At 43.4% G+C, this 117,804-nt stretch overlaps 2 protein-coding genes and 1 pseudogene across 2 annotated transcripts; 1 reads left to right on the forward strand and 2 right to left on the reverse strand.

Annotated features, from left to right (window-relative positions):
* Nucleotides 1–11,315: 11,315 nt before the first annotated feature.
* On the reverse strand, nucleotides 11,316–43,931 carry LOC125888953 (deleted in malignant brain tumors 1 protein-like). Its single transcript, XM_049576607.1, is given in 34 exon segments — nucleotides 11,316–11,440; nucleotides 11,506–11,576; nucleotides 14,438–14,497; nucleotides 15,558–15,679; nucleotides 15,759–15,826; nucleotides 15,908–15,952; nucleotides 27,209–27,541; nucleotides 27,822–28,132; nucleotides 28,412–28,741; nucleotides 29,017–29,368; nucleotides 29,634–29,966; nucleotides 30,239–30,571; nucleotides 30,847–31,179; nucleotides 31,460–31,770; nucleotides 32,061–32,375; nucleotides 32,649–33,000; nucleotides 33,282–33,614; nucleotides 33,879–34,195; nucleotides 34,490–34,826; nucleotides 35,104–35,436; nucleotides 35,713–36,045; nucleotides 36,396–36,641; nucleotides 36,910–37,070; nucleotides 37,072–37,212; nucleotides 37,507–37,789; nucleotides 38,112–38,422; nucleotides 38,691–39,020; nucleotides 39,295–39,646; nucleotides 39,919–40,235; nucleotides 40,509–40,860; nucleotides 41,130–41,462; nucleotides 41,735–42,067; nucleotides 42,344–42,676; nucleotides 43,562–43,931. Coding segments are annotated over 34 exon segments (9,309 nt in total).
* Nucleotides 43,932–44,445: 514 nt separating this feature from the next.
* On the reverse strand, nucleotides 44,446–60,589 carry LOC125888961 (deleted in malignant brain tumors 1 protein-like). Its single transcript, XM_049576619.1, is given in 15 exon segments — nucleotides 44,446–44,495; nucleotides 44,765–45,075; nucleotides 45,355–45,706; nucleotides 45,983–46,027; nucleotides 46,030–46,292; nucleotides 46,581–46,932; nucleotides 47,203–47,513; nucleotides 47,794–47,851; nucleotides 47,854–48,122; nucleotides 48,424–48,738; nucleotides 49,018–49,075; nucleotides 49,078–49,346; nucleotides 49,645–49,981; nucleotides 50,404–50,586; nucleotides 60,529–60,589. Coding segments are annotated over 15 exon segments (3,234 nt in total).
* A 10,140-nt stretch (nucleotides 60,590–70,729) lies between these two features.
* On the forward strand, nucleotides 70,730–114,870 carry LOC125886870 (acyl-coenzyme A thioesterase 8-like; annotated as a pseudogene).
* Nucleotides 114,871–117,804: the final 2,934 nt, after the last annotated feature.

Raw genomic sequence — 117,804 nt, forward strand, 5'->3', positions numbered from 1 at the left:
CCCGTGTCTTTGTGAGACGCAGAAAAGGTGAACGGATGGATTCCACATGCCTGGTTCCCACTGTGAAGCATGGAGGAGGAGGTGTGATGGTGGGGGTGTTTTGCTGGTGACACTGTTGGGGATTTATTCAAAATTGAAGGCACACTGAACCAGCATGGCTACCACAGCATCCTGCAGCGACATGCCATCCCATCCGGTTTGCGTTTAGTTGGACGATCATTTATTTTTCAAAAGGACAATGACCCCAAACACACCTCTAGGCTGTGTAAGGGCTATTTGACCAAGAAGGAGAGTGATGGAGTGCTGCGGCAGATGACCTAGCCTCCACAGTCACCGGACCTGAGATGGTTTGGGGTGAGCTAGACCGCAGAGTGAAGGGAAAGGGGCCAACAAGTGCTATACACCTCTGGGAACTCCTTCAAGACTGTTGGAAAACCATTTCAGGTGACTACCTCTTGAAGCTCATGGAGAGAATGCCAAGAGTGTGCAAAGCAGTAATCAGAGCAAAGGGTGGCTATTTTGAAGAAACTAGAATATAAAACATGTTTTCAGTTATTTCACCTTTTTTTGTTAAGTACATAACTCCACATGTGTTCATTCATAGTTTTGATGCCTTCAGTGAGAATCTACAATGTAAATAGTCATGAAAATAAAGAAAACGCATTGAATGAGAAGGTGTGTCCAAACTTTTGGCCTGTACTGTACATACAGCCTATTAGTCTACTTACCATTATTACAGATGTCCGTGGACTCTAACTGTGCCAAATAGCTTCCACAAAAGCCTAAAATGAAAGAACACAAAACAGGAACTATGAATGTTGTAACTTGGACAAAGCACATTTACATAGGAAACAAGCTTTAATGCCCATCCCAACGTAGTAGTGTGATGTGGTTCACTTACTATTATTAGCCTGGAGAAATGACAGATCCTCTGCGTAGCTTCCTGCAGAGGCTAAAAGAAGGGAATACAAGGCATGAATGGTGGATGCTGTAACTTTTGAACATGTATCACATGACTGGAATGCTTGTATGCAGTGTTGGGAGTAACACGTTACAGTAACTGCGTTACTTTTTGCGGTAACGAGTGCTGTAACTAATTACTTTGTCAAAAACCATAACGTGTTACTCATTACTGCGAAACAGGCTTGTTACTCGTTACTTCACGGTCGTGCCGCGGTGGTATCCATCTGTCAACATGTAACTACATCATGTATGACCTAACAACCTAAGAACCTGTTTTCAGTGACGGATAGTAAATTCACTCCAGCGGTGATCTTGTTTTTGGGTCGATCAGTTGCGTCTACCATTTGTGTCAGTTATGATTAAACCGATGAATTGGTCCTCTAACACATCGTAAAGTTTCACATGTAAGAGTTTTTCAGGAGAGGAGAAAGTCGGGTTTACCTGTAAGTGTAGCGAGTCACTGCTCTCTGCACATAAACAATGAGGCTGTCTGTCAAGCAGCCGGTGCAGCGGGTTCAAGCACACAACGTAAACAATGTGAGGGAAGAGACCGGTGGATCACAGTGATCCAGTCACGGTGAGTAAAAGGACAACAGGTTGCAGCAACAGCGATCTGTTCTGACCAGAGCTGGTCAACCCCGCCGCTGGAGTGAATTTACTATTGGTCACTGTAAACAGGTTCTTGCATGTAACTCGGTCAAAGTAAGACATATCCTCATGATTTTTGCAGCTCTGTTAGGTCAGACATCATGTGGTTACATGTTGACAGATTTAGACATGTCAGACTTACATGGAGTCCATCGCATTGCATTTCTACCCCGCTCCTCCCTACTGATTTAACTGTTAAATGTTTTTAATTCAACCAATCTATGTTGTGATACTGGGTACAATGATCAAATTTTACAGTTGTTTTGTTGAACACGATGCCACATCAACCCCAAAATAATGTGTTTGCATTTGTAGAGGGTTGGAAACAGTTGGAAACAATAAAAATATTTAATTCATTTGCACTTACACTACTACACTGCTATGGCAGGTTCAGGTCACTAGGTGGTGCATCGTGCTTGTAGAATACATGTAAGAAAGCCAGATTACTGGCAGCCTCCTTGGCCATCCAGTCAAGTTACTTTCCCAACTAACTAGTTACTTTGAAAGTTACGAGTAACTTAATGTAACTGAGTTACTTTTGAAAGAAGTAACTAGTAACTGTAACTAAGTTACTAATTTAAAGTAACTTGCCCAACACTGCTTGTATGTACTGACACAGGAACTAAATGCTTTTAAATTAAAGCTTACATGCAAAATTCTGTCTCTACCATTTTAATAAGTAATGACATACCACTGCTTGCATCTGAGGGGCACTTGCTGGATTCTGGCACTGTATTAACAAATAAGTGGAATTAAACACGAGAAATGTGTACAGTAGGCGTAGCAGTTAGTGCCATAACTGACAGTGTCATCTCTGTACCTGGAAAACGAACAGCTGGTGGCTTTGCAAATTTTCTCTTCACGTTTATTGTTTCTGGCTCTCCATCCGACTCCAAATACACAGGATTTGGCCTTGAAAATAAAAATTAAACATGTAACATTCCCAGCAATTGAAACAATTTTAAGCATAATTAAATTAAGTTGAGCAAGCCTTGAGAGACAAAGTTCACAGGCCATGAGCCTATTGCTTGTTTTTGCAGAATGAGTTAGCTTAATGTACAAGTACACATAGACATGACTAGTCTATCACAGGAGAAACATCTAACTCGCTGTGTAACTGTGTGTGTGTTTATCTCCCTCTCACTCTGTGTAACTGTGTGTGTGTACCCCCCTCTCACTCTGTGTAACTGTGTGTGTATCTCCCTCTCACTCTGTGTAACTGTGTGTGTATCTCCCTCTCACTCTGTGTAACTGTCTCTGTGTGCGTGTGTGCATCTCCCTCTCACTCTGTGTAACTGTGTGTGTACCCCCCTCTCACTCTGTGTAACTGTGTGTGTATCTCCCTCTCACACTGTGTAACTGTCTCTGTGTAACTGTGTGTGTACCCCCCTCTCACTCTGTGTAACTGTGTGTGTATCTCCCTCTCACTCTGTGGAACTGTCTCTGTGTAACTGTGTGTGTACCCCCCTCTCACTCTGTGTAACTGTGTGTGTATCTCCCTCTCACTCTGTGTAACTGTCTCTGTGTAACTGTGTGTGTATCTCCCTCTCACTCTGTGGAACTGTCTCTGTGTAACTGTGTGTGTATCCCCCTCTCACTCTGTGTAACCGTGTGTGTATCTCCCTCTCACTCTGCGTAACTGTCTCTGTGTAACTGTGTGTGTATCTCCCTCTCACTCTGTGTAACTGTCTCTCTGTGTGTAACTCTGTTGCGCTCTTCCTCTGTCGCTCTCACTCTCACTCTGTTGCGCTGTCTGTCGCTCTCTTTCTCTCTGTCAGGGTGGGCATTCACCACAAAGCCCCAGCATCTAGGTGTGAGCTATTAAGTAAACCAGTGCACCAAACACATTTGGTTGAGGAATTCCACTGTACCTTGTTCTTCTTTTTCGACGTTCCTCTGCTTCCTCCTCCGATTCCAAATCAGTGGTTGGACATCCAGTATTCACATACTTTTCTTCATACTGTTTGGCCTTTTCTAATGAGTCTGCAAAAGAATAAGTAGAACATACAGTATGAATTTTTTAAGAAGTATGATTACTAATTAAGAAAAGGTTTTGAAAATGGTAATCAGATTTTAATTCAGATAAATTTCAATTCACATCAGATAATGGTGATGCAGTGACTACCACAATTAATTAAGAGCCGGACATCCTCATATGTGGTCCATCCTTCATGGGGTGGCATGTTTTCTTTGAGGGCCTTCATATAATTTATGTTTTTGGGGCCATAACAATGTTCCTTCCTTAGGATTGAACCAGCTGGCAAGAACTGTTGCAGTTCCGCCGTTTGGAAATAGTACAACGGCCCACAGCACCACCTCACTTTCCATCCTGTGTACAATAAATGTATTCTAATATTCTGATTGTAATTACATTTACATATAAATAATAAAAATCATAAAATGCCATTAACGTGCCCAGCAATATGAGTGGTATGCTACTGCATATGAGCAATTGGAATAGCGATGAGGCCATTTCCTCTGATTCTGGATACAGAACACATTTACGTTTAATACAACTCAGTTTCCCAACCCCAATATCATCACATAACTCCTTAACCTTGTATGTACCTATGCATGAGGACTCACAGGGATAAGTGTAATATGATTCTTGGTGTCTGAACCTTTTGTATATCACATAGACCTCATTTTCTTCCTGGACTACATTCTGGACTACTGCAATTCCATCTCCCAACTCAATACAATTATCCCCCTGCTTTGTGGACAAGGTAAAATGACTACAGGAGACCTTTGTGTACTGTAGAGAAACACTGAAATGTTGAGGAAGTGGACCATCAGTATGGATTTTCTGTAAGACTGGTTCATCTGATGGTAATGGAACCTCGACATGTGGCATTTCTGACAATCTTTTGACCACCTGTTGTAGAGGTTGGTGTGGCTTGCGTAAAAGATGCTTTATTTGTCCAAGATAATTCTCACAGGGGAATCCCGAAACGTTTTCCAAAGGTCCAAATTGTTTGTATTCATCGGCTAAGTGAATAAGCTGGTGTACATTGTACACAATCTCATCCCTGCCATACAACTGTCCAAAGTGTTCCACAAAGGAAATCATCAATCTATGTGCAAATTCAACCATATCACCAGAAATTCCAGGAGACAACAACAAATACATGGTCACTGAAAACAACATGAAGTTGTCATAAAAGTCACTGGGAAGGCAATCCTTCAGCACTACAGGACCCCAGTACAACATGAAGGACCAGAGCTCAGTGGCCTTCCAACGATCTAGCTCATTCAAACCTCTTGGCTTGCGATTGAATTCACAAGGGGTGTGGGAATGTAACCCTAGCAGTTTATTTGATATACTGTTAACAGTTTGTGAAGGAAGCCGAGTGGCTAGTTTGCCCTTTGACCAAATATTCAACAGTTTTCTCATCACACCAAGACAACATAGGTGCATGTAATCAATTGGGAATGAAGAGACCATATTTACTATCCCTGTTAAAGGACTGAGTGTTTGCTTCAAGTGATGTTCCTCATCAATCATCTCACAATAACTCGCATCTGTCCTGAGCCTGACATTTGTGTCAGGATATGTCATTTTGTTCCTCCATACACCCTCTTGACACTTGTCACATCCTGAGTATCCATTATGTGACTTTATATTTTTGATGAAGGCTTTGGCTGGAGCATCACACACAAATGAGGAAACCAGTACATTAAATCGTTTACCATTATGAACAATGCCATTAGCCAGTACATTTTTAAGGTCACTAACAAATTGCTGTAGATACTCAACAATACACTTTGGCTTGCTTAAACCACAAAAGATACCAACAATAAATGGGGACTTAGTGTAATCACATCTTAGACTTGCAAGTATAGGCCAGAACTGAAGTCTTGAACTCTTAAAGAGGGGGAGACCATCTATGTTGAACTGTAAAGTAAGAGTTCTGAGGTTCACTGGTAAATTTAAACATTTCAATCGTGAAAGTATTCCTTGCATCAATCCAAAATGATAGTACTCGCCACCTTGCATTTTAGTGGTTTCAACATGAGATTGTGTTCCAAGCAGGGTTCTTCCATCTTTTGGAAGCCTAGGGTGAAATAGTCTTAAGATGGACAGCAGAGCGGACAGAGCAACCACACTGATTGAGTAGGATGTTGCCCAATATCTTAAACTCCTTATGAGCAGATCCTGACTAGGCTGATGCTCATCATCACTGTCAGAATCAGAATCTGAGTTAACTTCATCATTGTCAGGTTCACTACCATCTGTATGATCATTTTCCATTTGTACGTGATCTGATTCAACTTCACTATTCCCAGCTACACTACTATCCACATGATCCCTTTCCATGTGTACATTGGAAGCTGGTGGTGCATCTAGTTGGGAAATGTGTGAGATTCTGAAGGGTGGTTCCCTATTCCCACATGGGTGTACATTCTCCCTTTGATTATCAAGAGTTTCCTCATATTCCTCAAGAATATCTTTCTCTATGCTCCTTACAATTTTGCTGACTCTCGTCTTTTAGCCCAATAAGAGGTCATCTTGAGAAAAGAGAGGTGGTGCTACTGTGATTGCAATTATTACTTGGCCTTCTGTATTGCAGTGAATCCTCTCGACTTGTAGTGTTATCACAACCCTGAAAATAGAGGAAATCAAAGCATAAGATATTTCCAGATGAGCGTAGCAGAGCCGCTAGCTGCTCAGCCACTTCTATGGTGGCTGGTGTTTTTTTGGTTTCCCTCATCAAACTCAGCAAATACACACTCCAACAACTCCCAAACGCTGTGGTGGAGGAGTTGTGACCGGCACATTCACCACGCTATGAGATAACACTAACCCGCAGGGTTTCCCCCAGAAAACTTGTTAGGCCCGGTGGTAGGGTGACCCCAGTGTCCCAGCGGCCCAGTGGCGGCCCACCAGTGCCAAAGTGTGTTTTTTATATACATATATCATTATATATCCCCCCAAAATATATAAATCCCCATGGCAAGGCCCTACGTATCAGTCACAGATTCATTAATGGAGCAGTAGAATGGTTCCATAAAGCCTTGCCTAATGTTTAAAGTTAACTGAAAATTGTAAAATATTACCATAATCATGTATTATTATAAGACATTTTATGTAACATATTTTAACACCAGCTACTCTCCTGAAATGCTGTCAACCAACCACAAAAATAAATAAATAAATTAATAATAATAATAATAATAATAATATTAACAGTTTGCACTAAAAACTAAAAGACAACTGTCTGAAGTAGGCGTTATTTAGGTTTTTTTCTCTCAGAGATTTGTCTGTGTCTGCTTCCGGTTAGTTGCCATGGGAACACATGACACCCACTGATCTACTGTTTGGACTGGAGTGAACATAAATACGTGTATATATCTATGCCGAGTAAAAAACAAACGTGTGTAAACGGGAACCTTAGGAGCTGAAAAATCAAACGCTGGATCATTTTCATATGTGGTGAAAGCATGTGGGCTCACAGAAGCTCTGAGCTCTGTGCTAACAGCTAACAGCCCTGCTACAGCGGCTGGCTGAGCCTCTCGGAGTCGCGGGTCGGTTCTCGTTAACGGCAACGTGGTCGACTCGGCGCGGAGCTCTCGGTCAGCTGGTGAAGCAGCGGTCTGATGAGCATGACGTCCGGGACATGTCCCGTTATGCGCGATTATGCTCAACCAGAGATGGTTAGTTGTGACGTTGTCAGGTGATGGAAAAAAAGACACCTGATCATGTTTTGATGCAGTGCGAAGTAAATTAAAAAAATACTAAACAATGCTTAGCCTGGCAGGGGGCAAGTAAAGCCTGGTGGCCCGCCAGGCTTATAATACACTGGGGGAAACCCTGAACCCTCAGCGTAGCGTCTGCACACGGACACACTAGTGTTAGCTAGCGTTATCTAGAATGCTAGCGCTAGCTAATGCTAACGACGCTAATAAGCTACAACCTCACGGTAATAATTCACAAAGTTGACATGCTGGAATTTCCAGGTGAAAATACATTATGTTCTCATTAGGACTTACCAGTTTGTCTTCTTTTGTCACTCGAAGGTAATAAAAGCCGCTAAAAGCTGCCAACTGCTGCCAACTGTTAACTGGTTTGAACTGGTTTGGTCTCAGGAGAGAGCAAGTCTCGTGGGCGGGGGCACAGATGCACAGCATGCCATACATTGAAACCATGTCTATTTAATGTTGACATTTCAACATTGAAAACCCAGCATCTATACAATGCTGATTCGACAAAATTTTTTCAAATGTTAAAATGGTAGCTGTAATTAAATATTGAATAAACATAGATTTATCAACTTCAACCAAAAATAACCAATTTCACCAAAATTCAATGTTGAATCACTGTGTTTTGCTATCTGGGTACCCACCGATAGGGGTGTCACGATTCTCCAAATCCTCGATTCGATTTGATTTTCAATTTTAGGGTCACGATTCGATTCAATTCTCGATTTTTTTTTTCTTTTTCTTACAGCACAGAGGCCTATGCCATTTTTAGACTAATCTAGTTTACGATCATTGGTTTTATTCATTAAATTTTGTACAGTAAATCTTATTTCAAAAGATGGGCTACATATAAGTGATATAATTTCCATTATTCTTGTGTAATGTATCACATTAGGCACTAATGGTCAAATTTAAATAATTTATTTACAATATAAAGGTAACAATCTTGTTCTCAGTCGAGTGGAAAACAACAAAAACAAACATAATAACAATAATAATAACAAAAATGAGAAGTCACAGAGGGTGCCTGCCATCTAGTGACTCTTTTTGGTTACAGCAGTGTGCACTGCTCTTAAAATAACAATGTTTATCCCCTGAGAATGACAACTGTCATTTTTACTTTCTTCTTTCAAGTTTTTCTATAATTAAGATATGTTGTTATCTGCTCTTTGAGTAATCAAAATTAACTATGCCATCTTGTGACTCCTTGGTTTCAGCAGTGTGCACTACTCTTAAAATAACAATGTACAACAAAACAAAATAAATAAATAAAAAATATAACAGCCATGTCCAAAGTCATGGAACAATTAGAGCCTTAACAAACTATATCCTAAAAGTTGAACATAAAAAAATAAGTAGTTTGGACTTTTTTCTATCTATCATTTTTACATTCTTCTTTCAAGTTTTTTTCTTTAAAAAAGATATATTGTTATCTTTATCTGGAGAGAGAGATGCTCTTTGAGTTATCAAAATATGAACTATTTACATATTTATGGCCAGACAAGACAACTGTTATTTTTATATTTTCAAGTTTTTCTTTAAGATGATGAGAATGTCCACATTCTCTGGAGAAAGGGCTGCTCTTTGAGCGGTCACAATGTCCCCTGCTGTGGAGAACACTTTCTCACTTGCCACACTTGTTGCTTGCACAGCAAGATAATGTTTGGAGAGCTTAGACAAATTTGGGTACTGATGCTCATTGTCTTTCCACCATTTCAGTGGATTTGCATCCACAGAAATGACTTTAGCCATCTTGTATAGCTCAATCTCCTCTTAGACAACATCAGACCATGGTTTTGGTGTTGATGATGCAGTGTGGGCTGTGCTGAAAAAATCACCAAACAGTTCACTGAGTGCTGTTCTCTTTGCTGGGGGGCTGCCTTCATTGGTTGCTGCAGTTTCTGGGTCCTCTGCAGGATTTTGGCTGGTCCCTTGTCCTGAGGCCTGAGTCTATAAAAGACAAGGTCACACAAAACAGCTGTTTAAGGTAATGAAAAGGTACATGTGACACTTAAGTGTGACGACAACAACAACAACAAACAAAATGTTGTTATAATTAATGAAATATTAAAATGCAAAATGTGAATATATTTAATAAAAGATAACTACTTGTCAGAATATGAATTTATCATTGTGTTTTAACTATAAGATGAATTTGCATCATTATTAATTGTTGACATTTCATCACATTGATTTCTATTGGCCACATACCTGTGTGGGATGCTTTTGCAGGATTTTCTCTGCCAGACTGTTGAAGATCTCATTCCGAGAGGGGTCATCCAGATGGGGTAAAGACTTGAACCGAGGATCCAAGACAGTGCTCTCATTCAGGAACTGTTGAAGTCTGGGATCTGAATACCTCCCTCCAATGTTGGTTGCTATAGCAGATTTAACAGCCTTCGCAATCTGTGAATCCGTGTCACTGTGTTTCATTGATGTGAAAATTGTGTGTTTGAGTGGCAGGACCATAGACACAGTTGGCTGCTGTTCTGAGCTCAGTAGAGTTGTGACTGTTTTCAGGGACTTCAGTACCTGAACCACATCTTCCAGAACAGTCACATCTTGATCAGAGAGTGTGATGAGATCTTTGGCACTCTTTTTAACGTCTTTCTCTGAGAGTGCAGAATAAACAGCAGCTTGTTGCTCTAAGTAGCGTGTGAGCATGTCATAGCTGGAGTTCCACCTTATAGTGACATCTTGAACCAGCTTGTGAGGAGGAAGCTGGAGAATCTCTTGTTTGGCCTTTAAGGCAGCTGCTGCAGTCGTGCTCTTGTGAAAAAAGGTGACCACCCTCCTGACTTTGCCCAAAAGACGAGAAATCTGATTTACTCCCAACCCCTTCTGGGATGTGGTGAGAATCCAGCTGCATTTGAGGCATTGACAATGTTTTTGGCATTATCTGTGGTCACAGGGATGGTTGTATTTTGTCTGTCCAGTTTCCATTCTAGTACCGCTTCCTTTAGCACTTCGGCCAAATTATCACTTGTGTGTGATTCATAGATGGGGCGAGTTTGAAGGACTGGACTTTCAATCTCCCAATCATTATTGACGTAGTGTGCTGTGACGGTGATGTAACTCTCAGTTGGTCTTGAGGTCCAGCCATCTGTTGTTAAGGCAACTAACTCTGCATTGTTCAGACCCCCCAAAACTTTTTCTTTAATGTCTTCATACATGGAGGGCAACGCTTTTGTTGTAAGATGCAACCTGCTGGGTATACTGTAGCGTGGCTCAAGTACGCTAATTAAATGTTTAAATCCAGCGTTTTCCACCACCGAATAAGGCTGCAGGTCTGCTGCTATAAATGGCCCTATAGCATTAGTTATAGCTTTTGCGCGAGCTGAGGTCTGTGGAAGTTTTATTGCAAATGAGGATAGAATAGTTGGCTGGACCAGTGATGGTGTTTTCCCAGTTGTCAAATCTACATCTTTGTGATGCCGGTGAATGTGTCCTGCCATATTCGTAGTGTTTCCCGTGGCCAGGTATGGTACACGCACATAGCATATCTTACACACTGTGGTCTTCTTGTCGACAACGCGAATGTTGTCATCATAACTCACCGGGAATGCAAAATATTTCCACACGGGTGATTTAAGAGAAGCAGGAGTGGCTTCAAGCTCCGGTGCTGCGTCTCCTTTATCTGCACTTGCCATGGTGTAATAAACTGCAGGTTAGCTAACTAGTGGCGTTGGCTACAATGTGCTGCATCGTCGTGTGCTTTTAACTCTTTGCACACCTCCCTGATGTATGTAAACCTGGGGATCGTTGATCCTCTCTTTGATTTCAGTGCTCGAGACCATGACGTAATTTTGATCGATTTCGATAACCACCGATAGAGCCACATCGACCAAACAAGCAGATGAAACAGCCTGGATTCAAGATGACTCACCTGAGGATGATCACCCAGACATCCAAGGAGAGCAACTTCCAGTTCCCTCAGATATGTCAGACAAAGAAGACCCTTAATGATGGATAAAAACAAGGACACGTGTACCTGGCCCGGAGGGTTACTGGGGCCCCGCCCTGGAGCCAGGCCTGGGGTTGGGGCCCGTGGGCGAGTGCCTGATGGCCGGGCCTTCGCCCATGGGGTCCGGCCGTGCCCAGCCTGAACCAGCTACATGGCCTCGTCCCCCTGCAGGCCCACCACCCACAGAGGGATCCAGAAGGGTTCGGTCCAATGTGGATTGGGCAGCAGACCAAGGCGGGGGCCTTGGCGGTCTGATCCTTGGTTACAGAAGTTGGGTCTTGGGACATGGAATGTCACTTCTCTGGCAGGGAAGGAGCCAGAGTTTGTGGAAGAGGTTGAGTGCTACCGGCTAGATATAGTTGGCCTCACCTCGACACATAGTTCTGGCTCTGGAACCCAAGTCCTTGAGAGGGGCTGGACTCTCTCCTTCGCTGGAGTTGCTCCGGGTGAGAGGCGGAGGGTCGGGGTGGGCTTTCTGATAGCCCCCAGACTCTCTGCCTGTACGTTGGGGTTTACCCCGGTAGACGAAAGGGTTGCTTCCCTGCGCCTTCGGGTTGAAGAACGGGTCCTGACTGTTGTCTGCGCTTATGCGCCGAACAACAGTTCAGAGTACCCACCCTTTTTGGAGTCCCTGGGACGGGTGTTGGACAGTGCCCCGACCAGGAACTCCATTGTTCTGCTGGGGGACTTCAACGCTCACGTGGGCAATGACAGCGGGACCTGGAGGGGCGTGACTGGGAGGAACGGCCTGCCCGATCTGAACCCGAGTGGTGTTCAGTTATTGGACTTCTGTGCGGGTCGCAGTTTGGCCATAACTAACACCATGTTCAAACATAAGGATGTCCATCGGTGCACGTGGCACCAGGACAGCCTAGGTCGCAGGTCAATGATTGACTTTGTAGTCGTATCATTTGACCTGCGGCCATATGTTCTGGACACTCGGGTGAAGAGAGGAGCAGAGCTGTCAACTGATCACCACCTGGTGGTGAGTTGGATCAGATGGTGGGGGAAGACGCCGCGCAGACCTGGCAGGCCCAAACGAACATTAAGGGTCTGCTGGGAATGCCAGGCGGAAGAACCTGTCCAGATGATCTTCAGCTCCCACCTCTGGGAGAGCTTCGACCGCGTCCCAAGTGTGGAGGGGGACATTGAGTCCGAATGGGCCTTGTTCTGCTCTGCCATTGTCGAGGCAGCGGTTGTGAGCTGTGGCCGCAAAGCTGCCGGGGCCAGTCGCGGCAGTAATCCCCGAACCCGCTGGTGGACACCAGAGGTGAGGCGGAGCCGTCAGGCTGAAGGAGGAGGCCTACAGGGCATGGTTGGTGTGTGGGTCTCCAGAAGCAGCTGACGGGTACCGGCGGGCCAAGCGGAGAGCAGCGGCGGCAGTCGTGGAGGCAAAAACTAGGGCGTGGGAGGAGTTCGGTGGGGCCATGGAGGAAGACTATCGATCGGCTCCAAAGAGGTTGTGGCAAACTGTCCCGCGCCTCAGGGGCGGAAGACGGCAACTTGCTCACACTGTTTACAGTGGGGACGGGGAGCTGCTGACGTCAACTGGGGACATTGTCGGGCAGTGGAAGGAATACTTTGAGGAGCTCCTCAGTCCCACCAACACGTATTCCAGTGAGGAAACAGAGACGGGGGTCTCGGGGGCGGGTCGTCCAATTTCTGGGGCAGAGGTTGCTGAGGTAGTGAAACAACTCCGAGGCGGCGTAGCCCCGGGGGTGGATGAGATTTATCCTGGATATCTTAAGGCTCTGGATGTTGTAGGGCTGTCCTGGCTGACACGCCTCTGCAACATTGCGTGGACATCGGGGGCAGTGCCTCTGGAGTGGCAGACCGGGGTGGTGGTCCCCATCTTCAAGAAAGGGGACCAGAGGGTGTGTTCCAACTACAGGGAGATCACACTCCTCTACCCGGTAAGGTCTACTCCAGGGTGCTGGAGAAGAGGGTCCAGTCGATAGTTGAACCTCAGATCGAGGAGGAGCAATGTGGTTTTCGTCCCAGACGCGGAACCATGGACCAGCTCTTTACCCTCGCCAGGGTGCTGGAGGGGGCATGGGAGTTCGCCCAACCAGTCCACATGTGTTTTGTGGATTTGGAGAAGGCTTACAATGATGTCCCCAGGGGCATCCTGTGGGGGGTGCTTCGGGAGTATGGGGTTGGTGGCCCTGTGCTAGGGGCCATCCAGTCCCTGTACCGAAGGAGCACGAGTCTGGTTCGCGTGGCTGGCAGTAAGTCGGACCTGTTCCCGATGAGGGTTGGACTCTGCCAGGGCTGCCCTTTGTCACCGGTTCTGTTCATAACTTTTATGGACAGAATTTCTAGACACAGTCGAATGGTGCAGGGTGTCAGGTTCGGTGACAGGAGGATCTCGTCCCTGCTTTTTCTGGATGACGTGGTCCTCCTAGCTCCATCGAACAGTGACCTCCAATTCTTGCTGGGACGGTTCGCAGCCGAGTGTGAAGCGGCTGGGATGAGAATCAGCACCTCCAAGTCTGAGGCCATGATCCTCAGCCGGAAAAGGGTGGATTGCCCACTCCAGGTCGGTGGGGGGGGTCCTTCCTCAGGTGGAGGAGTTTAAGTATCTCGGGATCTTGTTCACGAGTGAGGGTAGGATGGAGCGGGAGATTGACAGGCGGATTGGGGCGGTGTCAGCAGTGATGCAGGCGCTTAACTGGTCTGTTGTGGTGAAGAGGGAGCTCAGCCAAAAAGCGAATCTCTCGATTTACCGGTCGATCTACGTTCCAGCCCTCACCTATGGTCACAAGCTCTGGGTAGTGACTAAAAGAATGAGATTGCGAGTACAAGCGGCCGAAATGAGTTTCCTCCGCAGGGTGGCTGGGCTCAGCCTTAGGGATAGGGTGAGGAGCTCAGACATCCGGGAAGGACTTGGAGTAGAGCCACTGCTCCTTCACATCGAGAGGAGCCAGTTGAGGTGGTTCGGCCATCTGGTAAGGATGCCTTCCGGACGCCTCCCTTGGGAGGTGTTTCGGGCATGTCCAACCGGGAGGAGACCTCAGGGCCGCCCCAGGACACGCTGGTGAGACTACATCACCCGGCTGGCCTGGGAACGCCTCGGGGTACCCGCGGAAGAGCTGACGGAAGTGGCTGGGAAGAGGACTGTCTGGGCTTCTTTGCTGAGGCTGCTGCCCCTGTGACCTGGACCCGGATAAGCGGAGGACGACGATGACAAAGATGAGAAGGATGGCATTAGAGGTGTAGAACCTGAGGAAAGAAAAGAGGCAACGGGTGCAATGGAAGGAAAGGGTGAAACAGTCCAGATGAATACAGAGGAAAACACGGATACAGATTATTCTGTCCGGAGATCTGAGAGAAACCGTCAGCTGCCACGACGGCTTGATTATACTAAGTTAGGCAATCCTTTGATCACAGCAGTGAAATCACTCTTTCAAGGACTGTCCACAGCTTGGGCGGAAGACATAAGTGATGGTGAGGAGGCTGCTCAACCCCCTGCCTGGACCCCTCGAGTAATCATCATTTAACTGTCTACCATGCACAGGGACGTGCATTAGTTCAGGAGGGGAGGGTGTAGCCCAGGTAGAAAAAACACAATTAGATAGAGTATTTATTTTCTTTATTTTATTTGTTTACACTGGCAAAGTGTTATATATCCTATTGCATTTGAATGCACCGCTCAGTTCACATAACCCCATGTGGGGGTCAATAAATCAATCAATCAATCAATCAGTTTTATATATAAAGCCCAATATCACAAATCACAATTTGCCTCACAGGGCTTTACAGCATACAACATCCCTCTGTCCTTATGACCCTCGCAGTGGATAAGGAAAAACTCCCCAAAAAAAACCCCTTTAACAGGGAAAAAAAACGGTAGAAACCTCAGGAAGAGCAACTGAGGAGGGATCCCTCCAGGACGGACAGACGTGCAATAGATGTCGTACAGAACAGATCAACATAATAAATTAACAGTAATCCGTATGACACAATGAGACAGAGAGAGCGAGAGAGAGAGAGAGAGATGCAGGTAATGACAGTAGCTTACAACAACATTATTGAAAGTAATAATATTATAGTTCTGGCTACTGTGGTACAATATGTTGAAAGTATGTATTAATATCTGGCAGTATACATGTGTGACAATAGTCATGTGTATAATAACAGTAGAAGTATGACTAATGACTAATGATGGCAGCAGCAGCAGGAGGCATCTGGCAGGACCACGGCAGCAGCACAACCACACACGTCACGCTGTCCAGGCACTGCTGCGATGTGAGTTAGTCTGAGAGACAGTGGACAGTGGTACCTAGTCCTCAACAGCCAATCAGGGGCTATACGGGCCACGTTCAGCCTGTCAGCTCGGAGGTGAAGTGCAGGTGCGTTGTTTTTTTCCTTTCTCATCTCAGCCATGGGAGTGAAGGCAGCAACCTGCTAAGAGGACAGAGAAAAGAGGAGAAAAATCCCGAGATAAACAGTGACAAGAGAAAGAGAAAGCGAGCACACTTACCTGCTGGAAGTTCGGAGCCGAGTGACTACACGAAGGAGACGAGTAACGTTGGTAAGGCGAGTTGTTCACTGGATAAAAAGATGCTCGTTAACACTTACCGTCGTCGCCATGCTAATGCTAGCTCGGTGTCTCACAGGCCAGCCACGTACCTTCCATCTGGGAGCCGCTGCAAGCTCCGACATCCACGTGTCCGGCTTTGAAACAGAGCAATGGTGAGAAACGTGTCTCTTTAGCTGCTCTGATGCTATTTTTCTGCTCTTTCTCAAGTGTGCTAAAGAAAGCAGGGGTGGTATTACAGTGAACTGTGGTGAATAATGGTGCAATGTTTCCTATATGTGTATACTGAGTATATTTTGTTATTTTATGCCGATGTATATTTTAAAGGGGAAGTCTGTTCCCATTGCCAATTTAAAAATAAGTAATTTGATATATTATATGATGGGAGTAAAATAACATTTTATTTTGTATGCAAATTATTGAAGGAATTTAATTCATTTCAACTGTGAGTTTAAAGTAACCTGGAAGGTCATTTTTGTTGCAGTTTCTCTCTCACTAGTAGGCCTATAGTGTAGGAGTAATTAAGCACACTTCTTTAATACCTCTGAAATGAACTCGTGTACTGTGATTTTATTTGTACATGTTATCCTATTTTGATATGGTTATGATATATGATATTTTAAATGTTAATGGTTACTTACCATAAGTATTATTTAAATAGTGTTCACATCAACAGTTAAATATGTGAGTACTTGAATGTTTAGTTCTCCTATTTGATATACTGAACACTGAATGTTGTACAACAAAACTGAAGCTTTGAGATTTGATTATATTGAAGATTTATGTGTGAGGTTTAATGCAGTATTTAGCATTTTTGACATTTAAACCTTTAATGATGCATCTGAGAATAGAGTGTAATAGATATGACCTTGTTTATAGGTCAGGTTTATTGAGAGGACGGGGAAATCAGAGGACCAGGACAAGATTCCAGTCGTGACGGATGGCGAGCTAAGAACTTTGAGGAAGGATCACAGCGAAGGAGATACACACGTACACTCACACATACACAGATACACACATATTACACTTCCATGAACCTTTAAGAAACAGGTGCACCTGCAACAATTTTTTATTTTATAAGGGCCCCAACGGACATTCTTATTTCATTTGTGTGCATACTTTTTTGTTTCTGGTCATTTGGGTTTTTATTTTATATTTTTTGTACAAATTGAGCAATTTTCTTCATTCACTGTAAAAAATACAAGAGTGGCTACTCAACATTTATTCTTGTGCCTGATTCATTATTGCTGCTCAGCATATTGGCTCCTAACGAATTTGGTGTCTTCTGATTCTGGCCAGGGTTTATTACTAGTCCAACTTGTTATTATACTGTAATTCACTTTTATATCACTAAAATTGGTTACATACACAAATCAGCTTCACGATAACTCGCAGCATTCACAGACAAACACTTGTGTTAATCCGGACACATTTTCCCCAAAAATACAACATGCTAATGTTATTAGCACAAGCCTATGGCATTTTACATTGTATAATTTAGCCTAGCAACTAGCAGCTTTTGGGGCCCACCCGCTGTGCTGACAGGCCACGGTGCCGACGGTCCGCTGTGCCAACAGTCCGTTGTGCTGACGGTCCGCGTACACACTTACACACAGTCGCACACAATATCAGCGATGATCAGTTCTGAGGGAGGGGGCAGCTCATTCCATGCATGTAAATACTCTCTCCCTCGTGCACGTTTAATAGCGAGCCCATGTGACCAATCCCTGTCGGCTTTCACTCCATCTATAACTCGCTCTACCGAACTCTCTCTCTGATTTTCTCTCTCTCTTTCTCTCTCCGCCCTCTCTTTAACAAACGTTTTCTCTTTATATCCACTCATATCTACTACTCTCTCCCTGCGCTGTCCGCAGTCCTGAATCAGTGGATGGGGGTTGTCAATTCTGACACAAAATGAACAATTCAATTTTAAAATAATTCTGAGATTAATTAGTCTCAAAGTACACTGTTGTTTTCGACAGGAAAGAGCACACAGAGACGCCAAATTTTACACTATTTTTTTGCTTTATTTCACCATTTTCGTCCAAATTTTATGACAAAATATATGTAAAAAGTTTGACTTTTTTTCCTGGAAATTGTATGACTTTTTCCAGAAATGTTATCACTTTTTTACTAAAATTTTCTGTTAACATTTTTTTTAATTTATATAAAACTATTTTAAATGTAAATACAGAGACTTTTAGGAAAAGTTAGGTAGGTTACCAGCAGTATTGTATTTTTTTTTTTTTTTACTGAGCAAAGTTACGGTACTAATCAAACAGTCTGTAAGCTATACAGTCACTCACTTGTTGACAGCAGCCAGCGGGGCATTTGCCATGTAAGACAGGAAATGCAGAGTGGGCTGGTCGAATCTACTATAGCCAGTTCAGCTGTTAAGAGGTCAAGCACTTCAAAGAATTGACATCTGTATATCTCCTCAGGATTTCCCCACTCATGTTGCACAGCACCATCATCAAGGCGGCGCGGTGGTTGATGCACTGGAGGCAGGACAGGTGCTTGGATAAGTGCGTTGTTCTGTGCGTCAGCATACAGACAGTGGAAGGACATTTCTGACCGCAGTCCTCGATTGTGCGCGCTAAGCATGTTCACACTGGACTGGACAGTCTCTGTGGATATGTCCTTTGTTTGAAAGACACGCGCCACCTCTTCCGCAGCTGAGAACAGCTGGAGACAAATCTTAAAGCCCAGTTGAACTTCAAACTGTGTCATCAGTGCCTTCACCCCAGGGGCTTTCCTCACTGCTTCTGTATTCCCTCCTTCACTGATGATTTTGTGCACGAAATCACTGCTGAATTCGTGCTACCAGCCTGCGCAATTGCGCATCGATGTCAAAGAGCAGGGCCTCGCACCCCCCCTGCAACGGCCCTGCACAGAATTGTTTTGTGAAGTTGTAAAAACTGATCTTTATACATTTTTTTCGTTGAGTAAAAATATACTTTGAATTATGGAACTGATTAGAATCGTTTCTTGTCAATAAATGTTTGTTTGGACTTTTTGTACCTAGGCTGAGCATAATTGTGTTTCCCTCTCTCTCTCTCCACTTACCCGCGGCTGCTGAGCAAGGAAAACCCAGATGTCTTTATTAATTTATATAATTATTTATATAATTATTCATATATAATTATATTATCTTATATACTATTAGCATATATATTTCCTCTCTCTCTCTCTCTCTCTCTGCTGCTAATAACTCCTGAGGTGTAAGTTTTAAAGTGTTTTAATATCAATTTAATATGCCAGTTTTGGAGAGAAGATAACAGTTGCACTATCTATCTATCTATCTATCTATCTATCTATATGTATATATATATATATATATATATATATATGTATATATGTGTGTGTGTGTATATATATTTAATAATACATTTATGTATTTAATTCCAATTTTAATTAATTAATGACATTTTTAAGTAATTATTTAATGGTGTATTTATTTATTTAATTTTGGCACTTTTAGTCCTCCATAGCCTGCTGCACCACTTGGTTGTTATGTGGTTAGCACCCTTGGTCACCACTTTTTTCCCATCATGCATCACTGTGAGGAGAGCTGTAAGGTAACTCGGGCAAGGCTTTTAGGTAATGGCCTCCAGGACATGCTTAGCTATTAACTAACGTTACAGGGCAAACGTAAAGTAATGAATAACTAAGTAGCTATGTTAGCTATGTTTGGTAACGGTATGCTAGTGGACAACGATTGACTCCTAATGTTTACCCGTTACTTCTGTACGAGCTTGGTATTTACATGAATGTCACTTAAAGCTCACAGAATAACGTGATTGAAAAAATGTATAGAATTAATTAGAGACTTTGTAATTAATTATGTCAAGTAATTGCATTTTATCAAATAGCAATATTTGACACTATAAGTTAGGTTTTTCAGTTCCAATAAATTTTGGTTGATGAGTTCATCAATGAATAGACATATACGTGAACTTGAACAACAAAAATGTTTATTTTTCATCTGTATTTAGATGTGCATTTTTCATCTGAGATGAAGATTAGTGCAAACTCAAAGTGCAATTATAGCGAGACAATTATATTCAACATTTTAAGACCTTTTGCCTCTGAACCCCGATTTCTGGTCTATTGTGGGCTGGCTTCACTGTTTGCCTGAACCAGGACTGTTGTAGTTAACATGAGCTCTGGTGTCCGTGCTTGCAGCAACATACTGTATTTTGCATTGAGGTGATACCATAGGCCTGAAATGAAAATTACAAATGATCTTCTGATTGCTTCAGACAAAGGACTCGTCTCTGTACTTGTTTTATTAGATCTTAGTGCAGCGTTTGACACAGTTGACCATCAAATTCTGCTACAGAGACTGGAACACTTAATTGGCCTAAAAGGTTCTGCACTAAGCTGGTTTAAATCTTATTTATCTGATTGTTTTCAGTTTGTTGATGTTCACGATGAATCATCCTTACATATTAAAGTTTGTTTTGGAGTTCCGCAAGGTTCTGTGCTCGGACCAATCCTATTTAGTCTATATATGCTTCCTTTAGGTGACATCATTAGAAATCACTCTGTAAATTTCCATTGTTATGTGGACGATACACAGTTGTATTTATCAATGAAGCCTGAAGAAAGTAATCAATTAACTAAACTTAATAACTGCCTTAAAGACATAAAAACCTGGATGAGCACCAATTTCCTTATGTTAAATTCAGACAAAACTGAAGTTATTGTTCTTGGCCCCAAACAACTAAGAGACTCTTTATCTGATGACATAGTTTCTCTAGATGGCATCTAGCCTCTAGCACTACCGTAAGAAACCTCGGAGTAATATTTGATCAAGATTTGTCTTTTAATTCTTATTTAAAACAAACCTCACAGACTGCATTTTTTCATCTGCATTATATTGCAAAAATTAGACCTATCCTGACCCGAAAAGATGCAGAAAAATTGGTCCACACTTTTGTTACCTCTAGGCTGGATTACTGTAACTCCCTATTGTCAGGTAGCTCTAGTAAGTCTTTAAAAACTCTTCAGCTAATTCTGAATGCAGCGGCACTTGTACTGACAGGAACTAAGAAACGAGACCATATTTCTCCTGTTTTACCTTCTCTGCACTGGCTCCCACTCTAAATGGTCAGGCTCCGTCCATATGTTAGAGAGCTCATACTGCGTTATTATCCCACCAGAACACTGCGCTCTGAGAATGCAGGGTTACTTGTGGTCCCTAAAGTCTCCAAAAGTAGTTCAGGAGCCAGAGCCTTCAGCTATCAGGCTCCTTTCCTGTGGAATCATCTTCCTGTTGCGGTCCGGGAGGCAGACACCGTCTCCACATTTAAGACTAGACTCTAGACTTTCCTCTTTGGCAAAGCTTATAGTTAGGGCCAGCTCAGGCTTGCCTTGTACCAGCCCCTAGTTAGGCTGACTTAGGCCTAGTCTGCCGGGGAACCTCCTATAATACACCAGGCACCTTCTCTCCTTCTCTCTCTCTCTCTCTCTCTCTCATGTCCTGTTACTACATCTTGCTAACTCGGCCATACTGCATGTCACTAACTCGGCTTCTTCTCCGGAGCCTTTGTGCTCCACTGTCTCGCAGGTTAACTCATGTCACAGTGGTTGCTGGATAGTGTGACGTGTGTGGTTGTGCTGCTGCTGTGGTCCTGCCAGATGCCTCCTGCTGCTGCTGTTATCATTAGTCATACTTATACTGTCATTATACACAAATGATTCTTGTCACATATGTATACTATCAGACATTTATATATACTTTCAACATATTGTACCACAATAACCAGAATTATAATTATAGTATTATTATAATAACATTACTTTCATTCATGTTGTTGTAGGCCACTGTCATTACCGTCTGTCCTGCATCTCGCTCTGTCTCTGTCTCTCTTTCTGTCTCATTGTGTCATACGGATTACTGTTAATTTTTTTTAATATCTATATATATATATATATATATATGTATATAATTGATTGTAATTTTCAGAATGCAAAAGGAAACAGGAAAACAAAATAGGACAACAGAGAAAGAAAAACAAACAAACAAACAAGCATGACAGCACCTGAATCACAAATCATAGCAAAATGGCAGCATCGACAATATACATCACAAGACAAGCACAGCACAAAAGGAAAATTTTCTCCATTCCTGTATTAGGTTACAAGTTTTCAAGGAAGAGAAGATGAATTCTTAAAATATAATTACAAAAAAGAAGGGAATAACTATCAATTGGAATTCATTCTGAAAGTCAATCCACCCCTCTGTAGTAAGTCTGAAATTTCATATGGCAGATGCTCTAAAATTGGTTGCCATATTTTTTTAAAAAATTGTATTGTTCCCCCCTAAGGTAGCAGAGAGGCTTTCCATTGGTAAGACCTTTTAAATTTCTCTGTGCCACTGCATTACTGTTGGGGGTCTGTCTTTAATACAAAATACATCGTCTAGCTAGTAACAGGAGGTTTGTTATAAGAGTGTACTGAGAGGGGTTAAGATCAACACCTTCTAGAGAGAATCCCAACAGAAACAATGCAGGTTCCCTTTTAATGTCCATGCCCAAGATTGTACAGAGCTCTTTTTTAATATTTTTCCAAAAACGTGCAATAAAAGGGCATTTCCATATTAAGTGAAAATAAGTTCCCAATTCTTTCTTACATTTTTTACACATGGGAGATATACTGGAGTTGCATTTATTGAGAAACTGGGGTGTACATTGTAGCCTGTGAAATATTCGGTATTGGCTCTCATTTAACCGATTACATAAGTTATATATACTTGACAATGAGAATATCTTCGACCACTCTTCCTGGCTAAATTGGATTCCTAGGTCCTTCTCCCACGTACTAATAATTTTATCAATGTTATATTTGTCCAAGGACTGTAGCTTCTGATAAAAAATGGAAATAAACTTTTTTGTAATATTTGGAGTGAGAAGAAGGTCATCAAGAGTGTTCCTAACATACTTATCATCAGGAAACTTGCAGGCAGAGAATATAAAATGTCTGATCTATAAATATGCAAAAAACAATGTGGAGAATATTCCATATCTAATCTGAAGTAGCTGAAAAGACATAAATGTTTCTGCTTCAAACAGGTCTCCGATTGTTTTAATACCTTTTGTAAACCACTCTTCAAAAACCCCTTTCCCTTGTCCAGGTAAAAAGAAGTTATTGTTAATTATTGGTTGAAGGGATGATGAAGAGTTTTGATGACCAGTTACCTTAGAGATATCATACCATTTTTTTAATGTATTGCTTACAATTACGTTTTTTTTTAATATTTGATGGGAGCTGGGCATTACCTGACAGATAGCTTAATAAGGAATGGGGGTGGCAACACCAGGAGTCAACATGGGGTTTTTTGGTTTCTAAAAAGTTATGTATCCATTTATAAATTGTTTGAGCATGGCAAGCCCAGTTATAATGAAGAATACTTGGTAGGGCTATCCCCCCTCTGTTTATAGGAAGTTGCAGTGTTTTAATTTTCACTCTGGCTTTACTCCCATGCCATAAATATCTGGAAATTTACTTTTCTATGTCCTGAATTGTGTTTTTTGTAGTATGTAGAGGGAGCATTTACATTGGATAAAGAAACCTCGGTAGTATATTCATCTTTATCAGGCTCGCTCTACCCAACCAAGATAAGGGTAAATCCATCCAGCGATTTAGATCTGTTTTTATTCCTGCAAAAATATTTCTAAAATTTTGTTTGTAAAGATGGTCAAGATTTGCAGTTATTCTAATTCCAAGCTAGCTAAATCCAGATGGTGACCACTTAAAAGGGAAATCAGCAGGCTGGTTAAGATTCCATAAGGGGAGAGCTTTGGATTTCTCCTCCTAATCATTTCTGCTAATGGCTCAAGAGCTAGAGCAAAAAGGAGGGGTGACTGAGGGCACCCTTGGCGCGTCCCTCTCTGGAGATAGAATGGGTCTGAGCTATGTCCATTTACAAGTACCTTGGCCATCGGTGTTTTATATAGTATTTTCACCCAATTGATAAAAGTATCCCCCAACTTAAACCTTTTCATTACATCAAATAAATACTCCCATTCAACCCTGTCAAATGCCTTTCCTGCATCTAACGATACGGCAAGAACATTGGTTCTAGTGGTTTGTGAATACTGGGTAACATTCAATAATCGCTGCATATTTGAATGGGAGTGCCTATCCTGTTTGGTCAGGATTAATCAAATTTGGAAGGAATCTCTCCAGCCTGGTATATACCAAGTAAGGCACACCTGTGCAATAATCATGCTGTCTAATCAGCATCTTGATATGCCACACCTGTGAGGTGGGATGGATTATCTCGGCAAAGGAGAAGTGCTCACTAACACAGATTTAGATTTGTGAACAATATTTGAGGGAAATGGTCTTTTGTGTTTATAGAAAATGTTATATATGTGTGTATATATATATATATATATATATATATATATATATACCAGCGGTGCAATCCTCATCCAGCTGAAACTTCTCCCATGTGCCAATCGTGAACTCGTTATGATTCCTTCAGTGTTCAGGAGGTTTTTACAGGGAGCCAAATTATCCACAGAAGGCTCCTCCTCTTCAAAACTGTGGATTTTTGAGATTCTTAGGTCCTTTTATAATGTCTGTAATATCTTGCACGTGTAAATGTTATGTTGAGGCCTGTATATATATTGCTCTATATTGTTATAAATGTAATACTCATAAATTGAACCGTGAACTGAACTGAGCAGCTCATCTTCACATGTAGGTCCATTGTTTAAAATCCACTTTGATTCATCCTTGCATATGCAGGCACAACCATGTGCAGCTGAAAATCCCTTGGGGCGATAAAGGTTTTCATTCAATCTTATAATTTTTTAGAGGGGCATTGAGGCCAGACAGAGAGTGAAATTCCTGCCCTGGTTCCTGGTTTCAACAGTTGCTGGCTGAACTGACAACTGTTGCTGGCAGATTTTATCAACCCTAGTTAGCTAATGAAGCTAACATAAAGCTAGATCTGTGCATTGGTTAATGATGGCCTTGGCTGACTTTTGAATGTTTCCTGCTGACTCTTTAAAATGAGAATCATTTGTCTGATGTGTCCATATTATGCACTTGTTGGCTACATGCATAATATTGGGTTGAATCGCTGAGGCAAAAAATCACTGTCCTCACTTGTAAAAGTCATGACAAGAAGCATTGTTCTTATATTGCAGTGAAGCTAATTAGTCCTAGCATATTGTTTTATTAAGAAAAAGATCAGACTGTTATTTCATGCTAATGTTTTGTGCTAAGTGAAATTGTGTGATGTAAACACAATAGTAAAAACTTAGGTTGAGTACACCACTGAATTTATGTTTACACATATTTAGTGTTTACAGGGATGTTAAGATGTTCTGGTATCAGGTATCTCCACTAGTCTGTGCTGTTCAGACAGCTGGGAGTTCTTGTGGTTCAGAAAAAAATAGTGAAATGGCTGACTGACCTGTGTTCAGACTTCACTAAAGTTATGAGGAAAACTCAGAGCATGTTGGACTGTTATACTTCCCACACACCCATGTCGCTTACACTAACATTACCTGGGCTTCCAACTTTACAGTTTAGTTTGGAGTGAGATTCAGTATTGCTGAAGTCAGTGCATTTTATGAGCAGTGTTGGGGCTAACATGTTACAAATTAACTGAGTAACAAAGTAATGTCTTACTGTTATCATATTACATTTGTCTGCAATGAAGTAAAAAGTTACCTGGAATGATGACCACAACATTTCTGCCTTCTTTTTCCTATCCCAATGTAATGAACTTGTTTTCAGAATATATTTCTATATACAAAAAGAAAAGGGAGGGAGTCATTTAAAAATGTTTCTTTGTGTCTGCTATGTGTAAGTAAGTATGCAAATGTTGTGCTCTTTTAAAGTTCTCCTGCTTATAAGTGGCCAAACAAACAAATAATGAAGCTTTAAGTACAAGTTAACACCAAACACCTTTTTGTGTAGATCAGAAAAAAAACCTTTATTGTCCTTCACAAGGCAATGTTAATTGGACTTTTAGGCTTTGACATGGCTCATAAAACATGCACATAATGTCAACATGTTGGATAACAATCACCAAACACCTCTCTATTGTGAGGCTACATGAATGTTTAAATCAACAAGGTTACATATCTGTATTCTTCTCCAGTTAACCTGATCCATGTCTTATCAAAGCATGCAGTACATCTATTAATATACACCCAAAGACAATGTTCTGTTAGAAAGAGGGAATCTTGGATGGCATGAGGGCTAAAAAGGGCAACAAAAACTAAATCAGTGATGCTTTCACGGTCTCATAAATTGTTTAACACAAATGTCCTGATATATAATATATATATATATATATATATATATATATATATATATATATATATGTATATATATATATATATATATATATAATTACATTTTTATTACTTAGTGAGGCTTTATTTTTTCCATGTCACTGACTGAATATAAAACAGAAAAGATTTATTTAGAACAATCACAATTGTACAAACCCACTTATTTGCATTTCATCATTTGTATTAATACTCAAATATTCATTGCTATGATTATATTACACAAAAGTACAAAGGTAAAGTATGAGAAATTACACTAAAGAATGATTAAAGTGAATTAGTAAATCATTCAAGGAAAAACAAAAATCAAAATAATCACTTATCAGTGTTTATCAGCTCACTCCATTATGATGTCAGTCCATCCCTAAAGATCAAAATGAAAGGAGAAGAAAACATGTTTATAAAATCCATACTGTTCACACACAATGTTGAGACATCAGCTCAGATACCAGATTGTATTTTGTACTCACAGGTGATTGGTTAGGTGACCTTCAGTGTTATACTGACACGAACTGGATACCATACTGTTTTATTTTTTTTTTATTCTTTTTTTTTTTTTGATAACAAAAAGTCACAGTAAAAAGTGAGGTCAATACTAATATGACCAAGTACAGTTACCTTGAAGAAATTTGACTTCTGCTCCGTAAGTTCTGTATTATATAATTTGCGATCTGCAGCTGACACATGTTTGATAGAGATTTTGCTTTCACTTCAACCAGAAATTACCAGAACAACTCTACCTACCCCAACATCACCAAGTCCTCCAGTGAAATTGGTCACACTGGAGGACCTTGTGGAGGTAGAGTAGGTATGGTTGTCATAGCAATTTCTGGTTGAGGGAAAAGCAAAATCTCTGTTAAACCACATAAAAGCTGCAGGTTGTATTCACACCAGTGTCGAGGTAAACATCACTTTCTTCATTGGGCTTGTTCTGCTATGACTTTTTGTGACTTCTGTTATACAAAAAAAGGCAACTTTATGGTATCCAGTTGGTGCCAAGATACAAGGTGCCATTTCTAGTTATAAGAGAACAACACAAACTGAAGTCTGCTTACTGTGTGGAAACACACTTACCTTCACAGATGACACTAGCATCCTCAGAATGGCGACAGTTGTGGTTCCCTAATCCGCCATGTGGACAGTCTTGCAAAGAAGACTCACGTCCTGAACACTGAAGGTTATCTAACCAGATTTGTCCAGTGCCTTGTCCAAAACGTGCCCTTTGTGGTGCCTCCACAGCCCTGCCACAGCCCAGCTGTCGACAAACCACCTGAGCGTCATTCAAATTCCAGAAGTCGTCACACACCGTTCCCCACTGGCCATTGTGGAAAATCTCCACTCTGCCAGAGCAGCGGCTGTTAGAGTTGACTAGTCTCACTGGAACACTTGGTGTTGGAGGAGCAATTTCTGGTTGAAGGAGAAGCAAAATCTCTGTCAACCACATGACAACTGCAGGTTGTATTCACACCAGTATTGAGCAAAAGTCCAAGTTTCTTTAAGGTAACTTTACTTGATTACTTAATCATGAGGGTTGTTTGTTTCTGTGAATTTTTGTTTTTAAAAAAAAAAAAAAAAAGAAAAAGTCAACTTTATGGTATCCAGTTGGTGCCAGGATATTAGGTGCTATTTCTAGTTATAAGTGAACAGTATCAACTGAAGTCTGCTTACTGTGTGGAAACACACTTACCTTCACAGATGACACTAGCATCCTCAGAATGGCGACAGTTGTGGTTCCCTAATCCGCCATGTGGACAGTCTTGCAAAGAAGACTCACGTCCTGAACACTGAAGGTTATCTAACCAGATTTGTCCAGTGCCTTGTCCAAAACGTGCCCTTTGTGGTGCCTCCACAGCCCTGCCACAGCCCAGCTGTCGACAAACCACCTGAGCGTCATTCAGATTCCACAAGTCGTCACACACTGTTCCCCACTGGCCATTGTGGAAAATCTCCACTCTGCCAGAGCAGCGGCTGTTAGAGTTGACCAGTCTCACTGGAACACTTGGTGTTGGAGGAGCAATTTCTGGTTGAAGGAGAAGCAAAATCTCTGTCAACCACATGACAACTGCAGGTTGTATTCACACCAGTATTGAGCAAAAGTCCAAGTTTCTTTAAGGTAACTTTACTTGATTACTTAATCATTGGGCTTGTTTGTTTCTGTGACTTTTTGTTGTAAGAAGAAAAAAAAAAAAGTCAATTCTGTATGGTATCCAGTTGGTGCCAGGATATTAGGTGCTATTTCTAGTAATTCATGATCAATACAAACTGAAGTCTGCTTACTGTGTGGAAACACACTTACCTTCACAGATGACACTAGCATCCTCAGAATGGCGACAGTTGTGGTTCCCTAATCCGCCATGTGGACAGTCTTGCAAAGAAGACTCACGTCCTGAACACTGAAGGTTATCTAACCAGATTTGTCCAGTGCCTTGTCCAAAACGTGCCCTTTGTGGTGCCTCCACAGCCCTGCCACAGCCCAGCTGTCGACAAACCACCTGAGCGTCATTCAAATTCCACAAGTCGTCACACACTGTTCCCCACTGGCCATTGTGGAAGATCTCCACTCTGCCAGAGCAGCGGCTGTAAGAGTTGACCAGTCTCACTGGAACACTTGGTGTTGGAGGAGCAATTTCTGGTTGAAGGAGAAGCAAAATCTCTGTCAACCACATGACAACTGCAGGTTGTATTCACACCAGTATTGAGCAAAAGTCCAAGTTTCTTGAAGGTAACTGTACTTGATTACTTAATCATTAGGGTTGTTTGTTTCTGTGACTTTTTGTTGTAAGAAGAAAAAAAAAAGTCACCTTTATGGTATCCAGTTGGTGCCAGGATATTAGGTGCTATTTCTAGTTATAAGTGAACAGTATCAACTGAAGTCTGCTTACTGTGTGGAAACACACTTACCTTCACAGATGACACTAGCATCCTCAGAATGGCGACAGTTGTGGTTCCCTAATCCGCCATGTGGACAGTCTTGCAAAGAAGACTCACGTCCTGAACACTGAAGGTTATCTAACCAGATTTGTCCAGTGCCTTGTCCAAAACGTGCCCTTTGTGGTGCCTCCACAGCCCTGCCACAGCCCAGCTGTCGACAAACCACCTGAGCGTCATTCAGATTCCACAAGTCGTCACACACTGTTCCCCACTGGCCATTGTGGAAAATCTCCACTCTGCCAGAGCAGCGGCTGTTAGAGTTGACCAGTCTCACTGGAACACTTGGTGTTGGAGGAGCAATTTCTGGTTGAAGGAGAAGCAAAATCTCTGTCAACCACATGACAACTGCAGGTTGTATTCACACCAGTATTGAGCAAAAGTCCAAGTTTCTTTAAGGTAACTTTACTTGATTACTTAATCATGAGGGTTGTTTGTTTCTGTGACTTTTGTTGTTAAAAAAAAAGTCACCTTTATGGTATCCAGTTGGTGCCAGGATATTAGGTGCTATTTCTAGTTATAAGTGAACAGTATCAACTGAAGTCTGCTTACTGTGTGGAAACACACTTACCTTCACAGATGACACTAGCATCCTCAGAGTGACCACAGTTGTGGTTCCCTAATCCGCCATGTGGACAGTCTTGCAAAGAAGACTCACGTCCTGAACACTGAAGGTTATCTAACCAGATTTGTCCAGTGCCTTGTCCAAAACGTGCCCTTTGTGGTGCCTCCACAGCCCTGCCACAGCCCAGCTGTCGACAAACCACCTGAGCGTCATTCAGATTCCACAAGTCGTCACACACTGTTCCCCACTGGCCATTGTGGAAAATCTCCACTCTGCCAGAGCAGCGGCTGTAAGAGTTGACTAGTCTCACTGGAACACTTGGTGTTGGAGGAGCAATTTCTGGTTGAAGGAGAAGCAAAATCTCTGTCAACCACATGACAACTGCAGGTTGTATTCACACCAGTATTGAGCAAAAGTCCAAGTTTCTTTAAGGTAACTTTACTTGATTACTTAATCATGAGGGTTGTTTGTTTCTGTGACTTTTTGTTGTTAAAAAAAAAAAAATTCACCTTTATGGTATATCCAGTTGGTGCCAGGATATTAGGTGCTATTTCTAGTTATAAGTGAACAGTATCAACTGAAGTCTGCTTACTGTGTGGAAACACACTTACCTTCACAGATGACACTAGCATCCTCAGAATGGCGACAGTTGTGGTTCCCTAATCCGCCATGTGGACAGTCTTGCAAAGAAGACTCACGTCCTGAACACTGAAGGTTATCTAACCAGATTTGTCCAGTGCCTTGTCCAAAACGTGCCCTTTGTGGTGCCTCCACAGCCCTGCCACAGCCCAGCTGTCGACAAACCACCTGAGCGTCATTCAAATTCCACAAGTCGTCACACACTGTTCCCCACTGGCCATTGTGGAAAATCTCCACTCTGCCAGAGCAGCGGCTGTTAGAGTTGACCAGTCTCACTGGAACACTTGGTGTTGGAGGAGCAATTTCTGGTTGAAGGAGAAGCAAAATCTCTGTCAACCACATGACAACTGCAGGTTGTATTCACACCAGTATTGAGCAAAAGTCCAAGTTTCTTTAAGGTAACTTTACTTGATTACTTAATCATTGGGCTTGTTTGTTTCTGTGACTTTTTGTTGTAAGAAGAAAAAAAAAAAAGTCAATTCTGTATGGTATCCAGTTGGTGTGAGAATATAGGTGCCATTTCTAGTAATTCATGATCAATACAAACTGAAGTCTGCTTACTGTGTGGAAACACACTTACCTTCACAGATGACACTAGCATCCTCAGAGTGACCACAGTTGTGGTTCCCTAATCCGCCATGTGGACAGTCTTGCAAAGAAGACTCACGTCCTGAACACTGAAGGTTATCTAACCAGATTTGTCCAGTGCCTCGTCCAAAACGTGCCCTTTGTGGTGCCTCCACAGCCCTGCCACAGCCCAGCTGTCGACAAACCACCTGAGCGTCATTCAGATTCCACAAGTCGTCACACACTGTTCCCCACTGGCCATTGTGGAAGATCTCCACTCTGCCAGAGCAGCGGCTGTTAGAGTTGACCAGTCTCACTGGAACACTTGGTGTTGGAGGAGCAATTTCTGGTTGAAGGAGAAGCAAAATCTCTGTCAACCACATGACAACTGCAGGTTGTATTCACACCAGTATTGAGCAAAAGTCCAAGTTTCTTTAAGGTAACTTTACTTGATTACTTAATCATGAGGGTTGTTTGTTTCTGTGACTTTTTGTTGTTAAAAAAAAAAAAAAAAAAAAAAAGTCACCTTTATGGTATCCAGTTGGTGCCAGGATATTAGGTGCTATTTCTAGTTATAAGTGAACAGTATCAACTGAAGTCTGCTTACTGTGTGGAAACACACTTACCTTCACAGATGACACTAGCATCCTCAGAATGGCGACAGTTGTGGTTCCCTAATCCGCCATGTGGACAGTCTTGCAAAGAAGACTCACGTCCTGAACACTGAAGGTTATCTAACCAGATTTGTCCAGTGCCTTGTCCAAAACGTGCCCTTTGTGGTGCCTCCACAGCCCTGCCACAGCCCAGCTGTCGACAAACCACCTGAGCGTCATTCAGATTCCACAAGTCGTCACACACTGTTCCCCACTGGCCATTGTGGAAAATCTCCACTCTGCCAGAGCAGCGGCTGTTAGAGTTGACCAGTCTCACTGGAACACTTGGTGTTGGAAGAGCAATTTCTGGTTGAAGGAGAAGCAAAATCTCTGTCAACCACATGACAACTGCAGGTTGTATTCACACCAGTATTGAGCAAAAGTCCAAGTTTCTTTAAGGTAACTTTACTTGATTACTTAATCATGAGGGTTGTTTGTTTCTGTGACTTTTGTTGTAAGAAGAAAAAAAAAGTCAATTCTGTATGGTATCCAGTTGGTGTGAGAATATAAGGTGCCATTTCTAGTAATTCATGATCAATACAAACTGAAGTCTGCTTACTGTGTGGAAACACACTTACCTTCACAGATGACACTAGCATCCTCAGAATGGCGACAGTTGTGGTTCCCTAATCCGCCATGTGGACAGTCTTGCAAAGAAGACTCACGTCCTGAACACTGAAGGTTATCTAACCAGATTTGTCCAGTGCCTTGTCCAAAACGTGCCCTTTGTGGTGCCTCCACAGCCCTGCCACAGCCCAGCTGTCGACAAACCACCTGAGCGTCATTCAGATTCCACAAGTCGTCACACACTGTTCCCCACTGGCCATTGTGGAAAATCTCCACTCTGCCAGAGCAGCGGCTGTTAGAGTTGACCAGTCTCACTGGAACACTTGGTGTTGGAGGAGCAATTTCTGGTTGAAGGAGAAGCAAAATCTCTGTCAACCACATGACAACTGCAGGTTGTATTCACACCAGTATTGAGCAAAAGTCCAAGTTTCTTTAAGGTAACTTTACTTGATTACTTAATCATGAGGGTTGTTTGTTTCTGTGACTTTTTATTGTTAAAAAAAAAAAAAGTCAACTTTATGGTATCCAGTTGGTGCCAGGATATTAGGTGCTATTTCTAGTTATAAGTGAACAGTATCAACTGAAGTCTGCTTACTGTGTTGAAACACACTTACCTTCACAGATGACACTAGCATCCTCAGAATGGCGACAGTTGTGGTTCCCTAATCCGCCATGTGGACAGTCTTGCAAAGAAGACTCACGTCCTGAACACTGAAGGTTATCTAACCAGATTTGTCCAGTGCCTTGTCCAAAACGTGCCCTTTGTGGTGCCTCCACAGCCCTGCCACAGCCCAGCTGTCGACAAACCACCTGAGCGTCATTCAAATTCCACAAGTCGTCACACACTGTTCCCCACTGGCCATTGTGGAAAATCTCCACTCTGCCAGAGCAGCGGCTGTAAGAGTTGACCAGTCTCACTGGAACACTTGGTGTTGGAGGAGCAATTTCTGGTTGAAGGAGAAGCAAAATCTCTGTCAACCACATGACAACTGCAGGTTGTATTCACACCAGTATTGAGCAAAAGTCCAAGTTTCTTTAAGGTAACTTTACTTGATTACTTAATCATGAGGGTTGTTTGTTTCTGTGACTTTTTGTTGTTAAAAAAAAAAAAAAAAAAAAAAAAGTCACCTTTATGGTATCCAGTTGGTGCCAGGATATTAGGTGCTATTTCTAGTTATAAGTGAACAGTATCAACTGAAGTCTGCTTACTGTGTGGAAACACACTTACCTTCACAGATGACACTAGCATCCTCAGAATGGCGACAGTTGTGGTTCCCTAATCCGCCATGTGGACAGTCTTGCAAAGAAGACTCACGTCCTGAACACTGAAGGTTATCTAACCAGATTTGTCCAGTGCCTCGTCCAAAACGTGCCCTTTGTGGTGCCTCCACAGCCCTGCCACAGCCCAGCTGTCGACAAACCACCTGAGCGTCATTCAAATTCCACAAGTCGTCACACACTGTTCCCCACTGGCCATTGTGGAAAATCTCCACTCTGCCAGAGCAGCGGCTGTAAGAGTTGACCAGTCTCACTGGAACACTTGGTGTTGGAGGAGCAATTTCTGGTTGAAGGAGAAGCAAAATCTCTGTCAACCACATGACAACTGCAGGTTGTATTCACACCAGTATTGAGCAAAAGTCCAAGTTTCTTAAAGGTAACTGTACTTGATTACTTAATCATTAGGGTTGTTTGTTTCTGTGACTTTTTGTTGTTAAAAAAAAAAAAAGTCACCTTTATGGTATCCAGTTGGTGCCAGGATATTAGGTGCTATTTCTAGTTATAAGTGAACAGTATCAACTGAAGTCTGCTTACTGTGTGGAAACACACTTACCTTCACAGATGACACTAGCATCCTCAGAGTGACCACAGTTGTGGTTCCCTAATCCGCCATGTGGACAGTCTTGCAAAGAAGACTCACGTCCTGAACACTGAAGGTTATCTAACCAGATTTGTCCAGTGCCTCGTCCAAAACGTGCCCTTTGTGGTGCCTCCACAGCCCTGCCACAGCCCAGCTGTCGACAAACCACCTGAGCGTCATTCAGATTCCACAAGTCGTCACACACTGTTCCCCACTGGCCATTGTGGAAAATCTCCACTCTGCCAGAGCAGCGGCTGTTAGAGTTGACCAGTCTCACTGGAACACTTGGTGTTGGAGGAGCAATTTCTGGTTGAAGGAGAAGCAAAATCTCTGTCAACCACATGACAACTGCAGGTTGTATTCACACCAGTATTGAGCAAAAGTCCAAGTTTCTTTAAGGTAACTTTACTTGATTACTTAATCATTGGGCTTGTTTGTTTCTGTGACTTTTTGTTGTAAGAAGAAAAAAAAAAAAGTCAATTCTGTATGGTATCCAGTTGGTGTGAGAATATAAGGTGCCATTTCTAGTTATAAGTGAACAGTATCAACTGAAGTCTGCTTACTGTGTGGAAACACACTTACCTTCACAGATGACACTAGCATCCTCAGAATGGCGACAGTTGTGGTTCCCTAATCCGCCATGTGGACAGTCTTGCAAAGAAGACTCACGTCCTGAACACTGAAGGTTATCTAACCAGATTTGTCCAGTGCCTTGTCCAAAACGTGCCCTTTGTGGTGCCTCCACAGCCCTGCCACAGCCCAGCTGTCGACAAACCACCTGAGCGTCATTCAAATTCCACAAGTCGTCACACACTGTTCCCCACTGGCCATTGTGGAAAATCTCCACTCTGCCAGAGCAGCGGCTGTAAGAGTTGACCAGTCTCACTGGAACACTTGGTGTTGGAGGAGCAATTTCTGGTTGAAGGAGAAGCAAAATCTCTGTCAACCACATGACAACTGCAGGTTGTATTCACACCAGTATTGAGCAAAAGTCCAAGTTTCTTTAAGGTAACTTTACTTGATTACTTAATCATGAGGGTTGTTTGTTTCTGTGACTTTTTGTTGTAAGAAGAAAAAAAAAAAAAGTCAATTCTGTATGGTATCCAGTTGGTGCCAGGATATTAGGTGCTATTTCTAGTTATAAGTGAACAGTATCAACTGAAGTCTGCTTACTGTGTGGAAACACACTTACCTTCACAGATGACACTAGCATCCTCAGAATGGCGACAGTTGTGGTTCCCTAATCCGCCATGTGGACAGTCTTGCAAAGAAGACTCACGTCCTGAACACTGAAGGTTATCTAACCAGATTTGTCCAGTGCCTCGTCCAAAACGTGCCCTTTGTGGTGCCTCCACAGCCCTGCCACAGCCCAGCTGTCGACAAACCACCTGAGCGTCATTCAGATTCCACAAGTCGTCACACACTGTTCCCCACTGGCCATTGTGGAAAATCTCCACTCTGCCAGAGCAGCGGCTGTTAGAGTTGACCAGTCTCACTGGAACACTTGGTGTTGGAGGAGCAATTTCTGGTTGAAGGAGAAGCAAAATCTCTGTCAACCACATGACAACTGCAGGTTGTATTCACACCAGTATTGAGCAAAAGTCCAAGTTTCTTTAAGGTAACTTTACTTTATTACTTAATAATTGGGATTTTTTTTTTCTGTGACTTTTTGTTGTAAGAATAAAAAAAAAAAAGTCAATTCTGTATGGTATCCAGTTGGTGTGAGAATATAAGGTGCCATTTCTAGTAATTCATGATCAATACAAACTGAAGTCTGCTTACTGTGTGGAAACACACTTACCTTCACAGATGACACTAGCATCCTCAGAGTGACCACAGTTGTGGTTCCCTAATCCGCCATGTGGACAGTCTTGCAAAGAAGACTCACGTCCTGAACACTGAAGGTTATCTAACCAGATTTGTCCAGTGCCTTGTCCAAAACGTGCCCTTTGTGGTGCCTCCACAGCCCTGCCACAGCCCAGCTGTCGACAAACCACCTGAGCGTCATTCAAATTCCACAAGTCGTCACACACTGTTCCCCACTGGCCATTGTGGAAAATCTCCACTCTGCCAGAGCAGCGGCTGTAAGAGTTGACCAGTCTCACTGGAACACTTGGTGTTGGAGGAGCAATTTCTGGTTGAAGGAGAAGCAAAATCTCTGTCAACCACATGACAACTGCAGGTTGTATTCACACCAGTATTGAGCAAAAGTCCAAGTTTCTTAAGGTAACTGTACTTGATTACTTAATCATTAGGGTTGTTTGTTTCTGTGACTTTTTGTTGTTAAAAAAAAAGTCAATTTATGGTATCCAGTTGGTGCCAGGATATTAGGTGCTATTTCTAGTTATAAGTGAACAGTATCAACTGAAGTCTGCTTACTGTGTGGAAACACACTTACCTTCACAGATGACACTAGCATCCTCAGAGTGACCACAGTTGTGGTTCCTAATCCGCCATGTGGACAGTCTTGCAAAGAAGACTCACGTCCTGAACACTGAAGGTTATCTAACCAGATTTGTCCAGTGCCTTGTCCAAAACGTGCCCTTTGTGGTGCCTCCACAGCCCTGCCACAGCCCAGCTGTCGACAAACCACCTGAGCGTCATTCAAATTCCACAAGTCGTCACACACTGTTCCCCACTGGCCATTGTGGAAAATCTCCACTCTGCCAGAGCAGCGGCTGTAAGAGTTGACCAGTCTCACTGGAACACTTGGTGTTGGAGGAGCAATTTCTGGTTGAAGGAGAAGCAAAATCTCTGTCAACCACATGACAACTGCAGGTTGTATTCACACCAGTATTGAGCAAAAGTCCAAGTTTCTTAAAGGTAACTGTACTTGATTACTTAATCATGAGGGTTGTTTGTTTCTGTGACTTTTTGTTGTTAAAAAAAAAAAGTCACCTTTATGGTATCCAGTTGGTGCCAGGATATTAGGTGCTATTTCTAGTTATAAGTGAACAGTATCAACTGAAGTCTGCTTACTGTGTGGAAACACACTTACCTTCACAGATGACACTAGCATCCTCAGAGTGACCACAGTTGTGGTTCCCTAATCCGCCATGTGGACAGTCTTGCAAAGAAGACTCACGTCCTGAACACTGAAGGTTATCTAACCAGATTTGTCCAGTGCCTCGTCCAAAACGTGCCCTTTGTGGTGCCTCTGCCACAGCCCAGCTGTCGACAAACCACCTGAGCGTCATTCAGATTCCACAAGTCGTCACACACTGTTCCCCACTGGCCATTGTGGAAAATCTCCACTCTGCCAGAGCAGCGGCTGTTAGAGTTGACCAGTCTCACTGGAACACTTGGTGTTGGAGGAGCAATTTCTGGTTGAAGGAGAAGCAAAATCTCTGTCAACCACATGACAACTGCAGGTTGTATTCACACCAGTATTGAGCAAAAGTCCAAGTTTCTTTAAGGTAACTTTACTTGATTACTTAATCATTAGGGTTGTTTGTTTCTGTGACTTTTTGTTGTTAAAAAAAAAAAAAAAAAAAGTCAACTTTATGGTATCCAGTTGGTGCCAGGATATTAGGTGCTATTTCTAGTTATAAGTGAACAGTATCAACTGAAGTCTGCTTACTGTGTGGAAACACACTTACCTTCACAGATGACACTAGCATCCTCAGAATGGCGACAGTTGTGGTTCCCTAATCCGCCATGTGGACAGTCTTGCAAAGAAGACTCACGTCCTGAACACTGAAGGTTATCTAACCAGATTTGTCCAGTGCCTTGTCCAAAACGTGCCCTTTGTGGTGCCTCCACAGCCCTGCCACAGCCCAGCTGTCGACAAACCACCTGAGCGTCATTCAAATTCCACAAGTCGTCACACACTGTTCCCCACTGGCCATTGTGGAAAATCTCCACTCTGCCAGAGCAGGCTGTAAGAGTTGACCAGTCTCACTGGAACACTTGGTGTTGGAGGAGCAATTTCTGGTTGAAGGAGAAGCAAAATCTCTGTCAACCACATGACAACTGCAGGTTGTATTCACACCAGTATTGAGCAAAAGTCCAAGTTTCTTTAAGGTAACTTTACTTGATTACTTAATCATGAGGGTTGTTTGTTTCTGTGACTTTTTGTTGTTCAAAAAAAAAAAAGTCACCTTTATGGTATCCAGTTGGTGCCAGGATATTAGGTGCTATTTCTAGTTATAAGTGAACAGTATCAACTGAAGTCTGCTTACTGTGTGGAAACACACTTACCTTCACAGATGACACTAGCATCCTCAGAATGGCGACAGTTGTGGTTCCCTAATCCGCCATGTGGACAGTCTTGCAAAGAAGACTCACGTCCTGAACACTGAAGGTTATCTAACCAGATTTGTCCAGTGCCTTGTCCAAAACGTGCCCTTTGTGGTGCCTCCACAGCCCTGCCACAGCCCAGCTGTCGACAAACCACCTGAGCGTCATTCAAATTCCACAAGTCGTCACACACTGTTCCCCACTGGCCATTGTGGAAAATCTCCACTCTGCCAGAGCAGCGGCTGTTAGAGTTGACCAGTCTCACTGGAACACTTGGTGTTGGAGGAGCAATTTCTGGTTGAAGGAGAAGCAAAATCTCTGTCAACCACATGACAACTGCAGGTTGTATTCACACCAGTATTGAGCAAAAGTCCAAGTTTCTTAAAGGTAACTGTACTTGATTACTTAATCATTAGGGTTGTTTGTTTCTGTGACTTTTGTTGTTAAAAAAAAAGTCACCTTTATGGTATCCAGTTGGTGCCAGGATATTAGGTGCTATTTCTAGTTATAAGTGAACAGTATCAACTGAAGTCTGCTTACTGTGTGGAAACACACTTACCTTCACAGATGACACTAGCATCCTCAGAGTGACCACAGTTGTGGTTCCCTAATCCGCCATGTGGACAGTCTTGCAAAGAAGACTCACGTCCTGAACACTGAAGGTTATCTAACCAGATTTGTCCAGTGCCTCGTCCAAAACGTGCCCTTTGTGGTGCCTCCACAGCCCTGCCACAGCCCAGCTGTCGACAAACCACCTGAGCGTCATTCAGATTCCACAAGTCGTCACACACTGTTCCCCACTGGCCATTGTGGAAAATCTCCACTCTGCCAGAGCAGCGGCTGTTAGAGTTGACCAGTCTCACTGGAACACTTGGTGTTGGAGGAGCAATTTCTGGTTGAAGGAGAAGCAAAATCTCTGTCAACCACATGACAACTGCAGGTTGTATTCACACCAGTATTGAGCAAAAGTCCAAGTTTCTTTAAGGTAACTTTACTTGATTACTTAATCATTGGGTTGTTTGTTTCTGTGACTTTTTGTTGTAAGAAAAAAAAAAAAAGTCAATTTATGGTATCCAGTTGGTGCCAGAATATTAAGGTGCTATTTCTAGTTATAAGTGAACAGTATCAACTGAAGTCTGCTTACTGTGTGGAAACACACTTACCTTCACAGATGACACTAGCATCCTCAGAATGGCGACAGTTGTGGTTCCCTAATCCGCCATGTGGACAGTCTTGCAAAGAAGACTCACGTCCTGAACACTGAAGGTTATCTAACCAGATTTGTCCAGTGCCTTGTCCAAAACGTGCCCTTTGTGGTGCCTCCACAGCCCTGCCACAGCCCAGCTGTCGACAAACCACCTGAGCGTCATTCAAATTCCACAAGTCGTCACACACTGTTCCCCACTGGCCATTGTGGAAAATCTCCACTCTGCCAGAGCAGCGGCTGTAAGAGTTGACCAGTCTCACTGGAACACTTGGTGTTGGAGGAGCAATTTCTGGTTGAAGGAGAAGCAAAATCTCTGTCAACCACATGACAACTGCAGGTTGTATTCACACCAGTATTGAGCAAAAGTCCAAGTTTCTTTAAGGTAACTTTACTTGATTACTTAATCATGAGGGTTGTTTGTTTCTGTGACATTTTGTTGTTAAAAAAAAAAAAAAAAAAAAAGTCAACTTTATGGTATCCAGTTGGTGCCAGGATATTAGGTGCTATTTCTAGTTATAAGTGAACAGTATCAACTGAAGTCTGCTTACTGTGTGGAAACACACTTACCTTCACAGATGACACTAGCATCCTCAGAATGGCGACAGTTGTGGTTCCCTAATCCGCCATGTGGACAGTCTTGCAAAGAAGACTCACGTCCTGAACACTGAAGGTTATCTAACCAGATTTGTCCAGTGCCTCGTCCAAAACGTGCCCTTTGTGGTGCCTCCACAGCCCTGCCACAGCCCAGCTGTCGACAAACCACCTGAGCGTCATTCAGATTCCACAAGTCGTCACACACTGTTCCCCACTGGCCATTGTGGAAAATCTCCACTCTGCCAGAGCAGCGGCTGTTAGAGTTGACCAGTCTCACTGGAACACTTGGTGTTGGAGGAGCAATTTCTGGTTGAAGGAGAAGCAAAATCTCTGTCAACCACATGACAACTGCAGGTTGTATTCACACCAGTATTGAGCAAAAGTCCAAGTTTCTTTAAGGTAACTTTACTTGATTACTTAATCATTGGGCTTGTTTGTTTCTGTGACTTTTGTTGTAAGAAGAAAAAAAGTCAATTCTGTATGGTATCCAGTTGGTGTGAGAATATAAGGTGCCATTTCTAGTAATTCATGATCAATACAAACTGAAGTCTGCTTACTGTGTGGAAACACACTTACCTTCACAGATGACACTAGCATCCTCAGAGTGACCACAGTTGTGGTTCCCTAATCCGCCATGTGGACAGTCTTGCAAAGAAGACTCACGTCCTGAACACTGAAGGTTATCTAACCAGATTTGTCCAGTGCCTTGTCCAAAACGTGCCCTTTGTGGTGCCTCCACAGCCCTGCCACAGCCCAGCTGTCGACAAACCACCTGAGCGTCATTCAAATTCCACAAGTCGTCACACACTGTTCCCCACTGGCCATTGTGGAAAATCTCCACTCTGCCAGAGCAGCGGCTGTAAGAGTTGACCAGTCTCACTGGAACACTTGGTGTTGGAGGAGCAATTTCTGGTTGAAGGAGAAGCAAAATCTCTGTCAACCACATGACAACTGCAGGTTGTATTCACACCAGTATTGAGCAAAAGTCCAAGTTTCTTAAAGGTAACTGTACTTGATTACTTAATCATTAGGGTTGTTTGTTTCTGTGACTTTTTGTTGTTAAAAAAAAAAAAGTCACCTTTATGGTATCCAGTTGGTGCCAGGATATTAGGTGCTATTTCTAGTTATAAGTGAACAGTATCAACTGAAGTCTGCTTACTGTGTGGAAACACACTTACCTTCACAGATGACACTAGCATCCTCAGAGTGACCACAGTTGTGGTTCCCTAATCCGCCATGTGGACAGTCTTGCAAAGAAGACTCACGTCCTGAACACTGAAGGTTATCTAACCAGATTTGTCCAGTGCCTCGTCCAAAACGTGCCCTTTGTGGTGCCTCCACAGCCCTGCCACAGCCCAGCTGTCGACAAACCACCTGAGCGTCATTCAAATTCCACAAGTCGTCACACACTGTTCCCCACTGGCCATTGTGGAAAATCTCCACTCTGCCAGAGCAGCGGCTGTAAGAGTTGACCAGTCTCACTGGAACACTTGGTGTTGGAGGAGCAATTTCTGGTTGAAGGAGAAGCAAAATCTCTGTCAACCACATGACAACTGCAGGTTGTATTCACACCAGTATTGAGCAAAAGTCCAAGTTTCTTTAAGGTAACTGTACTTGATTACTTAATCATTAGGGTTGTTTGTTTCTGTGACTTTTTGTTGTTAAAAAAAAAAAAGTCACCTTCTGTATGGTATCCAGTTGGTGTGAGAATATAAGGTGCCATTTCTAGTTATAAGTGAACAGTATCAACTGAAGTCTGCTTACTGTGTGGAAACACACTTACCTTCACAGATGACACTAGCATCCTCAGAGTGACCACAGTTGTGGTTCCCTAATCCGCCATGTGGACAGTCTTGCAAAGAAGACTCACGTCCTGAACACTGAAGGTTATCTAACCAGATTTGTCCAGTGCCTCGTCCAAAACGTGCCCTTTGTGGTGCCTCCACAGCCCTGCCACAGCCCAGCTGTCGACAAACCACCTGAGCGTCATTCAGATTCCACAAGTCGTCACACACTGTTCCCCACTGGCCATTGTGGAAAATCTCCACTCTGCCAGAGCAGCGGCTGTTAGAGTTGACCAGTCTCACTGGAACACTTGGTGTTGGAGGAGCAATTTCTGGTTGAAGGAGAAGCAAAATCTCTGTCAACCACATGACAACTGCAGGTTGTATTCACACCAGTATTGAGCAAAAGTCCAAGTTTCTTTAAGGTAACTTTACTTGATTACTTAATCATTGGGCTTGTTTGTTTCTGTGACTTTTTGTTGTAAGAAGAAAAAAAAAAAAGTCAATTCTGTATGGTATCCAGTTGGTGTGAGAATATAAGGTGCCATTTCTAGTAATTCATGATCAATACAAACTGAAGTCTGCTTACTGTGTGGAAACACACTTACCTTCACAGATGACACTAGCATCCTCAGAGTGACCACAGTTGTGGTTCCCTAATCCGCCATGTGGACAGTCTTGCAAAGAAGACTCACGTCCTGAACACTGAAGGTTATCTAACCAGATTTGTCCAGTGCCTTGTCCAAAACGTGCCCTTTGTGGTGCCTCCACAGCCCTGCCACAGCCCAGCTGTCGACAAACCACCTGAGCGTCATTCAGATTCCACAAGTCGTCACACACTGTTCCCCACTGGCCATTGTGGAAAATCTCCACTCTGCCAGAGCAGTGGCTGTTAGAGTTGACCAGTCTCACTGGAACACTTGGTGTTGGAGGAGCAATTTCTGGTTGAAGGAGAAGCAAAATCTCTGTCAACCACATGACAACTGCAGGTTGTATTCACACCAGTATTGAGCAAAAGTCCAAGTTTCTTAAGGTAACTTTACTTGATTACTTAATCATGAGGGTTGTTTGTTTCTGTGACTTTTTGTTTAAAAAAAAAAAAAAAAAGTCAACTTTATGGTATCCAGTTGGTGCGAGGATATTAGGTGCTATTTCTAGTTATAAGTGAACAGTATCAACTGAAGTCTGCTTACTGTGTGGAAACACACTTACCTTCACAGATGACACTAGCATCCTCAGAGTGACCACAGTTGTGGTTCCCTAATCCGCCATGTGGACAGTCTTGCAAAGAAGACTCACGTCCTGAACACTGAAGGTTATCTAACCAGATTTGTCCAGTGCCTTGTCCAAAACGTGCCCTTTGTGGTGCCTCCACAGCCCTGCCACAGCCCAGCTGTCGACAAACCACCTGAGCGTCATTCAAATTCCACAAGTCGTCACACACTGTTCCCCACTGGCCATTGTGGAAAATCTCCACTCTGCCAGAGCAGCGGCTTTAGAGTTGACCAGTCTCACTGGAACACTTGGTGTTGGAGGAGCAATTTCTGGTTGAAGGAGAAGCAAAATCTCTGTCAACCACATGACAACTGCAGGTTGTATTCACACCAGTATTGAGCAAAAGTCCAAGTTTCTTTAAGGTAACTTTACTTGATTACTTAATCATGAGGGTTGTTTGTTTCTGTGACTTTTTGTTGTTAAAAAAAAAAAAAAAAAAAAAAAAAGTCAACTTTATGGTATCCAGTTGGTGCCAGGATATTAGGTGCTATTTCTAGTTATAAGTGAACAGTATCAACTGAAGTCTGCTTACTGTGTGGAAACACACTTACCTTCACAGATGACACTAGCATCCTCAGAATGGCGACAGTTGTGGTTCCCTAATCCGCCATGTGGACAGTCTTGCAAAGAAGACTCACGTCCTGAACACTGAAGGTTATCTAACCAGATTTGTCCAGTGCCTCGTCCAAAACGTGCCCTTTGTGGTGCCTCCACAGCCCTGCCACAGCCCAGCTGTCGACAAACCACCTGAGCGTCATTCAGATTCCACAAGTCGTCACACACTGTTCCCCACTGGCCATTGTGGAAAATCTCCACTCTGCCAGAGCAGCGGCTGTTAGAGTTGACCAGTCTCACTGGAACACTTGGTGTTGGAGGAGCAATTTCTGGTTGAAGGAGAAGCAAAATCTCTGTCAACCACATGACAACTGCAGGTTGTATTCACACCAGTATTGAGCAAAAGTCCAAGTTTCTTTAAGGTAACTTTACTTGATTACTTAATCATTGGGCTTGTTTGTTTCTGTGACTTTTTGTTGTAAGAAGAAAAAAAGTCAATTCTGGTATCCAGTTGGTGTGAGAATATAAGGTGCCATTTCTAGTAATTCATGATCAATACAAACTGAAGTCTGCTTACTGTGTGGAAACACACTTACCTTCACAGATGACACTAGCATCCTCAGAGTGACCACAGTTGTGGTTCCCTAATCCGCCATGTGGACAGTCTTGCAAAGAAGACTCACGTCCTGAACACTGAAGGTTATCTAACCAGATTTGTCCAGTGCCTTGTCCAAAACGTGCCCTTTGTGGTGCCTCCACAGCCCTGCCACAGCCCAGCTGTCGACAAACCACCTGAGCGTCATTCAGATTCCACAAGTCGTCACACACTGTTCCCCACTGGCCATTGTGGAAAATCTCCACTCTGCCAGAGCAGCGGCTGTTAAGAGTTGACCAGTCTCACTGGAACACTTGGTGTTGGAGGAGCAATTTCTGGTTGAAGGAGAAGCAAAATCTCTGTCAACCACATGACAACTGCAGGTTGTATTCACACCAGTATTGAGCAAAAGTCCAAGTTTCTTTAAAGGTAACTGTACTTGATTACTTAATCATTAGGGTTGTTTGTTTCTGTGACTTTTGTTGTTAAAAAAAAAAAGTCACCTTTATGGTATCCAGTTGGTGCCAGGATATTAGGTGCTATTTCTAGTTAATTCATGAACAGTATCAACTGAAGTCTGCTTACTGTGTGGAAACACACTTACCTTCACAGATGACACTAGCATCCTCAGAGTGACCACAGTTGTGGTTCCCTAATCCGCCATGTGGACAGTCTTGCAAAGAAGACTCACGTCCTGAACACTGAAGGTTATCTAACCAGATTTGTCCAGTGCCTTGTCCAAAACGTGCCCTTTGTGGTGCCTCCACAGCCCTGCCACAGCCCAGCTGTCGACAAACCACCTGAGCGTCATTCAAATTCCACAAGTCGTCACACACTGTTCCCCACTGGCCATTGTGGAAAATCTCCACTCTGCCAGAGCAGCGGCTGTAAGAGTTGACCAGTCTCACTGGAACACTTGGTGTTGGAGGAGCAATTTCTGGTTGAAGGAGAAGCAAAATCTCTGTCAACCACATGACAACTGCAGGTTGTATTCACACCAGTATTGAGCAAAGTCCAAGTTTCTTTAAAGGTAACTGTACTTGATTACTTAATCATTAGGGTTGTTTTTTTCTGTGACTTTTTGTTGTTAAAAAAAAAAAAAAAAAAAGTCAACTTTATGGTATCCAGTTGGTGCCAGGATATTAGGTGCTATTTCTAGTTATAAGTGAACAGTATCAACTGAAGTCTGCTTACTGTGTGGAAACACACTTACCTTCACAGATGACACTAGCATCCTCAGAATGACCACAGTTGTGGTTCCCTAATCCGCCATGTGGACAGTCTTGCAAAGAAGACTCACGTCCTGAACACTGAAGGTTATCTAACCAGATTTGTCCAGTGCCTTGTCCAAAACGTGCCCTTTGTGGTGCCTCCACAGCCCTGCCACAGCCCAGCTGTCGACAAACCACCTGAGCGTCATTCAGATTCCACAAGTCGTCACACACTGTTCCCCACTGGCCATTGTGGAAAATCTCCACTCTGCCAGAGCAGCGGCTGTTAGAGTTGACCAGTCTCACTGGAACACTTGGTGTTGGAGGAGCAATTTCTGGTTGAAGGAGAAGCAAAATCTCTGTCAACCACATGACAACTGCAGGTTGTATTCACACCAGTATTGAGCAAAAGTCCAAGTTTCTTTAAGGTAACTTTACTTGATTACTTAATCATTGGGCTTGTTTGTTTCTGTGACTTTTGTTGTAAGAAGAAAAAAAAAAAAAGTCAATTCTGTATGGTATCCAGTTGGTGTGAGAATATAAGGTGCCATTTCTAGTAATTCATGATCAATACAAACTGAAGTCTGCTTACTGTGTGGAAACACACTTACCTTCACAGATGACACTAGCATCCTCAGAGTGACCACAGTTGTGGTTCCTAATCCGCCATGTGGACAGTCTTGCAAAGAAGACTCACGTCCTGAACACTGAAGGTTATCTAACCAGATTTGTCCAGTGCCTTGTCCAAAACGTGCCCTTTGTGGTGCCTCCACAGCCCTGCCACAGCCCAGCTGTCGACAAACCACCTGAGCGTCATTCAGATTCCACAAGTCGTCACACACTGTTCCCCACTGGCCATTGTGGAAAATCTCCACTCTGCCAGAGCAGTGGCTGTTAGAGTTGACCAGTCTCACTGGAACACTTGGTGTTGGAGGAGCAATTTCTGGTTGAAGGAGAAGCAAAATCTCTGTCAACCACATGACAACTGCAGGTTGTATTCACACCAGTATTGAGCAAAAGTCCAAGTTTCTTTAAGGTAACTTTACTTGATTACTTAATCATGAGGGTTGTTTGTTTCTGTGACTTTTTTTTGTTAAAAAAAAAAAAAAAAAAAAAAAAAAAAGTCAACTTTATGGTATCCAGTTGGTGCCAGGATATTAGGTGCTATTTCTAGTTATAAGTGAACAGTATCAACTGAAGTCTGCTTACTGTGTGGAAACACACTTACCTTCACAGATGACACTAGCATCCTCAGAGTGACCACAGTTGTGGTTCCCTAATCCGCCATGTGGACAGTCTTGCAAAGAAGACTCACGTCCTGAACACTGAAGGTTATCTAACCAGATTTGTCCAGTGCCTTGTCCAAAACGTGCCCTTTGTGGTGCCTCCACAGCCCTGCCACAGCCCAGCTGTCGACAAACCACCTGAGCGTCATTCAGATTCCACAAGTCGTCACACACTGTTCCCCACTGGCCATTGTGGAAAATCTCCACTCTGCCAGAGCAGCGGCTGTAAGAGTTGACCAGTCTCACTGGAACACTTGGTGTTGGAGGAGCAATTTCTGGTTGAAGGAGAAGCAAAATCTCTGTCAACCACATGACAACTGCAGGTTGTATTCACACCAGTATTGAGCAAAAGTCCAAGTTACAGACACGTAACTTGACTTGATTACTTAATCATGAGGGTTGTTTGTTTCTGTGACTTTTTATTGTTAAAAAAAAAAAAAGTCAACTTTATGGTATCCAGTTGGTGCCAGGATATTAGGTGCTATTTCTAGTTATAAGTGAACAGTATCAACTGAAGTCTGCTTACTGTGTGGAAACACACTTACCTTCACAGATGACACTAGCATCCTCAGAATGGCGACAGTTGTGGTTCCCTAATCCGCCATGTGGACAGTCTTGCAAAGAAGACTCACGTCCTGAACACTGAAGGTTATCTAACCAGATTTGTCCAGTGCCTCGTCCAAAACGTGCCCTTTGTGGTGCCTCCACAGCCCTGCCACAGCCCAGCTGTCGACAAACCACCTGAGCGTCATTCAGATTCCACAAGTCGTCACACACTGTTCCCCACTGGCCATTGTGGAAAATCTCCACTCTGCCAGAGCAGCGGCTGTTAGAGTTGACCAGTCTCACTGGAACACTTGGTGTTGGAGGAGCAATTTCTGGTTGAAGGAGAAGCAAAATCTCTGTCAACCACATGACAACTGCAGGTTGTATTCACACCAGTATTGAGCAAAAGTCCAAGTTTCTTTAAGGTAACTTTACTTGATTACTTAATCATTGGGCTTGTTTGTTTCTGTGACTTTTTGTTGTAAGAAGAAAAAAAAAAAAAGTCAATTCTGTATGGTATCCAGTTGGTGTGAGAATATAAGGTGCCATTTCTAGTAATTCATGATCAATACAAACTGAAGTCTGCTTACTGTGTGGAAACACACTTACCTTCACAGATGACACTAGCATCCTCAGAGTGACCACAGTTGTGGTTCCTAATCCGCCATGTGGACAGTCTTGCAAAGAAGACTCACGTCCTGAACACTGAAGGTTATCTAACCAGATTTGTCCAGTGCCTTGTCCAAAACGTGCCCTTTGTGGTGCCTCCACAGCCCTGCCACAGCCCAGCTGTCGACAAACCACCTGAGCGTCATTCAGATTCCACAAGTCGTCACACACTGTTCCCCACTGGCCATTGTGGAAAATCTCCACTCTGCCAGAGCAGCGGCTGTAAGAGTTGACCAGTCTCACTGGAACACTTGGTGTTGGAGGAGCAATTTCTGGTTGAAGGAGAAGCAAAATCTCTGTCAACCACATGACAACTGCAGGTTGTATTCACACCAGTATTGAGCAAAAGTCCAAGTTTCTTAAAGGTAACTGTACTTGATTACTTAATCATTAGGGTTGTTTGTTTCTGTGACTTTTTGTTGTTAAAAAAAAAAAAAAAAAAAAAAAAAAGTCAACTTTATGGTATCCAGTTGGTGCCAGGATATTAGGTGCTATTTCTAGTTATAAGTGAACAGTATCAACTGAAGTCTGCTTACTGTGTGGAAACACACTTACCTTCACAGATGACACTAGCATCCTCAGAATGGCGACAGTTGTGGTTCCCTAATCCGCCATGTGGACAGTCTTGCAAAGAAGACTCACGTCCTGAACACTGAAGGTTATCTAACCAGATTTGTCCAGTGCCTTGTCCAAAACGTGCCCTTTGTGGTGCCTCCACAGCCCTGCCACAGCCCAGCTGTCGACAAACCACCTGAGCGTCATTCAGATTCCACAAGTCGTCACACACTGTTCCCCACTGGCCATTGTGGAAAATCTCCACTCTGCCAGAGCAGCGGCTGTTAGAGTTGACCAGTCTCACTGGAACACTTGGTGTTGGAGGAGCAATTTCTGGTTGAAGGAGAAGCAAAATCTCTGTCAACCACATGACAACTGCAGGTTGTATTCACACCAGTATTGAGCAAAAGTCCAAGTTTCTTTAAGGTAACTTTACTTGATTACTTAATCATTGGGCTTGTTTGTTTCTGTGAATTTTGTTTGTAAGAAGAAAAAAAAAAAAGTCAATTCTGTATGGTATCCAGTTGGTGTGAGAATATAAGGTGCCATTTCTAGTAATTCATGATCAATACAAACTGAAGTCTGCTTACTGTGTGGAAACACACTTACCTTCACAGATGACACTAGCATCCTCAGAGTGACCACAGTTGTGGTTCCTAATCCGCCATGTGGACAGTCTTGCAAAGAAGACTCACGTCCTGAACACTGAAGGTTATCTAACCAGATTTGTCCAGTGCCTTGTCCAAAACGTGCCCTTTGTGGTGCCTCCACAGCCCTGCCACAGCCCAGCTGTCGACAAACCACCTGAGCGTCATTCAGATTCCACAAGTCGTCACACACTGTTCCCCACTGGCCATTGTGGAAAATCTCCACTCTGCCAGAGCAGTGGCTGTTAGAGTTGACCAGTCTCACTGGAACACTTGGTGTTGGAGGAGCAATTTCTGGTTGAAGGAGAAGCAAAATCTCTGTCAACCACATGACAACTGCAGGTTGTATTCACACCAGTATTGAGCAAAAGTCCAAGTTTCTTTAAGGTAACTTTACTTGATTACTTAATCATGAGGGTTGTTTGTTTCTGTGACTTTTTGTTGTTAAAAAAAAAAAAAAAAAGAAAAAGTCAACTTTATGGTATCCAGTTGGTGCCAGGATATTAGGTGCTATTTCTAGTTATAAGTGAACAGTATCAACTGAAGTCTGCTTACTGTGTGGAAACACACTTACCTTCACAGATGACACTAGCATCCTCAGAATGGCGACAGTTGTGGTTCCCTAATCCGCCATGTGGACAGTCTTGCAAAGAAGACTCACGTCCTGAACACTGAAGGTTATCTAACCAGATTTGTCCAGTGCCTTGTCCAAAACGTGCCCTTTGTGGTGCCTCCACAGCCCTGCCACAGCCCAGCTGTCGACAAACCACCTGAGCGTCATTCAGATTCCACAAGTCGTCACACACTGTTCCCCACTGGCCATTGTGGAAAATCTCCACTCTGCCAGAGCAGCGGCTGTTAGAGTTGACCAGTCTCACTGGAACACTTGGTGTTGGAGGAGCAATTTCTGGTTGAAGGAGAAGCAAAATCTCTGTCAACCACATGACAACTGCAGGTTGTATTCACACCAGTATTGAGCAAAAGTCCAAGTTTCTTTAAGGTAACTTTACTTGATTACTTAATCATTGGGCTTGTTTGTTTCTGTGACTTTTTGTTGTAAGAAGAAAAAAAAAAAGTCAATTCTGTATGGTATCCAGTTGGTGTGAGAATATAAGGTGCCATTTCTAGTAATTCATGATCAATACAAACTGAAGTCTGCTTACTGTGTGGAAACACACTTACCTTCACAGATGACACTAGCATCCTCAGAGTGAGCACAGTTGTGGTTCCCTAATCCGCCATGTGGACAGTCTCTTAATGAAGACTCACTCCCTGAACACCCAAGGTCATCTAACCAAATTTGTCCAGTGCCTCGTCCAAAACGTGCACTTTGTGGTGCCTCCACAGCCCTGCCACAGCCCAGCTGTCGACAAACCACCTGAGCGTCATTCAAATTCCAGAAGTCGTCACACACCGTTCCCCACTGGCCATTGTGGAAGATCTCCACTCTGCCAGAGCAGCGGCTGTTAGAGTTGACCAGTCTCACTGAAGGTCCAGGTGTTGTTTGAGAAACTGTGAAAATAAAGACATCATATATCAATGGGATAAATCAGATGATGTCCTTAACAAATGATCAGTGTCTTTTTTGGCAGTGAATGAACGTTTCATTGTAAAAATATAACGTAAAGTACAACACAACATTGTGCAAACCCACACAGACTCTCTGCAGCTTCTTGTTTTGTCATTAGGTCAGGTGAGTCCTACTGCTCTTGCCCCTTTCCAATATAAAATCACAGGCTGCTCTTTCCAGTACACAAGCTGTGATAAGAACTGTTTAGCAGCATATAAAGCCAAAAAGATGGCTGATGAGGACACAGGTGGTTTGCTGGGCTCCACACAAGTCCTCCTTATTTTAAGATTTTTCTTGCCATTTGTCAGTGTTTTAACATATTTCTCATTGGAAGTAATTCATTGGAATAAGGTTTCTCCAAAGAACACTTTAAAGCAACAAAAACCCGTCAAATCTAAGCTGCATGATCAAGGGAAAGTTTGTCTGATGCTCTTCTGCTTCGTGATCCTGCTGGTTCCAATTAGACACTGCTGGCAATTTAAAGACAACCACAGTGAACCAAGCTCAGCATGGTTAGATAATCATATTGGCCAAATAGATCTTTATTTCTGTGGACATGGATATCATATCCTTTACACTGCCTGCTCACTAAAGGGATCAACACATCATGGAAAATCAAAGACCGGTCCACAACTTTCTGTGCAGCGTGGTGAAGGGCGCGTGCCAAAATTCATACTGGTTCTGCTACTCCTGGCTGGCGATATACATCTCAACCCCGGACCATTTATCGAAGAACCGGGCTGTTCCATTGCAGCACAATTACCCCACGCGCCATCAGCAGAGGCCCGGACCCCGCTTGGCAGGGAGTTTAATGCGGGAGAACAGCAACGGAGGCGCCAGGTGTGTTTGGAGAGGAGCTGCTACACCAGTCGGCAATGAGGCAGGATATGCGCTATGTTTATCAGGAGGCTTTGTGTGGTGGCGATTATGGGGAGATTTTTGCACCTTGTTGCCCTGGAGTAGCCGACAACAGCCTGACTGGTGAGTCCGCTCAATCTGACACCCATAAAATAAAGGCTACAATTGAACACGCCAGTACTGAAACATACGCATGTAAACTGGAGCCGAAAGCGGGGGCTGACACGAGCATGTTATGGTGTGTCCATTAGACTGTGATAAACTGTCGGAGACAACAGCCAAGGCTAGAACAGAAAACACATGCGGATTGCTGAAAGATAAACACAAATTTTTTGATCCGAAGATTGGGGCTGTGTTGGTGCGCACTTCTGCAGCGTGTCAAAAGACTGGCATGGGGAGGACTGTGTGCCGCGCAGCACAAAAGCAAAAACAATTGCTGTTTTTTCAGACAGTGAATCACGCCAGAGTATTATGGGACTCAAAATCTAAACCTAAAGGCATTCTTGGCGGTCATCTTAACATCCGAAGTATTGTACCAAAAGCAGATCGGATCAATTCTTTATTGACGGAGTCAAACTTGGACTATCTTTGTCTTACTGAAACTTGGCTACATAGCAGTGTGCCCACAAATATGATAGATGTACCAGGTTACGTGTGTTTCAGGAAGGATAGACAAGAAGGTCGGGGTTTTGATCTTTATTAAAGACAGGTTTAAATGCAGAGAAATACAATTGGACACTCATCTTGAATGTTTAGCTCTTAATATTATTCTTGCGCCGCAGATGAATTTTAATGTAATTGTTCTGTACAATCCACCTTCTTTTGCTGTTTCTTTTTATAATGAACTCCAAGCTATATTGAAGAAATTTGATAACCACACGGAAACAACTATATATGGAGATTTTAATATTAACTGGTTGAGTAAAGAAAACAAAAATAAATTGCAAGTAATCATGACAAAGTTTAATTTCAAGCAGATGATTAAAGGACCCACGCGCATTACGAGAAACACACAAACTCTAATTGACATGGTATTTACTAACAAATCAGATCGGATAATAAAAACTTATAATTTAATAACTGGATTGTCCGATCATAATATGACCCTGTCTGTCAGGAAACTAACAAAAAAAACGACTCCAGTACTTTGGAGACTGTATCTCTGACTCAGTAAAGACAGTCATCCTTAAATGCAAAACTGCACAATTTGAGCAGGAGTTTAGGAATGTTAGTTGGGATGAGATAACAGAGTTTCACGATTTAGACATGTGCTGTGACTCCATGACTCCACCATGGCTAAATAATGAAGTACGTACACTAATGAAAAAACGGGATCTGGCATTAAAAACATCATTATCATCTAAACTTAATACTGATAATCTTCTCTACAAAAGTTTGAGAAATAAAGTTGTACAGGAGTTACGTAAAGCAAAGTCATCATATTACACACAGCTGATAGGAAATGCTAATGGCCACAGTGCATCCTTGTGGAAACACTTAAATAATTTAACCAACAGATCACATGGCCAAAAAGACTCAAAGAGCTGGAAAAAAACGGAATAACCATTACTGATAAGGCCACAATGGCTCATGAATTTAATACGTATTTCATAAAATCAGTCCAGGAAGTAACACAGAATTTTGATTGTCAAACAACTGTAGTTGACTCGGAGGCTGTAGACATATGTAATTTATTTTGCATTAACGAGGTAAATGAAGCAAAAATATTGGAAGTAATTAAAAATCTGTCAAATTCCAAGGCAGAGGATATTTATAACTTAGACACTCTGTTCATTAAGAAGCACAGCACAGAGCTTGTTAAGCCCCTGACTCATCTTGTTAATTTATCAGTTAGAGAAAATAAATTCCCAAATAACTGGAAGAAAGCTATCGTCACACCAATTTTTAAAACGGGTGACTGTGATTTGGTCAGCAACTATTGCCCTATCTCCATTCTGCCTGTGTTGTCAAAGCTGCTTGAAAAGGTTGTGGCATCACAGGTTATTGAACACCTAGAAACCAATCAACTTCTTCATCCTCAACAATTTGGTTTTAGACCAAAACATTCAACCGAAACAGCAAATATTTTTTTCATTGAAAGTGGGGGCAGTGTTTCTAGACCTTAAAAAGGCCTTTGACACTGTCAGCCACAACATACTGCTGTCTAAGTTAAAATCTTTCAAATTTTCTAAAGAAGCAGTTGATTGGTTTGAGTCCTATCTTCAGAATAGAGAGCAGTGTGTAAAAACTAATCAAGAAAAATCTTATTTTTTAAACAACAGAATGGGGATTCCTCAAGGATCAATTCTTGGTCCATTGCTTTTCAGTCTGTTTATTAATGATTTACCTAAAACCTGTCCTGAGGCCGGCTTCCAGCTTTATGCAGATGACGCGGTCATTTATGCTCCTGCTAAGTCACCTAGCAAGGCAGCAGAGACCCTAACACAGCACTTGTATGAAGTCCAACAGTGGCTGGAACACAATCATCTCATTTTGAATTTAAATAAAACTGTGTCAATGTGTTTCTCAATAAGAAAACCAAGCTCTCATGAAAGTTTACATGTTAAAATAAAGAATGAAGAAATACAAGAGGTCAATGAATTTAAATTCTTAGGAATAGTTTTAGATCCACAGCTCAAGTTTGATAAACACATTAAGAAAATCACAAAAACTGTGAAGAGCAACCTTAACTGTTTCAGATTAATTAGGCATTATATTCCAACTCAAGCAGCTCAGATCTTCATGCACTCTATGATTTATTCTCATGTTGCATATTGTTTGACAGTATGGGCTCAAGCCTCACCTTCTACAGTAAGGAAAATTTCTTCATTATACAACCAGGCTCTAAAAATAATGGATAAAAAACCCATCCGGTGGCATCATTGCCATATACTAAAAAAATACAATCTTATGAGTTTTGACAGTTTTGTAGATTTGTGTTTTCTTAAGTTAGTATTCAAATGTATAAATAACCTTGTTCCTGAACCTCTTCACAGATATATTCAAAGACAGGACAGTAACAGAGTAACAAGAAGCACAGTGGAGGGAAACTGCAGAATTCAACACCATAGAACCACTTTTGGACAGTCAGCTCTCTCAGTTAATATAGTTAATATAAAGGTTGTAAACTCTGGAACACATTACCAACTGAAATAAAATCAGTAACTACTAATCTAATCTGAAAACCTTCACAAAAAAAAGTTAAGTGTTGGCTTAAAGCAAACCAGAGCTGTACCCATTTTTAGAGTGTGGTAGTTTAATTAGTTAATTTGGATTGGTTTGTAGGATTTTTTTTTTATTATTATTTTTTATTTTTTTCTCCTTACTATTGTCGTTTAGATTTGTGATGATTTTGAACTTAACCCTTGTAGTTTAAGTTATATTTGTACAGGATTATTTGTACAGCGTATATTGTATTGGTTTGTAAGTTTATTCTATTTTGTTTAGGGTTGTGATTATTTTGAACTTAATTCTGTAGGATAGGTTGTACTTGTTTTTGTATAGGGTATTTGTATATTGCATTTTTATAGGATTGTGATTTTGTATGTTGTATTTGTTTAAAAGTCCAACTAGGGACAGGAGTTGAAAATTAGCTGTAGCTATAACTCTATATGCAGCACATCAGATTCATGCTTTGTATTGAAACTATGTTAACTGCATTGTCCCTATAAAATAATAATAAAAAAATATTTGGATGAAACAAGTATACAGTCCCAACAGTGTACTTTATACAAGTAACCTTCGAGTATCATCTGAGTAAGATGTGTTAGTAACTGTACCCATGATGAAGCAAAGTCCTCATTTCAGTAGCTGTGTTCAAGGGGACTGCCCCTTTTTCTTATGGCCCCAGTAGTCCAAGAAAGACCCATTGGACTAAAAGCCCATTTGTACAACAGCACATTATCCTGAAATGAAATGTCCATGGCCCCAAATGGCTATTTCTCCAGTGGCACTCTCCACAAGGCTAATCGTTATGTAGAATGATGTCAGTGGACCTTTCCATTGGGGTGACTGTACCTCTTGTTGACTAGTACTTTGTTGGTTGGGTTGCTGAGATCGGTTAAGGTTAAGGTAAGAATAGCAGGCTAAAACAGCAGCAGAGTAGGACAGGTAATGCCTTTGCCATTGTAGAAAGGTCTAGTGACTAATTAGGGCATGAATTTTTCTTCTTCTTCTTCTTCTTCTTCCTCCAAATGAATTGCCTTTTTGGGGGCTTAACATACTAAAAAACTCATGAACCTTTACAGATATATCAGAACTGGTTAAAAAATTTGATATTTTAAAAGGAACCCTGACTAGTTAGACATGTAGGGCTCAATAAGCCACAATTTTTCTATTGTACTAAAATATGTTGTTAGAAAGACATGAAATGTTGTCATTGCTTTAAATTTCTTCAATGTTTACAACGCAATGCATGCCAGGGTGATGACGTAGAATGGTTGTTCTGTGAGTGGTTTACCTGACGGCTGCTGCTACCTGACGCTATCACCAGAGAAAATGTCACATTGTGCTGCATTCGGATGTAATTTCCAGTTGACAACAAGGGAACTGATTTAAGTTTACACATGTTTCCTAGTGATAAGAAGAGGAGAAAGCAGTGGGAAAGTGCTTGTGGGTGAACAGAACTTCCTAAAGACCTGCGGCTCTGTTCTCGCCACTTCTCCCCAGATGATTTTGAGGTCTTTAGTCGACTAGAGCTGCTAAAGGAGCTAACGGGTGCTGCTGGGTATAAATGTCGACTTAAACAAAATGCCGTGCCGACAATTTTCTCACATAAGGAGTCTAAACGCCCTCGGGAGGGGAGTGAAATGTGCGCAACAAAATGCCAAAAACAGGAGATGCTGGATGCTCTCTTGTGCCGCAAAGAACCCGCTCCTGCTGCTGTAGCTTCTGAAGGTGAACCATCAGACACACCACTGGTTATGGAGGAAGCTAACAGTCCACCCGTTCAACCCGTTCAATCCGTAAGTGTAAGTGTACAGTGTTCTCCAAGTAAGTCCGATGCAGAGACTCAGACGGAGAATGTTAAAGACACGTTGGATGCAGCGTGTCGCAGCGTGTCGTGTGCTGTGATGCACGGGATATCTTCAACAAAGATCAAACTCGTAAAGATTGTAAACTCGTCAGTGTGTTTTATTGTGTATCACAACATATAAAGCATACGACAGTGGTGGATGCTAATCTCTGAGATCATTGATATTGGATGACATTTTACGGTACCTTGAACAGCTGCTGACAAAAATTGAAGCTCCTGACAACACACGCTCTCTCGCTCGGTTGTCATAAAGATGCAGTTTCAGCACTGACACCAGCTGTTTTGTCCCACTCGCACCTCATGTCTCTGTTCGTCTACTACGTCTTCGTGTTCTTCCTGTATATCTTCTGTGTTGTCCTCCTCGCTAGCTTGTCGCTCGGGTTCAAATTGAAATAGCTGAATAGCTGACATTTTTTGCGCAGTTACCAGGTGTCAGAAACAGCGGTTGCAACCATTTGACGTCACTACCCACACTGCATTGCGGCGTAAACAACAATGGCAACCTACGAGTGAAATTATATTTTCTTTTTTTTTTTTTTTTAGAACAAAGACTTCTACAATGTTATTTATATCAAATTAATATAACGGACACTAATATTGATGATATAAGGCCTACATGTCTAACTAGTCGGGGTTCCTTTTAAGGGTCTCATGCTTGTTTTCCAAAAAATGGCTCAGTAGCCCCCCCTTGAAAATTTTGAGGAAACAGCCCTCAAAGCTTATTAAACATAGGTGTATGAAACTTGGCAGGCATATGTAACACTACAAGATGTACAAAAAAAGACCTTGAAGAAGAAGGTTATTACAGGCTTGCGTTTTCGTCACACCATGTGACCATGGCATGCAACAGGAAGTTGTTTGTTACTCCAGCATACATGGTCCAATCTTCCCCAAAATTCACAGGATTGATGACAGTCCCGCCCTGAACAGATCTGCCTGTCAATATTTACTGATGAGTACAGTGCCACCTAGCGGCTACAGGAAGTACGTCTTTTCAGACACGTATTTTTTGATTTACCTTACATTACATTGAGATGCTGTGGTATATAGGCTACTTCATGTATAGTAACATGACATATCATGACTGCCTTCTCCAACTCCCCCTAGTGGGAAGAGGAAGTGATACAAAATGTGAAATAGTCATTCCAGGACTGAATGAAGGATATGCCATCTCACTCTTGATTGTGCTGTCTGACGCATTGGCTGGCATCCTGCCAGCACCCCTGAGTTGCGCAGAGGTGCGAGGGCCTGTTCATTGCTGCTGGCAGCTTTAATTAGCTTTGTGCTCCTGTTTGTGAGACTGTGTAGCCTATTTTCAGAAAACAGCCCTTTGTAGCAATGCGCGTTTGTTTTCAGAATAACGGGCTGTCATCCAAATGGGCTTTCTATCCAAAGGGACATTTTATGGACTATTGAGCCTTTTAAATTATTGATCATCAGAACAATGGTATGACACTGTATTCCATCTCTTACTGTTGATATAAAAAATGATCAGATGCTCAATCTTGAGATTATTCTGCAAACAGTTTTCTCATGAATAATAAATAAATCAATTTCTGATCAACCCATACCAATTTCAGGTTACAAATAGCATCTTCCCGTTAGGTCCCACCCATTTCCATTTTTAAGTCGATCCAGTAATCATTGAAAAGCTGGATCGTAACTCAAAAATTAGTATTGAGAAGAAACAGAATATGTCACAACTACTATCATTAAACATTTATTGGTTAGAGCTGAAAAAACACTATAAACATTTACTCAAACATGGTACTTAAGTACAATTTTTGAGTACCTGTACTTGAGTATTTCCATTTTATGCTCGTTACTACTTGAATTTAACTACAGTGGCCCCCCAGACCGGGCCCCTGAAAATCTTGGGGTCGCACACCAAAACAAAAAGCTATCACTGAATTGCAGGATTCCAATTATTATTTCTTGTTATTGGGGTTTTCGTTTCTAAAAGATATTAGGTATAAATAAAATAGTCAGTCTTGGCAGCAAATAAGGTAAAGCATCATATGAAAAGGCAACTAGAAGAAAAAAAACTGACAAAAACAAGCAAGCAAAACAACAACATGAAAACAGAGGTGAGTAAACAAATGTTGCAGTTGTGAACAGTAATCATGAAGTACACATGGACCACTGTACTTTATAATCTTAATCCAGTTGCCCCGCCCCCACTCAAGTCTTTGTTTTTTATTAACCATTAGTCATGAAGCTCCCCCAGGTATTTTCAAACATTGCCAGTTTTCCGTTAGTAATATTATGTTGGTTTTTCCATAGCAACTCAAGTTAATAAATCCTTAATATACTGATTTATACTTGGTTTGTTCACATCTTGTAGCTATTGCTCTTTTAGCTTGTGAGAGACACTTGGTCTTCTTGGTAATTAAATATTTTGGATGAATACCTAAAATGCACAGCTTTGGCCAATAAGGGATTTTTAATTTTGTTATCTGATTACCCATGTCAAGAAGTCCCTTCCAAAACCTTCTGACTACATTGCAATACTTCAAGCAGTGAAAGAGTGCTTCTTTAGCATTATTACATTTGAGGCATGTGTCTGGCATATTGGAATTAAATTTGGCAGGATTTCAATTATGCTGTTGAAATATACGGGCAAGTTGAAAACTATATTAATACAAAGAGTTAAGGAATCACATACTGATATACTTTGATTTATTTTACAGTTAATATTACTAATTATCTGATGTGTATAAACTAATAACAGTACAGTGAACATTTTGAGCTCCATAACAATCCAGTTTTAATGTGTTACATATCTCTACATGTTGGTGATTCATTGTGCGATAAATATGCTGCTTGGTTGGTACCAATGGATGCCCTAGGCTGTCTGTTTTCACAAAATACCGCTACCTCTGTGGTAGAAAGACAGCAATATCCACTTCCAAGCAATAGTATTTGTAACAAACTTACAGGGTAATCGAGGAATGGACATGTAATTTGAGGTAGCCAACAACCGTTTTATACATCTGAAGAACTTCTATTAATAAAAAATGAACTGCTTAGTAACGAGACCAGGCGTCTAATTGAGACAGGAGTTTATTTGTCAGTAAAGGTAACTGGGTGTTTAATTGGGATTAGGGTTTTAACTGAACTTTTAAGGTAGAACTCAGAAAGAAATTTACACTCTGTTTAAAAAGGATTCAGATGAATACCTCATGATACAAGAGACAATGTGAAGCAGCAGAGCAACCTTATGTCTGTTTTTACATTTGACATTAACATAAATCAATCAAACTCATGCATCCTTTTGTTAAAACAATCCAGTTAATCAATTCAGTACCAGTTAATATAACCTATGCTTCCAAACCTGTATAAACAGCTGCATCATTACTTGGCAAAACTCAATACACACACAGTGAAGCTGGCATCAGCCAAATACTACAAAGACAGAGTCCGTGTGGCGGGTAAAAAAAACACCCAAGTGACACGTCACGTCTGTGCCCCTAAATTTCGGCTGCAATTAACTTGTGCACACAAGATATAAAAAAAAGTCACCTTTCAGGACTTTAGGGGATCTGTAGTATTGTATATTTTACAAAACAATGATCCAAAATAGTGAGAACTCATGCCACTACTCTGAAGATGTAGGGTGTTTTCATGAACCATGACTGGTATTTAATTAAAAAAAAAAAAAAAAAAAAAAAAAATAGAGAAAACAGCAAGAAAGTGTGTTCATGGACAGAGTTTTCAGCTACAGTAAAAAGAACGGATCCTTAACTGTTTTAGTTTGATTTGGAGCCACATAGTAATGTACAGTAATGATATGCAATGTGATGTTAGTAAAATGGGGTTGAGTTGTAGAGTGGGATGGTAATTATCTGTGGTATTGACCCAACCTGCGTCTCCCTTTACATTACAAGAAATCATTTGATCTGTTGTTAATGTAAAACTATTGATTGATGCAGCTATAAGCACAGAAAAATTGAGCTTAATGAGTAACCTGATAATAAGTAAAACATTTTACCTGACCATCCAGTTAACGTCTGCATCAGCAGGAGCAACAGCGTACCCCGAGCCATCGTCATTACGGGACACACACCTGCTGAAAAGGACGGAAGAGATATTATGACAGCCTGCATCAGAACAGACACCAAAATACTGGCTTGCTCAATGATGGATGTAAATGTAAATTCTAATTTACAAAATGACCAAATCATGCTACCATTCATGAATATGAAGGACAGAAAGTAGATTAGATTAAAAGACAGTGTACTGCCAGTGCCCTTACTTGCCTTAGAGTGGCTTTTTGGGAATCCAGCAGTGAGTAAAGGAGCTGGGAATGGGACCATGTTAAAATCAGTGCTGGTGTCCAGAAACATGGCTATTATATTATTAGGACCTTGTAACACTTAAAATATAAATTGGATTTTAAAGATGAACAACACAAGGGTGCAAATTGGCTAGGGAAGAGAAATTAAACATTGTTTGTGTTCAATGGCATTAACCAATCATATCTCATGAAAACTATAAAATGTACTGTGCAATATATATATTTACTGTTCACCATCACCATTTCCCCCATGTTGTCATCATCATTCACTTACCTTTTCCAGGTGTGACACTGGCAGTCGTCCTCAGAGGCTGAGTGGTAGCGCTCAGTCAGTGCTGGAGAGAAGAGTCCCAGCAGGACTCTGCTGCCTCCCTTGATGCACCGTTCATTTTATAGGAGTCTGAGTCAGATCAGATGGCACAGTGATGCTTGGTATGTTCTGAACTGGATGCCAAGATCATGCCTTGTTTAAGAAAGAATGTTGCATATCTAGATGGGTAACTCTGACAAGTTAGGCAAGCTTAAGTTGTTTGTGCTTTGTAATAATTTGTGATTATGTCTGTAAATGAGCAAACATATAATTATTTCTGTAGGGTAATACTTAGCCTATTTGGTACTGCCTTTATGTTATTGAAAATAAGAGTGGGAGCTTTTGTATTTTACAGTATTTTACAGTATTTTCCACTGGGTTGTGGTAAATGAAAAATCCTCCTCAGGACAGCTTGCATTATGGGAAAACTTTTTGAGAACAAAACCCATTTGGTTTCTGCCTGAAGTTTAATCAGACTGTAGTGATGTTTGAGCAACTGTGTAGCACAGAGTCATAATTCTGTCACAAAATCACATGCTCTGTCTTACGCTCACATGGCGTACACTGCTTACACTGTTTAGTCTTTACTAACGTATTGCACAGGGCAGTGTGGTCTCAAATCAAACAAGGCCACTGCACACTTTAATGACGATCCCAAGATCTGGCAGCTTTTCTTCCTCTGCTTGGTGAATTGCAACTGGTACAGCATTATCACCAACATCAGACCAATGGCTTTCACTCACCAAATGAGTGCTGTATCTGCTTGTTCTCTCACATGACTTCTTTGTATTTGTTTCTTTATTTATCTATTGTATTAAAAGTAAATATGCTTGCATGTCACACATCTCTGTCTATGGATGCCTGTGGCTGATACTGGCTAGTGCTATCACCAGCTGGTTAATGAGAGCTGCCGCAGTTTGCAAATATTCACAACATGTCAAGCATCTGGGAACAAATCTAAAATCTTCTGCAGTGAAGACAAATATTTACAGTGACATGCATAAACAACAAACATAACTTCCACCCAGAGATCGTACAACTCACACTACAGAACTATAAATATTAATTATAACTAGATACCGGACGCCAAGAGAGCGCATTTTTGTTGATCACCTAGTATGCAGCCCACTGAATATTTGCAGTAAGGTTTTGTGTTCAAAAACTGTGTTTCTCAATCCTGCAAAGAGAAGCTGTCAAAACTGGGGAAAATGTGACACTGGAAAGGGCAGACAAAGCCAAGGGCAGGGGTATGCAAAGTCTTTTGAACAGGGGCCAGATTAGATGATATGAAAATACCTGGGGGCCAGCTGCTTCTCACATTATATGGGTTATTAAAATAATCACATATAAATGAGACAAACGCAACCGTTTCATCTTTCAGTGAAAAAGAATTTATCTTTCCACTGCTCCTGCTGTTGACTTTATGTTTCTTCGTTGTGGCCATGTTTGCTACCTAGCAGGAAATGTCTCCTTGGTTACTGTTTGTATGCTTGTTTACCATCTGTTTATGAAAACACATTTGCTCCACCTGTGTAGTTCCTACTTGGTGCATGTCTACTAACTGTTTGATGGTCCTGCCATCGACAGGTGAATGGAAAAAATGCAAAGTGATCTCGCTTAAATAATCAATATTGTGTGGGGGCCACATATAGTAGACTGTGAACAACAAGCGCATGTGTGAGCCGTTTTTATATTATAGTTATTTACGTCTTGTGTGTTTTTTTCTGTGAACTACTCAGTGTGCTGCTCTTAAATTGCCCCTCTGGGATAAATAAAGTTATTTGAATTAAATTGAAATTGAATTGAAAAATCAGTCCCTGAGCAGCAATTGGCCCCTGGACCAGACTTTGGACGTGCCTGGCCTAGGGGCTCTTCTCCTTCTCCGGGAGAAACTTTTGAACAAATATTCTATGTGGTCTCCTCCTCTCCAGCCACATTCCCTGTTTCTCAGGCCCTTTCAGTACAATGTTCCAACCATTCACCAGATTTACTCAGACTTTCTCTCCTTTCCCCATCACCTGACCTACACACAACACTGACACTGTAAACACATTTACTATTGAGACTGGCTGAAACAACCACAGATGACCTGTAGGAACACTGTAGAAAACAACAATAGCAGTAATGTTACAGAAACATGCACAAACAGAGAGTGATGTTAATACACCTGTTGCCCCAGTGCATGCTGGGAGGGTTCCAGTACACCTGTCCTCCTGTAGTGAGAGGGTAATTTACTTGTGGTAAAATATTTATTCAGGGATGTTTGTGGTTCCTGGCAGAGACATGGCAGGACAAGGAAGCATTGTACTGTGCACATGTAGGCTGATGTGGCTCACCTATCAACTATGATGGATGAGGGTCAGGTTTATTGTTTCTTTGTTTTTTTTTTTTGTTTTTTTTTTTGAGGTGTGGTAAGGTAAAATGAGAGAACTTTCCGCATGCCCCAAATGCATTGGTTTTGGTCTCATCTGCATCACAAGCCTTCACTGGAAGTTTTCATCATGAACACTGGATAAGGAAGTTGGCGATGTACCTTGGAGATATGCCATTAATGAATGCAGTTGGGGTCAATGAGCTTGTGTAATGTATTCTACTTTTATTGTCTTTTTCAGATTTGCAGTTTTCCTCATCAGCTGCAGGGTTTTTTGGGTCACCTTTAGAAACAAGGTTTCTTTGGAAAAAGACACAGAACTGAACTCGGTAAACTGTATGCTCCTAAAAGAAGGGAGGGCAAGGCCAACTTGACCCTAGATTATACTGTCTGTGTGTTTAAAATGGCTCATGGGGTCAAATATTTGAAATGTTTTCAAAAACTGTGTTTCTCAATCCTGCAAAGAGAAGTTGTCAAAACTGGGGAAAATGTGACACTGGAAAGGGCAGACGAAGCTGAGGGCAAGGGTATGCAAAGTTTTTTGAACAGGGGCCAGATTAGATGATGTGAAAATACCTGGGGGCCAGCTGCTTCTCATATCACATGGGTTATTAAAAATAATCTCATACAAATGAGACAAATGCAACCGTTTCAGTGAAAAGGAATTTATCTTTCCACTGCTCCTGCTGTTGACTTTACGCTTCTTCATTGTGGCCATGTTTGCTCCCTAGCAAGAAATGTCTCCTTGGTTATTGTTTGTATGCTTGTTTACCGTCTGTTTTTAAAAACAAGGTTGCTCGGCAAGAGCATACACCAAAAAAGTTTTCTAGCTTCCCAGTTAACTTCCAGAGTATGCAGCCCACTGAATATGCTCAATAAGATTTTGTTATCAAAAACTGTGTTTCTCAGATCCTGCATTTGCTCCCTAGCAGGAAATGTCTCCTTGGTTACTGTTTGTATGCTTGTTTACCGTCTATTTATGAAAACACATTTGCTCCACCTGTGTAGTTCCTACTTGGTGCATGTCTACTAACTGTTTGATGGTCCTGCCATCGAGAGGTGAATGGAAAAAATGCAAAGTAATCTCGCTTACATAATCAATATTGTGTGGGGGGCACATATAGTACACTGTGAACAACAAGCTGTGAGCCATATAAGAATCAGTCCCCCAGGGCCTGGACCAGACTTTGGACGTGCACAAACAGAGAGTGATGTTAATATACCTGTTGCCTGCTGCATGTGTGGTTGTGCTGCTGCCATGGTCCTGCCAGATGCCTTCTGCTGCTGCTGTGATCATTAGTCATACACATATGATTATTGTCACATATGTATACTATCAGATATTAATATATACTTTCAACATATTGTACCACAATAGCCAGATCTATAATTATAATATTATTACTTTCATTAATGCTGTTGTAAGCTACCGTCATTACCGTCTGTCCTGCATCTCTCTCTGTCTCTCTCTCTGTTTCATTGTGTCACATGGATTACTGTTAATTTATTATGTTGATCTGTTCTGTACGACATCTATTGCACATCTGTCCGTCCTGGAAGAGGGATCCCTCCTCAGTTGCTCTTCCTGAGGTTTCTACCGTTTTTTTCCCCAGTTAAAGGGTTTTTTTAAGGACAGAGGGATGTTGTATGCTGTAAAGCCCTGTGAGGCAAATTGTGATTTGTGATATTGGGCTTTATAAATAAAATTGATTGATTGATTGATTGATTGATTGATTGCCCCAGTGTTTACAGAGTTTACGGCACTAGAGTGTGTACAACAGTGACGTATTGTGTGTTCGCTTTATGGCAGGAGCCAGTCAGACTATCAGAGTATATCACGCACGGCTGTATACATGTGTGGACATTTAGTAAACATCACCACAAGTTCAATGGCTGTTGTCTGAGCATTTATTACGATTGATTACAACATCACACATGGGGGCACCTGCCCCCCCTACAATCTGATTGGCCACCCCGTGTGCCCACCCAATGGTCACTGATTCGCGGTAATGTCAATTATTAAAGCTTGTTACCACCATGGCATGTTAAAACGGAAGCAAAGCTGAAACCTTGTGTGACTGGACTGTGTTCTGAACTCACGAACGCTTTCATTTTGGAAAAAGGACAAAGGGAGTGGCTCCGCCACTGAACTCACATAACATCATCAGTCATGGACTTAAACTCATTGACAGACAAAGCACTTGTCTTTATCTGGACACATTTGCCCAACAAATATAACATGCTCATGTTATTGGCACAAGCCTATGGCATTTTACATCGTATAAATTAGTCTAGCAACTAGCGATCTTTTGGGAACTGCCCATTGGTTCGACAGCCCATTGTTCCGACCATATTAAAATCATTGTTCCGAAGTCCGTTCCGAAATCATCATGATGCCCTGTGGTTAAGGTCTGGTTAGGTTTAGGCACAAAAACCACTTGGTTAGGGTCAGGAAAAGATCATGGTGTGGGTTAAAATGAAAAAGAAAGTGACAAACACATAAGCCGTGAGCCTGCTCCGCCTCAAGCCGGTCGCGGCGCACCATACACCCGCCATGAGCAGTTCAGCACCGCGGACAGTCGGACTAATGGGATGTCTAACCAATGACATGGACCCGATCTTTTCCTCTTCTCATATAAAACCAGGGACAGAAGCAACAATTGACAAAGGTAATGGCACACAGTTTGGCTCTATTACAGCTCACAAGGTTCACCAACAAAATAACTGTCACACTAAACACGTTTTCCAAACAAATACAACATGCTAACATTCTTAGCGTCAGCCTATGGCATTTTACATTGTATAAATTAGCCTAGTGACGGAGATTTCTTCTGTTCATATGAAGCCAGGATAAATCCCGATAAATCCCTAAGGGATAAATCCAGAGGTGGGTAGTAACTAGTTACAGCTACTCTACCCAACTCTGCGTAGATTAAATATATATATCTATGTAAGAATATATTTGTGTTTCTTGTGCCTTGGTTGATGTTATTTTTGTAAATATTTCATTTATTTTTGTTTTAGTTAAAGGGGTATCGTTTAAAATACATGAATGTGCAGATTATTATTGTGATTGTTTGATTACATTCATGTTCTTATTTGACAAATAAAACAGACGTTACTCAACAGTTACTCAGTACTTGAGTAGTTTTTTCACCAAGTACTTTTTTACTTTTACTCAAGTAGTTATTTGGATGACTACTTTTTACTTCTACTTGAGTAATATTGTTCTAAAATAACAATACTTGAGCACAATTTTTGGCTACTCTACCCACCTCTGGATAAATCACACACAAGACTTATAATGGTATTTACTGAAGGCTTTACTGTCTTAACAATTTATTGTTATCTTATCTGTGAAATACAAGTAAGTACAAGCTTCGTTTCCGCTGAGGAAAATGGTTTCAGTTTACAAAAATAGACAGGAGGTCTGCGTCACTGCAAGTGCACGTCAGGCTACAGTGTAGATTACGGCGTGGGCTCTTCGTCGACGTGGAGCCTATGCTGTAGCTACAGCATATTAACAACATGGTGCACCCAGGTGCACCGGAGTTAAGATAAGAACAAGTAATGAACAAGTGGTCTAAAATGGCGGCGCCCTACCTGGCTGTGGCTGCACTGGCTTTCGATAGCACCGGTCTGTTTACAAAAACTAAGCTATGTAAACCTGTAAAGTTAACCAAAAACATGGAGCGCTTTAAGGAAAAAATCGCAAGACCGTATTGCGACTATGCAAGTCAAATGTTCCCGGAACTGTAGACACGGCAATTTTGGACAGGCTTCACAGCTTTGGATTACTACAGCAGCAAGACCCAACGGCCTTCTGTGCAGGGGAGATGCCTACCAGCCTCACCAAACCCAAGCTGAACACTACTACCATCTGTCCTGCGAGCCAACCTACGATCTTTGGAAAATAAACTGGACTACCTCAAGCTGGATCTAGCAACCAAACTGGAGGTGAGAGACTGCAGTGCTATAATACTAACTTAGATATGGCTTAATGCATCGGTTCCTGACGATGCTATTAGCATGGAGGGGCTAAGAACATTCCATTCGCACAGAAACAGTGCTCTGAGTGGCAAATCCCAGGGTGGCGGTGTATACATTTACATCAACAACAAGTGGTGTAACAACATCAAAACAGTCTCAAGTCATTGCTCGCCGGACAATGAGTTCTTGACTGTTAAATGCAGACCTTTTTACCTGCCAAGGAAATTTACTGTCATTACATTACAGCTGTTTACACCCCCCGCCCCCCAGTGCAAACACCAAGGAAGCCCTGAATGTTCTCTACTGGTCTATTAGCGATCTGCAAACTTCCCATCCAGAGGGTGTCATCGTTGTTGCAGGTGATTTTAACCAAGCCAACATGAAAGATGTCCTACTTCATTTCCAACAGTATGTGAACTTTGCAACCAGGGATGAGAACACACTGGACCTTGCCTGCACAAACATCAAAAAGGCCTTTAAAGCAGCGCCCCACCCCCACCTTGGCTCCTCAGGCCATCTTGCAGTGATGCTGATTCCTGCTTGCAGACCCCTGCTCATCAGAGAAAAACCCACTGTGAGGCAGGTGCGAGTGTGGCCTGATGGAGCTATGGCAACATTACAAGACTGTTTCAAGTGCACTGACTGGGAAATGTTTAAGGCAACTGCTAAATATTGCCAAAAAATTAATGTGGAGGAGAATGCCACATCTGTGTCTGCATACATCCAGAAGTGCATGGAGGACGTCTGTATCACCAAGTCCATCACCACTTGGGCCAACCAGAAACCCTGGATGAGGAGGGAGGTCCGCGAAATGCTGAAGGCGAGAAATGCTGCTTTTAAATCCAGGAATGACATGGTGCTTAGAACAGCAAGGGCCAACCTGAATCGTGCCAGAAAGTTCATTAATTTTTCAATGACCCCATGAACACAAGGCAGATGTGGCGAGGCATTCAGGAAATCATCGATTATAAATCTGCTCCACCATCATGTGAGGATAATATAGATTTCCTCAGTAACCTCAATAACTTCTTTGGCAGGTTTTAGGCTCTCAGCAACACCCCTGAGAGGAAAGTTATCCCTCGCCCTGACGAGCAGCCCCTCTATCTTGACACAGAGGAGGTCAGGAGGACTCTGAACAGAGTGAACATGAGAAAAGCAGCAGGCCCTGACAACATCCCAGGGCGAGTTCTCAGGGAATGTGCAGACCAGCTGGCCCAGGTCTTCACAGACATCTTCAACTCATTGCTCAGCCAAGCGGTGGTTATTTATGGAGGTAACTTTTTATATCACTCGCCATGGGTGCAGATCTGATGACAGGTTTGGGGGGGACAAAATCAGTTGTGATTTTTTTTTTTTTTTTTTTTTTTAATTGCACGCGTGCAAATCGTGCCCACAGAGTGCTTGAGATTGCCAGCATATTTCATGATTTCATAGACGCTCATCACCATCATCAAGTCATTCAAAAAGCACTACACAGAGAATCATATGCTTACCTTTACTGTTTATTTCTCTTAAACAGCCAGTAGTACATGGAGCCAGCCATCACCCTCCTTTTCACTGCTTCGCTGTTAGTTAATGCTACTTGTTGTTTCAGGGTCTCAGGCATGTTATGTCCACTCACGTTATCATCTCTCGCCTCTCACAGATTCCCAATTCTCCTCATCATCTTCCCTTTTTTTCCTAGTATATGGGACTACTGGATACATTTGTTCAATTTCAATCATTTAGGTTATTTAGAATTGGGGGGACAATTTGTGTTTTTCAGAAGTTGGGGGGGACATGTCCCCCCCGGGATCCACCTCTCACTCCTCCAGATCTATAACTCTTGTCCAAATATGGTCACTTTTGGCTCCAAAAAAACAATATGGCGATGCTGAACTCGAGCCTTTAAAATGGCAGTCCACAAACCACCTGGTGACATCACAGTAGCTACATCCATTATTTATACAGTCTGATATAAAGATGGAGATGCAACAATTTTCAACTTTGTTCGACATTTGAAGTTGCAAAGTAAGTTGGGGCTAAATATTAACATAGGTAGTATGACCCGTGGGACTTGTGTGGGACTTGAAACTCCTGACTCAACTCACTTGACTCAGCTTGACTTAATTGTGACTTGCAAAACTATGATTATAGAAATATCATCAGGATTCATCCACTCTGCACAAACAGCAGCTGGAAAACCAGTTTAGCACAAAGTGAGTAAAGATTAAGATCCAGGGGTATTTATTTTTGTGTTTGTATGTTGTGGAGCTAAAATCCACATGGTTTTCTGCATGTATCTGTTCTTCTTCAGTTAGTATAGTTTTCACATATCATCTATGTCTAGTTCTGGTCTGCAAGAGGCACCAAATCACTCATTTGTAACATGTGTTACATCTGTAACTGCCTAGATTTGTGAGCACAGCTTGATCACTTCATTTGTAATCATGTTGCCTGCAGGCAATCAGAGCCTGTTCAAAAGGTTGACCCCCACAGAAACGTAGAGTAATTTAACAAGATACTTACATACATGCATGTGACATGCTTTCTATTTAATGTACAATGTGATTTAAATAGGATATTTGTGCATTTATTTTGCCTACTGCTGCTTATGGTAATCAGTCACAATCATAATGATGAACTATTTTAATTTAAGATGAAGCACAGCTACAGTAGGCACCATTAGACTGTTATAGGCAAGATGCTGCACAAAACTGCTCGAAATAATAAAATGAATTATAGGGTCAGTCAGGGTCATTAAGAAAAAAGAATAAAAAAAGGCTATGAGATTTTTTTTTGTTTTTCTGCTCATGTCATGCAGGCACTCTCTCTCTCTCTAAAGCAGAGAACAGGCCCTCCAACTACTCTCTATGGGCCCCTCCACCATATACTTATACCCCTGCATAGGACCCAGAATATGGTGCTACACCTCTGGTCAGCGTTTATCCTCTTTCACCTTGCCATTGTCCCCATGAGATGTGACCCTGCTACATTTCAGTCTTTCTCCTTCATTACAGAAAGATAAAGTCTGGATGAAAGGACTGGTTGGTAGATATGGGAAGGGGGTGGATCATTAAGGGTCTATTAGAGATAGGAGTTTAAATTTTGAAACAAAACTGGTTTAATAACCAGAGTATAACTTCTTTAGAAAGATTTGTTTTTATTTCAATCATTACGTTTTTGTGATGGTTGGTTGGTTGGTTTGTAGCCCGACACCAAAACTAAAGACGAAGAAGACCAACATGGCAGAAAGAGTGGTGGGTGTCATCTGTGGGCTCGTGATGATTCAGGGGGTACTATGTCACCGAAAACACCTGAAGATGAGAGCTCGGAAAGTCCATCAAGTCAGCATACCCAGGACCTGAAGAGCGTCCTGGTCACTAGCGTTTTAAACCTGGAAAAGCTTGACGTAGACCTGTACAGGTAGCTGCATGGCTAAAATTAGGTTCGTTCAAGATGAGCCAGGCCTGTGCAGATTCAATCACCCGCGATCGGTGCACAATGCATGCCGGTTAGTTTTGTGTCCGACTTCATCCCGACTTGCGAGCAATAAAACCACGAGAGCGAGGCAGCTGCAGTTTTTAGAGCCAGGCGCTGCAGCTGCTCTCCACCGACTGCACCGCCTGGCTCTCACCTGATCTAACAGCTGATTGGTTTAGATGTCGACTCAACTAGATGACGTTTTAGATAAACTACTCATTTTTGTTGAATTTCAGAGATTAAAATTTGATTTGTCTGATTTGAAGGTTTATTCTGTAACAGAAAACATGTTGTGTGACTGATGGTGCAGTTTAGTTGTCAGAGACTGAATACATTCATCATAAACTATACAGAGTCTACTGTACTATATTAATATTAGACAGTTTAAATTATTGAAGTATTTAGCAACACAGAGACTTGTGGTCAGTGGGATGTGAGGATTCTCAAAATAATATCTGTACAGATGTGAAAGCTCTGACTGTATCTGACTGATCTTTAATGAAAGCTGTTGTCATGTATTTTTTTCCTCTGAAAATATGAACCTTATAGTCAGACACAGTTTATTTAGCCTGTGTAGTTGAGGGGACAGGTCAAACTGATATGATGCTGATTTACAGGAGAATTCATATCAAATAGAGGATAAACCATGAACATAAACTACAGATCACTTGTTAAGCATTTTAATAAATTAATCTATCATAATTAAAACAACTGGAGACTGAAAACAAACTGATATGTGAGTCTGATAACATTTTAATGAATGAACATCATATCGGACAAGATGTAAGTGTGTCTGTGACTTCCTGTATGGACTGAAGGCTGCTGGAAACTGTCGGGAAACTGTCCGAGTTTTTGTCACCGCCCCCTGCTGCGGCCGCCTGCTCTCGTCTACTTTCCAGGAGAAGCGCAGTTCATCTCGGACGAGCCTGTTCATAGCTGTTGTTGATTAATGGTGCGTTCAGAACTGTCGGGAGTTTTTGTTATTATGAGTGTTCTACTTGCAAACAGGTGAAGGCAGACAGAGCTAACCACTACTTTTAAACTGTTGTCCCTCTGCCCCACTGGCCATTAAAACAACAAACATGTAAAGTTATTACCGTAGAAAGCAAAACATGAACAGCTGAACAGGATGAAAAACTCAGAAGAGCATTATGGCCTAAGGCAGCATCATGAAATGTAAGGCGTGTAAAAAGCTGGAAATAACTTTAAAGAACAAGTCTAATACGACAATCAACACAGCCGATCAAAAAATGACACCATAACATCAGGTCACGAGAGACACAACACAAAGAAGACAATATGCTTAAACCCGTCAGTCTGAAATATACTTTCTTCCTTGAAACATCTTTGTTTCCTCATACTCGTGACTTTTTAAATCTATTGCCAACAGTTTTTTAGGTGAATGTGGTAAATGGAGGATGTGCTCATGCATTGGGAATTTTGAGTGAACAAGCATTTTGAAATAAGCCTAAGATACGAAGTGTTGCCATCCATCCCATATGACCTGAACACAGCATGAGTCCTTCAGGTGTTGCACATTTCTGTTGAACAGAGGCTTTTTACGTATTGTTGATACAATGAAACAAGTGAGCTACAACTCTGTAGGTTCAGTTCATTTACTGAGTAAATAGAAATGAACGTGGCACTGAACTATTTAGACCTAATGCAGTGATACTGTATTATCCTACACATCATTTGATGAACATGTTGAAAATTTGATGTCACAAAAATTGTCCTCATGTTTTAAAATGCTGTCTGCAGGCTGATTAAAGATTTCAGTGGGTGACTTTCCCTTAAAGTTTCTCCAAAACAGAAGAGTAAAATAATTGAAATTTTATAAGGCCATAATGAGTGTCATTCAGAACAGGACTACACTTAAATTTTCAGCAAACCTATTTGGGAAAGATTCAAATACAGCTCTGGAAAAAATTAAGAGACCACTGCAAAATTGTCAGTTTCTCTGATTTTATTATTTATAGATATGTGTTTGAGTAAAATGAACATTTTTGTTTCATTTTATAAACTACTGACAACATTTCTCCCAAATTCCAAATAAAAATATTGTTATGTAGAGTATTTATTTGCAGAAAATGACAAATGGTCAAAATAACAAAAAAGATGCAGTGTTTTCAGACTTCCAATAATGCAAAGAAAACAACGTCATATTCATTTTTAAACAACACAATACTGATGTTTTAACTTAGGAAGAGTTCAGAAATCAATATTTGGTGGAATAACCCTGATTTTTAATGACAGCCTTCATGCGTCTTTGCATGCTCTCTACCAGTCTTTCACATGGCTGTTGGGTGACTTTATGCCACTCCTGGTACAAAGATGCAAGCAGCTCAGCTTTGCTTGATAGCTTGTGACCATCCATTTTCCTCTTGATCACATTCCAGAGGTTTTCAATGGGGTTCAGGTCTGGAGATTGGGCTGGCCATGACAGGGTCTTGATCTAGTGGTCCTTCATCCACACCTTGATTGACCTGGCTGTGTGGCACGGAGCATTGTCCTGCTGGAAAAACCAGTCCTCAGAGTTGGGGAACACTGTCAGAGCAGAAGGAAGCAAGTTTTCTTCCGGGATAACCTTGTACGTGGCTTGATTCATGCATCCTTCACAAGGATGAATCTGCCTGATTCCAGCCTTGCTGAAACACTCCCAGATCATCACTGATCCTCCACCAAATTTCACAGTGGGTGCGAGACACTGTGGCTTGTAGGCCTCTCCAGGTCTCCATCTAACCAGTAGATAACCAGGTGTTGGACAAAGCTGAAAATTGGACTCATCAGAAAAGATGACCTTACTCCAGCCCTCTATGGTCCAATCCTTATGGTCTTTTGCAAACCTCAGCCTGGCTCTTCTTTGCTTCTCATTAATGAAGGGCTTTTTTCTAGCTCTACATGACTTCAGCCCTGTCTTTAGGAACCTGTTTTGAACTGTTCTTGCCATGCACTTCATCCCAGCTGCCATTTGCCATTCTTTTGTAGTGTCACTTGATGTCATCCTGTAGTTGCAGAGTGATATGCGAATGAGTTGATGGTCATCCCGGTCAGTGGAGAGTCGTTTTCGCCTTCTGCTGGTCTGTTGCTTTGTTTTTTTTAAAGATTATTTTTCTGGGCTTTTTGCCTTCAATTTACAGGACAGCGCGTGAAATGGGGAGACAGAGAGAGAGAATGGGGACCGACACACAGCAAGTGGTCGCAGGCCGGACTTGAACCCGCGACTGCTGCAGCGAGGCAATGCCTCTGTACATGGGGCGCCGACATCAGCTGTTTTCAATCTAGCCGTCCCTTAAAAGGAGGCGTAGTTAGCCAGGTGAGCGCTGCCTCGCTGTTTCCTGACCTCGTTACTACAGTCGCAGGGTGAACATTGGACTAAGGTATGTTTTTTTACCTGGCTTCTGTGTAGATGTATCTGTGCATGCTGACTGAATAGGATGTCGCTGGCCTCCCTGCAGGTGCTGTTTGCGGGCATTCTCGAGCTGGCCGGTGTTAGCGTTAGCTCCCCCCCCCCCCAACACACACATACAGCGCACACACAGGCTGGCAGGTGTGGCGTGCTTATGTGCTTTGATTGCGTGTAACTTGGAACTTAAAGGTACGCCCTTCTTATACAGAAACTATCATTCATGTACAAATTATGCGTACTGATGTGCGTTTCTCATAATAGGAACAAAGTAACATGGCGATGGCTTCGGATGATTTAGCCCCTTGGTATTGGTCTGAGGAGGAGCTCTGTTGCCACTGCTGTTTTTGTCCCTTAATGTTTTGTTGTATAATTTGTTTAGGATTATCAGTGTTTATTTTTGGTCATTTGTGGATTTATTTTGGGTTTGAGTAACTTTTCTTTTTTTTGATCTTACTTTGTTAGTTAATTTTGTGTTACTGTAGCAGTGGCGTGAGTCATATCCCACTGGCAGGTGCTCAAAGTGTTTTATCTTATCCCTCCGCTAAACCAACTGTCTGAACGTCCTGTATCCTTGGATTTCTTGCTAGTAGCAGGCTGGTCGGGTTGCTAGGCCCTATGGGCGGTGGGTGATTGGGTGGAGGGTTCACCTTTTCTTGGTTTGTCTTGCATGCCCTCCCTTGTGTCTCTAAGCTGTGTGCTATCTCTCTAACAGTGAGCGTGAATGTAATTTTTTACTGCATGCTATCCTATTGTGCTTGGCTAATTGTGTGCATTTTTTTGTCTTGCAGTGCTACGTGTGTTAACAGCCGCATGACACAGGTGGTGGTGGTGGAACCCCTTTACCCTCTCCCCTCACTTCCCCAACCTGTGGGTCCCCTGGCACCCTTCACCCTATGCTGGTAATGAAATCCCTGGAATCAATTTTAGGATTTTAAAAGTTTATTTTTGTAATAAAGAAATAATATTTTTCTAATTAGTCTCTTCATTTTTAAATAGGGTACAAAGACTAAATCAATTGCTTTTGCAATCTTAAATAAATTATGCTCATTGGCCTTGAAATGCACGTCTCTGCTCTTCCTTTCTTATCCAAGAACTTGTGTGTGTGAATATATTGAGTGTATATTCCCTGGGTGAAACTCCCAGAGTGGCGTTGTCGGGTCCATGTAGTCTGGGGTTTGGTAGGAACAAATCTACCCCCCTCCCTGGTCACAATCTGGCGTTGGTCGGCAGGATTGTAAAGCAGAGACGTGTCTTTCTAGAGTCTCCTTACAGTTGGTTTAGTTTTTTCCTTTGATTTAGGATTTTATATATTTGGTATGTGTATAAATGCACTGGTAATGAACTGACTTGTTTCTAAAGTGTAACTTGGCAGTTTTTCATGGTGGGACAAGAACAGCAGTTGGCTGTGGATTTGATTTGAGGAGCCTGCACAATCAACGACGTGTCTTGTCTGGAGAGGGATCTGCGTATCTGCTCATCGGACACTGCTTCCTGTCACAAATTGACTTTGCTTCATAGATATGGAAGACCAGCAGGACTTGCGAGATTTGGTGATACAGCTCAGAGCTGAAAAGGAACAGCTGGTGCAGGAGCTTGCTGCAGCTCGAGCCCCTACTTCTAACCCCTCTTTCAACTCTGCTCCTGACCCTCTTAGGTCTTTTGCCACTAATGGTGTAGCCGCTGAACGGCTGCTATATGTTCCCAGGGAGAGAAAATGTCCCATGTTTCGGGGAGATGTGGGTATGGGTATAGTGGAGTGGGTTGAAGAGGTTCGTGCTAGCATGAGGGCCCGACACTTGGCACCAATAGATCAGGCATATTTCATCTATGATCACTTGGAGGGGTCTGCCAAAGATGAGATAAAATATAGGTCTAGGCAAGATTGTGAGGACCCTGAGAAGGTTTTATCTATTCTTCAGGAAGTGTATGGGTGTTCACTGTCCTATGTTGCTTTACAGAAGGATTTCTTTTCCAGAAAGCAGCTGGAGGGTGAGTCACTACAAGAATACTCCCATGCTTTATTTGAGTTAATGGAGAAAATAATGAGAAATGCTCCTCAGGCTATGCCAAACTCTTCTATTCTATTGAGAGATCAGTTTGTTGAACATGTTAACAATTCAGACCTTCGCAGGGCTCTCAAGCAGGTTGTTCGTGACAAGCCAGGGGCCACACTCCTTGATGTACGGAGTGAGGCCATTAGGTGGGAGCGGGAAGGTAGACCATCGGAAGGTAGGCCACGCAGCTTCTCAGTCCCCTCCATTTGTGCAGCTCATACATCTAGGATGCCAGATACAGTCAACAGTGTACCACCTCCCTCTGAGCTGGCTGAGTTAAAAGATATGTTAAAAAAGCAACAGGAACAACTTAATCAGCTTTCTGAGCACCTTTCACAGTTGCAGAACCCTCAGCGATGGCCCCAGTCCCATAACAATGGCCCTGTAATCTGTAGACGCTGTCAGCAGCCAGGCCATTTTGCCCGAAATTGTGACAATGAAAGGCTTACTCATCAGTCTCGGCACCCCCAGTCCCTTTCTATGCAAAGAGCAGCCCCTCAAAATCAGCCGTCGGAAAACTAATGCCTTCTGTTTTGCAGAGCCACAATTCGGAAGGGGGCATTGCAGGCTCAGATCCTCGGGGTCCCACAGATGAACAGTCTCTCTCCCAAATTATGAGTCCCTGTCCACATGTTTCAGTGTCAATTGGGGGGGTAGAGGTAAAATGCCTACTTGATACAGGGTCTATGGTCTCTACCATGAGGGAGACCTTTTTCAATCAGCATTTTAGCAAGGCTCCTCATGCATGCCATTGGTTACAACTTAAAGCAGCTAATGGACTCAGCATCCCATATGTGGGGTATGTAGAGCTTGATGTTGCTGTGCTGGGTACAGTCATCTCTAAAAGGGGGATTTTGATTGTAAAGGACCCCCCGGGGTCCTCTGACACTGATATTCCAGGGGTGTTGGGCATGAATGTAATCCGTGAATGTTATGCAGACTTGTTTGGTCAACATGCTTCCACCCTTTTCAGTCTCCCACTTGTGAAAGAGGCTCCAGAAGTATGGAAACAAGCTCTACAGAAGTGCCATGAGGCCCGGGTCAGAACACCAGCGCGGGCCAGTGGCATTGCTAGGGTGAGGGGGCGACAGCCAGTCTACATTCCTGGGGGGACAGTTAAGTTGGTGGCAGCAACCTGTACCCAAAAATGTTTTTCCTCTTCTCATGCTGCTCTGTTTGAGCCCTTTGCTAACCATGATGCCCTCCCCCCAGGTTTGCTCGTGTCTCCTGCCATGGTTACAGTGCACAGAGGTACGGCGTACATCCCAGTGGTGAATGTTGGGACTACTGATACTAAGCTTCCCCCTCGTTGTCCCCTAGGGCTGTTGAACCAGGCCCAGATAGTGAGCTTACCTGCAGGCATCAGTGAGGTCGCCAAGGAGCTAGAGGGATTGAGTACTGTGGCCACCATTGGTTCTCAGGCCGGCCAGGTGAGCAAAATTTCAGACCTAATTGATTCCCTTGATCTAGGCAACCTGTCAGAGGAGGAGCAAGCCAAGGCCCGGTCCCTACTAAAAAAACATCAATCAGTTTTTTCAGCTTTTGAAGGTGATTTGGGGTGTACTAATCTTATCGAACATGAAATTCCATTGCTTGATGAGGTGCCTGTGCGACAGAGGTTTAGGAGAATTCCCCCCTCAGATTATGATTCTGTGAAAGCCCATATTAACCAGCTCTTAGAGGCCCAGGTGATTCGAGAAAGTTGCAGCCCCTATGCATCCCCCATTGTTCTAGTTAAGAAAAAAGATGGCAGCCTGCGCATGTGTGTGGATTACCGTCAGCTGAACAGCAAGACCCGCAGAGATGCCTTTCCTCTACCTCGGATAGAGGAGTCCTTGGATGCTCTGTCTGGTGCAAGGTGGTTCACAACAATGGACCTGGCAAGCGGCTACAATCAGGTACCAGTGGCTGAGAAGGACAAGGTAAAGACGGCTTTCTGTACCCCTTTTGGTCTTTTTGAATTTAACCGCATGCCCTTTGGCCTTTGCAATGCACCAGGTACATTTCAGAGACTAATGGAATGGATCTTTGGTGCCCAACATTTTCAGACCCTGTTACTGTACCTGGATGACGTGATTGTCTTCTCCTCCACAGCAGATGAGCACCTGGAGCGTCTCGATTCAGTGCTATCCCGCCTGAAACAAGAGAAGTTGAAGGTGAAGTTGGAGAAATGTTGCTTCTTTCAAACCCAGGTAAATTATCTGGGCCATGTGATCTCCAAAGAGGGCGTGTCTACAGACCCAGGGAAGATCTCAGCAGTAGCAGATTGGTCAAGGCCCACCAGTGTGACAGAGTTGAGGTCATTCTTGGGCTTTGCTAGTTACTACAGACGATTTGTGGAAGGATTTGCCAAAATTGCAGCCCCCCTTAATTACCTGGTTGCTGAGCTAACAGACCCTCGCACAAAAAGAGCATCTCGGAAATTAATTGGAGAGTCTTGGACTGATGAGTGTGAGGAGAGTTTTACAAACCTCAAGTCCAGGTTAGTTAGTGCCCCTGTGTTGGCCTATGCTAACTTCTCTCTACCCTTCATTTTAGAAGTGGATGCCAGTCTCAGTGGTTTGGGAGCAGTGCTTTCCCAGGAGCAGGATGGCAAAGTGAGACCAGTAGCTTACGCCAGCAGAGCCCTGACCCGGTCAGAGAGAAATATGCCCAATTATAGCTCCATGAAACTTGAATTTTTGGCACTAAAGTGGGCCATGACTGAAAAATTTCGTGAGTATTTGCTGGGCCAAAAATGTGTAGTGTGGACAGATAACAATCCCCTCAGTCACCTTAATACTGCAAAATTGGGCGCAACAGAACAGCGATGGGCTGCCCAGCTTGCTGCCTTTGACTTCTCAATTCGGTACCGGTCAGGTCGTTCCAATGTTAACGCTGACTCCCTTTCCCGGCAGCACCAAACCCACCACGCGCCTCTAGATCTGGAGGCAGCCCTCTCTGGAACCGCCCTCCCAGAGTCCCTGACGTGCCAGAGGACAAAAGATCAACTACAGGTGACCCAAATGTCCATGTCTGTCCTCCCCTCTTATTCTCCTGACCATCTTGTTGCTCTCCAACATGCAGACCCGGTGTTGGGCCACTTCCTCCAGTTTTGGCGCCGTGATCGGGTCCCCAACAAGACGGAACGCCAGACCCTTGCAAAACCAGTGCGGGAACTAGTGCGTCAGTGGGATCGAGTGGTGGAAAAGGACGGCCTGTTGTACCGCTGTGTTCTACGGCCAGATGGTGGAGAAGAGGTTTATCAGCTATTCTTACCTGTCACCTTGAGGGAAGAGGTCCTCCAACAATTACATCAGGGCCATGGGCACCAGGGGGTGGAACGAACAATTGATTTGGTGAGGCAAAGGTGTTATTGGCCAGGGTTATATCAAGATGTTAAGAACTGGTGTCAGCGGTGTGATCGCTGCACCCTGGCCAAACCTGTACATCCCAATGTGAAAGCGCCTATGGGCCATCTATTGGCTTCTCGACCCAACCAGATTCTGGCCATTGATTTTTCCTTGCTAGAACGTGCTCGAGATGGAAGAGAACATGTCCTTATAATGACGGATGTCTTTTCAAAATTCACACAGGCTGTGCCGACGAGGGATCAAAGAGCCTCCACAGTGGCAGGGGTGCTGGTCCGCGAATGGTTCTACAGGTTTGGGGTGCCATCAAGGATTCATTCCGACCAAGGCCGGAACTTCGAGAGCCAGTTGATCCAGCAGCTTTGTAGCTTTTATGGGGTACAGAAGACTCACACCACCCCGTACCACCCCCAGGGGAATGGTCAGTGCGAGCGATTCAACAGGACACTACATGGTCTGTTGCAAACCCTACCGCCTGCAAAAAAACTGGACTGGCCTCATTACCTTCCACATGTAACCTTCTCCTATAACACCACCACTCATCAGACCACCGGTGAGTCCCCATATCTCCTAATGTTTGGCCAAGAACCCCAACTTCCTGTTGATTTCCTCCTTGGCAGGATTCAGGAACCATCTGCGGGTACAGTTAGTGACTGGCTGCGGGAACATCAACAGCGACTCCAGACTGCATTTGATGGTGCCAAGGACCGGATCCAAGCAGCAGCTCGCCTCAGGAAGGAACGGCATGACCAACATGTTTCTGGAGACTGCCTAAGACAGGGTGATGTTGTCTATTTGCGTGCTAATAATGTGCAAGGCAGGGCGAAGATTCAAGATGTTTGGGGTCCCACGAAATACCAAGTGGTGAAAGCCCCCTCTAATGGGGGAGCGGTGTACTCCATTACACCTCTGAATAATCCCAGAAAGGTAAAGCATGTCCATCGGACTTTGCTGCGACCAGCTCCCCTAACCTCTCCTCTTCCCTGTAGGCCAGACAATGTGAAGACAGTGAGACCCATTACCACCAGTGACGAACAGGAGGAACACGGTGGTGAGTGGTGGATTATTCCCCGGCCAGCAGGGGAAGGAATGGCTTCTGTTACTCCTGACCCATCTGTTTCTCCCCTCCAGCAAGGCAGATCAGAAGAGCCCACTGTTGATGGGGCCTCTCCCTTAACCGCCGATGCTACTGACCCTATGGAAGGCACCAGCAGCACTGGGTCAAATGAAGCCCCCCTTCGTCGAAGCCAGCGTGGGACAGCAGGGAGACACACCAACCCTTACAACCTTCCCATGACGATGGCAAGAAGGGGGACAGGGGCTGCAACCTCTCAGGTCTCAGGGTCAGGTAATATAACTGCTATTTCTAGGCTTGGGAATTAATTGTCCCAGCCTCCCATTTACTTGTCGTCGGGACGCCGATAGAAAGTGGGGGGTAGATTGTAGTGATTGGCGCTTCCTCTGTTGGTCCCGCCCCGTAATCATAGGCAGGAAGTAAACAGACATCAGCTGTTTTCAATCTAGCCGTCCCTTAAAAGGAGGCGTAGTTAGCCAGGTGAGCGCTGCCTCGCTGTTTCCTGACCTCGTTACTACAGTCGCAGGGTGAACATTGGACTAAGGTATGTTTTTTTACCTGGCTTCTGTGTAGATGTATCTGTGCATGCTGACTGAATAGGATGTCGCTGGCCTCCCTGCAGGTGCTGTTTGCGGGCATTCTCGAGCTGGCCGGTGTTTGCGTTAGCCCCCCCCCCCCCCCCCCCAACACACACATACAGCGCACACACAGGCTGGCAGGTGTGGCGTGCTTATGTGCTTTGATTGCGTGTAACTTGGAACTTAAAGGTACGCCCTTCTTATACAGAAACTATCATTCATGTACAAATTATGCGTACTGATGTGCGATTCTCATAATAGGAACAAAGTAACATGGCGATGGCTTCCGGATGATTTAGCCCCTTGGTATTGGTCTGAGGAGGAGCTCTGTTGCCACTGCTGTTTTTGTCCCTTAATGTTTTGTTGTATAATTTGTTTAGGATTATCAGTGTTTATTTTTGGTCATTTGTGGATTTATTTTGGGTTTGAGTAACTTTTCTTTTTTGATCTTACTTTGTTAGTTAATTTTGTGTTACTGTAGCAGTGGCGTGAGTCATATCCACTGGCAGGTGCTCAGTGTTTTATCTTATCCTTCCGCTAAACCAACTGTCTGAACGTCCTGTATCCTTGGATTTCTTGCTAGTAGCAGGCTGGTCGGGTTGCTAGGCCCTATGGGCGGTGGGTGATTGGGTGGAGGGTTCACCTTTTCTTGGTTTGTCTTGCATGCCCTCCCTTGTGTCTCTAAGCTGTGTGCTATCTCTCTAACAGTGAGCGTGAATGTAATTTTTTTACTGCATGCTATCCTATCGTGCTTGGCTAATTGTGTGCATTTTTTGTCTTGCAGTGCTACGTGTGTTAACAGCCGCATGACACAGGTGGTGGTGGTGGAACCCCTTTACCCTCTCCCCTCACTTCCCCAACCTGTGGGTCCCCTGGCACCCTTCACCCTATGCTGGTAATGAAATCCCTGGAATCAATTTTAGGATTTTAAAAGTTTATTTTTGTAATAAAGAAATAATATTTTTCTAATTAGTCTCTTCATTTTTAAATAGGGTACAAAGACTAAATCAATTGCTTTTGCAATCTTAAATAAATTATGCTCATTGGCCTTGAAATGCACGTCTCTGCTCTTCCTTTCTTATCCAAGAACTTGTGTGTGTGAATATATTGAGTGTATATTCCCTGGGTGAAACTCCCAGAGTGGCGTTGTCGGGTCCATGTAGTCTGGGGTTGGGTAGGAACAAATCTACCCCCCTCCCTGGTCACATATAGTTATAGTCAGGGTCACTCTGAACAATTTATTTAGTGTCCAATTTATTTATGACCAAAACGGAACATTAGAATGCTTTCAGAGTACAAATTAAACACATAACATATAAAGTTATTACCATATAAAGCAAAGCATGAACAGCTGATGTGGATAAAAAAAACTCAGGACTAAGGCAGCATCATGTGTAAACGTGTGACCTGTATACTGCAGGAAATTGCTTTAAAAGGAAAAAAAAAACAATTCTAAGAAGACAACAATCAACACAGCCAATCAAAATATAACACCATAACATCAGGTCACGAGAGACACAGCACAAAGAAGACAATATGCTTAAACCCGTCAGTCTGAAATATACTTTCTTCCTTGAAACATCTGTTTCCTCATACTCGTGACTTTTTAAATCTCTTGCCAGCAGTTTTCTGAGGTGAATGTGGTAAATAGAGGATGTGCTCATGCATTGGGAATTTTGAGTCAACAAGCACTTTGAAATAAGCCTAAAATAAGAAGTGTTGCCATCCATCCCATGTGACCTGAACACAGCATGAGTCCTTCAGGTGTTGCACATTTCTGTTGAACAGAGGCTTTTTACGTATTGTTGATACAATGAAACAAGTGAGCTACAACTCTGTAGGTTCAGTTCATTTACTGAGTAAATAGAAATGAACGTGGCACTGAACTATTTAGACCTAATGCAGTGATACTGTATTATCCTACACATCATTTGATGAACATGTTGAAAATTTGATGTCACAAAAATTGTCCTCATGTTTTAAAATGCTATCTGCAGGCTGATTAAAGATTTCAATGGGTGACGTTCCCTTAAAGTTTCTTTGAAACAGAACAGTAAAATGACTTAAATTTTATGTGGCCATAGTGAGTGTCATTCAGAACAGGACTAAATTTTCAAACTAAATTTTCAGCAAACCTATTTGGGAAATATTCATATATAAGACAGTGCTGCAGTGCATTTTGATGTTGAATATTTCTCTTTAATATTCTGCAAAATTGTACAGTAGAATAATTTCAGATTTTATATAGTTATAGTCAGGGTCACTCTGACCAATTTATTTAGTGTCCAATTCATTTATGACCTCCAAAACTGAACATCAGAATGCTTTCATACAACAAATTAAACACACAGCATATCATAGAAAGCAAAACATGAAGCAGCATCATGAAATGTAGGGCGTGTAAAAAGCTGGAAATAACATTAAAGAACAAGTCTAAGAAGACAATCAACACAGCCAATCAATGACACCATAACATCAGGTCACGAGAGACACAACACAAAGAAGACAATCAGCTTAAAGCTGTCAGTCTGAAAGATAGTCTTCCTTGAAGCATCTTTGTTTCTTCATACTTGTGACTTTTTAAATCTCTTGCCAGCTTCTTTCTGAGATGAATGTGGTAAATGGAGGATGTGCTCATGCATTATTTATGACCTCCAAAACTGTACATTAGAATACTTCCAAATTTGACATTAAAAGTCAAGGACATTTTGAGCAGAATTCTACTGGATTCCTGCAATTCAACAATGAAACAGTACAAGAAAACGCCACAGGTGGCCTTGCAGTCAGAGCACCTGTGGGCGTGTACCGTATGTGTGCAGGGTCTTAAAATGTCCCAGAATAATTTAAATTAGCTGCAACTCAACCAGGTACATTTTAATACAGCTGACATTTTAACACATCAGTGTTACAATGAAAAGGGCAGGTCTGAATAAATACCTCTTCATCTTTTTTATTTGTGAAATAGTTATGTAGTTTTAATGAAGCAAAGACAAGACCTCTCTGGCACAGTGTCATTATTCACTTCACAGTGGCAGGATCTGTGGTTGCTGTATTTGAATCCAATAAATTTGGGTAAAGTCATACTCACAGCACAGCATTGATCACCCTTACTGTCAAAGCATCACCTTGTTGGACTGCTTTACATGCAATTAAATTGCTTTGCTATTTTTCCCCAGAGGGACGCACCACTGGGTGCCCCGCACCCAGCGTTTGTTTGGGGGTCAATAGTTGGCCAGGCCCTCGTTGCTGCTGCCAAATCAGTCGGAGATCATGTCTATGCTCATTCTCTCCACTGCTACTTTGTACGAACAGGTAAGATTTAGCATCATTTTAAAAGTGCTGGCCAACAATGGTGCAAACCAAATGTTGAAAAGCAGGCTCATAGTTGATGCAAATGATCTTTGATAGAATGAATGAACCTACAGAAGACTATAACAGCTGTTACAGGCTTAAAGTTTGTTTATTCATGGGATAAACCCCTTGAGTTGTCACAACTCGTTTTCGAGGGGGTCCCACACACATCATTTAAACAATACAACAGAATAAGAGACAATGCAATACAATACAATACAATACAATACAAACAATGCAATAGAAAATAATATAACAAGACAGGACAAACAAACAGAAGTCATTCAAACAAGTTGCAACCACAGATGTTCAATAAGGTATGACAGATTCAATGAAAGCATGAACAAGTTGTTTCCAAATAGAAAGACAGGGCTTGTTTAAAACAGCTTAGGGGTGAAGAAGATCTAATACCCACAGGGAAGTGATTCGAATCATTTGGAGCTTTAAACATAAATGCTTTTCTACCAATTGATTTACTAGTACGTGGAACAGAAAAATAAGGTTGAGTGGAGTGTCTGGTTTGATAATTGGAGGTAAGTTGGACAAAATATTGTTTAAGATAAGGGGGGTAGTTAAAGTAAATATGTTTAAATATAATTGCAGCCAGTGAATCTGTCGTCTTATATGTAAAGATGGAAATTGAAGAGTGTGGTACATTGAACAATGATGAGTATGATAGGGACATTCAAGTATAAATCTACAGATTCTATTATACACATTTAAAAGGGGAGCTAGCACACATTTAGATGCAGAAATATACACAACATCACAGTAATCTAATATTGGAAGAATAAGTCGATTAACAAGTTTCTTTCGGACACTACGAGTAAAGCAGTTTCTGGACCTATGTAGTACATTAATTCGACAATTAACCTTACGTACAGTATGATCAATGTGCGTTTTAAATGATAAGGTGGGATCTAGCCATACACCAAGATATTTGATTTTATCAACCTTCTGCAGAGGAGTACCGTCTTTTCAAGATATAACACAAGGGCCTGCAGTGGATTTCAATTTGGAATTTGTGCTAAAGATCATGGTGAAAGATTTGTTCTTGTTAAGAAGTAGTTTGTTGTGCAAGAGCCAATCTTCAAGAATATTGAAGTCAGATTGAAGGGTGGCTTGAACTTCAGATAAGTCAGATTTCGATGTGTAAATGTCATCTGTATACAGTTGCGCACAGGAGTTAATGAGGATGGATGGTAAATCATTAACGTATAAAGAAAAAAAGAAGGGGTCCCAAGGTTGATCCTTGGGGCACACCCCTTTCCTGAACCAACAAGTCAGAGCATTTACCATCTAAGACAACACATTGTTTCCTGTTATGGAGATAGGAGTTAAACCACAAAATTGCATTACTAGAGAGACCTATGTTATGAAGCTTATCTAATAACAAGTAACCGGTAAACAAAATTAAATGCTTTGGTTAAATCAATGAATATTGCACCAGTAACTTCACCTATACCTGCAGCAGTAAAAATATCATTCGTTATTTTCAACAAGGCAGTAGTTGTTGAGCAATTGGATCTAAAGCCAGACTGAGAAGGTGATAGAATATTATTAGTCTTGAGGTATTGTGACAGTTGATAATAGACCAGTTTTTCAAAAAATTTAGCAATTGAACAAGTAATAGATATAGGTCTATAATTATTATAGTCAAGAACATCTCCTGCTTTATGGAGTGGAGTGATTCATGCAGATTTCCAAATGATAGGTAATTCACTTGTTAAAAGTGAGAGATTAAATAAATCTGCAGGAGGATACATAAGAACATTGGCAGCTAGTTTAATATATCTATTTTCTAGACCGTGAAGTCCAGCACTACTGTTTCCATTGGATTCCATAATGGCACTCAGTACTTCAGTTGGCATGATTTTTCTGAATGAGAAAGAAGAGCTGCAAGAAGGTGGAGTGTTACCACACAAGTCACTGGTATATAAAACACGAAGGAGAGTAAAACAGACAGAAGAAAAATGCTGATTTAGTGCTTGAGCAACAGAAAGAGTCGTGTAAAATTGTATCATCAACTCTTATTTGAGTAATAGTATGCTTTTCTTTGGTGTTTGAAATAGATTTAATTTTCTGCCAAAATTGTTTTGGATTTTTGAAATCAGAGTTCAAACAATCATTATAATAATTAGACTTGGCATTACGGGTTTTGACTTTACTCTGGTTTCTAAGTTGCTTATACACTTCCCAGTCAGCATTGTTTCTCGTCCTACGGTAAGTTGACCATGCTTTATCCCTCTGCCTAAAGAGACTAATAAGTTCAGGGGTGATCCTGGGTAGATGTTCACCCCTGACCTTAACCATTTGCCATGGAGCATGTCTGTCAAGCACTTCATTATACTCTGTGTTAAAAAAGTCCCAGGCATCATGTACATTAGGTATGAATTGAAATAGGTCCGTTTATGTTGATCAGATCATTACGAAATAAATCAGAATCCATTTTCTTGGTGGTGATTTGGGGAGTTTAATTTTCCATACACAATAAATGATTGAATGATCACTGTTACAGTTACAGTGACCCATGTGCTTCACCTTACAGTTAGTTTATCAGTGTTTGTGAACATCAAGGCCTCTATCACAGATTCTAACTCATCTTCTGACTGCAGTCCTGTCACAATCAATGGAATGACCTGGTAAATTAGCCACAGTCAGTCCCTGACAGGTATTGTGTCCTCACAGCTGTCTGTTGGGTGTTTTTTAGGGGATCCAAAGGTTCCAGTGCTGTACCAGGTAGACCGCACAAGAGATGGTCGCAGTTTTACAGTACGCTCTGTGAAAGCCATCCAGCACGGGCACCCGATATTTATCTGCCAAGCGTCCTTCCAACTGCTGCAGCCAAGTCCCCTGCAGCACCAGTTCACCATGCCACAGGTCCCGCAGCCTGAAGACCTCCTCACTGTAGAGGAGCTTATTCATCTTTATCTCAGGTAAAGCTGCCAAGACTAGTTGATAATGAATTAGTCTGTCGACATGACATTAATTGAACTATTTTCTATTATCGAATAATCTTTGTCGTCATTTTTCAAGTGAAAATTCCAAATGTTTTCTGGTTAAAGCTTCTCAAATGTGATGAGTTGCTGCTTTTCTTTATCATGGTTTTATAAACTGAATATTTGAAGTTTAGCCCTGTTGGTCTGTATTTCTTTCTGATGTTTGACAGTAAACCAGACCTGGCGGATAAATCAAGACAAGGCCTTAACAAACTGCTGGCTAATGAGGTCCCCATTGAGATAAAGCCAGTCAACCCACCACATTTTTACAGACATGCTGCAAGTGAGCCGAAGAAGCTGTTCTGGGTGCGAGCACAATTATATATTGGTAAAATGCATTTAATGCACATTTGCATTGCATTACATTACAAATATTAAATCGTCTCCATACTGCACTGTGTAATGGGAACGTATTCTCAGAAATGAATAGCATGGTTCCTAAACATTGTGTTATATTTGCCCAATTCTTGAGTTTAAATGAAACAGTAAGCTGAGAGTCATCTGTGATACTGAATGACTGCAGCAGCCAAAGTAGGGATACAACACAATTACATATAATCAAGATAAAGAAATAGGGCAGATTGTGAGGGTAGTAGCAAATAATTTCAGTGCTATGCAAATAATAAAATAATCCCAAATATATGCAATATGAAAATAAATATACCATGTAAAATACAATCCAAACAGCGTTTGTTGATGCATTTTATTTGTGTGTTTATGCAGGTGAAGGCAACATGAAGCTGCATTGCTGCGTTGCTGCTTATGTATCAGACTTTGCATTCCTGGGCACGGCGCTGCTGCCTTATCCCAACTACAGGGCGCACTTCTCAGCCTCCCTGGACCATGCCATGTGGTTCCACAACACTTTACGCAGTGATGAGTGGATGCTGTATGAGTGTGAGAGCCCATGGGCAGGTCAGGTTGTTGTTCATTTCTGTCTGCTGTACTTCATTTTGTTCTGTCTGTCTCAGCACCTCAATTTGACCTTTTCCACTGCAGGAACTTTAAGACCCATAACCAGGTGCTTTGCATAACCTGAACCTCTAAGATCCCTTCAGATTTAGTTTCTGCTTTGTTTTTCCAGTGTGTTACAAACAAACCTGACTGTTTCTAATTAATGTCATTGAAATGTGACACTGGAACGAGTTTATTTCCTGTTTGGTTGGTGAGTGTGCCTTGGCAAGAAGTGCAGTTTAGCAACTGGAGAAAGTGTTGAACATAAATATTTTCTTTGCCATTTACAGGTAATGACTTCTCTCCCCGCAGTGGGGGGACTACAGTTAGAATATAAGCAGAACCTGTGACACCCTTAGTTATGGGTCATTCAGAGCTGAGTATGTGGGTTGCGCCCATGAAAAATTTGTTGACTCTTGTTCGGTGTTGTTTGGTGGATTGGATGATTGAGGTGTGAAGAAACAAGACATATTGGCTTTTTAACAATGTATTCATTTAACAAACAGGAGCCTCAGTAGCTTGTGGAAGAACCATACACAGCCACAACAGCCGGGTACCACCTCATGCTGGTCACCAGCCTGGTCACACACTGCTGTGGGATGGCATCCCAACGTAGTTGTGTTGGTCACTGGCACAAGCAGCACGCCCAAGCTGATCCCACAAGTGTTCAATGAAGTTGAGGTCAGGACTGCTGGCAGGCCATTCCATCCTCTCCACTCCCAAATTCTGGAGGTAGTCTCTGATAAACCCCGCTCTGTGGGGACAAGCATTGTCATCTTGGAGGATAGAGTTTGGTCCCAGACTGTGGAGATATGGGACTGCCACTCCTTGCAGAATTTCATCTCAATATCTCTCTGCATTGAGATTGCCTCCAATGATGACAAGCCTCATTTTTCCAGTGAGGGAGATGCCGCCCCACACCATCACACTGCCTCCACTAAAAGATGTTTGTCTATTGGTGCAGCATTCAGCAAAGTGTTCTCTGCGTTTTCTCCACACTTTGACCCTACAATAGAACTGTCATAGGCAGAATCTGGACTCATCGTTGAACATAATGTTCCTCCAAATGTTCAGGTTCCGGTGCACGTGTTGCCGACACCAGCTTAAACCTCAAACGGGCCTGACAGCGAAGGGCAGTCATGGCAGGCCTCCTGGCAGCCCTATGAGATTTCTGCGTGCAGTCTGTTCTGGATTGTCTGGGCATAGAGCCGTCGGCCATATCGTCCTGCAAACCTTGACTGCAAATCTGTAAAAGACTGCTTACTGTTCCTAAGTGCTGACAGGATGAGGAAATGGTCTTCTTGGAGTACCGTCTTCTTGGGACGCCCACTCCACGGCCTGTCTCTGAAATCCCCCGTTATATGGAACTTGACCTTCAAATGCCGCAACTTGGTTTTGCCAAACACCAGCTTGAAGTTGCCCTATCACACGGGCCCTATCCAGATCAGTCAAACGTGGCATGCCAATTCTTGGAGCAGATACCAACTGACCACTCTAGCAGGGCCCATGCTCACAGGTGCTGCCAATCAGTGCTGCTCCACCAGCGTCCACCTCCACCACGAATTGCAAGGCAACGAACAGTTGGTCCTGGAGGAGGTGTTCCAGAACCTGACGGACATGCTGGACATGGGAAGACTCGTCGGTGGAGAAGATCAGGATGTCATCCAGGTAAACAAACACAAAAACATTGAGCATATCTCTGAGAACATCGTTAACCAGGGCCTGAAAAACTGCAGGAGCATTGGTGAGACCAAACGGCATGACTAGGTACTCATAATGACCGCTAGGGGTGTTAAATGTGGTTTTCCATTCATCCCCCTCTCTTATTCTTACTAGGTGGTAGGCATTACGAAGGTCAAGCTTAGTAAAAATCTTAGCACCATGTAACAGTTCAAAAGCCGATGACATGAGAGGGAGGGGGTACCTTTTGCGGATGGTGATGTTGTTGAGATCTCGATAATCAATGCATGGACGTAGAGACTTTTCCTTCTTGTCCATAAAAAAGAAACTGGCGCCAGCAGGTGAAGAAGAGGGGCGAATGAGACTAGCAACCAGGGACTCCTCGATGTACTTGGACATGGCGGTGGTTTCGGGTCCTGAGAGAGAATAGCCTCCCCTTGGGAGGGGAAGTCCCGGGGCGAAGGTCGATGGCGCAGTCATAGGGTCTATGAGGGGGGAGAGCAGTAGCCCGAGACTTATTGAAAACTTGTTTCAGGTCATGATAACAAGAGGGTACCTTATGGAGCGCAGGGAAATCCTTTTCCAGGTCCACAGGTTCACCAGGAGGCACCAGCGAGGAGACTTCGGGCGGCGATGACTGAAGTAGGGAAACCACCCCACAGGCCCGGGAGCAACCAGGACCCCAGGCTAGGATCCGTCCTGTTTCCCAGTCCACGGGTGGCCCAGGATGAGGGGATGCATAGGGGAGTAATACACATAAAAGGTTAAAAGTTCTGTATGCTGATCAGGGAACCTGAGAGTGAATGATTGAGTCCGGTGGGTAACTCGGCAGATGACCCTTCCATCGAGAGCGCAGGCCTCCATGGGACGTTGGAGCTGGAACAGGCGGAGATCCAACTTCTTGGCTAGGGAGGGGTCAATAAGGTTAGCATCAGACCCTGAGTCGACTAACACGGGTTGCTGGAGAGAAACAGAGGGGGAGGACAAGGTGACTAGAGGTTGCAAACAAGAAGGATTAGAAACAGTCACAGTGCGGCTCACCAGTGCCCTCTCTCTCACTGGTGAGCCTGGGCTTTTAACGGACACGAAGCAATTCGGTGACCCTGTTCACCGCAGTAGAGACAGAGTCCCCCCCTCATCTGGCGTTGGCGCTCCTCAGCGGTCAACCTGGTGCAGCCGACCTGCATGGGCTCCTCTGGGGCCACAGGGGGTGCCGATGAGACAGACAAGGGGCGAGAAACAGGAGGAACAGCCACGCCGGAGAGCGCCCCTGGTGGAGTGGAGGAGGACGTTGGAAACGGGTTCTGGATCTCTCGTTCTCTCGATCAGAAAGGCGCTTATCAATCTTAATAGTCAGTTCAATGAGGGAATCCAGGTCCGGAGGGAGATCCAGTGGAGCCAGCTGGTCCTGGAGAGGCTCAAATAGACCCTCGAGGAAGGCGTCGAACAGTGTGGGGGGGTTCCAGGAGCTCTCGGCCACCAGGGTGCGGAACTCAATGGCATAATCCATAACTCTACCTCTCCCCTGCCTCAGTTGTACCAATGCCCGGGCTGCCTCACGTCCGGGGGTTGTGTGCTGGAAGATCTGGGTCAAGGCCCTGGAAAATTGGAGAGGACTGAGGAGGTTCACCTTGCCGTCTGGACAACTGTTCCACCAGCTGAGTGAACTGGGAGCCAAATGACGTCATCATTTCCTCCTGCCGGGTCTGCAATTCCAATAGCTTGTGACAAACAAGGTTGATTCTCTCGTCCTGATGGTTAATGTGCTGAGCAGAGGCAACGAGGGCAGCACAAACGGCTTCTGGGTCGGCTGGGCCATTTTTTTGGCCAGTTTGTAGTGTCAGAACTGAGCACAGGAGGTTGGACCCAAAAGCACGACCAGATAGACACATTCAAAGTACGCACACACAGTTTATTTAACACTTCAATAATACTGAATAGGGGTTCCTGGGGAGCTGGCAGGCCCGAAGGAAACAGGCTGGGGATCCAGCGGGAGGGTCAGACGAGAGACGTTGGTCAGGCAGGCAGAGTCAGAACCAGGAATCCAGAGAGTAATGCAGAGGTACAGACTAGAGACAGGCAGAGGACGGTTAACAAGGCAGGCAGGGTCAAAACACAGGTTGGGCAGGAATCTTGGCAGAGGTACAGATGAGGAGCAGATGAAACAGGGTTACCGTGAGAGCAGGCAGGATCATACACAGGATGAACAGGGAACTGGTGACGGTACCGACAGGGAACAGGCAGGTCTCAGGAAACGGGTCACAAACAGATCTCTCACAGGAAGGCAGGCAGAAAATGCTGGTAAGTATCTCTCTCTGGAATCGATAACAAACTGGCAACGGAGACAGGGGAACAGAGGGCATATATACTGCAGGGAGGCAGGTTAATGAGACACAGGTGAAACACGTTAGGGAGGAGGGAGGCAATCACACAGGAGGAAGTAAAGACACCAGACATGACACAGGAGGGATAATACCAAAATAAAACAGGAAATGACAAGACAAACACAAAACACTAACGTCTAACTGAAGAAAATAAAATGTTTTTTCTTAAGTCCACTTCACCCAAAATTATTTGATCTCCGCTTCAGAAAAATTCTTTTTTCTTTCTCTCTCTTTCTTTGTTTGCGCCATGACTGACAGGTCGACTAGATGCACCTACACCTCCTTTAATGGTGGTCATTGGCTATTCATGGGCGGGGATTTATGCTAATTGCATGATCATACACAAGTGTTTACGATCAAATCTGAGTTTCCCGTGGCGTTCCTGAATCCGGAGTAGGCTTTTAGTAGTGTAGGCTTTTATGTGCAAATCTACACACAGATTTACTCACTTTTCATGAATGAGACCCAATGTGTTCAGAAAAAGGAATGAAAAAAATCAGACCTCTGTGGAAATTGCAGGCCTGTAAAACTCTGACCCATTGGTGTCGCCAGACAGATTTTACTGGGGCACGTGCCCCAGTATTGATCTGCAGTGCCCCAGGAAAAATTTCACCAGTAAAAAATTCACTTTTGGGTTTTAACTCCACATAGCATACACAGTGCAGACATGGCTACTTAACATGGTAATTCATTCATGTGCTACTCCATTCACTCCTCGTACACAGTGTGCACATGGCTACGAGCCCGAACGACGCGTAGCGCGTCCAAATTCACACCCGTTCTTCTCTGTGGATTTTCTCCGCGACCGTGCGTCATAGAGAAGCCACGCATATCACGTGAAACAGCAGAATTGTAGCTTTCCTACAAGACCAAGCACTTGTCGGTAGTCTAATGTTTTTACAACGAAAAAAAAAGATACACTAAAATTATGTATAACAGAGCTTTCATACAGCTTTGCACACACATTACTCTTGGATGGATTACTCGCGAATGCAGGCTCGCACAGAAATGCCACGCATATCAAATGAAAGCACAGGAGCAGAGCTTTCATGTGATACCACACACATCATTGTGCTGTCATCCCATCACACTGTAAATGTGTACTGTAAATACAGTACTGTAAATAAAAACTGTAAATATTGCATGTTTCTTTCAGATAAAACACATTTTTGACTTGTGAATCAGTCAATGGAATTTCTTGCAATAATGAAAAAATACTGGCAATCATGTTTGCCTGGCACAAACCACATGTTTTCCATCATGGTTCTTATATTGTTTTGTCACCAGAAAAATGGCTTAAAATATCCGGTTTTGTCACCAGAAAAATGGCTAAAAATGTCTGGTTTTGTCGCCCCAAATTCGATTTTGCAAGTGCACAAGTAGGCCAAATGCATCAGTTCATTCAGGTGGTTAATCAAAGATCCAACAACATAATCTGATCTGATTGTATAGTTTAAAGCACTATTTAAGCTTTTTTGTTATAAATAAGTGCTAAAAAATGTTTTGCTCGCACACTTTGCATGCTCGCATGCATTCTCTGTGCCCCAGCACAGTCTTAAGTCTAGTGACACCCCTGCTCTGACCAATCCCTGCCATTTGGTGTGAATGGAAAGAACCAATCAGATGCCTTCATGTCTCGTCCTGCCTGAGCCCCCCTCCGTCCCTCCCTCCCTCCTCCCTGCGTGCACTCATCATGTGTCACCATTGCCGGAAATATTCAGCACACTCCTCAGCAGAAATACCAAGTTAGCAGGAGAATAAGTTTGCTGAACAATGGCAGAGAAAATGCAGCCAAAAGTACCACTTCCAGTGTTACTTGTAATGGCTCGCCCCGCTAAACAGGCTGAGAAAAGAAAGTCGGAGGCAGAAAAGGCTGCGACGAAAAAGGCTTTGGATAAAGCAAGAGGACAAACCAGATGTTAACATCGGTGCAGCTTTTGAACGGGGGAGACAACTGAGGGAGCTGAAGGGCCTGAAGAGTGATGCAGAGGTTGCTGTCTTTCTGTTGGACAGGTATTTATTTGTTTGCTTCGGGGGGATTTGTTATTTTACTCGGCTCTCCTCTGCCCTGCTGAGTCTGACTCCTACTGCAGGATGCGCGTTCAAGCTTGTGGGGGCCGTGGCTTTGGACAGAGCACTGACGGGAGGGGGAGGAGGGGGTGGAGCTTAGAGGAGATGCCACTTTCAAATCTTGCTAGCTCTCCAACATTACCAACTAAAGCTTTAATTTGTTGCATTGTTGTTTTGTTCACTGACCTAAATACCAGGCCTGGCCCTGAAATGCAACCACCTTTCTGTACCTGTCTTTTACTCAGTAATGGATGTGACTTGAAATATAGCTAAGTATGATACTTGTGATAAAAAGTATTTAAGTCGTCGTCGTCGTCGTCGTCGTCGTCGTCGTCGTCCTCCGCTTATCCGGGTCCGGGTCGCGGGGGCAGCAGCCTCAGCAAAGAAGCCCAGACAGTCCTCTCCCCAGCCACTTCCTTCAGCTCTTCCGCGGGAACCCCGAGGCGTTCCCAGGTCAGCCGGGTGATGTAATCCCTCCAGCGTGTTCTGGGGCGGCCCCGAGGTCTCCTCCCGGTTGGACATGCCTGAAACACCTCCCAAGGGAGGCGTCCGGAAGGCATCCTTACCAGATGCCCGAACCACCTCAACTGGCTCCTCTCGATGTGGAGGAGCAGCGGCTCTACTCCGAGTCCCTCCTGGATGTCTGAGCTCCTCACCCTATCCCTAAGGCTGAGCCCAGCCACCCTGCAGAGGAAACTCATTTCGGCCGCTTGCACTCGCGATCTCATTCTTTCGGTCACTACCCAGAGCTCGTGACCATAGGTGAGGGTTGGAACGTAGATCGACCGGTAAATCGAGAGCTTGGCTTTCTGGCTAAGCTCCCTCTTCACCACAACGGACCGGTTAAGCGTCCGCATCACTGCTGACGCCGCCCCAATCCGCCTGTCAATCTCCCGCTCCATCCTGCCCTCACTCGTGAACAAAATCCCGAGATACTTAAACTCTTCCACCTGAGGAAGGACCTCCCCCCTGACCTGGAGTGGGCAATCCACCCTTTTCCGGCTGAGGACCATGGCCTCAGACTTGGAGGTGCTGATTCTCATCCCAGCCGCTTCACACTTGGCTGCGAACCGCCCCAGCGAGAGCTGGAGGTCACTGTTCAATGGAGCTAGGAGGACCACGTCATCCGCAAAAAGCAGGGATGAGATCCTCCCGTCACCGAACCTGACACCCTCCACCACTCGGCTGCGCCTAGAAATTCTGTCCATAAAAGTTATGAACAGAACCGGTGACAAAGGGCAGCCCTGGCGGAGTCCAACCCTCACTGGGAACAGGTCCGACTTACTGCCAGCCGCGCGAACCAGACTCATGCTCCTTTGGTACAGGGACTGGATGGCCCTTAGCAAGGGGCCACCAACCCCATACTCCTGGAGCACCCCCCACAGGATGCCCCTGGGGACACGGTCGTAAGCCTTCTCCAAATCCACAAAACACATGTGCACTGGTTGGGCAAACTCCCATGCCCCCTCCAGCACCCTGGTGAGGGTAAAGAGCTGGTCCACGGTTCCGCGTCTGGGACGAAAACCACATTGCTCCTCCTCAATCCGAGGTTCAACTATCGACCGGACCCTCTTCTCCAGTACCCTGGAGTAAACCTTACCGGGTAGGCTGAGGAGTGTGATCCCCCTGTGGTTGGAACACACCCTCTGGTCCCCTTTCTTGAAAATGGGGACCACCACCCTGGTCTGCCACTCCAGAGGCACTGCCCCGATGCAATGTTGCAGAGGCGTGTCAGCCAGGACAGCCCTACAACATCCAGAGCCTTGAGATATCCAGGACGAATCTCATCCACCCCCGGGGCTCCGCCGCCTCAGAGTTGTTTCACTACCTCAGCAACTTCTGCCCCAGAAATTGGATGACCCGCCCCCGAGACCCCCGTCTCTGTTTCCTCACTGGAATACGTGTTGGTGGGATTGAGGAGCTCCTCAAAGTATTCCTTCCACCGCCCGACAATGTCCCCAGTTGACGTCAGCAGCTCCCCGCCCCCACTGTAAACAGTGTGAGCAAGTTGCCGCCTTCCCCCCCTGAGGCGCCGGACGGTTTGCCAGAACCTCTTTGGAGCCGATCGATAGTCTTCCTCCATGGCCTCACCGAACTCCTCCCACGCCCGAGTTTTTGCCTCAACGACTGCCGCCGCTGCGCTCCGCTTGGCCCGCCGGTACTCGTCAGCTGCTTCCGGAGACCCTCAGACCAACCATGCCCTGTAGGCCTCCTTCTTCAGCCTGACGGCTCCGCCACGCCACGACTGGCCCCAGCGGCCTTGCGGCCACAGCTCACAACCGCCACCTCGACAATGGCAGAGCGGAACAAGGCCCATTCGGACTCAATGTCCCCCTCTGCCCTCGGGACGCGGTCGAAGCTCTCCCAGAGGTGGGAGCTGAAGATCATCTGGACAGGTTCTTCCGCCAGGCGTTCCCAGCAGACCCTCACTGTTCGCTTGGGCCTGCCAGGTCTGCGCGGCGTCTTCCCCCACCATCTGATCCAACTTACCACCAGGTGGTGATCAGTTGACAGCTCTGCTCCTCTCTTCACCCGAGTGTCCAGAACATATGGCCGCAGGTCAAATGATACGACTACAAAGTTGATCATTGACCTGCGACCTAGGCTGTCCTGGTGCCACGTGCACCGATGGACATCCTTATGTTTGAACATGGTGTTAGTTATGGCCAAACTGCGACCCGCACAGAAGTCCAATAACTGAACACCACTCAGATCGGGCAGGCCGTTCCTCCCAATCACGCCCCTCCAGGTCCCGCTGTCATTGCCCACGTGAGCGTTGAAGTCCCCCAGCAGAACAATGGAGTCCCCGGTCGGGGCACTGTCCAGCACCCGTCCCAGGGACTCCAAAAAGGGTGGGTACTCTGAACTGCTGTTTGGTGCATAAGCACAGACAACAGTCAGGACCCGTTCCCCGACCTGAAGGCGCAGGGAAGCAACCCTTTCGTCCACCGGGGTAAACCCCAACGTACAGGCAGAGAGTCTGGGGGCTATCAGGAAGCACACCCCGGCCCTCCGCCTCTCACCCAGAGCAACTCCAGCGAAGGAGAGAGTCCAACCCCTCTCAAGGACTAGGGTTCCAGACCCGGAACTATGTGTCGAGGTGAGGCCGACTATATCTAGCCGGTAACACTCAACCTCTTCCACAAGCTCCGGCTCCTTCCCCGCCAGAGAGGTGACATTCCATGTCCCAAGAGCCAACTTCTGTAACCGAGGATCGGACCGCCAAGGCCCCCGCCTTGGTCTGCTGCCCAATCCACCTTGCACCGGTGCAAAAAGTATTTAAGTAAAAATAAAATTACAGGTTTCTTAAAATATTCCAAAAAGTACAAGTACTCACAAAAAAACAACTATTTTAAAATAAATTCTTATAATTATGAGGTCTTGTAAAATTTCCCCTGACAGTTAAGACTAAATTGTGGTATACATATAAGTTATTCACAAAGTATCTTAGCCCTTAAAACAACACCTACCTTTCTGGAAATTTTACACTTTTCTTTGTTTAGGTTAAAATGCTATTAAAAAGCTGATGGCACACTAAAATGTAAGTGAATTCCACCAGAGTTCAAAACTCATAATTATGCCATTCTCATATGGTTCTATGAAAACTTCGACCAATCATTGCATTCGGATGGAATGTAATGATTGGTTGGAGTTTTCTCCTGTCCTGTCTGTCGTTCCCACGTGAAGGCCTCCGACTGACGTAACCGCTCGTGTAACATGAAATAGTAACATGTCAGACTCCGGTGTTGAGCTAACGGGGCTAACACTACATAGAGCAGACAGGGTGACTACATTGTCTGGTCTGTGGTGGCAGTCTGGCAATATACACAAACAATTCATGGTGCTGTGGTGTGAAGAGGATCTCCCAGTTCTGCTCTCAGGATGTGGATATTTTGACTGTGAAATGTCGATCCTTTTCATCTTACTATTGCACTATATGTTCTTTCTTATATGTTGCACAAATTGTTTTAAGATGTTTTGTTTCTTTTGTGCTTGGGGTATGCGAAATGTCATTTTGTTTTTGTGCTGCGCATAAAAATGACAAAGAAGTTCAGTTCATAATATATATGACAACACAGCATCCAGTTGCTAATGGCTAACATTAGCCTACTGTAGTGTAGCCTCTGAAACATTAACATTATCTTCCTTGTGCTTTTCCACTTACTAGTAACGTTAACGCTGCTATCTAACATTAGCACTGTAACCTTATTCTAAAACTCATCAGTCATCACTGACTCTGGTTGAGTTTTAAAACTCCGGGGTTGCGTTTGACTGTCTTGGTTGTAACATTACACTCGCTGTCCTCTTCCGTGTATCTAACATTACCTTGCCAACACCTACGTCTATCATAGACGTAATGAGGACATAATGGAGGAGGGGGTGGTAGGCCTTTGGAGGGAGGTGGAGTTGCAGGAGGAAGGGGATGGGACTTTGGAGGGAGGCAGGAGTTGTGGATGTTCAAATTTTTTCTAAATGCTGTGTGAAATGCAAGAAAGGTAAGAGTTGCTTTAAGAGAGCTCTTTAGGTGAAAAACTGTTGGATTAGAAAGGAGGAATTTTGAAAGGCTAAAAAGTTTCTTAGGCAGAGGAGGAAATGGCTGTGACTGTGAGTTAATAAAACGCTACAGATGAGACAATCTGGAAATCCATCGGTTTAAGGGGGAGAAAAAAAGGTGTTTTTTTTCTTCCTTTACCTCTGGAGGCACTGCCCATAGTTTTTCGACAGGTAGAAAACAAGCAGAGTTTAGCTATATATACACACATATATATATATAGATATGATCTCACATTTTTCACGTCACTATATCACCGTTTAGACTAATCTGATGTTTGTAAAGTCTATAAACACAATGACTGACCAAACATTACTATTTCTGTGTGCACGTTTTGTAATTAATAACATGGTTATTGTAAATTAGCTGGGCTAACCGTTAGCTGTTAGCCCTGTTAGCGGTGTCTGTAGTAACTCTGTAACTCGATAAACGGTCCGTGAAAAAAAAAAAAAATTCCAGCGGATATCTTTTTTTTAAAGATTTTTTGGGGGCATTTTTGCTTTTAATGCACAGGACAGGTATGTATGAAGGGGGGAGAGAGAGGGGATGACATGCAGCAAAGGGCCACAAGCTGGATTCAAACCCGGGCCCCTGCGGCAACAGCCTTGTACATGGGGCGCCTGCTCTTCCACTAAGCCACCAACACCCCTCCAGTGGATATCTTAGTTACAACATGACTGAGCTAGCAAAGCAGTTTTGTGCTGCTATGTGTGGTATTTATTCAGTTTTGGGAAATCACAATGTCTAGAAAGCATCAGTGGCTGCAGCTGACAGGGACAGCTAACTACAGCAGCAAAGTTAACATCAGGACGTCATCTGTTAAAAGCCTCCTGTTGTCGGATATGACGTGAAATTACTCCAGTTAGCTCAATCATGTTGTAACTAAGACATCTGCTGGAAAAAAAAAATTTTCACATTGATGAGACGGTTGCCATGGACGCGGAGCTTGCTGTTTCTGTAGGTACACATTTTCCGGGGACACCTGCACGTCTCGCCCCTGCCCCCTCCATTCTGATTGGCTAAAGCACAGCATGTTCAAACTCAAAACCCAGCCGCCACCCCCCCATAGTCATCTTTCACACAGGACTGCCGACAGATTCTACAATGAAAATTGCAGAATCTGTTTTGAGAGATTACAGATGAATGAAGATGATGCATTTCCACTGGATGTCCACACCTTGCAGGCTCACAAGAGGGCAACATATTAAACCTTTTAAACCAATGCGTCATACCTAGCAATGTGGTCAACCACACCTCCTCACTAATATAAAAGTTTCCTTACTCACCATTGCTCAGAGTTGCTCTGAGAATTTTCCCACATCACTCCTACCTTCCCCCATGCTCAACAATGAAAAAGTATGTCATTAAAAAGTGTGTCATAAATCATTTTATTACCTGAATCGACAAATGTTAACTCCAGTCATATTCTGCAAATTGACACCTTATGCCCCACATCCACTTTGTTTAAAGGCCCTGACACACCAAACCGACGGCAAAAGAACTAGTGGCGACGAAGCCAACGAAGCCAACTGTTCCGTTATCTACGTCGCCTCACATCGCCCTGTGTCAGTACATTTGAACACACTGCACAGACGACATCCAACGGCCAACCGGCCAGTTATGCACATGCGTGAGAGGAAATAACTTGGGAAACCGGAAGTCCGACGAATGCATTAAATATAAACAAAGAGGCTAGCGGTTGCTTAGCATTTTCCCGCCACTCTCGCTCGCCACAGACGGTTTCATGTAGCTGATAAAATGTCTGATAAGTTACAAATGGCACTGACATTGTCAGCCTTTGGTCTTTTGCTTGTGGAAGAAGAGAGGAAGACGCGGAGAGGAAAAATAAGGAGAAACCGCACGAAATGGGTGAAATCATGAATACTGCTGCTCGACTCTTTCCTGTCCAGTTTCATTTGTTGAAGGAACTTGTCAGTCCGATCATCCAGAGGCAGAACGCCAACTACCGGGATTGTATCTCCGTTGGGGAGCGGCTGATGATTACACTGCGCTTCTTAGCTTTGTTTGTATGTTCAAATATCTACAGTCATACACAAGTTGAGTAGAATAATTACTGTATGGGTGTAGGGACAGCTGTGAATGCTCTTGACTGTGGAGGTACATAAGTGGTCTGGACAATGTTTTTGGTATGTAAAAACACTACATTATCCTAGCCAGGCAGTATTGTGTGACGTCAATGCATGGAATGGTATTCAAGTCCTTTCAGTAGCAGTACTTGAAATGCTGAAAGTATTTAATCCATGACAATACATACACAACTAGTTTTCAGAGCTCTATTTGTATGTTCAAATTCGTAAAGCCAGACACAGGGTGTGTAGGGTGGTTACTGAACGAGCGTAGACACAAGTGTGAATGATCTTGACTGTGGAAATGTAAATAATATGGGGTTCCTTTTAGTATGTAAGGACAGCACATTAATTAGCCGAGGTAGACAGTATTGTGTGACGTAAATGGATGGATTGGTGGTATTTCAAGCCCTTTCAGTAGCAGTACTTGAAATGCTGAAAGTATTTAATCCATGACAGTACATACACAACTGTTTTTTTGTGCTTTCTGTGCAAATAATTCACACTGTAACAGATAACTGAGTTATGTGCTTTTTACTTTTACTTTTTGTTAATAGTCCTGTTTATTTTAACTATATATTTGTAAATACTCGTTAAATTTCTATATTTTCACTTACCTTTCCACTCTTGCAAGGAGCACCTGTAACGCAAATAATTTCCCCTTGGGCATCAATAAAGTATTTCTGATTCTGATTCTGATTATATTTACAGGGGAAAGCTTCAGGAGCCTTTCTTACCAGTTCTGAGCGGGAGTATCAACAATTTGGCAATTGGTTCCTGAAGCCTGTGCAGCAATCTACCAGGTTTTAAAGGAGAAATACCTGAAGGTATGTGCGATACGAGGTTTATAGTGCTGTCTGCTAAAGTTATCAGGGGTCTGACATATGAAAATAGCCATCATGGGTTTTACATTGTATTTTCCTGTTTTTCAGTACTCAGACACAATTGAAGAGTGGCAGCAAGTAGCCGATGGATTCCAGGCTCAGTGGAACTTCCCAAACTGCCTAGGTGCTCTGGATGGGAAACACATCAACATTCGCCCCCCACCAGGAACTGGATCAACATTCTACAACTACAAACATACATTTTCCATAGTCCTAATGGCACTGGTTGACAGCAATTACAAGTTCCCTTATGTAGATGATGTAGATGTTGGTTGCAATGGGCGGATTTCTGATGGCGGAGTGTTTGGTGGATGCTCACTGCAGGATGCTCTGGAGAAGAGAACATCCAACATCACTTCCTGCTTCTGACCAGCTGGCTCCTTATTGCATTGTGGCAGATGAGGCATTTCCCTTGAAGAAGTACCTCATGAAGCCATATCCGAACTGCAGGCTATCTGTAGAGCAACGCATCTTCAATTACAGGCTGTCACGAGCTCGGAGGGTGATAGAAAACGCTTTTGGAATCCTAGCCAATCGTTTTCAGGTCTTTCTAACCACCATTAATATTCAAGACACTGCCAAAGTGGAGGACAATGTTTTGGCTTGCTGTGCTCTGCACAACTTCCTGCGGACCGAGAGCTGTGACCAGTACATGGCAGGGATCATTGACCAGGAAGGACCAAATCATGACACCGTCCCAGGAAGATGGAGACAAGACCCTGACCTACAGCAGGCTTCCCTGCCACACACAACCAATGCTACAACACGAGCCAAGCAGCACAGGGATGAGCTATGCCGTTACTTCATGTCTGATATCGGTGCAGTGCCTTTTCAGTGGGGCAAAATATAGGAAATGTGTATGCCTATTGATTGTATGATATTGTAGTGTCTGACTGACAAGAAAACAACTTAGCTGTGTGTTTCAGGTCTATGGCTGTAGTCTAAAAATACACAATAAAGTTATTTTGCATGATACATTCTTGTCTGGAGTTTAATCTATTGAAAGTACACTCTCACAAAGTCATTGAAAGTCAAAGTGTTTTATTACCAAATGTGCAGGACAATGAAATGCTTATAAATGTAACAGTCAACTGCATAGCACAGCTCTAAAAGGAACTATTTACATCTGTTACAAGTTCCACATCCAACATTACAGATTGCAGAACTGTCTGTCAGAGGTTTCTGATGCCAGGTTCTGGTCCATCGAATACTTGAATAGGCAGTTGTCCACATCGTGCTGGAAATATGGCAGTAAATGTGGGGGCAACTTCCGCATTCTGTGCTCAGTGTTCTTGCAGTAGGCATGGATGGCATCATTGCTCTCATCCTGAGAAGCTAACTTCTCCAGGGTTTGACCAATGGTGCGCATCAACTGAGATGACTCCTCACTGGTGGACTCGTCCAGCATCTTCCTGCTGCGCTTCACCCGAGGCCTCGGAGTGCTTGACTGGCTGGAGGTGCTTGGCAGTGGGTCCTCTCTGGTGGGTGTAGGTGCGGACTCTGCTCCACAGATGGTGGATTCTGCTAGGGGAGTGCTGGGTCTGTGTTCAGCAAAGAAGCAGGGCTCCTCTGAGGTGCTGGTCCAGTCTGAGGGTGTCTCAGAATCAGCATCAGCTGAAGGTTCCTTACAAAAACAAAAAATAAATTATATTAATATAGAGTGAATAAAGAGTGAAACCAAGTTATTGTATGAAAGGATACATGTGAAAAGAGGGGTACAAACTAGGGCTGCTCGATTATGGCAAAAATCATAATCACGATTATTTTGGTCAATATTGAGATCATCATAATTTAACACGATTACTTTTTGACTCTTATTATGCATCCACGTGTTTCCCCTGCAGGCTCCACTGCGCTCAGCTGCCCACTGCTTCTTCCCACTTTAATCTAAATAACAACCGGGGCTCGGTGCTCCGGTTGGATACAAACAGCTAGCTAACTCACAGCTAGCCCCGGATCTCACCGGAGAGAGCCCTGTTAGCCTCACAGCTAGCCCAGCTCTCAACGGAGCGCCAGGCTAGCTGTGAGGCTAGCAGGGCGTTAGTCGCAGCACAACCAGAGGGAAACACAGCAAGTTAGCCTCCGGCCCTCCGTTGAAATGACAGAAGAAAGAAACAATGTTTTCTTTTTACTCAACAAATAAAAGGGTTTAGTTACCACGATAGTTAGGTTGGAGGAGGTTTCATTCCTTTTTGTGTAGGGCTCCAAAAACTGCAGCCGGGTCAGTATCCACTGCTGCTTGCCAGTCTTCTGTGCTCCAACACTCCCCGAGGGTGCAAGTTTCTTGTACCGGGTATACTGGGTTCGCAGAGATTCCCACTTCTTCCTAAGCTCTTTCTCTGACAAACAAAAAGAAAGAACTTATTCATCGTGCGTGAGCTAGCAAACAATTACAAACAGTTCCTGCTAAAGAGCTCAATGGCCAGAAAGAAAATCTTACCCGATATAACAAGCTTATTTTCTACCTCACGCCAGAGCTCCCTTTTCACCACTCGGTTGGCATAGCGTTTTGCTGTGATGCCGTACAGAGCTGGCCTCTCCTTAATCATTGTGATCAGCTGGTCTTCAGTGTCGTCGTTCCAGATGGCCATGGCGTTGTGGAAATATTCACGAAAGTTCAGATGAAATGTAGATCAAAAATAAGCCTTCTGTGTGTGCCCTCTGGACTCTATCGTTTGTTTTCGTTCGTCACTTCCGTTTCTCTTCTTGTGCACTTATTCACTAAGCTGAACAGCCAATCAGAGTGATCGCTCTCACCTGAACAGCCAATCAGAGTGATCTCTCACCGACAAGCCCCGCCGCTGATTCAACAGCCCTATTGACTTTGTCGTTTGCTTTCTTTCGTCATTTCCGTTTCTCTTCTCATGCACTGATTCGCTAAACTGAACAGCCAATCAGAGTGATATCTTTCACCGACTAGTTCCGCCGCCGATTCAACATGCTCAATCGGCCAAAAAGCCGACGCGTAAGTGCTGACGGTGTGGGACACACCGCAAAAACTAGGCCAACAGACGCTCACCGACGGCCCGACGGCCGACCGTCGGCTTGGTGTGTCAGGGCCTTAAACCAGTCTTAACCAACGAGTCAAGTGACAGCAGAGAACCATGAAGAACGTAAGTTATGAATATAACTATGGATCTATGAGACCGAACGATGACCGTCACCACGATCTTTACCTTGAATGATGCCCTCATCTCCCTATCCTCGAGACCTATATATCAACAATGTCATGTGACTGACCTTAGGAGGCATGGCTCGCCACCCATAAAAGCACCCTGGTGAGCACCCGCCTCCTCTTGCTGGAACGCCTCAGCCCGTTCTGAGTGACAAGTGATGGTGACGGTCATCGTTCGGTCTCATAGATCCATAGTTATGGTCATAACTTACGATCTATTTCGACCTCACTCAGACTGTCACCACGGTCTTTACCTTGGGTGACTAGTACTAGCAGTGTCGCGAAGAACAGAGGACTCCACCGCCTCACAGCCTCACCCAGCAGCTGAGAGTAACACGGCTGAACCCAGTGGAGCAGGTGATGCCACGTTGACTCTGTAGAACCTGGAAAAGGTACAGGAAGTACTCCATGTTGCAGCTGCACAGATTTCTTAAAGAGGAACCCCCTTCAAAGCAGTCCAGGAAGTGGCCACACTTCTGGTGGGATGAGCTACCACATGGCCCAGGACGGGGATATCTTGACCAGAATAGGCCTCAACAACAGTTTCGACAATCTAGTAGGACAAACACTGTTTAGATACAGGGTGGCCCACTTTCTTGCCACCAAAACAGACAAACAGCTGAGTGTGAGCGCCGCAAAGACTGAGTGTCTGCAACATAAGCCCTCATTGCCGTTAGCGGGCACAAAGTAAGCAGGCCAGCGTCCCCCTGTAGCAGTGCCTGACTGAATTGAAATGTGCTGATCTCAATCACTTGATTCACCATTTGAGGGTTCACCACTTTAGGCAAAAATGAGGGGATAGGCCATAATGACACATCCGAGTCACCAGCCTTCCATCTCAAACAAGACTCCCTCACAGATAGAGCATGCAATTCACTCACTCTCTTGGCCGAACACACAGCCAAGAGGAAAGCTGTCTTATGGGACAAAAACTTAAAACTAGACTGTTCCATGGGCTCATAAGGGGCCTGCATCAGGGACCTTAGCACCACAGGGAAATTCCAAGATGGATCCCTGGGGGTCCTATTTGGTCGCAGCCGGTACGCCCCTCTAAGGAACCAAGAGACCAGAGGGTGTCTCCCTACTGTAGCGCCCCCAACAGCCTCATGGAAGAAGGAAATAGCAGTGGTGTACACCTTAAGCATGCTGGGAGCCCTCTCTGAGTCCAAAAGGGACTGCAGAAAGCTGTGAGCAAGTGAGGGGATCCACCTGGTTGTTGCGACACCACGCAGAGAATACCTTCCACTTCTGGTCATAGTTAGCCCAAGTGGAGGGAGTCCGGGCATTCCCTAGGGTTCTCAGGACAACCTCATCTAACCCCTGAGGGAGGGACTGAGAAGGGGCCAAGCACAAAGCTGCAGAACTTCTGGTTTGGGATGGCATATCTGACCCCCTACCTGGGAGAGAAGGTCCACACTGACCGGCAGTGCCCACGGCTGACCGTGAACCAGGCGAAGGAGTACTGGGAACCAGTGCTTCCTGGGCCACCTGGGGGCTATCAACAGCACCCTGTAGTGGCCCAGGGCAACCCGGTAGAGTAACAGAGGGAACGGCAGAAAAGCATACAACAACCCTTCCAGCCATTCTTGAGAGTGCACCAAAACCCAGGGGACCTCCCTGACCTTCCAGGGAGAACCACATCCTGCAGTGGGTCGTCTCCGCCAATGCAAAGAGGTTGGTCCGAGCTTTGCCGTATCAGGTCCATAGGAGGGTTACCACCTCCGGGTGAAGCCTCTCGGACTTCGTGCCCCCCTGGTGATTTATGTGATACACAGTGGAAGAACTGTCTGTCCTTACCAAGACATGCCTGCCCTGAAGGGAAGGGAGCAGAGCCTTCAATGCAAGGTGGACCGCCTTCAATTCCAGAACGTTGATCTGTTCGCCACCCCAGGGTGGTGTCCACAGCCCGTGTGTGACGGGGTCAGTTTTTTAATAGAGTGCTGTGTTTGTTTTTAATTTTGTTGTGTAATTGTTTTTTTGTTTTTTAGTGGGTTTTAAACATACGTAGTTTTTATCCAACTGGCCCTGAACTGCTCACGCCCTCCAGCAACAATCACCAGCATTGACGCCAGGTGTGCAGCAGCCTCTGGCAAATGGTTTAAGCAGCGGCAGAGCAGACAACAGGAGAGACACCACGCAGAGAGACACCACGCAGCGACAGAGATACCACGCAGCGGGAGAGGTGACTCGGAGCAGGCCAGCAGAAAGGGGATCACCACCGCTGTACGAGAACCTCCAGGAAGCTAGCAGGACGCTAAGCAGGTACACGGTCCCAGGCCTGAGAAGTGATGAGTGGAGCCGGGAAGGGAGACAACAGGACCAGGGAGAATAAGCCTTGTTGTCGGCTGGATTGGAGGGGAAGCAATGTGGGATAATAAAGGGGTGTGGTCGCAATGCACCCCTCTTGCAGCTAAGTACCCTCCATACTCTTTTAACCAGCCATTTTAACTTTGTACATTGCCTTTTTTAACTGTGGGGACTTTTTAGTAAGCTTTTATTGAGATCACTTTGGACCATTTAACGAGACACCTTGCACTATCGAGGCCATAGTTTTTATCCAGTCTTGGTTATTCTTGGTCTGTAAAACTTATAAACAACACGCTTGTGGGTGACACCGAGTGCTGTGGGTTGAATGGATTGAACGTATTTAACTTAAATTGATTACCCAAGTGGTTCTTAATTTGCTGTGTGCAACTGAGTGTTGTTCTAGAACGTGTTGTGGAATAAGAAGTACTACCATTAGACCAACGGCCAACTTATTAGACTGGGTGTCTCTTATTTATGACTCGTGGACACTAGAGTGATTACATTTGTTAATTAATCCTTAAGGACTCCTGTCTGCAGCCTCAGGACTTTGTGGAGGACAAGACGGAGAGGATGGGGAAGACAACCACAAGTGACTTTGGGCAGGGGTTTCTTAAATTCTTTTTTAAAAATAAACTGTTAAATTGTTGCCCTTGATTGTGTTTTTTTAACTCTGCTCATCTGATTCCAAGAACCTGCATAGATGTTTTAACAGAGTCCTAGGCTCTTTTTACCCTAAGTGGTGTTGTCGGTTTTATATCATTTTTTCCAAATTTTCAAGTTCCTTCAACCTCGCCACATGTGTACCATCCTGCCTTCCCAGACTGCCCCCCAACCTGTGAGGGAAGCATCTGTGGTCACCACTGATCTCCTTGATGGCATGTTCCCAAGGGGAGCCCCCTGTAGTAGAATCCCCCTGTTCCTCCACGGGCATAACACCCAGAGACATGTACGTGTCACCCAAAGTTTTACCTGCCTGTGCAACTTTGGGTGGAGTTTGAAGGCATTCAGCCACCTCTGCAGTTGACGAACCCTGAGGAGGCCCAAAGGAACAACAGCCACCGCAGCTGAAATCATCCCCAGCAGCTTCTGAAAATGAACCAATGCTAAAGCCAGAATTTTCATCACCCTCTGAGGGGTGAGGGATGCCATTGTGATCACTGTGAAGGAGTTCAGACAAAGCGCCACAAAAATTGCCTTTGAGGTTGCTTTTCTTCACATTTACCTTGAAACCCAAGGACTGCACATGTGAGATCACTGTCTGTGTGTTTTGTATGACTTGGCTGCAGGATGGAGCACCAATCAGCCAGTCGTCCAAGTAGGGAAGGATCTTGATCCCCAACAACTGGAGTGGAGACAAGCACCCACCTTCGCTTGACTGACAGTAAACACATCCAACTGTACGCGCTCACCCTCTTCCTCTCCCCCCTCACTTCTGGATGCTATTGCTGAACACAGCACCCCCTGCCAGCTTCTGCCCACCAGTTACAAATTTCTTGTGTTGCTGTGATTTTTAAAGATGTTTTTAACTGTAAACTCCTGCCATCTAATGAGCGCACCAGTTTTGAATTGATGCTGTGTAAGATTGAAAGATCAATTCCGGTTCTTTGTGCACTCATATACAGGCCCCATAAATTCAACCCAAAATGTATAGATGACTTCCTATCCTCAGTGCTCGTTAATTCTGATCATGTGCTGTTCCTAGGAGACTTTACCATTCATGTCTGCTGCCCATCTGATGCACTCGCCCGGGACTTTCTGAATTTAATTGATTCTTTCAATCTTACCCAGTCAGTCATGGAGCCCACTCACATACATGGTCATACCCGGACCTTATTTTAACATCTGCTATCGCTGTCCCGTCTGTCCAGATCAACAACTGGGGTCTGTGTGATCATTGGCCTATTATGTTCCCCACCTCACTTCCTTGCAAGGCTCCTAAACCTAGTCAACCACACAGCTACTCCAGGTCTATCACTCCCCTCACTATCCATCACTTCTCTGATGCCTTTTCCTCTTCTCTCTTCTCTGAAGCTTCCCCTGGTGACCTAGGCACAGAAGAGCAAGTAAATGATTTTAATCACTTATGCAGCAATATTCTCATTTCAATTGCCCCTCTTAAAGTTATAAAAGGAAAAACCAAAACTCAGCCCTGGTTCAACTCCACAACTCGGTCACTTAGGCAGGAATGCAGAAGAGCGGAGAGGAAATGGAAGAAGGATAAATTACAAGTGTCCTACCAGCATCTGAGACAATGCCTTTTTAATCATCAGATGTGTGTCAAAGCAGAGAGATCCAAATACTTTTCAGATATCATATCCAAACATGTCCACAGACCCAAAGTTTTATTTGACACAATTAACTCAGTTCTTAAAGCCAGTATTCACAAAGTCTAATGATGCTACACCAGATACCTGCAAACACTTTTTAACATTTTTCATCAACAAAATTGACAATGTTCGTTCCCAGATTGTACCTCCTTCTGCTGATCCTTCAGAGCCATCTTCATGTTCCTCCAAGGGGAATCCAAGTTCATGTTCCTTGGATATTATCCCCTCTCGTCAATTTAAGCAAGTATTGAACTCTGTTGGGCCCAGTGCTCTCTAAATAATCAATAGCTCTCTAGTGAACAGCTACGTCCCTACATGCTTTAAACATGCCATCATTCATCCTCTCATCAGAAAAGAAAATCTTGATCCATCTGTTCCCGGTAACTACCATCCAATATCAAAGCTCTCATTTTTTATCAAAAGTCCTGGAAAAAGTTGTTTTCTCTTAACTCATCTCCTACCTTGACAGTTACAGCATCCTGGACAAATTTCAATCAGGCTTTAGAAAACATCAGAGCACAGAGTCCGCCCTGTTGAGAGAAACAAATGACCTACTATTTATCCTTAGACTTGGGCTGTCATGCCACTCTGATTCTCTTAGATCTTTCAGCAGCATTTGATACTGTGGATCACTCCATTCTCTTGGACCGCTTGGAGCATGTTGTTGGCATTCAGGGACTGGCTCTTCAGCGGTTTGCTTCCTACCTCCAAAGCCGCTCAGCCTCTGTCCAAACTGGTAATGTGTACTCCTCCTCTGCTCCCATCTTCTATGGTGTTCCCCAAGGCTCCATTTAAGGCCCAATTTTATTTTCACTATACCTGCTTCCATTAGGCTCTATACTAAGGAAATACAATATATCTTATCACTGTTATGCAGATGATTCCCAGCTGTACCTCCCTTTGAAACCATTAGATCCTTGCAGCATTAATTCACTATTACTTTGTATTAATGACATAAAATCTTGGATGGCACGAAGCTTTCTCCAGCTGAACCATGATAAAACTGAGGTCCTCATCTTTGGCCTTACAGACACTTCTGCCTCTGTTACCAGTGCTCTTGGTCCTCTGTCTTCACATTTAAAATCTCATGTACAGAATCTTGGTGTCATCTTTGACTCTGGCTTTAAATTTGATAAACAGATCAACTCAGTTGTCAGCTCAAGCTTATTTCCATCTAAGATCCACTGCAAAACTTAAATAATTTCTGTCCATAAAAAATTTAGAAATTCTTCATCTCCTCCTGATTAGATTATTGTAATTCCCTCTACACCGGCATCAATCAGCACTGTCACGCTTGCAGCTCGTTCAGAATTCAGCAGCAAGACTCATTACTGGTACCAGGGGAAATGATCACATTCCCCCTGTATTGGCCTCGCTTGACTGGTTACCTGTAAAGTATAGGACTGATTTTAAGACTCTTTAATTTGTTTTTAAAGCACTGCATGGACCAACACCAGATTATATTTCAGAACTTCTCGTCCCCTCAGATCCACTGACAAATCACTGCTTTCTATCCCACTCTATCCCCAAGTTAAAAACCAGAAGTGACAGAGCTTTTTCAGTTGTTGGTCCGAAACTATGGAACAGCCTGCCACAAACAGTTAGATCCTCACCCTCTATAAATATATTCAAAGCCTGGCTAAAAACCCATCTCTTTGCCTTAGCTTTTGGTGATTTATCATGAGAACATATTGTTTGATATTCATCTTTTTCATTGAATTTGCTCAAGGCAAACTCTACTGTCTTGGTTGATTATTTTTCTTGTTGTGCATAAGTATATCCATTGTAAAGCACTTTGGTCCAAGATTGTTGTGTGGCGGCGGTAGGACGAGATAATTGGGTACAATACATGTCTGTATACACCTCAAGAATCTAAACAGTTGCATGACAATGCCACCCTGGGAATTTCACCCAGGGAGTTATTGTCCAGTCACAGACACCGCCACCATCACACCGGCCTTCAGCAACTGACAAGGGGGAAAAAACAAATTAATGGGGTTGCAGCAACAAACAAAGAAAGAAAACTCAAAATCAAACAATATATAACTAATGGGCAGGTTTACAAATTTAGAAACCTAAAGGAAATATACAAAATAATAACCCTTTTAGCTTAGAACTTAAACAATATCAAAGAAACAAAACCCCTCAACAAAGGAGGAAGGAAATTGAATGAGGAGACAAAAACAAAATCAAGATAAACAAAAGATGATAACTAATAATAAATCTAAATAAACAAAAGAAAATATCTGAATAAAGCTATACAATTAACTCAAAAGTAAGGGTAGTGTAACCCACGCTTTAACTCACACATACAATTAAAGCATAGGGAATAAGCCCTGTTTAAAAGTCATTCAGTCCACTGTGTGCAGTCCAGCAGCAGTCATACACAGTGATACATCGAGGAGACAGCAGCAAAATGTCTGTAGATGATGCAGCAAAGTGAAAAGCAGTAGCGAGGCGTCTCTAGAAGAAGCAGCAGTAGCAAAACGTCTTTTTTGGAACATGCAGTAGTGGGAGCAAGCAGCAGCGAGACGTCTCGTGGAGACAGCAGCAGAGAAGCGTCTTGTAGCGACAAAACAGCAGCGGCCCAAGTCAGGTGATTCCCAGTTAGCTGATTATAGCGAGCCCGATTGCAGTTTTACCTAACCAAAAATAATATTAGCCACATATCTCTCCGCGCCTTGGGGGTATGTGCGGGACCGCGAGCCTCGGGTCGACACGAGCCTCGGGGGTGTGTGCAAGGGTGGGCGGGCGGGCTCCGCAGAGAGGGAGGCCTCCGTGTTTGAGACGGGAGCGGGCGGCGTGAGGGTTGATGGGCAGTGTGAGGCATGTTATGTCTGGTCTGGGGGTCAGATTCTCCACCAGAGCCCAGAAGGCAGCCACCTCCCTGCAGCACATACTCTCCACAGCTGAGGACATGGGCTGGCAGTTCCTACACAAGCACCTATCATACAAAAAATTATCAGGAAATCTTCATATCTCTCTCTCTCTCAACCTCTTCAGTCTCAAAACTAGTACTGGGATCCATGTTTATTTATGTTACACTCAATCAAACTTGGCCAGACTCCCTTATGCTACGTCACTTCCGGCTGGTGGGTTTTTAGATGCCGATGCGGAAGCAAAATTCTCTCACAAAAACTACCCCAAAAGTCACTGGAGTGTGTATATGTTTTTGTTTTTTGTTTTAATCGAGTTTCTACATCATTTTCCTACACATTCATTCACCATGGTCTCCAACCTGCAAGTTGGGCTTTAAAGCTACAGGCTACAATGAGGCTAAAAACAGAGTTCAAATGACGTTTTTCCAAACAACTTTTCATGTCGGAACTTCAGGACACTTGGATCACTACGGACAAGCAGTATGGATATATTTTATGGTTTCAATTCTGTGTTCTTGGACGTTTTAATCTGGGTCGCCGTCAGCCATTAGGTGTGCAGTTGTGCTGTTACCCACTTCTGAGTGTTGTGAGGACTCTAAAACTTCACCAGAGCGTCCCTCAGCATATGGGTGAGTAGATAATGGCTGAACAAAACTAGTCTCCACTCCTCAGTGTGCGCAAACGCACAGGAGGGGGACCTCAAAAAACCCCTCACTGCGGACAGTGAGTTAATGGGGAAACACAAATGCAGCTCAAAAAAACAACAAATGAATGAACAGCTCTGTAACTGCAGCAAAAACTTATATTTTTAAATTTAATCCCACTGGAGAAACGGCTTGAAAACACTGCAAGACAACAGCACTTACCCAAAATGCAGCTAGAGTAATTAGTTACTACCAGGTGCAACAAATTAGGTTACCTGAAACAAAGAGGAAAGGTTAACGCATGCAATGTAACTCTCTGCCTCGCAATGTCATCCAAATGACAAGAAAACGGGAAATCCACATGCAATCCTCAGGGACACAAGGCACCTGAACAAAAGTGACGGATTGTTAAAAATGGAGTCCCAAACCCACTTACCTGCAGGTCTCGAATGAGGCGAGTGAAGCAAAGAAGAGGAGGTGTGCTGCTAAGGTCAGTCACATGACGTTGTTGATATAGGTCTTGAGGATCGGGAGATGTGGGCATCATTCAAGGTAAAGACCACGGTGACGGTCCGAGTGAGGTCGAAATAGATCTAATGTTACATTACTGAGCAGCATCTGGGAAAAATTATACCAAAGATAATTTCATTTGTGTACAAAACCTAGACTGCGGTAAGTAAAAAATGAACTGCAATATGCAGAACATGCAGGTCAAGAATTACAGATGGAAGCACAAACGTGTTTTCACAAATAAAAGCACATTTTTAAAAGCATTCATGATTTTTGTGAATTTAATTACTCTGTTGTTAAAGCGCATTACATTTAGTGAAGCATATTATGACTATAAAGACTTGAGACTTACTTGTGACTTGCAAAACTTGGTCCCACCTCTGGTAGAATGTTAGTCAATACGGCCCATGATCTCTGTACATTTCTGAATATTATGTATATTTTGTATGCTACTGTTGTAGCTTAATGCTTACTGTTCATTTCAGCTGTGCTTATTAAAAGCCTGGACACCGATGACACTTAACTGCATTCTACCTTAACTGGACTGTGGAGGAGAGACAGGATGCCAGCTGCCTCATGTTCCCAGGAGGGTGTCCTGAGGGTGAAACCAGTCACAGAGCCCAGCAAACTATAAGCACATCCACGAGATTTCTTTAAATTTTAATTATTTGTAACTGTAATCACAGAAATATTGCTCAGTTTTATACATAAAATGATTAATATAATGATAATAAATTAATTATTGTTTTATTAAACATGTTTTTTCAGCCAATAAAGACTAAAAGGTTATAATGAATGAATGTTTGTCATTTATTAGATGAGACGTGTTTATAACTTTATCACACTTGTGCAAAATGTATTCCATTACTTTGAATATTCATTAATGGTCAAAATTCAACAATGTCAAGACCCAATTCTGCTGCAAGGAGTTAGCTGTAAGTTTTAAAGTGTGACAGTTTTGACAGGTCACATATTACTATGAGAAGTATAAAGTATGGCCATTTGTTTGATGACACTTTTGGAAAGGCATTACACATATATGGTCAATATTTACGTTATTAATAGGCTAATAATGGAAAAACTGCTTGCCACTGGGCTTGGTTGTGAAAAGAGGTAACCAAAAAATTGAACAGTCCAAAAGTTCCACAAAGTAGAAACTTAAGATAGCACAACATTTGTATACCTGTCCAGCAAATGCAACTACCAGCAGCTGTCCCATGGGTTTAAGTAAAGATCTGCCTGTTGAAGAGAACACAGCAGGTGACTGGAATGTAGAGCAGGACAGTGAAGGAAAGCAACAGCCTGATTCACCAGCGGACAGTGGAAAATGTAAATTATTGTGGAGAAGGATGGTCAAGAAAATGTACAACCTGACCCTGTAATGGAAAATGAAATAGATACAATCACTGTAGAGCCAGACATCAGTGAATATACAGCATGATCCTCCAGGAATGACTTTAAAAAGGGAAATGATTAAGGAACAGGAAAGGACAAAACTTACATACTATATCTAATGATCATCTTTATGTAATGTTATGTTAGCCGTGTTAAATTTCGTTGTATTATAGCTACATTAAGTTCCTCGCTAATATTTTGTGTATGTCTTTTATTGCATTATGAATTACCCTTAGTCATTCAGTCTATAATTGTCATTATGGTAGCAGTGTATGTCCCCCTGTCTGCAAAGGCTGAGTCTGCTTGTGACATTCTCCACTCTGTTACAAGTAGGCTGCAAACTCAGCACCCTCAGGCCCTTCTTCTGATCTCTGGGGACTTCAATCACACCTATCCATCCACCACCCTGCCCACCTTCACCCAGTATGTTTCCTGCCACACCAGAGACAATAAAACACTGGATTTATTTTATGCCAACACCAAGGAGGTATACCACTCATCCCCCCTGCCTCCGCTGGGAAAAGCTAATCACAACCTGGTTCATCTTCTGCCTGTCTACAAACCTCTGGTGCAGAGAGAACCAGCAACCACCCGCACTGTGAAAAGATGGTCTGAGGAGGCTGAGGAGGCCCTGAAGGACTGCTTCGAGGCCACTGTGTGGGAGGTACTCAGCGATTCCCATGGGGAGGACATTGACAGTATGACATCATGTATTACGGACTACATAAACTTCTGTGTGGAAAGCACCGTACCCACCAGGACTGTACGCTGCTTCTCCAACACCAAAACCTGGATTACTCCAGAGTTAAAAGCTCTCCTGAAGGAGAAGTGGAGAGCTTTGAACTCTGGAAATAAGGAGGAGCTGAAGGCCGTGCAGAAGGAGCTAAGGAGAAACATCAGGCGGGGAAAGGAAGAATATAAATAGAATCAGAATCGTCAGCGGAGTCTGGAAAGGTCTGAAAACCATCTCAGGACACAAACAACCAGACTCCCAGGCCAGAGGCGACCAGCAGTGGGTGAATGATCTGAATATGTTATTCAGTAGAACCCTGCTCCAGCTTGTCCTTCACTACCTGGCAGGTGAGAGATCAGCTGAGGAGGATAAAGACGAGGAAGGCTGCGGGTCCAGACGGCATCAGCTCCAGGTCCTGTGCAGATCAACTGTGTGGGATAGTTGAAACCATCTTCAACCTGAGCCTGAGGCTGGGGAGAGTACCACAGCTGTGGAAGACATCCTGCGTGGTACCTGTGCCCAAGACTCTGCACCCTAAGGACTTCAGCAGCTTCAGACCGGTGGCATTAACATCGCACCTCATGAAGACTCTGGAGCGCCTGGTCCTGTCTCGTCTCCGCCCCGCAGTAGGCCCTTCAATGGACCCGCTGCAGTTTGCCTACCAGCCTGGCATTGGGGTGGACGACGCTGTCATCCTCCTCCTGAATAGAGCTCTTTCTCACCTGGAGAAGCCTGGAGGCTCTGTGAGAATCATGTTCTTTGATTTCTCCAGCGCTTTCAACACCATACAGCCTGCGCTTCTGAGGGACAAACTGGAGCACATAGAGGTGGCTAATCACCTCACATCCTGGATCCTGGACTACCTCACAGACCAGCCGCAGTATGTCAGGACCCGGGATTGTGTATCGGACTTGGTTGTCTGCAGTACGGGGGCCTCGCAGGGGACAGTGCTGGCACCGTTCTGCAGACTTTTCATACCACACCCCCACCTGTCATCTGCAGAAGTTCTCTGACGACTCTGCCATAGTTGGCCTCATCACAGATGGGAATGACAGGGAGTACAGAGAACTGAACCAGGACTTTGTTGACTGGTGCCTGAGGAACCACCTTCAGATCAACGCGGGGTAAACCAAAGAGCTGGTGGACCGGTGAACATCCAGGGAAAGGACATTGAGATGGTGACATCTTATAAGTACCTGGGTGTTCATCTTAACAATAAACTGGACTGGACTGATCACATAACAGCACTGTACAGGAAAGGCCAAAGCAGACTCTACCTGCTGAGGCAGCTCAGGTCTTTTGGAGTGCAGGGGGCGCTCCTGAAGACCTTCTTTGACACTGTGGTGGCATCAGCCATCTTCTATGGAATGGTCTGCTGGGGCAGCAGCGTCTCAGTTGCAGACAGGAAGAGACTGGACAAGCTGATCAAGAAGGCCAGCT

Source organism: Epinephelus fuscoguttatus, linkage group LG1 (genome assembly GCF_011397635.1).
Source record: "Epinephelus fuscoguttatus linkage group LG1, E.fuscoguttatus.final_Chr_v1".
NCBI lineage: Eukaryota > Metazoa > Chordata > Actinopteri > Perciformes > Serranidae > Epinephelus > Epinephelus fuscoguttatus.